At 43.3% G+C, this 125,796-nt stretch overlaps 3 protein-coding genes across 4 annotated transcripts in view; 2 read left to right on the plus strand and 1 right to left on the minus strand.

Moving 5' to 3' along the window:
* RHOV (ras homolog family member V) overlaps positions 1-5,451 on the plus strand; it is a 17,742-nt gene extending 12,291 nt beyond the window's left edge. Inside the window, exons 2-3 of the mRNA XM_063118862.1 lie at positions 3,062-3,120; positions 3,965-5,451. Coding sequence (XP_062974932.1) covers positions 3,062-3,120; positions 3,965-4,405 — 500 coding nt within the window. The 3' untranslated portion in view covers positions 4,406-5,451. The remainder of the gene's footprint in view (positions 1-3,061; positions 3,121-3,964) is intronic.
* Positions 5,452-42,193: 36,742 nt separating this feature from the next.
* On the minus strand, positions 42,194-88,837 carry SPINT1 (serine peptidase inhibitor, Kunitz type 1). Its single transcript, XM_063118863.1, has 10 exons — positions 88,461-88,837; positions 63,664-63,815; positions 56,920-57,055; positions 55,795-55,965; positions 54,394-54,420; positions 53,941-54,066; positions 51,699-51,749; positions 49,709-49,879; positions 47,793-47,849; positions 42,194-43,484 (listed from the first exon to the last, which is right to left on the minus strand). Exons 1-10 carry the CDS (start codon positions 88,834-88,836, stop codon positions 43,276-43,278), a joined length of 1,476 nt encoding a protein of 491 aa, XP_062974933.1. The 5' UTR covers position 88,837; the 3' UTR covers positions 42,194-43,275.
* A 14,937-nt stretch (positions 88,838-103,774) lies between these two features.
* On the plus strand, positions 103,775-118,451 carry PPP1R14D (protein phosphatase 1 regulatory inhibitor subunit 14D). 2 transcript variants are annotated; one of them, XM_063118864.1, is made up of 4 exons: positions 103,775-104,159; positions 108,175-108,273; positions 114,288-114,320; positions 118,146-118,451. In XM_063118864.1, the coding sequence occupies exons 1-4, from the start codon at positions 103,920-103,922 to the stop codon at positions 118,212-118,214; spliced, it is 441 nt and encodes a 146-aa protein (XP_062974934.1). In that variant the 5' UTR covers positions 103,775-103,919; the 3' UTR covers positions 118,215-118,451. The 2 variants fall into 2 exon arrangements, with proteins under 2 accessions (XP_062974934.1, XP_062974935.1); XM_063118865.1 differs by having other exon boundaries at positions 108,181-108,273.
* Positions 118,452-125,796: the final 7,345 nt, after the last annotated feature.

The following is a 125,796-nucleotide window of genomic DNA, read 5'->3' on the forward strand; positions in this document are numbered from 1 at the left end:
TACCACAAATTTTAAAAGCAAACAATTAAATTCTAGCCAAGAATCCTTCCTCCCGCTGTTTGTTTGTTTTTTAAATCCACTCATGGGGGTTTATTAAATACCTGGATGTTGTCACCCCAGTTCCAACAACCAGACCCCCCCCCACACACACACAACATCAGTGATTTGAACAGCTGGCACTTGATGGGTGCTGCCCTGGTGGCAGAGGAAAGGAGGACGGGACCAGTTGCCGTCTGGAAGCGGCAGGCTGGCTTTGGCTTGAGTTGATGGTAGTTTAGTCGCAGTTAGGGAGAGTATTGTTCCCTTTTTGCTGTAGGGCCAATCACTGCTACAGCTAGCCTGGTGGTGTGTGAATATTACTTTAGAGAAGCTGGTGGATCTTGGGGGATTTTTGTTCATATAATAGTAATCTCCTGCTTGCAAAAGTATTAAGTCGCAGATCTTTGTGCCACTGGTGGAATTACACTGGCTTAACTAACGTGAACAAAAGATGAAGCCCATAAGGGAAGGGCGTTTGTTTGCATCTGAGGTTTCTGGGTTAGTGTGTGTACATTTAAGTGTGTATGTTTGTCTGTGTGTGGCGTTTTACCATGCAAAGTTCCTTGCAATTATGCAATAGGGTTGTTGCAAACCTTGCACATATAATTCACCACCAATGCAGTTTCACTGTGCAATTAATAGTAAACAACTAATTCATGTGGCAGCAAAGGAGGGGAGTGGCTGAACAGAAGTCAGAACTCTTGCCTTTCAAACAGCTGCTTTTTCGACAGGGCACGTCTGCATGGGAAATTATGAATAGTGGAGAGATAAATTGTTGTTTGTTATTCATTCATGCAATTTATGAGTCACCCTATAGCCAAAGTTCTCAGGGTGGCATACGTAATAAAAAAACAAATACAATAAACCAATGATAAAACACATTAAAAGAAGTTAAAAGCAGTAACAATAATTTAAATTAAATCACTTTTAAAAGAGAAATAAATATCAAAGCAGCTTAAACATGGAAACGTATGACTTTAAAACACAGGCTTGAACATATCATTAAAAATTTAAGAAGGGTGTGGTGTTTTTTTTTAAAAGCCTGGGAAAATAAAAAAAAAGTCTTTGCCTGGCACACGAAACTCAACAAGGTAGTTGATAGATGCAGCTCTCTGGGGAGAACGTTGCACTACTTGGGGGCCACCACAGAAAAAGTCCACTCCAGAATCTTAGTTTGTGGGAGGCACTCAGAACAGGGCATCAGATAATGATATTAGGGCATGATCACAAATGGTTCTCTATATGCAGACTATCCATTATTTCCTTCCAGTGAGAAATATTACCTCATGGCGTGTTGCCACACTGCCCTCCCCTTGTGCTTTCCTTCTTTCCCTTCACGTTATCTTAGATTGTACATCTGCAGGCAGGACCTGGTTCTATGATTTTATCCTTGTTTGGTACCTAGCTTACTTTAGGCACCTTTATAAATGATAGTGGGCATGTCTAGGCAAGGGGTGTTGAGGGGGATGATCTCACAATTTTATGATCGCAAGATCATCCCCCTCGTCTACATGCAGCATGCTATGTCCCAGGAGAAAGAGGACGTCGCAGCTGCCATTTTGGATTTATTTATTTTTTATCGGGAAAGAGCGCAGGAGCACTCCTACAAAACAGTAAGGCTTTTATTTTAAAAATAAAGACCCACCTCCCACCCCTGATGGGCACGGAGTTCCTGAGCCGGGACAAAACTGTGACGGCGAGCCACACGTCCCGCAGTCTTGGGATCATCCCGAGACAGCGGGGAAAATCGGAATTAAATGGTAGGGTGATATCCCGAGGCAAGGGAGGAATCATCCCTCTCTGCTCTGTGGATGCACAGGGACGATCCCAGGACGATCCCCAGGATATCGCCCCGTCTAGACGTGCCCAGTGTGTGTACATTTGTGTGTGTGTGTGTGTGTGTGTGTCCATGCACGTGTGCATATGCATGCATATGTAAGCAAAGGTAGCTAGGAAGTAAACACTTGAGTCATGAACTGTATTTATCCCAATCTAAATATCTGGAGATATTAATGTTCTGCATTATATGATTGCCAGGTTGTGTTTGACTAAGTATTAGCAATAGAGAAAACCTAAATCAGAATCATTTGCAAAGACTTCTTTCTCTCTCTCTCTTCCCCCCCTTTTCTGAACCCCGCCATTATTATAATCCTTAAGCAAAAAGCACTTGGCACATTTGCATGGATTATAAGAGTAAATTCAGTTGCAGCTCTTGAGTACAGTGTAGTTTGGCAAACTGAGATGTCATCAGCGAGGGCGGTTGTGTTTTGGTGAGTTCCGTGGCTTCGCCTGCATTATTGTTATCTACATTTTATTTTTACTCCCAAATGAATAGAATTTAGTAGATGGCTGAAAACCAGTGAAAGTCGTCATCATAAGCTGTAGTTTTAGTCAGTATTCAATGGTAGTCCTATGTAAACTAGGCCCATTCACTTCCATAGCTTTATTCTGTGTAGGATACTGTTGGATACTGCCCTTTATATGCACAATCGGATGTGCTGAAATGGATGATGTAGAGATTCACAGTGCGTTTGGAATCTAGACAGACAATGTGCAAGCCAGCATCCTGTGCTATTGGCTCAATGCATTAGCACGCAGCTGGGAGTGTGGAAATTCGATGTATCAGGACCTGGAAAAACTGGTACGCATCTTCCCATTGATAGAAGCTATATAGACTGCATGGTTTGGACTGGTCCTGCAATTGCCTGGTTATGATATGGATGGGCGGGTAGAAGCAATGGACCAATGCAAGTTAAACTTGTTGGCACATGTGGACTGTAGGGGATTGGGAGTGTTTAAAATGTATAACCGATCCCCCTTTGAAGTGACTAATGCATCTCCTCCTGGATTCCAAACTTTCTCAACTACAACTAGGATAGGGATATTTTGGCATTTTGTGTGATACTGTGTGGCTTCCCCCGTTTAAAGAGCTCCCAGGGACATAAGCAGGGGAGATGTTGATGAATGTGAGTAATAAGCACTTACTCATCCTTTCTCCCCACCCACCCCTCTCTCTTTGCAGTTCAGGTCCTGGTAGATGGTGCACCGCTTCGTATCCAGTTGTGGGACACAGCAGGACAGGTAAGGGCCACAAATTAAAGTGTGCAGTTCTGGTTCTGATGCAAATGCAGTGGCAAGAATGATGTCTGGAAGAAGGTGATGGAAATCTGGGAATATGAGTGAAATGCTACTGTCCAGTTAGTATGCTTATTTATGGTTGTGTTTTTATCTTTGGTTTTAAACATTGTAAACATTTTAACAGTTTAACTGATGAGTTTTTGTATTTACTATTATATAGTCTAATGTCTGGTTCTGTAAACCACTTGGAGATGTTTTTTGATATAATCCGCAGTAAATAATTTTTAATAATAATAATAATAATAATAATAATAATAATAATAATAATAATAATACCCTCATAATAGTGAGTTCATGTCTGAGGTAATATTTGAATTGGGAACTTTAGTACTTGAAAGGAACTGAACTTTTAAAGGACAGAGTTCTAAATTAAAAAGCGAGGTACCTTTAGCTAGAGGTGCAGGCCTTTCTAAGGAAGACATGAGCTCCACAAGAGAGACCTCCTAAACATTTATTAGAGTAGCTGCTTTTGCTTTATTTGTTTGTTTGACTGGGATCCCTCTTTTAGTGGACTTTAAAGCGCCTCCCTTTTCTGTTGTTTTAACTGATACTGTACCTAGTATAGGAATCAGCAATCAAGTTGTCATTCTTTCCTCTTAGTTACACATGGGGGACTGAAACCCTTTGTTTCTTGGCTGGGAGGGTGGGTGGGATGAAAGCTGAAAACTCCTGCTGTAGAGCTTTGTGGAAAAGCCAATGTTGGGATATTTTCTGAGAGCCCTCTAGCTATCATTATTGCTGTAGGTGTCCATTACAAAAAATCACATCTCTCCTTTTTCCTCTACAGGAAGACTTTGATTGCCTCCGCTCACTCTGCTACCCTGATACTGATGTCTTCCTGGTCTGCTTCAGTGTTGTAAACCCCACATCCTTCCAAAACATTACAGAGAAATGGGTCCCTGAAATACAAACTCACAACCCTCAGACTCCAGTGGTGCTGGTGGGGACACAGGCTGACCTGCGGGATGATGTCAACGTGCTGATCAACCTGGACCGCTACAATGTAAAGCCTGTGCCAAGAACTCAGGCTGAAGACCTAGCTGAGAAAATCCGGGCTCAGACTTATGTAGAGTGCTCTGCTCTGACTCAAAAGAACCTGAAGGAGGTTTTTGACACAGCCATAATCAGTGCAGTAGAGCACAAGGCCCAGCAGGAAAAGAAAATGACAGCCAAAGGGATCAAAACCCTCTCCAAATGCCGATGGAAGAAATTCTTCTGTTTCGTCTGAAGCTGGTTTAGCCTATGAGCCAGGACTGAACCTCACACCTTCGCCCACAGAGAGTGAAGTGACTATCTAATGGCTCCGACATGGGGAGTGTTGTAAGCCAAGGTGACATGGAGCTCCAGCTCTTGCTGGGTTATGGTAGAACTTGCCTGGAAGAAAGGAAGTGGACCCATGTAAGCACCAGGCTACCGGATGGGCCATGCAGCCTTTAAGCAACAGGGGTAGTTTGCTGTTTCACATACTGAGTTCAGTGTTAAAGAACAACCAGGTATATTGTGTGAGATATCCAAGAAGCATGGCCAGGTTCCAGAACCTCCCAAAGGCTTCATAACATCATAATTAAACCTTGATTTAAAACCTGAGATATAACTTGGAGGGTTATATCTCATTTTCAAGACATGGATAAGGATAGAGGGATTTCTCCAGGGTGACGACAGTGCAGAATAATGTGGGCCTGCTCAAGTGAAAGCATCACTTGAACTTTCCCTTCAATCCTGCTTAAAAGTAAACCCACAAGATACAGTAGAGAAGGGGTGTTTTGTGCAAAGGAGTATCAGTTTTGTGCACACCCTTAAAAGGACAAAAGACCTTCTAACAAAATGATGTGAAAAGATCCCTATGGTTCCACAAACCCTGTGTAACGAAGGGCTAATTCTGAAGCAATGTTTGGACCCCATGGGATGATTTCTTTGACGTGGTCCCATGAGCCTAGATATGTGAGAAATGTATTTAATGCTTTTTTGTGGTGGTGGTGGGGAATCTGTAAGCAGATTTCAACAGGAATGTGGGGGCTCACTGTGGGGATTATCCCTGGAAAAGCTACATGCCCAACCTGCTCTGATGTTAATCTTTCCAACTGAATGCACTCACCATATCACTTCAAACATCGTCCCTTGAGTACATAAATTCTGAATCTAAATATTTCTTGTCCAATCCTCCTCACAAGGACCCAGGTGTCCATGTGAGGGCATTAATAATACCTTTTTTTAGTAACATGTTATCCAATACCATACCACCAACTAGTGCTATCCAAAGAAATGAGCATGCCCTTCCAGAAACACCTGCTCTAAATCATACTCCTTCACACCTCAATGCTGACCTGTGGAACTTATTTTCCCTTCCTGAAACATTTTGTATCAGATCAATTTGGTCCTATCAGGTTAGCTACTACGATTGATGTTGTGTTAACGGTAAGGACAGGATGAAGTTTACTTTTTAGACCTGAGATGGAAATACAAGCAAACCTCCAAAAACAACTGCAAGGCTTTAAGTATCCCAACTAAATATCAAGTCACCCTCTGTTAGTGAGCATATGAAATGTCACCTGCCCAAATGCTAAATGCATCAAGATACTTGAGCTTTGCTTTTGGGTTCCTTACGTTTGAAAAATCAGTCAGATATTTTAAACTGGGTATCCCAACTGTCTCAGCCTAGCCTACTTTGCAGGGCTGTTACAGGGAAACAAAGAGGCAAGAGCATATTCTAATCCACCCTGATATTGTTGGATAAAATAGGGATAAATAATATCTGCCCTTAACACTGTAGAATACAAGAATGATTTCAAAGCCATTCCTAAAGAGGTAAAATCATGTACAAACAGTACTTGATAAACTATTTCACGAACCATTCCTAGCACAATGACCTAGACAGAGCTGCTGTTGAACAGAAGAATAACTACATTTCAAAGATCATAGGGGGAAAGGGGGGAAATGGAGATTGCCATCTTGTGTGGAAAGAAATTATGCTTTAGTGGTGTACTAACTCAGTTTTGGCGCTTAAATGTGAATATTTCCCTTTGGGACAGTGTGTTGCAGTGATCATGCAAACCTAGAGCATTTGAAAGACATGGAAGGCAGTTTCACTTTTGTGTGAAATAAATATTGTAAGGGAGAGAACAGAGATAAAACGTAAAAGTGAGGAAATGTCAAAAAAGGAAGAAGAATGTGATAGGCTCAGAGAGAGGAAGAGACTTGAAGGGAAGGGGAGAAGAGAAAAAGAAGGAATTAGAGCTTAAAGAAGCTAAAAGGGAGACAGAGGCCACAGCTAGACCTAAGGTTTATCCTGAGATCATCCAGGGTTCACCCCTGCCATCCAGGGTTCGCCCCTGTGTGTCACCTAGATGAACAGGTTTGACCCCTGGACGATCCAGGGATAAACCTTAGGTCTAGCTATGGCCATAGAGAGGAGGAGGAAGGGAGAGGTTATAGGCATGAAGTCTGGATGATGCTGGCAAGGAGGGTATTTTGAGCACTAGGAAACCATTACTAATTGATCAATAGTCATACCTCTGATTCAAATGAAGGAATCAGGCCTGGAAATGTGGAAATACAATTGTGATGGAAATCAGATGTTTTATGTGCGGTATGAAAAAAGCAAGGAGAGCCTTCATTTCTCCCTACGTGGTAAAAGCACACTCCTTGGCAGGATCTACACTACTTCTTTATAATAGTTTATAATGGTTTTGACAACTTTTCAGGCTCAGGACACATTACATATACAGCTTTTAAACCATTGTCAAAGTGGTTGGTGTAGATCTGGTCCTTGTTACCTATGGGTGGAGAATAAGAGCTGGAGGTTCAGGGGAATAGCGTTCTACCACAAACACCAGAGCACCAGAAATCCCACATATGAATACGTAGGGATCACTGCATCCTAAAGCAAGCTTAAACCCCTCTATGAAAGGCAAGGGCAGTTGTAAGTTTGTGCAAACTGCAGGGGAAGAAACAACACTGTTTTAGCACATCCACTACCATGATTATAACCGGTTATATGATTATATGATTATAACCCGGTTCAGCCATTACACCAAACCTTGCTCAAATTATATGTGAAGAGGTTGCAGGGGACACACGCAAGACCCACCAACAACATCCCTCTTGGCTCTACTCCCAACTTTTGTGAGATCAGCATGAGGATCTGAAGGGAGATTCCAACAGCATTCAGCTGAACGTGCTTAGAAGACTCCTTGCAATCAGGAATTCTGGAGTATCAGGGTTCCTGATTATGGGCAAGCTTCTAAATACATTCAGCTGATTGCATTTAGAAGCTCCCTTCAGACCTTTGCATGGAGTATGTGAAGGTCTGGGGTGCAGGGGATGTTTGGGGGTAGGTGCTAGCAGCTAGCATGTGTAGCCCCTCACCTTCTTCATGCATTATTGGGGTAACATCTGAATACTGCTTATGTGTCTTGTAAATCTAAAACTGAAAATTATCTAAATGGGAGCATTTTTGAACTCACCAGTTACTTAAATAACAGGACTCAGGAGGTATAGGTGAGTTGCTGGAATTGAGTGGCTTTGCTTATTTAACGGATCTCTCCGCAGGCAAAGAGTGTGCCAGAAAGCTTATGCAGGGGATGTTGTATGAATTGTGGGTCTTATGTCCGCTTCAGATGTGATGACAGAAATAGGATTTCTGTGCAAGAAATAGCATCCAACCCTGGCATTGATTATCACATGTGATAATTACCCACATCACCTTTTTTGCCATGACTACCCAGCATTTGTATGCTTTGTATGGTGGTCTACCCACAGTTTGCCTATTGGAAATGTGTCGTGGTTGAAGCAGTCCTTGAGCATTGCTGTTCCTGAGTTGCACAGGATAGTTCTGCTGTATAATGAGAAAACTTTGGACGTTGGGTCTTTATGCATTTCTATTATGTACAGGGAAAGAGTCCTGGAATGAGTCTGGAACAGCCTTGTGTTGAAGATCCAATCTCAAAGGTAGTGCCCGCAGCAGGAGTTCAATGGGATCACCATGCTTCCCTTTTCTACTGAGGGATTCATTGGGATTGTCCATATTGTAGCAATGAATGGATCCCAAGGTGTTCCTTCCTGGGAAAGAAACGGTACTCAATCCTGTTTCCGTTGCCCTAGAGAATGTGTATCATACGTTTCTCTTTTCTAAAAAAATTAATAAAATCGTTCTCTTTGAGCATTAATGTAGTTTGTGCATTATTTTCACTGGTGGGTGGGAAGCACTTCAGCAGATGCAATAAAACTATACAAGACAGCAAAAGTCCAGTTAAGGTTGCTAAAAGACACACAATTTTCCCTTCGTGCAGAAGTAAATGTGAATTACAAACTAGCAGTTGAATTTCAGTGAGCAAGGCTAAACTGTGCACATCAGAATGATCCTTAATCCTACAGTATTTTACACACATGACGGAATTATTGAAGGCTATAAAGATTGCTAAAGAAATCTGCTTTTCCTCTTTTTTGGCAATGCGCAATCAGTCACCCTATCTCTTATTCTCAGTAACCAGAAGTGAATTCAAGAAAGTTTATTTCCTTGTAACAAAATAACACAAATACTATTTAACCAGACCCTTCCTTTGATGTAAAGGGTGCTAGCCTATGTCTACACACATGCAGAACATCCTGAATGCACTCAGTTCTCTACAAAGCCTATACCTCTACAGGATGAGCCGCCTGCAAGGTCTTTCCAGTGAGCTTGAATCCTGAAACAGCAAGTATCCATTATAAGAGTGTTGTGCTTTGCGATTTCTTCTCAGCATCCATTCTTCAGGGTTGCGTTAACAAGCTCCTCTTCAGCATCTGCCCCAATAATTCCAGCGAGTCGTTTTCTTTGCCTTCTTCTACAGTGAGGCTCCACTCATTAACAGAATCTTTTATAGACTTCCATACCCAAGAAAAAAAGCACATTTTCTATATCAAGAGCCAAGAGGGTCTTTGTGCTGTAGGGACATTAATTTCAGAAAATGATGACGATTTCACAGGCAGCAAAATAGATGTGAGCTAAGCAATTTAAGTCACTTGACCTGGCTGAGTTTCAGCATGCCCTCTGCTTGGTTGTTGTTTAATTTTCAAACCAAAGGAAATCTGCGATGACACACGTTTAGGAGTTGCTATGCCTGCTGCTTCTCAGCTTTCCAGACTAGCTAACAAGAATGGAAACAGCTCTGGTTGAAAGTGACAGCACTTTAAAAGAACTACTAAGGTCATTCATTACAAATGATATGTTTGTGAGCACAACAAACATTTTAATTTGTACAATCTCTTAGCTTGCCTTAAACCTAGCACCTAATAAAGGGAGGAGCAGTTTTTATGGTGCCCCATTTACGAAGTATCTGTATTGATTCCTTCCTTAGTTGCTCTGCACTGTTTACAATGTAAACTTTACCCAGAATCAATCTTGTTGGAAGACCAATTATGAAATCCTTTAAACTACAGCAAGATCATTTATTTTTAATAATGCTAATTCATATAGTACATTTTATTGTATTCATGTTGCAAAGTTGAGTAGTAATAATAATAATACATATTAACACTTTATATGCAAGATAACTTACAATCTTGATTGCATTCATGTTACAAAGTTGAGAACTAATAATAATTGGCATTTAGATCGCATACTCCAAGTGTTCAAAGTATTTCACATATATTATCTCAAAGTACATACATCTCAGGATTACACACACATTCTCAAAATTCCTTGCAACCTAGGTCAGTATAATTATCCCCATATCACAGATGGATTGAGTTTGAGCAAATACTTGCTTTTCAAAAGTTACCTGCTGTGGTGGGACTTGAAGCTAGGTTTCTCAGGTTCAGGTCCATCATGGTAGCCTCTAGACAACATGTCTCAAAGGACTAAAGTTGTTTTTGTTGGTTTTTTACTAATTTTCTGCTTATAGCATAAAGCCACTGATAATACAACTTTTCTGCAAATCATTACAAACGTCATTAATTTAAGCCAAGCATCTGAATCCTGGGGCAGAAGGCACAGAATGAGAGCTAAATTCTGGTCTGCAAACTCTTTCCAGATTAGGCTTGATACTAGCTGCATTCTGTTCACAGCTTTATAGTTAGTACATCAAAGGAAAAACTACGTGTTATAGCTCCTAGGTTCTCATCTCCTGGCTCCACAAACAGTACAGACTTATTGACACTATGAATTTTGCTTAAGAATTTCCCACCTTTACAGATCCAACTTCAGATCTTCAGAGGATGCCCTTTTCTGAGTGTTATCAGCAGGAGAAATATGTTAAGGACTTACAAAAAAAGAAGTGTTAACCCCCCCTTTGGAATTCCTTCCCAAAGGTGATGTCATCCTTTATTTGATCTAAATTATATCCTAGTCTTCCTCACAGAGATCCCAGAGAACAGTTTTCTTTTTGATGCTAAATTTTACTCAGGCATTTTCAATTTTATTTTTTAAAAAATAATTTGTTGTTGTTTTTATAACATTCTGTTCACTGCCCTTGCAGTGAAGTGTGGTTTATAAATGTAAAGTATATATGAATGAAAGATTTGGCACCCACGGTGAAGCTGGCACTAGTCCAGCAGCTGACTGCTTTCAGGAATGTCCCTCCTCTGTCTTTGCTGATTGCAAGCCCAATTTATTCAGCAATGATAACTTGCAAACCAATCCACACTATGGTATGAACTTTCCCAACTTTTGCATTTGCAGTTGTATAAAAGCTGCCCTCCCCCGCAAATGTCTTGCCTACAGTAGTGGACAAGGAACCATCTCTCTCTCTCTCCCTCCCAATTCCCTGAAAGAAACATCTCTTAAAAGGCTTAGCTTCACCACATCAGCTTCCAGCAGACACTGCTACCCTATTCCTCTTCTGATCCCAGGTTGGAATACCAAACCAGTATTGTCCAGGTCAGTGGGGTTCCTCTTCTTCTAAACAAGGTGTGGTTGGGCTTTGAAAACTTCCAAAAGATTCACACTTCCTGCTGTCTTTGTTTAAATCCTATTTACAATGCATGACAAACTGTAAATGCTGAGTGTTGGCATGGGTCCTTCGGCCAATATATTTCCATTGGTAATGCTGATGAGACCACAGGAAACTTCACTTAATTGTGCTAATTACAGTGGCCTTTTAGATAAAACACAACGGCTTTTAGCAATGGTGGTATTTGCTTCGTCTGACCTCTGGCGAGTAGCGTTATTCTCTTACAATAATCCAGTTTAATATAAGGCAACATTGCTACTATTATTTTTAGTCTGCTCAGAAAGTAAACTACCTGCCATTTTTATTTCAAGAATGCTAAGGGCCAGGCCAGGGCTTTTTCATCTCGCCCAGCAACATCCTTTCAAGCCTGCCTCCTGTTGTTGTCTTTGTTTATTTGCTTAATATTCAGCTTGATGAAGGGTCTTGATGGACTTGAAAGCTTTTAATCTTTGTGATCTTTAATTGGTCTTAACATAGTTGCTGTCTATAAGTAGCAGCATTACCTACTAACAAGTAGCACTGGAAAACAGGTAGGACTATATTAATTTTCCAAATTCAAAGACTGACAGACATTCAGTCAGTCAGTCAGACAGACAAAAGACAGCAACATAACATTTAAATCCAATTATTGACAGAGGGTAGCACTCCCCACCCCTACCCCAGTTAACTTTACAGACAAAAATTTAGGTGGTGGAATCCATTGGCTTTTCGGAGGTCTCCTTTATGGTTCTTCATAATAACAAATTACATTGAGTCTCTTTTCCATACTGTTATTTATAACTATGGCTTGGATCCAGGCTTAGGTAATCTCTGCCAGTTCCACCTTCCTTTGCAACCTCCAGCACCAGCTCCCGCACTGTTCTGGAGTGTCCCCAAAATGCACTGGAGCAGATTGGGGTGGGGGTGGGGAGGTTGCAGCGAGAGGGGGCCATCAGCCAAGATTGCCTCCTTCTCTATTCTATCAGTGAAAATACTCCCATGGAAGCCATCCATTTATAGAAGGACTATCAGGAATCCAACCCTAGAATTGCCCTGCGGTGTGTTTTTAGCCTGTGCAGCTGTTTTATTCATTTTGTAATATCTGTACTTTTATCCTTAAGAAGCTAGGGGAATGCTGATTGGCCATTGGAGGCAGGATACAAATTATAGAAACAAACAAACTCCCCATCATAGATATGTGACTTTTTTTTCTATTAGAAACACACATCCAGATGCTTTCTGGAATTCAATTAATTTCTTTATTCAGTTTTGGAGCCTCTTAAGAGGTGAGATCCTCAAGCCCTACTTCAATTTCACACATACTGGCAGAAAAAAAATGGGACAAAACAGTGAGCCATGTGACATACGGGCTCTTTCATAGAAGAATTTCCCTAAGGAAGGACACTTATCTAGTCCACCCTTTGCACAGTGGGTTGAGGCACACGGTATCTGGTTATTCAGTGTCCCCTCCCATCTTGCTTCATCTCCTTAACTGGCAAAGTTAAGTGGACAAAGGGTTGAACAGACACAATCGGGCATGCTAGCTGGGAATGATGGGATTTGCATCAGGTTGAGGAAGATGGTCATAGAGGGAGGAGACCAAAGCAGGAGAAGAGAGAAGACTCCTGGTGCAAATCCATGGCTGAATTGGGGCTTGACCTCCGTGATTAACCATCATTCCACTGGACCACCCTGACTCAGCCCGCGAAGTGCAGACTGGCTGGTCAAACACTGCAAGAGCCCCACAGGTGACAAGGCTTGTTTTCCATCCAATTTGTGGCATGCCTCAGATCCAAAGAAGTCAAAGGCGAGGATGTAGAAACAGAACCAGCAACTCAGTATTAAAGCCCTCTCAACCTGCTCTCAGGGCCTCCTAAAGAAAATCTGCTTACTCATGTAAACTGCAGGTTCCTCCTGCCCTAGACCAATGTTCCCAGCGCAATGATAAATGGTGCATTGTTCTGTCCCTGTCAAGGTCTATATTGTGCAAGCGGGTGAAGAAAGGGGTGGTGGGAAGGGGGGGAGGGAAATGATTCAACTCAACCCTGAGAGAAGTATCATCTGCCACATCATGTGATGTCATTTCCCAGGCGAACACCATGCCCTTTACCTTGTGGGAGCCGCAGCTCTCCATGTCTAAACTGGTCCAACCAGTCTGTGGGGAGAGAGATCAGCTGTGGGGCCCTCTCTTCCTTACTTCCACCAATGCCCCCATCCCTCCCCTCCTCCCCCACTCCATGAGAGACTGTGTTGTGAACCTGCAGTGCTGCGTGCGGTTTTGCCTCTGACTGAGGTGCAGTGGGTGTGTGAAATCTGGCTCCCAAACGAGTTTCGCCACATGTCACTGAGCCAAGGTTTTTCTTTCCCATGAGATAATCCTGGGCGGGGCAGACAATCTATTAAAATCGAAACACAATGAAAATGAATGGCTTCCCAGGGGTTACTGTAAATCTGCCTGGCCTGGTTTTCTCAAGGAGAACGCAGGAGTGCATGAAACTGCTACCGGGTTTCTGCCAAAGAGGATCTGGCTGCACAGTCACAATAAACAACTAGAGTTGCCAAAAGTCCTTGGTTTAAGGAGGCACCTCTTATCTTAAAAGAGCATCCTTTCTTTTAGAACACCACAGGGGTCAGGCTTTGGATCCTGAAACACCAATTCTGTACAAGTTATGTAGGCTGCCGATTGGTTGCAGGGATCAATGTGAATGACTAGTTTTGGCATTTTAAGCCCTAAATGGTTTGGGATAACTTGGAGGATCCCCCACACCCAGATAAACCTACCCAGGCCCTTGCCGATGTAGACATGCATTTGAACAGTGGACACACCGACACAATGGGTACACATCAAGTGAATCACATGCTACCAAGTGCTTGGAGAAGCACATTGCCTTTCCACATTTTGTGTGTATAGGTGACAGAACAGGTGTATATAGGGTGTGTATTGCTGGCAAATACAACTACCACATACAACCAATTTCCCTAGGCTGGTGCCCTCTAGATTTGTTTGGACTACAACTCCAGTCATCCTAAAACAGCATGCATAGGTTGGCTTTCAGACATAAATCAGCCAGAACATCAAGATCTTACATTTGGAAATAACTTTATAAAGAAGAAAGAAAGAAAGAAAGAAAGAAAGAAAGAAAGAAAGAAAGAAAGAAAGAAAGAATATAAGAAGTGCCATGCTGGATCAGACCAAGGGTCCATCTAGTCCAGCACTCTGTTCACACAGTGGCCAACCAGGGATGAACAAGCAGGACATAGTGCAACAGCACCCTCCCATCCATGTCCCCCAGCAACTGGTGCACACAGGCTTACTGCCTCAGATATTGGAGATAGTACACAACCATCAGGGCTAGTAGCCATTGATAGCTTTTGCTAGTAGCCATTGATAGATTTATCCAACCCCCTTTTGAAGCCATCGAGATTGGTGGCCATCACTACATCCTGTGGTAGTGAGTTCCATAATTTAACTATGCGCTGTGTGAAGAAGTAGTTCCTTTTATTTGTCCTGGATCTTTCACCAATCAGTTTCATGGGATTGCCCAGGGTTCTAGCATTTTGAGAGAGGCAGAAAAATGTCTCCCTGTCCACATTCTCCATACCTTGCATAATTTTGTACACCTCTATCATGTCTCCCCTTAGTCTCCTTTTTTCCAAGCTAAACAATCCAAGTTGATGTAGTCTTCCCTCGTAGGGGAGATGCTCCAGCCCCTTAATTGTTTCAGTTTCCCTTTTCTGCACTTTTTCCAGCTCTATAATATCCTTTTTTAGGTGTGGTGACCAGAACTGTACACAGTATTCTAAGTGTGGTCGCACCATCGATTTGTATAAGGGCAGTACAATACTGGCTATTTTATTCTCAACTTCTATGAGCATCATTCACTAACATGATGTGATTAGTTGCAAATATTTTTCATATGTCTGACTTCCTTTAAACTCAAGATGACTTACTCTAGGTTTATATTTGCTGGGATCCATAGAACTGCATCCCAGAGAGAGAGAAATCTTAAGGCAGCAAGAAAGGCGGAGCAACATGGCTACATTTGTCTATTTCCCAACTTCACTGAAATAATCATGGCAGTAGCATAATAATACTTCAAAAGCACTTCCCCTCCCAAGAGTACTCAGTTATATTGTGGTTGTGTGTTTATTTAAATCAAGGGCTTATCCTGGGGAAACTGTGGAGAAATATTACCAATGGGACAATACCCGGGGACATTTCTGAATAGCTGTTGGACAAGTTCAAACGAAAAGATGCTTCTTATGTTCCTTCACACCGAAAGCCAAATTTGGCTGAAGATCTACATGTGGATTCCCAAAGTGTGTCTGTGTCCCACACTTCAGCAGGCAGCAGAAACATGTTGCAATCTGAGGTTGTAGAAATATAGGCCTAAGTATGGTCAGGTCTGGCTGAACTGTGCTTTCACCTCCAGTGAGTCGGTATAGGTGCCTGGGGCTGTGGAATGACGCACCTCACACCTTAGATCATCGTTTTCATGGGAAGAGACTCCTGAGAGAGGAGCAGAGAAAGAGTCGGTGAGATTCTCCCAGGGCTTCAGTTAATGTCAGCACTCACAATGCAGATTTCACAAGATAATCCAAAAGCCTTTAATAACTACAAGGGATCTAAGTTTAAAAAAACTTCCTGAAGTATGCCAGGAAATACAGTCAACTAGGGGACACAATGCAATTCATCAACAGAGAATGAAGCCATTCCAAATACTGGAAATGGTACTAGATGGAAATCTAGTACCATTTCGATCAGGGGCTTGGTGCTGTGCAATAAAAGAACTCCTTGTCCTCTGTAGGGCTCAGATAATCATTTGCTCACTAGCAATATATGAGGACTTCTCAGTTTTGTCTTAAGATGCATTCAAGGCTTTGGTTTTGAAGGCTAATGAATGTGCAGCCTGCATAATCCGACCCCCTCAATCATCATGCCCCCATGGCTTCAGCGTATGCTGCGTCCCGCTCCCCAGTCTGCACTGCAGGTGTCAGTAGTTACTGGATCCAGTGGGGGCTGATGGTTCCGATGTCAGCAGGACAGTGAATCCACTCCAGGTTTCAGTCAGAACCAGTCAGAACTCTAAAGGAGCTATCCAAGCTTGTGAACCCTAGCCTCAAAGTGGGTTCAGCACCTTGGATAGCTCCTTTAGAGTTCTGACTGGTTCTAACTGAAACCTGGAGGGGATTCACTGCCCCACTGACTGGATCCATGCATATTGTGGCACCAATCAGCGTGGTGGAAGTTCCACCAGGAGACTGCAGGAAAAGGTCATTGTTTTTGCATGGTGCCTCTATTGTCCAAGCCACACTCTTGTCCCATGCTGTGAGTACAGAAGCAGGCCATCAAGGTGTACCCTTGGACATCCGATTCTCACAGCCACATCTGATGCGGTGAACGCACCACAAGGTAATGTTTGCTTGCAAATTGAGTGAAAATGGCTGTCAAAAACTCTGTAGCCTATTTATGGTTAGCAACACTGGAGAAGAACATTTAGTGGAATATTTTCTGGTGAGGAGGCAAAATTCTCCAACAGCTTAGATGGGTGTGAGAAATCATCAGAAAAATTCTCAGGAAATTACTTTCGCCTCAGTTAATGCCGAATGAAATGATACTGTTAGTTCACAGTGGTGGATTTTTTAAAAAAACTATTTTAATGTGTTTTTATTCTGTTTTTATTTTATTTTATCTTGTACACCGCTTCAAAATTTTGAATGGGGAGCAGTATATAAATATTGTAAACAAATAAAATGAAAATAAAAGTGGAGGCCTAGAAAGAGCCGGGGCCTGGATCACTGATTCCTTCAGTAAAGAAAACCAAGCCAGTTAAGCCCTGAATGCTTGGACCTTCTCACTGCTCAAAGAACTGGAGTGAGCATAACCCTGGGTTTGGTTGCTTGTTGGAGTGCTTAAGCCACAGGCCGCATGTGCCCCCTCCCCAGCACAATGCTGCCCTCTATGGGAGGGAACACAAACAATGCATGTGTCTCTACCGCCTGCCCTGCTGTGCCACCCTGGTGCAGCAGGCTCTGCCCGCCCACCAAACGAGGGTGCAAGGGCACCCCCTCTTTCCCCGGAAAGTTGCTGCAGTGGCATTGAGGTTAAACCTTGCCCCCATTACAGTGATGCTTCATGGAAAGAGGGTGCATTGAGGGGTCCTCCCTCTTTCCCAGGGCATTGGGCTCCCGCCAAACAGCCCACTGCCGCAGGGAAAGGAGGAGTCATTCCTGCATACCCTCTTTCCCTAACAGATCACTGCTATGGGACTGAGATTAAACTCTCTCCCACCCCAGTGATCTGCAATAGGATTTGGCAGAGGGCTTTGTAAATGTGTGTGTCTGCATGGGTAGACGGCCCCTGGTCACCCACCCAATAATGACTGTCACCCTTGACATAAGCAAAGTTGTAAACCCATGGTTGGAGCTGTGCCTCCATCAACCTGTATATTTATAAATATGCAGGGGAAGAGCCATAGCTCGGTGGTAGAGCACCAACAGTTCTTTGCATGCAGAAGGTCTCAGGTTTGGTCCCCGGTGTTCCCAGATAGGGCTGAAAATTCCTGCCTGAAACCATGGACAGCTTCTGCCAGTCAGTGTCAACGATATTGGACTAGATGGACCAATAGCCTGATTCAGAGCTTCCTGTGTTGCTATTTTCCAAAAAACAAAACAAAAAACCCTGAAATATTACAAAACATCAATAAAACTCCAGTGACCTCCTTTCAAAGAAATCTCAACCTGGGAAATCCTGTACACCCGGACCTTCTCACCACTTGGAGAAATAGGATGAGCAGAACAGTCAGTATGTTTATTATATAAAAATGAAAGTGGTTGTCAGAATTGGAGCCAAATCAAGGAAACAGTCTGAGAAGTCCCCTGAGTGGGTGTGATGTAGTGAGAAAAAGCGTGAGCTCAGAGCTGGGATTCCCCAGGGCAGATGCTCTCAGCTGTGCCAGACACTGCCTCCCATCCTCGTCCCTCCAACTGCACGATGGGAAGAAAAATATTGTAAGGATTTCTGAAGAGCTTTGAGCAGTGGGGTGGGGTGGGGTGGGGTGTGGAGGGTGATAGAAAGAGCAAGTACTGTGATTAAGAGCCTAACAAAGACATAGGATTCACTTGGCAGTGCTTAGTTTTTGTTCTCAGCCTGAGAAGGAAAGTAGGTCACAAAAAAGGAGATGGGTGGGGGAGTAGAGGAAGTACAAGGAATGGATATAGGGTTGTTATTGGCACAAGAAATGGGGAATGGATGCACCCACTTGTTAAGAACATAGGAGCTGCTTTATACTGCGGGTGTCTTTACCTTACAAGGGTTTATTCTTCTGGAGTCCTTCCACATTCACTATGTGCTTCTTTAGATGGCGACCACATGATGTTGCATTGAAAACTTAGGGGAGGCTTTAATTTTGTAGAATGGGGGGACGGGACGGACTGCACAAAAGCCAGTAAACTACCAATCCGTGGTCAAAGGAAATGGATGGGACTAGGAAAAGTAGGTGTGGCCATCTGAGAAACCCTGGAGGGCCAGATTGGGACCCCAAGCTAAGGTTCTATGTCCCTGCCTAACTCCAACCCCATCCCCCAGGGCCCATGCTTGTAAGTACCTCTTCTAGGAAGTGCCCCTTCCCCCACCTTCTGAGAGCGTGTCTACATGGCAATGCTTTCACTGCTGTTCTCCACCCAAAACACCTACAGCATTGCAGTTGCGAAGCAACAACCACTGCAGTAACTGGGCGGGGACTCAACAGGAATATCCTGCCCCGGAATTTCACATGCCTGTAATGTGCAGCAAATAGCGACGATGAGGCTCTCCCTGTGGTAGGAAGGGCGCCCCTAAGTCCACAACTGCAATAAAGAATGGAAAGGCAGTGAATGAGCCCACATTTGCAACTGTGCAGTTTCAAAGTAGCGGGGTTGCTTCCCCACTCATCTACTCTGCAAAGTGCAATGGAAGGCAATACGTTACTTCCAGGGAGTCATGTTTAGCCCTCTGCTCTCACTCCACCTCCACAGTTTCTACCAGACCATGTCAAAGCCAGCTGAGGTCACATGGACTCCCAAACCGCACTGAATCCGCAGTGACAGGAAAACCCATCCCAAAATGAGTTTGGGGAAAAGCACGGATTTAGGGCAAGAAGCACTGCACTGGCTACGGAGAGGGGTGTGCGTCAGCTGACACAATCAACTTGGGGGTGGAGTAGAACCGGAGTAAAACTTCCACCCAGGTTTGGCCATAAGATTGCCACTCCAGTTGCTGAGGAAAGGCAGATGGTGGAAGCGAAGGCTTGGATATAGCCAGATGGCCCAGCTAGGTGCCCCCAAACCTCCACTTCCACCATCTGTCCAATGGGAACTATAGTCAGCTACTTCCCAGAGATACGGTGAGAATGAGCAAGTTCAGGCTGTTAAAAAATAGCAAACAAATGTGCTTGATCAGACTCAAGGCAGGTACAAAGGCATTGTGAAATCTTCTTTTTAACTGTTTCAGCTTATAAGGGCTTAGCTGGCTTAAACCACTTGCTTCTCTCTGCCTTAGCAGCAACCCTGAGGTTGTCCCTGCGTGAGTCATCAATTCCTGGAAGCTGCTGTTGTTACCCTATTTGTCCTCCGTGGAGCCAAGCCAAAACCTGCCACATTTTATGCACCATTTTCCCCTGGGGAGAATGAAAAGCATTTGAGGGGGGAATTTCCTCTCACAAAAGAAGCATGGCGATCATCTGGTGGGTTTTGGCATCGGTCCATGGACAACAACGGCATGCCACAGGGATAGAGTTATGATATCCCTTTCTTTCTTTCCGGGGTATATAACAGGCAGAAATTTAACAGCTGCATTGCAACTCCCAGGAACAACTGCACCTGCTGAACACACACCTGTTGCACTGTTGGTAAAAGCACAGGCACATGGGTTGGGGGAAAAGCAGAATAAACAGCATTAGAGGGATGGTGACTTCATGATAGGGCATATATTTTCCATGCAGAACATCCCAACTTCAATCCCTGGCATTTCCAGGTAAGAATGCATCAGGTAGCAGATGATGAGAAAGGACTCTGTCTGAGAACCTGGAGAGAGCTGGTGCTACCAGTCAGAGTAGACGAAATTGGGTTAGATCAACCCTCCCCAACCTGTTGCCCTCCAGGTATTTTCAGCTACAACACCCAGGATTCCTGATCATTGCCGTGCTGTCTGGGGCTGATGGGAGTTAAGAACATAAGAAGAGCCCTGCTGGATCAGACCTAGGATCCATCTAGTCCAACACTCTGTTCACACAGTGGCCGACCAGCTGTCGACCAGGGACCAACAAAGCAGGACACGGTGCAACAGCACCCTCCCACCCATGTTCCCCAGCAACTGGTGCACACAGGCTTACTGCCTTGAATACTGGAGGTAGCATATCGTCATCATACCTAGTACCCATTGATAGCTTTATTCTCCAGGAATCTGTCTAACCCCCTTTTATAGCCATTCAAATTGGTGGCCGTTATTACAACTTGTTGTAACGAATTCCATAGTTTAACTTTGGGCTGCATGAAGAAGCACTTCCTTTTATCTTTCCTGAATCTCCCACCAATCAGTTTCATGTGATGACCCTGGGTTCTAGTATTATGGGAGAGGGAGAAAAATGAGTTGATGTTCAAAACATCTGGAGGGCACCAAGCTGGGGAAGATAGACAAATAACTGACATGGTAAGCAGCTTGCAAAAGATATTAAACATAATAATAAGCCTTTAAAACTCCCAGGCCTCACCTAATAAAGATTCTGATATATATTATAATATCATCTGATCAACTCATAACCCCTGTGCTATTGTTTGCTGTAGTTAGGATGATTGGTTGTTATGTTATCTGATGAAATGAAATTAAAAAATAGCTATCAGAAATGTCATCCTGTAACTTGAGACAGCCAATGGTTTTGAGATAATGGAATTCTGGGTTTGATGCTGAGCTAGAACAGCAAAGAACGTACAGCCCAACCAATGTAACATGTGAATGAGGGAGTCATCTAGATGCAAACACACAACACAACCAGTGGAGGCTGGTGGCTCCAATGTCTGTGGGGTTGTGAATCCAGTTTGGGTTTCAGACAGAACTCTAAAGGAGCTAAACCCAGAGTGCATTCACTGCCCTACTGATATCAGAGCCATCAGCCTCCGCTGAACAGCACACATGAGAACATTCAAGGAGCCATGCTGGGTCAGACCAAAGGCCTCTCTAGTCCAGTGTTCTGTTCCCACTGTGGCCAACCAGATGGCTGTGGGAAGCCTACAAGCAGGACATGAGCACAACAGCAATAGCATCCTCCGGGTGTCATTCCCCAGCAAATGGTATTCAGCAGCACATTGCCTCCCATACTAGAGGTCCTATTTGTTCTGACTTTATACTGTTAGTTTTACCCTACCCAGTGCCTGTTTACCCTACCCTGTGCCTGTTTGCATTCTCTTCCCCTCCTTATTGTTTCATTATGATTTTATTAGAATGTAAGCCTATGCGGCAGGGTCTTGCTATTTACTGTTCTACTCTGTACAGCACCATGTACATTGATGGTGCTATATAAATAAATAAATAAATAATAATAATAATAATATATAGCCATCATTTCTAGCAACAAGTGATATCCAAAGGAAGTGCCAAAGGAAGTGAGGCAGGTGGCTACTAGGAGGAGGGCTTTCTCCGCTGTGGCACCCTGGTTGTGGAACGAGCTCCCCAGAGAGGTCCGCCTGGCGCCTACACTGTACTGCTTTCGTCGCCAGCTGAAGACCTTTTTATTCACTCAGTATTTTAACACTTAATTTTAACTTAAATTTAAATTTTACTGTTTTAACTCTGTATTTTAATCTTATATCAACTTTGCTGTGTGGTTTTATCCTGGTTGCGCTTTTTATACTGTATTTCGTAATTGTGTTTTTAACCTGTTGGGTGTTTTATTGTGGTTTTAATTTTTGTGTACCGCCCAGAGAGCTTCGGCTATTGGGCGGTATAAAAGTGTAATAAATAAATAAATAAATAAATATCCTCCATGAATTTGTCTAACCTCTTTTTGAAGCCATCCAAGTTGAAAGCCATCACTACATCTTGTGGTAGAGCATGCATGCAGACACACACACACACACACACACACACTGCTCATGCAACATAAAATTTGGCTCAGGATATACATGCATATTCTGTTTTGGTCTGAAGGATCATGGGAACTGGATCTAAGCATGTACAGATGTACACACACACACACACACACACACACACACACACACACACACCAGTTTGTACATGATATCATGCATACAGCAGGGGTTGCACATGCAATTCTCGTGCAAACAGAATTGCTATCCAGTAATTCTGTTAACCAGGCAGAAGACTTCCAAGGTTGAAAGAAGGCTAAATGAGGAAAATTCTGATGTGCAATATTCAGTAAATAGACCAGGTCTCTGGGCACTATAAATCGATTGATTTTATTATAAAATCTGAAAACAGGGATTGTGTGTGTGGTGTGTGTGCGCGCGTGATTGAGTGAGTGTATCTATTGCACATATTATACAAAATTAATTTTCCTTATAATTGTAATACCTTTATTAGGCCAACTCAAAGATCACAAAATACTGTGCAAGCAAGCTTTCAAGTTTGAACTCTTTATCAGGAAAGATGGTAAACAAAACAAAAAGGGGCATGGCAGGGTGGAGAGAAAAAATATGGGTGATGTTTAGGCCATGGAATCTGCATTTGATTGCAGTTTTAAGATGGAAAGTGGGAGGAGCCTGCATGCATTCATATTAGGCTCCACCTGGTACTGAGAAGATCTTAGGTTGCACTTCAACACTTCCCAGTGTTGCTGGGAAGAACAGACAAACAATGTTAACCCTACCCCCTTCTTTTAAAAAACATAAAACTCCAGTTATTATTCAAAAACTGTCTCCATGCTTAGGAAAAATACACAGGTTCCATCCATGGTAGGAAGAAAACAGAAGTGAACCACCCAGAAAGCTTCAGCTATTGGGTGGAATAGAAATGAAATAAACAAACAAATAAATAAAGTAGAGAGGAACTAGATAGTTTTTATATAAACAAAGCAAAAGATATTTTAAGATGGTGTACTAGTGGGGAAGTCAATGGAAGCCAAACTGGATTGCTTTACCTAGGGGATGAAGAGGTTGTACCCTTAGAGAATAAAATATTACACACCTTCCAACCTATATTATCTGCAATTTCTATGAAGCAATTCAATATACTGTGGATTTGTGGATCTCTTTGAGAGATGTTGACCCTTTTAGGCCTCAGATTAGACAAACATTCTGGGAGTTATAGCCTCATGGCAGAAGTATATCCCATGGCAAATCTGCATTCCAAACCTGTGTTTGCCAAGGCATTGCATGTGGAGGGTCAGGGGCATTTGTAGGGCAGAATTGGTGGGCAAGAGAGGTGCATAACCCTTCCTGCCCTTTCTTCTCTGCCAATATTCACCCAGCCCGTTCCCTTTGGCTATCCTGCAATTGAGATTATTTCCATTCTCAACACAGAGCTTCTCCACATGTGCGATTAATTGCACACTCGTGATTGTTCACTCACGGAAGTTTGTGGGTCCTTTTCATGACGTCATCAGTCTCTGATGCCTCTCCTGCTGTTTTTAAGTGGGAATCCGCCATTTTATAAAACCCTGAAAATGTGGTAATAAATTGAAATCCCACTATAAAGCAGCGCCATCTGCTGGTGGTAAAATTGAAACATATGGGAAGGAAGAGGCAAAAATAAGGGTGGGGGAGCACGTGTATTTGTGCCGATCATGAAACCTGCTAAGACTCTGAAAGCTCTGGTAGGACTGTGGGATTTTTTCTAAATGTGGAGAAGCCCCCAGTTGGGGGGAAATTGGTTTAAATGAGCAAAAGCTTTTATTAGGACTTGGCTGCAGAGTTGAATAACAAGAATGCATACTGGTCCTATATGTCACATTGCAACACATTGCATTGTGTTTTCCCCCTTCTTTTTAAGGAAATGTCAGTGCTTGTCACGATAATAATCATACCAAGCATTTAGGGCCGCTACATGTTATATTTGTTAGGTATACCCATAAGATTCTTTAAGTGTACACCTTAATGTATATATGTGACAAACAGGCATCTATGTAGGAACAAAGGAAGCTGCCTTATACTGAGTCAGACCATTGGTCCATCTAACGCAGTATTGTCAACAGTGGCCCCGTTCAGACAACATGCTAAACCATGCTGCTTAACCACAAAATGGTGACTGGCAAAGGCTAACCAGGGTTTCAGTCCAATTCCCCACCCCACCCCCCGTGTCGTACCTGGAGAGGCTGGGGATTGAACCTGGTACCTCCTGCATGCAAAGGAGGTGTTCTACCACTGAGCTACGGCCCCTCCCTACATGATACAAATATGTGTATCATGCAAGCCCGCTTGGTCAGTGGGCAATGACTGGCTGCCGTTTCCTGTTTGCTTCCGTGTAATGTGTGAATGTCCCTTTAGGGAATTTATCCCAGTAATCCTTCATTTTGTGAAACAGGTCAGCATTACTGTCTTCATTTTGCAAATGGACAGGTGAGGTTGAGAGAGAGTCTTGCCCAAGATCAGCTAATGAATGAGTTCATCACCAAGGTGAGATCTGAAGTAGAGACTTCCCTTAACCCCGGCACTATACCAGCTTCTCTGTTTGTGGCACCTGCTGGCTTGAGTCAGTATCAATGAGGCAGGAGAACCCTTGCTGCAGAACTTCAAGGAACTCAGTGTTGCTTATCCTCTTGATGCAGGCATTCTCTTTTCATTGCGTTTTTATTAGATTACTTATTCTAACTTTAGTCCCAAAATATCTCCTTCCCCACTAACTATTTTGCACCAATGTTCACACACACTTGTTCTTAATAGGGTGGCCTTATGGAAAGGAGGACAGGGCTCCTGTATCTTTAACAGTTATATAGAAAAGGGAATTTCAGCAGGTGTCATTTGTATGCATGCAGCACCTGCAGGGGCCCTGCCCTCTTGACCAGATACAAAAGAGAGCAGGGCTCCTGCAGTTTAACTGTTGTGATGAAGAGGGAATTTCATCAGGTGCCAATTTAGAGAGAGAGATGAAAATTTAAAAATAAGTACTATAATTTAAATAGGCATAGTGGAGAACACTGATTAGATGACTTGTTTGCCTGCTCAGTCTGCTTTCCAGGAGCTACGTGTCGATAGGCAACTTCAGGCCAGGGTAGCCCATCAAACAGAGGGCACCAATTCCAAAATTTAACTCAACATATTACATCAAATAGTGGCTTTTTGAGGGCCATCATTCATAAGCACTTACGCGAAGAAGCAAGCCAACAAGTGGACTTTCCGAGCCCGTATGGCAGTAAAAAGACTGATATTATTACGCTAGAAGGATAAATGTTCACCTCCTATAATGCAATGGACTGAGGACTTCACAACGCTATCAACATTTGAACAGGGGGTATACAGACGCCACTTGCGAGTGGATAAATACATGGATATTTTGGTCTGCTTTTCTTGAAACCTATGCATAACTCTCCCCCACCCACCCCGGCCACCTTTTTTTTAAAGAATGGTGTATCTGATGAAAAAGAAAATACTTCTGTGCATGTAATGTTTGTTCTTTCCCCCCCCACCCCAATTTGCTTTCTGTTCTGTTTTGTTAAATTCACAATAAAAAAATAAAAAACCAAAAACAGAAAAGAAAAAAGAATCAAGGCAACAAATAGACAACCCAAACTCTGAGAAGCGGAACAGCCCAGACTGTTCAGTCAGGAAAGAGGTTCTTGCAAGAATCCATTGGTGAACTGGAGGACCAAAGCAGAACTTGGAGTGGGGATAATGAACTGGATAGAGAGATGTAGTCTAGAGAGGAGTGGGCGTTCTTGGCAACACTGGAGGCACAGAGAAGCATGAGAAAAACAAAAGGCCAGGCACGAGGGCAACCGTGTTTTTTATTTATGTATTATTTCCTACTACACTTTTAACCTTTTTTGTATCTTTTTTATGTGATTTTTGGATTTCATTGAATCCAAATATTGCACAGAAGTTGGATATACATGAAATATAGATATCCATTGTGGTGTAGTGGTTAAAGTGTTGGACTGGAGGTCAGGAGATCTAGGTTCTAGTCCCCACACAGCCATGGAAACCCACTGGGTGACTTTGGGCCAGTCACAGACTCTCAACCCAGCCTACCTCACAGGGTTGTTCTTGTGAGGATTAAATGGAGAGCAGAAGGAGGATTATTTATGCCGCCTTGGGTTCCTTGGAGGAAAAAGGCAGGGTATAAATGCAATAAATAAATAAATGGGGGGCAGCCCTAGGAGAGAAAGAAAGTCTTGAAGAAATGTGAATTGCCTCAGCAGCAGCAGCAACTTGCTGCAAAGAGAGTCTCACCCCCAAACAAATATGAAGATCTATCAGAACTTGGATTAGACTTGACCTAGACAGGTAGATGAGGTCATGATGCAGTCACCCAAGATTTAGTCATGATTGCTTAGGGAAAGGCAATATAATGCTGGCTGGAGTGCGTTTGATTTTTGTTGCCCCTGATAATATCAGTGGTTTCACATGGGCTATATGACATAGCAAGGTGCTTTCCTTAGCTGGCAAAGATGTATAGAAAACAGATGAAGGAAGGAAGTATTATACTTCCAACATGTCCAGACCTGCCTTTTGCTCCAGGTGTGGCTATCGCTCAGTCTACAATAAGACGCTGGAGTGACACTGCAGTAAGAACTGGAGTGACCCAGGATTAGAAGAACAAAGTTAATTCGCTGAGCTGTGACATTGCCAAGCTGAGCTGGCTGACACAACGGTGCGATGATGGGTACATTAATCACCAAACAGCCCCGGCCGAAGAGTCCTCCCCTGGCAACAGACGTGATTAAGAAAAGAACTGTTTATACTTGACATCAATGGCACAGAATATGGGAACTTGGAATGCCTGGTCATGGGAGGGTGAGAAAGAAAGAGAGAGAGAGAGAGAGAGAGAGAGAGAGAGAGAGAGAGAGAGAGAGAGAGAGAGAGAGAGAGAGAGAGAGGTCGTCTATACGACAGCAGGATTGCTCCTCATTAAATATAAACCTGATTTTTCATTGATTCAAATGTAGTTAAAGAGCATCACACTGCAGCAGCAACAGCGATTTATCTCCTGTATTTTTTTACAGTTCAGTTATAAATGCACACGTGCGCATTGGTGCATTATAGGATATACACTGCTATGGAGACGAGTGAAGTGATATAGTTTATAGGCGGAGCTCTGCAGATTGGGCGGGGGGAGGAACAAGGCTGCAAAGGACAATTCCAGCTCGTTTCTGCCTCTTTGTTTATGTGAAGCTCTGTAGGATCAGATCGTTCAGCCTAAAAACGGCACAAAAAAACGAGCCAGCCGATAGGTGGGAAAGGGGGAAACCGGCCAATCAGGTTCTCCTGCCCTCAAAGCTCTGCCCACCTGTCAAAATGCGGTTTAACTCCCCCAATGACACATAACCATAATGGGAGCAAACTCTGACATGATCAAAAACTCACGGTAAATCGCTGATGTGAATATGCGCATTATCGTGGTTAAAATGCGATGTTACTGAGAATGGACGGCTGACTCGTTTGTCCTAAAATGAGAATATGCACAGCTACGTCGGGGTAAACAAGCCGTATAGACAAGCCCAGAGAGAGAGAGAGAGAGAGAGAATTGCTACATACAATTGACTAACAGTTATAGGCCTAAATGACAACAGTGGACTTGTGTATGCGATAGCCCAATACTAATTCAGCATGTGGGTTAAAAATAATTTCCTATAATTGGAACAAAAGCTGCCAGATCAAAATATAAAAAAAGAAAATATTATTATAGCAACTTTAGTTGAGCTGCAGCGTTCTTGGCAGGAGACGTGGGGGGTGGAGAGAAGTATGTCCTTTACCAACTGATGGCAGGGATTAGGGAAGAAGGTCTTAAAACAAAATTATATGATCATCCAAAGGAAACTTCACACTGTGGAAATATAAGTACATACTAAAATTACCTTCAAAGTTGGAGGTTCTGTGGGTATTTCCCAAGTCTCGGAGACAGGCTTATTGCCTATTTGCTGAAAGACTTCCTCTGAAAGATCAGTCTGGAAATACTCCTGGATCCATATTTGTCACTGGAAGCCCAAGTGGCCACAGCAGCTCAGAGTGCCTTCTACCAATTTTGACTGGTATGCAGCTACGGCCTCTCCTGGGTAGGGGTAGCTTGGCTACCCAGGTGGTAGTAATATCAAGATAATGACATCATTGTAAAGGACCAACAAACTACTGTTAGTGATATTCTTTTTCTGGGGATTTTCTTCCTCTGTCCTTTCTTCTGTGGAAGGCAGACCCCGGATCCAACTCATAATGGGCATGTTCAGACAACACTTCAGGGACTGTGGTTAGTGAAACTGTGGTTGTCTGAGTTTAGCACTAACCACAAGTTGTGCTGTCACACACAACACTTTAAGCCATGTTTAGAGCTGCTAACCCTGCTGCAGACGGTCCAACAGGTTAGAAAGTGACCAGGATTTAGCAAAACGCATTGCACACAAGGCCTTAAAGCCTGCTGCTTAACCAAAAGCCTTAACCAGTGGGGTTTAAGGTGTCTTCTGAACAGGCTCAATGTTTTAGCATGGGGGTAGTGACCAGTGCCTTCTAGTTATTTTAGACCAGAATCCCTATCCATTGTCCACACAGGCTGGGGCTTTTGGGAGTTGTCATTTAAAACATCTGGAGGACACCAGGTTGCTAACCCCTGCCAGTTCTGAATAATGTACAACAATCCCACTGGTGTGATTACAATTCATTTTAGGGGAAAGTAGAGAGAACAGTTGTATTCTGCCTATAAATAGGTATAAGTAACCAAGTCATGACAGTCTTCAATACTGAATAGTTGTTGATTGATTTACTACATTATATTAGGTGCTTCCTTCAAGGACCTCAGGACAGAGTATTTAGGGTTTCCTTCATTTTATATTCACCATGGGCCTGTGAGGTAGGTTAGGCCAAGAGACTGAACTTCCTAGCTGAGTGAGTATTTGAATCTCAGCCTTCTTGGGTTAAACTCCAGCACACTATTTACAACACCATACTGGCTTTCATTTCTTATATGTAAAAATGATGACCTACTGTGAAGAAATGTGTCCTTCACAAGGCTACTTGCTGGTCTGAAGAGGAAGAAGCTTTAAAACAAAACAACAATGTTAAACAACAAAGACTCTTGTTAAACACTTTCCAGAGGGATAGCATGTTAGTCTGTTGCAGTAAAAATATTTTAAGCCAGAATAATTTTTTTAGTCTTTAAGGTGTCACAAGATTCTTTGTCATTTTTGCTGCAACAGACTAACGCAGCTAACCCTCTGGAAAGTGTTAAAGAAGCAGTTTTCAGCTCCACTATTCAATATGCTTCTTGGGCATCCTTTTGGATATAACCCAACAGAAACATTGGCTGTGATCTGCAGACTGGACTGGAAATTAATTTTGCATTAGTAAAATTACCAAACAAATGTTGCGTGTTTGGTGAAGCAAACAAATCCCTTGTTTCATATTTGCATGCTTTGAGAGGCTTGCCTCCTTTGTTATTTGGCAATTTGTATTTTGTAATCACAGTGACTAGCTCGCTGGTACCTGTGTATTTTGCATATTTGGTTTCTCCATCATGATCGAGCACAGGTTAACATGGCATTGAATAAGAAACTTCTCCAGTTTTGTTTTTTGGCTAGAAAAATAACAATTTTGATGGGATAAAAATATTGCATGAAAAACTTTGATTATGTGAATCCTGTTTGGTGCCATTGTTTCACCTGACATCTGTGTTCTCCCTCTACCCCTAGTACTGCTACCGCTTTCAGCTTCCTAGATTAGTAACATTAATCAAGGAGTGAATAGGAGATAACATTATTACTTAGTCAAACACATTTGGCTATGTACTGTCACTGAGGGCAACAGAGAGTCAGGGCAATGCATCCTAGATTAATCACAAGTACCACCCAATCAGGGTTCACGCAGTAAATTGTATAATTGTCATATGCAGCGAATCAGATTTGGCTATATAATGACATCACTAAGGAGAAGCACTATCAATGGAAAATCAGAGCTAGAAGGCAATGTAAATGAATAAGCAAGTGGGAAGATTTCAAAGAGTGCCAAAATGATAATGAAATATATATTTAAAAGCAATGAATGCAAAATAATTAAATTGTAACAAATGCAAATTAATCAAACTGGGGTTTTCTTTTACTTATTTTCATAATGATTCCTTTCTGTCTAACAAAATATGGGTTTAAAAAATAAGAAGAACCCAAATTATATCCTATAAGTATCTCAATAGGTAACCTGGTGTCGTACTTGGAAGGCAACACAGGTGCATAATTCCACATGTAAATTTGCATGAAGAAAACATTAGGTAAAATTTCACCTGGGACTGTCTTGGAGTTGACTAGTGCCTGAGATAGAAATTAAAAATATGAAGATGTTGTAGGACTTAAGAAATGTCTCTGAATGATATAGGGTGACCATATGAAAAGAAGGACAGGACTCCTGTATCTTTAACAGTTGTATAGAAAAGGAAATTTCAGCTGATGTCATTTCTATGCATGCAGCACCTGGTGAAATTCCCTGTTCATCACAACAAAGATACAGGAGCCCTGTCCTTCTTTTCATATGGGCACCCTAAATGATACACATGATATGACAAAGAGATGCCAAAGTTCAACAAACTATAGCAAAAGGATCATCACATAATAAGAATCAGCTAATTTGTTACTCGGTAATCCTGAGAGCATGATGCAGGAAGATGGAAATCGCATGTGTATTTTCATGTGCTTTGTGGTCACACAGGAATCTACCACCAACACCACCTCATTTCAATTAACATGCATTGTTAGTGTTCACAAGTTATCATTTGCTTGCTTTAAATGTCTCTGCTCCAGCTAATGCAAGAGAAGATGACTACCCATCATAATCTAGTAGTCCATAACTCCACTTTCTTTCACTCTCTGGTGCCGATGAAACTGACGTGGCTTGTAAGTTGTATCAATGCATTGCCATCACACTGGTGTTTTTTTAGAAAATTAATATTATGAGCACCAGGACCTCTGTGTGTGTGTGTCTATACCTATTCACTTGGAGAGAAAGAAAAGCTTTTGAAATTGGCAAAGTTTTCCCTAACTTTGTGAATTTCATTAGATAGTAGTGAGCAGGGAAATTGGCCTTGATGAAATTGGCCTTATCAATTTCACAGATGTGAAACAGGGAGATAGTGAAGGGAATTACTGTGCAGCAGAGGAGGAATTGGGCAAGAGAGCAATGCTTACTGTTAATAGGGAGATATAGAGGATAGATTAAAATGTGAGCAAGTCACTCCAGAATGTATACAACTCTGTGGAACAAATGGAGAGATGGAGATGCACTTCAGCTAAAATGCACCTGTTTACAACTGACGCAAAAAAAGGCAGAAAAGTTGAGATGTGATTGCAAACCCACCTTACCACATGGCCAATCAATCAATTTAAAAACCTAATGTAAGTGCATTTGAAGCTACCTTTCTCTCTTTCACATATACATGCTAAGAGGGGGAAAGAGGCTCAAGAGCATTTGAAATGGCATGTGTGAAATCTGAAATGGGGCTTATCCCAATTAGCACTTCAAAAGATGCCTCCTCGGTTTTAGAGGCAATCCAGATTTAGAAGCAATAACACAGGAGTGAGTGGACATACTAGGTATGCGCAGGGGTGGGGAGGAGAAATAGCCTTGCAGAGGAGAGAGGATGCTAGATAAGCTGTTTTGTCTAAACCTCCACCCACCCACCCCCACCGGCCAGGCCTTAGTTTCAACAGCTGGATGATGTGCCTTTATTTATTTATTTATTTATTTATTACATTTTTATACCGCCCAATAGCCGAAGCTCTCTGGGAGTTCACAAAAATTAAAACCATAATAAAACAACCAACAGTCTAAAAACACAAATACAAAATACAGTATAAAAAGCACAACCAGGATAAAATCACGCACCCTACTGTGCCTTCTAATTCACAGTAGGATGGAAGTACTCAGTCTGTGAAGATCAGAGCTACATGGAAGCAAAAAACATCTATTCTCAAGATAATTGCTCAACACTTTGGATGTAATGATAAACAATCATTTGGCACTCTTGAGAACAAGCCTAGAAGGACCGTCAAGTTCATGGAGCCCCTTCTTCTCCTCCTGCCGCCTCCTCTGATAAGGCCAGCATAATTAGTTCCTTCTTGGTCTTCGACAAATTGTAGTTTGTAGTTACATCCGAACTGGCTGACAAGTCAGGGCTGCAAGCCACACTTTGACAGTGGTTTGCAGGGGAAGTGCAAATCATAGTTTGCCAGTGTGGATATAACAGCAAAATGATTTATGCAAACCAGCAAGGATGTGAAGGGGAGAAGAAAGAAGACAAGAGCGAGCCTGAAACTTCTTCCAGATTTGCTGCTGCAGCAGCAGCACCAAACCTTGATATGACTTTATGTTTGAACTGCGTCTCTCCATTTCATCTTGGCAGACAAATCGTCCAGCTGAGCTTAAGTCTCAAGGCAAAGTCTGAAGACGCTTTTACTCTCCATTCTTTGTAAAACTGGTTTCTCCACACTCTGGGCGTCATCAGATGAGCAATTTATTGCACGCTTGTTACTGGCCACTTTTGATGATGTCGTCCATTTCCCATGTGTCTCTCGCTCCTTCTGGCCTTGTTCCCGTTACAAAATAATACCCCGGTAAGTCTGACTTATTTTTAGAAGAGAAACTTGCCGATATCTCCTGCTGTGTGCAGGAAAAGCGGGGAGATAAAAAAGACCTCCGATTGGGCCATGTGGCCTTTGTTTACTTCCTCTTCTCTGTGAGAAAGAGGAAGTATTGTGAAACAGAAGCTGGGTGGGAGAGAGGAGCGACGGTAGGGAACCGTGACTTCCCCCCGTCTGATGAAGCCCTTTGCCTCAAGACTAATCAATCACAGCTTTCATTGAAAGTCATCTCTTTTGTGTTTATATACATTTTATCCAACAAACAAACAAAAACTTAACAGGTGACATCATTCAAACAAGTGTTGCCAGTCTATCTGCTGTAGAAAATTACCCCCTCTCTCCTTTGTGTTGCTAGTATGCTCCTGAATTCCCCAGTCTGATTCTGGATTATAGCACGAGCCCTGGCACTTTCCCCTCCCCCCGAGAGGGTGCACCCCATGCATTTCCCCCATCTCATGTCCCCTCTTGCCTTTGCCACCACCACCACACTGGCTCTGTGGAGATCTTGCTTCGTGTATGGGCCTGCCCTGCATAATACTATAGGAGGTACCTCCATATTTTTGCAACTAAGAATCAAGTGCCTGAATTTGCTTTTTTCCCTCCTCCTCCCTCCCAATCCCCTTTCCTTTTGTGTCATGTTTTTTAGATTGTAAGCCTAAGTCTTAAGAAATATTTTTGTAAGCCGCCTTGAGAGCCTTTTTGGCTAAAGGGTGGGATAAAAGTACTATAATAAATAAATAATATCTGGATATACTTTTACATGTTATTCCTTCTAAACACATGTTGTCTCTTGTTCGAAATGTGGCAGGATGCTATTTTTCCATAAAAACAAAATCAATCGTTTTGCCACTAGTGCCACTTTTATACACCCAGCCCTAAAGGGACTGAGATATAACCAATCAATACGATGCTCCATAAGGATTTAAGACCAACATATGCCTTGCCTCTTTGCATGCTGATTGCCATTGTTGGGACTGCAACATTGCAAAGGGATAGGATGGTGACCTGTAATCATTCATTGCTGGGGATGTGATGGACTTTTTTCATTAGATGCTCATTACGTTTGTGTGACCACACTCCAGGCAGCATTCTGAATTGCAATGTCCTATTAGATCGAGAGGGTTATCAGACTAGTGTGTTAGCGCTTACTCATTACTGCCCACTCACAGTTTTTCGTGGGTCCATTGGGCTACCATGTCTGCCCCCTGCACAACTCCCGACCCTTCTGCTCATTTTCCTGTCTCAAAAAAAGACCAGGAAAATCCCCCTTTTTTCGGCTGTAGCAAAACATGCCACCATTTCCTCCTGTGTGCAGGAGAAGCAGAGGGATAAAAATGCCCACGTGGTCATTGTTTACTTCCTTTTTCTTCCCTGTGTCAAGAAAGAGGAATTATTGTGAGACAGAAGTGAGAGGGAAAGTGATGGTAAGGAAACACAATTTCCCCCCATCTGATGACGCTCCATGAAAGAATCACAGTTTCCCTGCAACTTTACATTGCTTTGAAAGTGTTTGGAAAGTGTGATAGCCCTGAAAGACTGGAAGAAGACACATGTCACACAAGAAATGAGCAACAAGTGCACATTTCTGCGATATAAACTGGTTGGGAGGGATCCAGGCTTAGGCTTAGCTAGACCTAAGGTTTATCCTGGGGTCATCCCTGTTCATGTAAATGACACACAGGATATCCCAGGAGCAGGCAGGGACGACCCCGGGATGATTCCAGGATAAACCTTAGGTCTAGCTAAGGCCTTAGTCATAATTAGGGGAGCTCCATAGACATCAATGGTACATAAGACACTTGTGACTAATGTAAGTCCCACTGATTGCAATGGGTCTACTCTAAGTATGGTTAGGTCTGTATCCAATTCATTATCAGGAGATTTAAACTAGGAATCCCAAAGACTATCATTTTTGTCAACATTTCTGTGAACTAAGTAAAGTCTCTGGGGATATATATGAAGGGGAAGAAGGGAAAAAAGGTCTGCAAATCACAGGGCACAAATGTTCTTTGTTAAACAAGAACTATCTGGGCGGTGAAGTGAGTGTCCCACACAGGTACTACTGGTTTAATTATGGGCTTGCTGAAAAGCACTGTGTCAAATGACCGGCCTTTTTTCTGAGTATAAATTTTCCGGCTCAAGGAGTTCAGGAAGAAAAACAAATGTTTCACTTGATGAGGTTTTCTTCCGTTGTTGTTGTTGTTTAGTTTGTTTTATTTATTTATTTATTTATTTATTACATTTTTATACCGCCCAATAGCCGAAGCTCTCTGGGCGGTTTTGTTATGTTTTTCTTCTTTTCAAAATGGGGGGGGGAGTACTAGAGACATGTGCTGGGTTTGCCAAAGCTGAAGTTCTCGTTTTAAAACCCCCATTGTCATCAGAATCATTCCTACAGGACTGAGTATGGTGAGAACAAGAAATATGCACAGACTTCCAAGGATTATTATACAAATCACACTGAACATGGCTGATAATGCCACCCCAAGTAGCAAGGTGATGGAATTCAAAAAATAAAATTAAAAAGAGAGAACCAACGGGACACTGTCATTTCTGAATATACACTCCTCAGGAAGCACAGGGAAGGGTGTATTGGAGGTGGTGTTGCCCTGCACGTTAAAGGAGGCATAGTAGCAGACTAGAAACCCTAAACTGGGCAGACTCATCCTCAGGAGTGTTGTAGGTGACAATACCAGACTCCAAAAGTAATTTAACACTGGGGACAGGCCACCTCAAATTAATCTCTGGCTTTGTTAAAAGGACTCTCATGTTTCTCTGCACTTCTACTTTATGCTGTCTCAGGAACCAGTGTGTTTCACCGAAAGTAAGAGGCTGGCCTTGGTGTTCTCAGAAATGGAGATCAACCATGACTTCTCCTTCACAAACTGCATTGCTAGGCATAGTTAGATACCTGCAACACTGGCTAATCCATTCAGATCGTAAACCTCCCTTTTGAGACCTCTGTTGTTTCTCAATAAGTAGACTTGGAGTCTTTCTACACAACGTATTTATTGTGCACATGCGATTCCTCACTCACAGTAGCATGCAGGTTCTTTACAAACTCAGAAAAAATATATAATCAAGGCTTGAGTTAGAAAGCTCCCACCTTTTCTTTTTGAATAGACACACTACTGTCCAGTCTGAGCTACACTAACATTCTGGTTTTTTGAATTGGTTTTTTGAGGCAGCAATCACTTTCCATCATTAAAGACTCTTCAAAAAGCTTTACAATTTCTTTCTCCTGACAGTGGGTTTGTCAAACATTCTTTTTCATTGGCTAAAAGCCATGAAAGATGGGAGCAGGCTATTTTTGCTTACAAAATAAATGGGTGGGGAAATGGTTGTGCATTTTGCCGCATATCTCAGGATCCACAAAGGCTTGAGATTTGCTTTTTAGTTTTATTTAATGAAAGCTAGGAAGCTGGAGTTTATGCTTATCTAGGGAGATATAACTGTCCCTTCCTGTGGATGTCCATGCTTGTAGGACTTAAGTTTCTAGTCTTCCGATAATCTTTGTTGCCTGTCTTTGAATTCATTCCAATTTATCTGAATCCTTCTTAAAAGTGTGGTGTCCAGAACTGGATGCAGTATTCAAGCTGAGGTCTGAGTAGATCAGAGTAGAATGGGACAGTTACAGTCAGCAACCAAGAGTTAACCATGGAAGCAAAACCAGAACCCATCACCAAAGTTTATTTACACACATTCAGATGGAACAATCAGTGGCTATTTCGTGCCTCTCTTCAGGAACGTCACATTCATCTCAAAAGTGGTAAAGGACTGGCAGCAATAAGGAGAGAAAGTGTAGATTTTTCTCCTGCCAAGGTAGGGTGACACTGCCCTCTGTCTGCATGAGGCAACATTCATACACAAATCTGTTTCTGGCCAAGGCCTGAATCGAAAATCTAATTAACATAATCTGCCCCTTCCCTTCTTGATTCTCAGCTCAGACAGCATGGACCAATAACCAGTCCTGGAAATTCTCAGATTTAGCTGGTGCCTTTTGCCACAACCAAGCTATCTCTTTTCCCACCCACTAGCCTTGGACAGATTTGCATAGACCATGTTTGTTTGTTTTAAATATAAGTGAACTTTTAATTGAACAAACATACATGCCATGCTTTCAATCTTTCTAAAAGCAAACTGCCCACCAACTGAAGCATGCCACAGGGTGAGACCGACGAATGAAACAGGGTTGAAACTGCTGATATGGTCTTTTTTTGTTTTTTCTACAGGAGAAAACAACATGGCAAAAACTAGGAAGGTGCACGGACCCCCCGCTCCGCCCCGTGGGCCGATCCGAAAATTTCGGGTCGGCCCGCGCCGCTCCGCCAATACTCCGCTCCTCTTCGCCACGGAGCTCTGGCTCCGAATCGGAACTCCGCAGTGGAGGGGAGTGGCGCCAGGTAAGGCCGGGAGAGGAGGGCGGGAGGTTTACCGGGCCCTGCCGCCATCGCCGCCCGTGTGGCGATGGCGGCAGAGCCCGGTAAGGGACCAAGGGGGAGGGGGGCCTTACCTGCCTCCGTCCGCAGTCCGTCGGCGTCTTCAATTGTGCCCGCGGTTCAACCAGGAAGTCTGGGCCACAAGCGGCCCAGACTTCCTGGTTGAACCGCGGGCTCAATTGAAGACGCCGACGGACCGCGGACGGAGGCAGGTAAGGGAGAGGAGGGCGGGGGGGTTACCGTGTCCTGCCACCGTCGCTGCCCATGCGGCGATGGCGGCAGAGCCCGGTAAGGGACCAAGGGAGAGGGGGGCCTTACCTGCCTCCGTCCGTGGTCCGTCGGCGTCTTCAATTGAGCCCGCGGTTCAACCAGGAACCGCGGGCTCAATTGAAGACGCTGACGGAGGCAGGTAAGGGAGAGGAGGGCGGGGGGGGTTTACCGGGCCCTGCCGCTGTCGCCGCATGGGCGACAGCGACAGCGGCAGGGCCCAGTAAACCCCACTTACCTTTCCAGCGGAGCTCCGGATCGAGGCAAAGGATCCGCCTTCACCTCGATCCTCTTCGCCACGCTCCGCCGGCCCCCCAATCCTCTTCGCCTCCACCTTAAGGGCAGGCGAAGCCCCCCGCTCCGCTTCTAATTCGCCGGTCCGATTAGAAGCGGAGCACATCCCTAGCAAAAACTGTTACTTTTTAATGTAACAACTTCCAGCAGGGTAGTTGGATTAGTCTGTTCTGCAGCAGAAGAAACAAAGCCTGGACGGAAGCTGCTACAGCTGATGACGTGGACTCAAGTCCACAATTATTTATGACACAATAGGGTTTTTTTTATATAGTCTTTTGAGGTTCTATAAGAGTCCTTGTTGATTGTAATATGCAGCCAAAGCCCACTAGCGCCACTGTGTGGTCTATTCCAGAACTTCATCTCCTTGACTCAGGCTGACTAACATCCTTCCCTAATTTCCAGATGTTTGTGGAACCCTTCTACAGATTTTTATCGTGGGCTCCTGATTGCTCACTTATGGTAGTTTGTGGTCCTTTACATGATGTCATCTTCGTCCAGGGTGTCTCCTGTGTTTTGCAACTATTGTCACAGGGTTTTTTTCCCCTAATGGGGAAAGTCAGGTATTACTGAGAAACAGCGGAATGAGAGTCTCATGGAGTCACGTAATTCCACTAAATCATAGCACCATCTAATGGTTGCATAATTAATCATATGGAAAGGCAGAGAAAGGCAATCCCTGGAAAAAAAGAACATATAAAGAAGCCAATCTTAATCCCGCGAAGAATCCAGAACCAGACACCTTGGTAAAGATGCAGGATAAAAGCCTCAAGTATACATTTTTATTTATTAATTATTATTTATTACATTTCTATACCACCCCATAGCTGAAGCTCTCTGGGTGGTTTACAGTCCAAAGAAATGTCTTTGAACTGCAACTCCTATAATTCCCAGCCAACATGGCTGTTTCCATTCGCAGTAGATCTGCAAGAATATATGGATCCCAATTTTTCAATTGCAACAAGGCTTTTCTTTCTCCCCCCCCCCCCACCTCCAACTCTAAATGAGGCTGCTTAAAATGAAAAACTCTTGGGGAGAAACCAGGAGTGGTTATTTCCCCTGAATTTTCTGATACCAAAACAAATTTTTGGTCTGAACTTTGTGACTCATTGAACTGATTTGGGATGACGGGTTAGGGTCTGCCTCATCAGATTAGTTTCCTCAATATATATGCACGATATATATTTCCCCAAGCATGCTGACTCTTCTGTCTTGTTTCTCAGTGGCCCTTGGCTCCCATCTGTTGGCATTCACCACCTCAGTTTGTTGTTAAAGGGAGTAAGGATAGCTCTGTGCTTCTGTCGTGTCTTGAGAATGATTTCCATAAGCACTAAACCAATGCAGGTCATAGCAACATTTTACAGTTCTCAGGATCTCTCTTGTGTTTCCCGTTCCTAGCAGCTGGTGAAAGAGTTGTATGATCTCAAACTTGATTTGGTTTACTAATGTAACAGTGCCAATCGTCAAAGGAAGATTGGACAGAAAAGCAAGACTGGCCTTAAACATTCACAGACGACCTCCATCTCTGCTCATTTTTTTAAAAAAATAAGACTGGAAGGCAGCCCAAATCAGCAGCCTTTGAGAGCCATATAGTCCATCAATCTTAGTCAGGTCAGGAGATCTCTCTATGGGACTAGTTAGCATTCAAAATAGCAGAAATGAGCTGAACAGAATAAGGCTGAAATGGTTTAAGAATCCTAGACCTAGCAAACTAGTTCATTAACATTTTCTTCCAGATTATTTTCCTCGGTGTTTCATGAAATTTGCCACTGTCTTATCTTTTCCACCTTCATCTTGTATACCAGAATTTATTTATCTTAAGGAGTTTAACCTGTCTTTCAGGGCACATTGCCCACACAAGGCAACTTACTATATTGCAAAGACATTGACTACATTGACCCTGCTCAGACAACATGCTAAGCCATGGTGGTTAAGCATCTTGAGCCACACAGTATGGCTTAGTGCGCCATGTGAACCATTCCTAACCATGGTGGCTACATAACCACAGTTTAAACACGCTCACTAACCATTTGCTCCAAAAGGGTTATAGGCCTAAGCCATGGCTTAATGTGTTGTCTGAACAGGTATTCACCTTCACCATTACCTGCACCACCCAACTTCTTGGTACTTCCCTTCTATCCTCTCTCTCACACACATTTTGTCTATTCTGTATCACCGCTTTCGTAACATATATTTTCTTAGACTTCAATTTTATACCATTATTTGGAGTTAGCCTCAATGAAAGCAATGGGGCTTACTTCTGAGTAGACATACTTAGGACTGCACTGAAACCCATGTTTATAGTGCATTACCCACAAGGCCTCTAAAGTCAGGCTTGACCCCTCACAAATAATTATTTCATCGGAAAATAAAATTAAAGTATGTGTATGGTTGAAGTAAAATTAGGCCTGGCTTTTACTCAGGCCTGTGGCTGATAAAATACAATTCATATATTTTCAGCCATACTAATCATAGGTTACAAACAGAATTTTTTGTGCAAATAAGAATTTTGTTGGGTTTTCCCTTCATGCCAAACAGGTCTGATTAGCTGAATGCCTACTTTCAAACTATCCATTTCTCTGGCTCAGTATTAGGGCATAATGCAGAGAAAATGTTTTCCAACTAATATCCCTCTGGCCAAATTTCTACCTAGTTGAATATCAATGTTGGATCCACCATTATCATGTCGAGTATCTAATAAAGCTGCCTGTATTCTAAATGGTCTGGCTGCTGCTTCCCTTCCCTGAAGCAACAACGCCGCCTCAGACCCTTTCCAAGCTGCCAGGAAGCATTCCAGGCTAGAAAAAATTTCAAGCAAGTAAGTTACAAAGAAAATAATTTTATTAAAATTTTCATTTACTTAGGGAAAAAATCCAGAAGCAGTAAAGGTTTGCAGAAAGGAAAAAGGGTGGAACTAGCAGGTGTGTGTGTGTGTGTGTGTGTGTGTGTGTGTGTAGTAACCTGCCAAATACAGGTGATAATGAGTTGTTGCCTGTCCTGTCCCTTCCCTTGAAAGGACAATTTCATGCCTTGTTATTATCTTCTCCACCCCATTTTGCTATTTCTGAGCATGCTTAGGTAGTTCCACCATAAGACATCTGGCCCTTGGGAAAAGCTGCCAGCTTCCCTCAGAGGAAAACCTTTTCATACCCCTAATGCTCCCTGACTTCATTTTGCTGGTGCCTGGACCTGAGCCTGCAGAGGCTTACATCCTAGCAAAAAATAAAATAAAAATCCTTATATACACATACACATTTTTAAGAACAAAATTTCGTAACACCACAAAAGAAAAACAACAACACAAACATTCTCTGCGGTTTCCCCCAACTTCACAGTGGAGTGTGTTCAGCAGATAAAAGTGATATACATTTTCATTCTGGATATTGGATATGAATAAGTCAAACTGACTTCACAAGACAATCTTCCACCTGTTTCCTTACAGGCAGGGAGATAGAAACGGTATATTGTTTGGTTCTGAAAGCAACATTTGGCCATGGTGCTGGATTCTCAATAGGGCAAAAATCAGAGAGAAAGAGAGAGTCAGCTGATCATCTAGAACAGGGATAGGAACTTGCAGCCCTCCAGTTGTGGTTGGACTGCAACTTCCACCAACCCTAACCAGCACAGCCAAATATCTGGAGGTCCACAAGTTGCCCACCCCTGTTCTGCCATGTGAGCGCTTTCCCCAAGAGTCATCCACAAGCAGACACACACATGGAGGACAGAGTGTGGCCATGTAGGGGTCCCAGTTGTGTGGAGCATCTATGCCCAAGCAAATGTTTGTGTGCAGGCATCCCCTTTCAGATATCCATACTCAATGTACAGAAATTAGGGGGTGGGGCCAGCTCAGCCCACCACACCAAGGGCAAAGCCCGGAGGTGCAGCCTTGCTCCATCCTCTGTGCGTGCTTGCTTCTCTGCGGAGGACACTCTTGAAAAAAGGCTGGGATTTTGTTTCAAGCATCTGCGACTGTAATATAGATCAGTGTTCAGGAATTAATATAAATTATCAGATACAAGAAACCATGAGGCTGCATCAAACCCCAAGGCATGTACACATGTGGAAGAAAAGAGTTAAAAACTGAACAACTGTAAACAGCAGCAACCAGGGCTATCAAAATATTAACAGACCTAGTTTTATATATTCTATGCATTGACATCTTGGATGTGTGGTCATGGAGGAGCTAGAACATGCTCTCCTTCCCCCAGTTCATCTCTATTCATTTTGGGGTCAGAAGTTGCTACTTTGCCCAGATTCTCCTAACTTGATTATCACCTTTCAAAAAGGCACAGTCTTCAGATTTTTCTGAAGCTCTTGAAGAAAGAAAGAAAGAAAGAAAGAAAGAAAGAAAGAAAGAGTATATGAAGAAGAATCTGTAAGTGGCACCAGCTTAGAAAAGGAAGAGTTTGCACTGTCCATCACTGAAGGGGATTTTTCTTTTTACACTTTATTCCCCAAGATTTATGGTGTACTTGGAGACAAGCTAGAAAACCAGGAGCATAATTTTTCCAGTCACATTTTGGTTCTAAAAAATAAATACATACAGGTGAAACACTAAAAAAAAAACCCTCTAAACAGTCATTTAACATTAAAAGCAGAAATGGCAACCATGGAGGTAGGAATAGTGGGGGAAATGTAAAAAAAACACAAAGAAAAAGAATCAATGCAGAACCAGATTCTCAATCACTTAGGAACATGTTTCAGCTGCATTTCCTCTTACATACATTTCAAACTAGATGGTCATAATGTTGTGTGCATACCACGATGCCCTTATTCTAGCTACTTAAGATGCACTACTGTGCTGATGACCCCATTATTGGTTTCATATCAGGGGTCTATCAACCTTCTATTCCATGTGTTATCTTGAAAGACCGCCATGTGCAACCCTGAGTTCACATTGATAAAGCCATGGGGACCTGAACAAGACTCTCAGAAGCACTGCTGTTCTTGAACCACTTAGACTCCTGCATAGTGGAGGGGGCTTAAAGGTGGCATGTCTTGAGAGAGAGAGGGAGAAAGGAAGAAGTAGGCAAAATCCTATGACATAGAAAAAGAAATGCAGACTTCAATAGGTTTGTGGGAGGATGAATTCCATACCAAATCAAACCGTAGCTCCTTCAATAGGTGCAGCAAGTCCTTATATTTAAAATGACTCTCCCACCCACCCAAAGAATGAAGGGAAATATCAACAAAGGGAGCTGTCCATGTATGATCGCAAATGGAAGGAGAACTAAACTTGCCATTGCTCTTCTTCAGGGGCTGTCACATACCCAGGACTATTGCTAGGGCTAGTAAAATGGCGAGAGTTGGACAATCTATGGGCAGGGAACATGGAGGGGGGAAATCCTTCAGCCATATGCTTCCCCACCCCCCAAAGCATCATCAACAGTACATAAAACTGTCCCACTACCAGAAGTGGAGGGCAGCACTTCAGAATCAAATAGGCTTTGTGGTGCTGTTGTAAACCAGATGCTCTGTGTCCTCAGTAGTGGAGAGAACGGAAGAGAGAGTGGAGTTGGCTGCAGTAGGTGGCTGGCGTCGCCGGCGGTAAGTCTTCTTGTTTTTCAGGAAGAAGTAGCCAAGGATTACCAATACTATCATGATGCATACGCCAAGAAGCACGGCAAAGGCCACTTCAAAAGAGCCTGCAGGAGGTGGAAAAAGAATCACATTTTAAGGCCAAAGTAGCAGCCGGTGAATAACAAAGCAGGAAAAATCAAGAAGGAGGTGCTGTCACGATAATGCATTTACACCAAAGTCAGGAGTAGCCCAAGATTTGAGGCATCCCTGGTTATTTTGCTATGTGTGAACCTCATACTCGAAGTGACACACCTTTCATCCCTTCTAACTGCTGCTTCTGCCCTGGCTAGGTATCCCAGGACAAATGCAAGCACCAACCCAGAATCCTTTGTGATACATAGATCCAGAGATGCACCCTCTCTTTATGCAGCGTGCCTAGCCAGTTCTGAAACAGTGAGCAATGTATGATCGTGTGGGTCTGTTCCCATCCAAGTCAATCTCTGGGCCATTTAGAGACCTCAGTGAATCACACTTATAATATGGCATCCATAAGTGTACACAGTTTTTGTAATGCCAACTGCAAATAAATTGTTGAAACTAGAGAGTGAAGTTATTGGAGGAAATATTCCTAATAATAGGGAATTATCTGGTAACTGTGAACGTCTGCAGAGCATTCGATCTTCCAGAGCAGAGACTGGCCACTTCCAAATCCATCGATTAATATCGGAGCGGAGACATGCCTAGTCCGAGCTTCTAATGTCTCCGAAATTATCCTGCTCTCTCTCTCTCTCTCTCTCTCTCTGTGTCTAAATTGTATATTTGGAAGTCGCTGAGTGGGGTGGTTTGATATTGACATCTGTGGCTAACCAATTAGGAATAGCCACAGCGCTGTCCCTGACCATATTCTTCTCCAATCACAGTGTTTGGGGGAGTGGGAAAGACTAACTGGCTGCTGATTCTGTCCATGTGGCGGGGGGAGCGCATTTCTGCTCAGACTCATAGAAGTCAAGCATCCTCATTTCCACAGTGTGAAAGTGCTGCTGGGCTGGCTGGCTGGCATGGTGAGTGAGAAAGCTTCTACACCTTAGTCAGACACAGGCAGGCTCTTTATTTCAGTGGCAGGCTTCCCATTCCAGGAAGGTGAGCGGGGGGTGGGGGGGTCTGTCCAATAGATCTGGAGGGCACCAGGTTGGAGAGGGGAACGTTTTTTTAAAAAAAGTGCATCTCAGGACAATATTAGCACTTCAAAGGGAACACAGTGCAAAGGGAAGACTGTGTTCCCTTTGAAGTGCTGTTGTCCTGAAATGCATTTTCACGATCTCTTTTCAATACACGTTGAATATTGTGGTTGAGGTTTAACTTTAAAAAATCGCTAAAAATCAGGGCATGATCTGATTTTCTTCAAAGTCAGCATGCATAAGTTCCTATGTGGAAGCTATCATGGTGCCCAGTTACATGTGTGTATCTTGGAAAATGTCAGAGATGAATGCAGTTTTGTAAATGGGGGGAATGATAAAATCTTTAAAAATTCGCTAAAAATCAGGGGATGATCCTATTTCCTTCAAAGTGGCCATGCCTAAGGTTCTATGTGGAAGCTATCACGGTGCCCAGTTACATGTGTGTATCTTGAAAAATGACGGAGATAAATGCATTACTGTAAATGGGGGGAGGGGAAATGTTTTTTAAAATCCCCAAAATCAGGGGATGATTTGATTTACTTTAAAATTGGCATGAATAAGGATCTATTTACAATCTATCATGGTGTCCAGTTACATGTGTGTATCTTAAAAATGAAAAAGTTATAGGCATTTTTCTTTTCCAATGCAAGTCAATGGGGGGGGAACGGTGTTTGACCCAAAATGGCGTCTGGAGCTCTGGATCAGCCCAAACCAATTTGAACCGATCTGGACCTCCCCCGACCCAATTTGGATCTGAATTTAGGGGGTCCAGATCTGCCCAATCTGCTTCGGATCCGGGGATCCGGAACGGAGTGGAGCACAGCCCTAATTTCTAAAAATAACTCATGAAATAAGTGCTTCCAGGTTGGAACACATTAGCAGTGCTTCCTTTTGCAATTTCTGCTGACCAGACCTGTTCTGGAAACATGTGCGTCTGTTCATTTCAGGTTATTTTTAGAAGCGCAAAGCCCCATTACGCAAGCAGTGGGTCCCAGGATCAAATGAGCACAATCAGATACTACCCCCATCTCCTCCTCACAGCTGTGCCATAGAAGGCGAAGGCGGGGGGAGTGTGTGAGCCCAGTGGGAGTCTCGGCTGGTACCTGTGACAATAACCTGGGGCAATAAACTATATACACATGACCTTCTGCTGCAGCCAAAGCCACACTCTTTACGGAAGACCGCATCAAAAGTAACGATTTAGACATAGTGGTACGATATTAGAAGTGAGAGTGGACAAAAGGGCACAGTCTCCCCTAGAAATCATTTTATCTGGGTTTTCCAGAAAATGTTGAACTGGAAACATTTCCAATAAATCTTCCATTGCCCCAATCCAATTGAAAACATATTTGACTTATTTGACTACTGCAACCTTCTTCTCTCTGGCCTTCCCTCGTCTCACATCAGTCCGCTGGTCTCTGTCCACCACTCTGCCGCTAAGATCATCTTCTTGGCCCGCCGCTCTGACCATGTCACTCCACTTCTGAAATCTCTTCATTGGCTTCCAATTCACTCCAGAATCCAATATAAACTTCTCCTGCTGACCTTCAAAGCTTTTCACGGTCTAGCTCCTGTCTATCTCTCCTCTCTCATCTCACACTATTGCCCCGCTCGTGCTCTCCGCTCCTCTGATGCCATGCTTCTCACCTGCCCAAGGACCTCCACTTCCCTTACTCGGCTTCGTCGTTTTTCTTCTGCTGCACCTTACGCCTGGAACGCTCTTCCAGAACACTTGAGAACTACCAACTCAATCACAGCTTTTAAAACTCAGCTAAAAACTTTTCTTTTCCCTATAGCTTTAAAATGTTGAGTTTGTTCTGACTCTATACTGTTAGCCTCACCCTACCCGGTGCCTGTTTACACTTCCCTGTGCCTGTTTGCATTCTCTTTCCCTCCTTATTGTTTACTACAACTTTATTAGATTGTAAGCCTATGCGGCAGGGTCTTGCTATTTACTGTGTAATCTGTACAGCACCATGTACATTGATGGTGCTATATAAATAAATAATAATAATAATAATAATAATAATAATAATAATAATAATAATAATATATTTAGAAAAAAATAAAATGGTCATGTTAATTTTACTTGGTGTAGAAGTTTGTCCAATGCTCAAAAGTATTTGAATGGAAATATCCAATTATGGAAGACATTAAATAAACTTAGGGCCTATGAGGTATCATGCTGATCCACCATGGATTGCTCAAAAATGCGATCCATGGTGGCTTAGTGTGTCGGGAGTGGTTCCCCACCCCACCCCATGATGGTTCAAGTACCCACCCCCTTTACCCAGCTCTTGCAGTGGAGGAAACAGGCCCCAGCAGTAGTTCACGTGTGGGGCTCCCAATAGTTCACGCTTACGAAAAAAACAGCCCACCATAGAGATGGCTGGCAAGACGGCTGGCACCTTCAGCAATGCTCTTGCCAGAACAGACTTTCTCCATGGTTGGGATCACCACATGCACAACGGAGCAGCCACCAGGAGCTCGTTCCTGCTACAGTGATGCTGGGATGCGTGGGTACCACATGTGGATCCCAAGGTAACCACGGAGGGGAAGGAACTGGAACCACGCAGCAGTGATTCTCGTAAATATTTGAAGACATATTTTTAAAATTAAAATGAAGGTACTTGAAAACTGTTAATGTGCTAATTTTAGGATGCCTGAAGAAATGTGTATATAATAATGCAAACATATACATGTTTACTCAGAAGGGAACCCCGTTGAATTCAAAGAGACTTACGCCAAAGGCTACAAACTATACACACTTATTCGGGACTCAGTAAGACTTATTTACTAAGGGTGCAAACCTAAGCATCTTTAGACAGAAAAAAGTCCTACAGTCCCCAGCATTGCTCGGAGTTGTAGGACTTCTTTCTATTTAAACATGCATAGCATTGCACCATGAAAAAAAAGCTAATTACAACCTTGATTTCAGATCTGATTGGAATTGTTGATTTGTACTCATTTACCATGTTATTAAATTTATGAAAGAATGAATTTCTAAGAATGGAAAGCTCTACAGAGGGAAATACATAGCAGTGCAAAATATTCTATCTTGCGTCAGCGGTCATGGAACAGATTTTGTTACAACAGAAATGAATCACTTCATTCAGGCAGAATTGTCAGGATCATGCCCACCCCCGATCTTTTCCTGAAGTGAAACTTACAGCAGAAGTGGAGAACATAGGAAGCAGAAGCTGAGGAGAAGAGAGTAAAGTGGGAGAGCATAGCTATGTGGAGGTCAATACATACTTAAACCTCCTCGCTGATGCTCCTGTCCTCTCCATTTCTGGCCAATCATGTCTTCCGCTGCAAATAAGGCAAAAATATTACCTCTACAGTGAGCTATGATAATCATTCTCTTCCTTCAAGATGAGACTTAGAGATAAGTCAATTACACTTCCAGAAATAATAATAACACACAGAATCATATAATAGGGCTAGGAATAACGGCAAACCCCCTTCAGACAGACCATTTGAAATAGTGCACTTTTAACATTTAATACAACTCTCTCAAAATATTTCATAACTCGTATCGGATGTTTACTTCAACAGTTTAACGAAGTGTGCACATTCCTATTACCACCTCTCTTCTTGAACGGATAACCAATAATAATAATAATAATAACAACAACAACACAACAACAGGTGTGGGGGGAAGTTGGGCAAAATAAGAAAGCAGAGGCACAGAGTTCTCTTTGGAATGCAAAGATGCATTTGTGAACATTTAAAGGGATCTCACACTATTAAAAAAATCTTTTGTTGAAGGTAGACTGCGTTAGACATAAAAGCTACTCTAGAATTATTAGTATTAGTGATGCAAAGACAAATAGTCGAGGGATTGTAACACATTCAGGCTGTTTGTTAATGTGATTCCTCTAGTTATGTGTTGCAGGGGGCATTCAGACAACATGCTAACCCACATTCAGTGGTAAAGTGTGAGTTGTTGTTGGACCGTGGGTTGTTTGTTGGACCGTGGGTTAGTGTGTTGCCTGAACATCTGCAGGGTGGCTTGTTTACCATGTAGTGTGGATTATTTTCTCAAACAAGCCACCTTGAGAACCCACAATTTTGTTGTTGTGTTGTTCTATGTGGTGAACAAGCCACAGTTCAGCAACAACTCACACTCAACCACTGGGTGTGGGTTAGCATGTTCTCTGGATGACACATAAGTAGAGGAGTCACATTAATGAACACCTCAACCTCCTGCCCATGGAAAGCTAAGCATGTCAGGGAGACCAGTCCTAACATAGCCTTACCTTTGACATCCTTACTCCCTTCTCTTTTCTTTTCAATATGAGGAAACATTCAAACATGCAAAATCCAACTTGCATTCTAAGATGTTCAGTACCAGCAGCACTGTATTGGCAATACTTGGGTACTTTTTTCTTGCATATATGGGTATTTCTAATTAAAAGATCTAAGAAGGGGCTGCTAGCTTGAGGGAACAGATACCATTCTTTGTAGAGCAAGGATCTGACCTGGGGTAGGTAGCATGGTGTCCTACAGATGTTTTGGACTACAACTCCCATCATACCTGATCATTGGCCATACTAGTTGGGGCTTATGGAAGTTGTAATCCAAAACATCTGGAGGACACTAGGGTGCTTACACCTGATTTAATCCATGCTAGATAGGATTTTAATATAAATTCACTGAAAGCTAGGAAAGCAACTTGGGTCAGAGGAAATGTTTGGGGGAGTGCTACCTCTTGGGGGCATCCCTGCATCCATGTTGGGAAATCTGGGAAGGGGTTCTTTCAGGGAGTTCAATTCAGAACCTGCTGGTAGCCGAAAGTCAATAGTACTGGGCTAGACGGACCATTGGTCTGACTTGGTATAAGATAGCCCCCCATAATGTTAAGAACATAGAAATGCTACTCTGGGTCAGCTCCACATTCTCTCTCTTAATAACAACATAGAGATGGATGCCACAAAGAAGGTCAAAAACAGGTCATGATGAAGCTCCATTATTTGTAGTTCCCGGCATCTGACAGTCAGAGATATACTCCGTACAAAGAGATTGCACCTCTGGCTATCATGGCTGCTAAGTCACTAATTATGCAATTTTTAAAATCTTCCAAACTGGTATGGGCTGCTCTGCATGATGCCAAGCAGTTATTTTGGAAGGAAATACCAGGGAAAAGATGCCACACTTCTCCTACTTACCTGTGACACCCACACAGGATTTCATACACGCTTCCTCATCCTCAAAGTTATTCTTGTTGCCTTCACAACCTCCATAGGTGAAACGACCACATTTCTCAGTCAGTGGGTCGTAGTACCAGCGAGGTAAACTCTTGTCGCACATCCCTGTATCTGGCATATCCACGCAGTGAACTACCAAGAGAGAACAAGCGAGACTCTGGTTAATTATTATCAGTTAAATATTTATTATTTGGCCCATACAGTCATTGATGCTTGAAGAATTGGCCTTCTGCCTACTTAGCACACCTGCCTTTAAAACTGACTTTTATTTATTTATTTTCCCCATTGAAAAATTTCGGAGCTGTGTACAAGGTAAAATAAAAATAAAAACAGAATAAAACAGTTAAAACAAAATTTAAAAGAAGCAAAAACAGAAATCCAAGGCTGCATGTTAAAGAAAGGCTTCTTGGAATAGGAGATGCCGAAAGGAGTACAAGGTTGGAGCCTGCCTGACCTCCAGAGGCAGGGAGCTGAGGGGATCATATCCTGCCTTGTTCCTAACTTCAAGGTCAGAAGGAAGACTGGAGCTGAGGGCAAATGTTTCACCCTCAGCTCCAGTCTTCCTTCTGACCTTGAAGTTAGGAACAAGGCAGGTTATGATCCCCTCAGCTCCACAGTGGCCTAGCTAGACCAGGCTGTATCCCGGGGTAATACCCGGGATCATCCCTGTGTGTCCAGATGACGCACAGGGGATCCTGGGATCAGGGAGGGTTCATCCCTCCCTTGGCCCGCAATATAGCCCTACCCTTTGGGCCCGCTTTCTCCGCGGTCTCGGGCTGAGCCCCAGACCACAGAACATGTGGCCTGTTTCCGTGGCTTGACCCCGCTCCACACGATTACCATTGGGGCTAGCGTGGGGGGAGCGGGGAAATCAATTTTTTAAAAAAACTTCCCTTGAGTCTCTTGAGGTCATGCGCTGCTGGCACTTTAAAAATAAACAAAAATGGCGGGTGCGACGCCTCTCTTCTTGAGGTCATCGTGCCTTACATGTAAACAGGGGCGATATCTCGTGTTATTCACAATGCGAGGTCTCCCCTCCTCTCCACCAGACTTTACTGTAGGTCTAGCTAAGGGCTGTGTTTCAAGCGCTTCAAACACAACATGCCCAAGTAAAAACTTCAGCCCTCCACCTGAGCTTGGAGCTGGAGAGGGAGTCAGGGGACTGTCCCAACAGTCGCACATTACTTTGGGAGGTGCTTGGATAACCCCCTCCATGCTCCTACCAATCCCACCCAGGCCCTCCTTAACTCCAGGCTTGGAGCTCAGAGGAAGGGAGGGAATTTTGACTTCACACAGAGTTTCTGAAGCAAGGCAAAAACCCTGGCAATGACAATTTTTCAGGTGGCTAACAAGGCCAGCTAAAAAAATTGGAGCCCTGACAATAATGGTTAATTTATAACAATTTCCAGAGGGGTAAGTTGTAGGAGTCTGTTGCAGCAAAAAAACAAAACAAAGAGCTTTGCAGCAACTTAAAGAGCAACAACTTTATTATGGCGCATGCTTTAATCATTAATTAATATGTTAAGTCTTTAAGGTGCCGCAGGAGTCTTGGTATTTTTTTGTAATTAGCTAATTAGTATCAAACTAATTAGTATCAAACCTGTTAAATAAAATATCTTCTTTGTTGTTCAAATATAGTTAATGCTTTTTTTAAAAAAAAATACCTGATCATTATTTGACTGGACAAATATCCAACACTAGCAAGATTTCATACATATCCATAGTCTAGCATTGCTGGCAATGTTTGTTTCCGGGAAGCCTTCATAGAGTTTATTCCTTAACTCTAATTTGAGAAGCAGGACTATAATCCTACTTCAGGTTTGTTTGAACGAAGTCATCGTCTTCAACCCCAGTTATATTTGGAGAGATGCAGGTGTAGGTTAAAAAGGGTGGCCATTAGCACCTCTGCCCAAAGTAAATCCTATTGCATAAGCGTTCATGATCTACCTACCTTGGCTGACAGAGGCATTGATCATGCGCAGTTTATTGAATCCTTGAACATCTGCAAAGAACAAAGGGGTGGTTGGGAATGGCTCACAGAACTGTTGTTTGCTCGAAAGTGCAAGGAATTTTCGTGAAAGTGGGCAGCTCCCTACTTGACAGAGATCTCTTCTTTAGTTCATTTCTGCCTGCCTTTTGTTAGTTCCACTTCTTTTTCTCCCTCACCTACCTCCTTAACTTTTCTGTACTTAATTTTTTTTAGAAATATGAGGTAATTTTTTTAGAAATATGAGATTTTTTAAAAAAACGTAAGATATATAAGTACAGCTACATATATGCCATGCATTAAAAACGTCATTTTGCAGACAAGCAATCCCAACTCTGCACAAGAGGAGCTGAATTCTATTCCAAAAAATAAATTACACAAAATGGAGCAAATCTGGATGGTCTCTTATTCTGCGAAATGTTATTCAGCAGTTCTACTTTGTTGCATAATGAATTTATTCTGGCTTCGCTGGTCACAAGAAGAAATTATGCCGATCACTGAGCCATCTTCTCCCTCTGGATTCCGAGATTTCAGTGGACAATACCCGCACACTCTCATAAGAACACAGGGAAAGCTCTGATGGATCAGACCAAAGGCCTGTCTAGTTCAGCGTTCTGCTTCCCACATCAGCTAACCAGTTGCCAATGTGAAACCCACAGTAGGACATGAGGGCAACCAATGGTGCTGTCAGGGCAAGACTTTGAGACAGAAATTCAGGGTCCCACTCAGCAGAATGCGGAGGGCCCTCAATTGCAGCTGGGCTGGCTTACCACATTTTAAAGTTAGTGGGGCAATAACCATTACCATCTAATGACCCACTCTTAAGACCATTAAGCCCAGGGTCTAAAATGGTGCAGCTTCCCTACTGTACTGAAGGCAATAGCCGTCTCTTGCTATTGTTCCCCAGCATCTGGTCTTCAGAGGCGTGCTGCCTCTGATCCTGGATATAGCCAATATGACTAGTAGGCATTGATAGCCTTCTCCTCCATGAATTGGTATAATCCCCCTTTAAAGCCATCTAAGATGGTGGTCATCACTACATCCTGTGGAAGTGAATGCCAAAAGCTGAATTGATCAGTCTCCAAATTGTATAAAACAGGGGAAGATGGGCAACATCCAACACTGTCCCGATGCTAGCGCTTAGGACGTTGCGCTATGACAACCAGTGCTACCACAATGTCATTAACACTTCCTACGGGAAGGGGAAAAGCAGTGATTTGCCACTGAATTTTGGCAGAGTGACTGGCTTTCGAATTTCTGTAGCAAATCACCACCTGTTCCCTTTGTCTAGCAAGGGATAACGATGCTGCTTCATGCTAGCACTCTGACAGCTCTGAATCCTGCCCCGTGATCTTACACAAATGTCAAAATGGAAGGCAAGAGTGACTTTCATAATTTGCAAACTATTAATGCGGGTTCCCCCAATCTGGTACCTTCCAAATGTGTTGGGCTACAACTCCCATCACCCCCAACCAGCATCCAAAAGCTATGCTGGCTGGAGATGATGGGAGGTGTAGTCCAACTCATCTGGAGGCACCATGTTGGGGAAGCCTGCATTAATATCATCATGTTGGTAAGAGAAACAACAGAGTTTGAGACTAGAAAGGAAGTTATAAGGGTCACAAGAAGATTCTGCACCAGAGAAACGGTGGGGTCTCAATGCAAAGGAGCAAGATCTTCATGACTGGATATGAAACTACTTGATACCAAGTCAGACCACTATTCCGTCTGTCTCAGTATAATCCACTTTGTATTCCTTTCGGCGCCTCCTGAAAACGTCATTATTCCAGAAAGCCTTTCCTTAATGACCGCCCATGGTTCACTGTACATTTTGCTTCTTTTAAAATCTATTTTAAAGTCTTTTATTCGGTTTTTATTGTATTTTATCTTGTACACCGCTCCAAAATTTTGAATGGGGAGCGGTATATAAATATTGTAAATAAATAAAATAAAATAAATAAATAAAATAAAATAAATAAATAAAATAAATAGCAGTGGCTCTCAGGATCTCAGTTCTTCCAAGAAATTATTTTCACAGGAGATGCCAGGGGTTGAACCTGGGACCATCTACATGCAACACATCCTTCCTACCTCTGTCCTATCACTCCTTAGGTTAAACTGAGGCTGGAAATGGGTTTGAAAGCACAGTGGTACAAATATGAGGGGCCTATTTTTTTTCAAGGCAGTTAGAGGTTCACTGACTTACCTGAGTCACACGACTTCTCATCCGACCCATCTGAGCAATCTGGAGTTTCATCACATTCCAGGAATTTATCAATACAGCAGCCATCACCACACTTGAAATAGAAGGGCAGACAGTCTCCATTGCACACTGTAGAAGAAACATAAATCAGTTCTTTGGCTTTTCAGAAAAGACGGACGTGTCTTCTTGGCATCCAGAGGAAGTGATTTTCTTCTGATCAATCTTCTCAGGTAGAGCAGAACTGGACATTGGTGGACTAATGATTGTACCAAAGACAGAGCAGTGCAGAGTAAAAGGCAAGTGCTTCCCAGCACCAAGGAAATCACCTCTTTGCAATGCTGGAATCCCAGAGTACAAGGCCAGAGAGATTTGCTATTACACTTCAATTCCACAAGAATGTGAGAAAAGGGTATGGTGGAAACATGGAAATATACAGAAAGATACAGAACCGCTTACCTGGCTCTGGCCGTTCTTCAACAGAGCCTGAAAACAGAGAAATTGGAAGGGGTGAGACTGTTGTACTTTCAGGCATACATTTCTCAACCACTGAATCTCATCTAATAATTCAACCCTGGAAAATTACTTTACCAATCCTTGGAAGAAAGGGGTTCTTTTAAACACAGGGCACCCACAGAGTCCATTTCTAGTTTTATCTACACTACTGAACTGAAAGGGCAGAGGAGACAAAGATGTTTACTGGCGTGGTTTCCCGACACTCCCTTCCCAGAATTAGTGCAACCGCTAAGAGTCCTTCCTGGTTCACTGCCCTTAGCTTTCAGCCTAATGTGAAATTGATTGGATTTAAAGCCATTACAAAAGATTCAACTGTGCCAATGCCAGAGGGCAGAAGCATGGGAAAGAACACTTGATGTGTGTACTGCAAAGCTCAGGTTCCATTCTGAAAGTATCCTGCAGGCCACATAACCACAAAATTGAAGGAAGGTTGGATTATTTAGGAGAACTTCCCCCCAACCTGGTATCCTCTGGATGTGTTGTACCACAACTCCCATCATCATACTGGGGCAGTGGGAGCTGGGGGCTCCAAAGTCAATGGGGTGGTGAATTCACTCCGGTTTCAGTCAGAACTCCAAAGGAGCTATTCAAAGGGCTTTAGAGCTCCTTTAGAGTTCTGACTGGCTCTGACTGAAACCCAGAGCGGATTCACCACCCCACTGGCATTAGAATCACCAGCCTCCACTGCACTGGGAGTTGTACTTCAACATTTGGCAGGTTGGGAATGGCTGATTTAGGGCCTTGTTCAATTTAACTGAATGCATTTGTTGCATGAGATGATGAACTCCAGCTAGAAAGATATTAAAACCCATGGTTCTTATACATCATTGTGGCTTCCTATCAACCTTTGAAATGTATGTTTTTCAGAAACTGCCATGGTTTAGGCTTGACTTAGAAGGGAATGTGTGGGAGGGAATATGCAGTAAACCATGCTTCCAAATCAATGGGAGAGATGCAAATAAGGCAAGTCAAGGACTGGGCGCATCACAACAGCTCTTTTCCTGGAAGCCTTCCTTGGCTGAACAGCCACGGTTTAATTGTCACTCTGTTTTTAAAAAGAATAATTATAAAATCAAGTTTTATTCTTTTTATCTTTGCATAATTTCCTCTCTAGTTGTTCACCGTTCTGGAATCTCTTTAGATGTGCAGCGGTATACAAACATTGTAAATAAACAAGTAAATCGCATCAGCACTTGACAAGTAAATCGCATCCGCACTTGGTAGACTGGTTCATTCTTCCATCCCACTGAAATAATTATTAACTTCATCTACTAAGTGACAATGCCCCTCCACTTGAAACTCTGAAATCCCGCAACAGAGGATTTTCTCAAACAGCATACCAACCTTGGACATTCTTGCAGGCAAGTTTACATTCCTCTTCTCGTAAGTAATTATTCTTGTTGGGTTTACAGCCACCAAAAGTGAAGGACTCACACTGCTGAGTTGCTGGATTGTAGTACCAGCGAGGGAAGGCACCCCGACACCGTCCAACCTTATAAGGAGCCAAGCAGTACTCTAGAATGAACAAGAGATGGATATTTTACTCCATACAATAAATGCCAGAGAAGGCACAGACTGGGTTGACCTCATTCCCCAGATCTTGCTAGTTGGATTTGCCAAAGTTCCAGAAAAGGGCTAAAAGGTAAGATTATAGTTAGAAGATACTAATTTAGCACTTAACATCTCATGGGCTGCTACCTGGAATATATTGGTTCTACAACTGTACCAATTATTGGGGTGTTCCCTCCCAAAAAAAGACTGACTAAACTGAACTTTTGTGACAAAAATGATTTGTAGCTCATACTGGAGGCAGTGCCCAATGAACTGGTCACAGTTAACTTGAGGTACAATGTTAAAAAGTGTATGACAAATTTAAGGAGCAATGTGGGTTCTACCACAACTGACTGCCTGATTTTACAATGAAAAGGTTTAGAGGCATTTCCTGCCACTAAATGGGATGAAGGCTGCCACTTGGTTTGAGACTTAAGTAAAGCTTGAAGCCATAACATTAAAATAAATGTGGTAGCCAGATTTGTTACCCACTTGCCCATGTTCATAATATTGAAGCAGATTATTTTAAAGACTAGCCGGTTGAACTTTGCCTGGAGTACATTAATACAGATAGCTTTATAGATACTGCAGGTCATGGTTTTTAGGATGCATACGAAGCCATCCCTGTCATATTGTGCCCCAGGTTCAGTTGACAGGGCAACCCACACTGCATCATGGGAAATTATGTAAAATGGTTTCTCTTGCCCCCTCAATTGTGCAATCCCAGCCATTGTGTACTAGCTAGTGATTGGGAGTTAAGAGAGAGCGACTCTGTTATATCATGTAAACCCGGGAAGGGTAGCTTGCTGGTGTGGTGCGAACCCCACCAAAGTTCCCAGATGTGTTCACGCGATAAATAAAAGCCAGGTTACCCGCTCCACATTCTAGCTCTGAAACGTGTATCTAAGAATCACCCACCCATAGTCTGCTCAGAATTCAGCACAGTGACAGTGATGTTGGTTGAGTCCTGTTGTCCAGCAGTATCGGTCACGGTCAGCTGGACGATGTAAATCCCTTCGTTCAGATTGGTGAGGATCACATGATCTGTCCATTTCTGAAAATACAAGATGTAAAGGAAAAAGGACGTCCTTTCAGAAAAAGTAATTATGACATCAGCTGCTTCCACAGAACTTCCACCTCAAAAGTGAAGTTTCAAGGTAAATTTACAGGGTTCTGTTATGGCAAATCATCACAGGAATTTTTTAAGTAAGCAAAACAAGTTTCATGAAAACTAGCAACATTTCTCATGGGGGTGCAGAGATGTCTATACACCCCTAGTTATTTTATACCAGCCTTCCCCAACCTGGTACCCTCCAGATATGTTGGGCTACAAACTCCCATCATCACCACCATTGTTCATGGTGATGGGAGTTGTAGTCCAAAAAAAATCTGGAGGGCACCAGGTCTGTGAAGGTTGTTTTACATTGTCTTCTTTCCTGCTATTACAGAAGAAGAAGAAGAAGAAGAAGAAGAAGAAGAAGAAGAAGAAGAAGAAGAAGAAGAAGAAGAAGAAGAAGAAGAAGAAGAAGAAGAAGAAGCGGCGGTGGCAGCGGCTCGTATCCAAGTAGTTCTGGGGGTGCTTATAACATTAAGCCAGGAAAATGTATATTGTCCCATACATGAATGTAAAGAGCCACTGCTAGCCCACAGCACGTTCCCAGGATTTCACAAAAGTACTAGAAGACACAAGTCTTGTAGAGGTCCACCATAAAATGTTACAGTTAGCCTGGACACAGGTCTAACCTTTTCTGAAGTGCTTTTTAGTACAACAAACAACAAACAAAACCGTCCCTTTCTGATGACATCATGTAACTGGACAGAAGGTGAACTCTTTCCACTACACGTCAGCAGCTCCTAACAGGGGCGCTTTTGTTTAGGGCTCTAGGCCACAACCCGAAACAGGAATCCTGCAATTCCAGTCAGGATTGCTTGAGTGGGGAGGGAGAAAAAAGTGAAGACACCTTCTTTTGTCTTTCCCGCTCTCCTGAATCAATCCCCTACTGTTCTATATAGTGCCAAGTGGCTCAGGTTGCTATATAACCGGAGAAAGTATCCCCGCAGCATAGAAACCTCCCTGTATAGCATGGGAAGAAGTGATTATATCCTGATGACACACATTCCCCTAATCCTAAACCCTGGCCCACAAAAACTATATGTTGGTGTGTGCTCAAGCAGACCAATTGTTACAGACATGCTCATCATTCATTGGCTCAACATTCCACAAGGCCTAGAAGCTACTAACTGGCTTCTCACAACATGCCAACCCATCATGGGTTGCTGTCTGGAACAACCCACAGTGGATTAGCGCATTGTCTGAACCTGAATGGCTTTCCACAGGGTGGGTTCTTTCTCAGAAACAACCCACCTGGATAATCCATGGGCTGTTGTTGGGGTGGTTTTATCAATGATGGGTTGGAGTCTCATCTGAACCTGGACATGCCAACTCATCATGGGTAAAGGGCATTGGTCAGTGAGCCACTCACAAAGAGCAGCAAAACCCCTGCCACTCTTCCGGAGTGACTGCAGCCAAGCCACTTCCAGTGCCCCTTTCCCCTTGCCAGTGACAGACTCTCCAACTGGGCCCAAATGGCACTTTGGAGAGGCTGTTATTGGCCCAGCCAGCCAGCCAATCCCACCGTCCCCGCTCTGATCACAATCCTAATTACAGCCTTTTAAGTATTTTATACACACACACACATACACATTCAATCCAGGATTTCCACATATCCTGCATTTTCCCAGCCCCATTAAATGTACACAAATGCTCCCTTTTTTTAATTTTTTTTTTTTTAAATTTGCATTTTCAGAGTTGTGCAAGAAATATCCAGGCTTGCCTTGCCTGGACCCTTCTATGTTTGAGCTGTCAAACATACAATGTAACAGGCAAGGCTCGACCATATAGCGGCTGATTTGACAGCCTTTGACAGGTACGGAAATGGGGTATCGATCACCCCCTTAGCAGTGTTATCTCCAGGGTTCAAAGCAGTGCCCTGAACCTTGGGGTGCCCTGCTAAGAATTCCCACTCACTCAACTCCCCCAGCAACTGTTTTTCAGGGTGCCCGACATGCCACCCCCTTTTTTGCTCCCAACTACAGTGACTGTTTCTAGTCATGCCGGCTGGGAATGATGGGTGTTGCAGTCCAACACATCCAGAGGGCACCAGGTTGGGGAAGGCTGCCTTATGGTATTAATACCTAAACTCACTCATCACAATGTCACTACATCTCGTTTCTGTGCAAGAGAAGAACAGGGCTTCATATTCATGCTGTGACTTGAAATGAAAGCCAAGTGTAACCATTTATAGGGCAAGCAGATGACACAATGCAACAATTGAGGACAGGAAACAAAGGGACTGGAGTTAATAAGCTTGCCAGACTAGTCCTGCAAGCCAAAATTTGATGGCATTGACGGTAACACTACCTCTGCCTCATGTGACCGCATGGGGAAGTTGCCACCTTCTAGTCTGATTAATAGAATGGGATTAGCATTTTGTTTTTCTCTCTGCTGAGCTGATAATACAAGAACTCTCAGTTCACAGAGAGCTTATAGCCTAACAGGAGTTACATGAAGCGGCATTTCTCTTTATCAACCGATTTATTATACATGCCTAGGAAATGCGCTACACATGTTCATAACTCAAACTCAGTGTCTAGCTTTAAAGATGCGAAATAGTATCCTCTCTCAAAGTTCACTATCAATGTATATGCCCTTATATAATGACATAAGTTTTTTGGAGTCTTTTTTTAAAGAAAGTGAAATACAGGGATCTTAAGGAAAAACTGAGTTATTTATCACATTCAACTGACCCATATGTGATTCAGAGGGTTGCACTATTTGCAGCAAAAGCTAATAGATACAGAGCAAAGTTTTTGGATATTATTGGTGTGAGGTGTTATAAAGATTCAGAGATATAAATGAACTGTGATTGAGAAGAAATTAAAGGTTTCTGTATGATTATTATTATTATTATTATTATTTATTATTATTTATTTATATAGCACCATCAATGTACATGGTGCATTGCTGTTCACCCATTTTACTGTTCATTTTATTGCTGTTCACCCATGATTGCTGTTCACCCATTTTACCATCGTTTCAGTAATGGATGTTATGTATTTGATAGCTCCGTTATTTTAACCGTATGTAGTATTGTATAATGGTATAGTAAAATTTTGAGTTTCTATGTGTTGCAATGATCTGTGGATTGAGCAATAAACATTTGTATTGTGTTGTGTGTGTGTGTGTGTGTACTATTAACTCATTTTTCCTCTCTGGTTAACTTACTGGGGGAATAACACTCTGGCAAAGCTGATGAGATCATACACTTCTGTGATTCTAAAAACCAGTATTCAATCAGCCTTAATCCTATAAACCTGCTATTTATGAACAGGGTCCCATTGGGAATAGCAATCCTTTTAACATAGTTCTCTACCAATTTTATAGACCTATGATTAATCCATTGTAATACAAAACAAACACAGATATTTTATAGAAGCAACAACAACAAATCTACAGCAAAATAGTAAGTGGAATATAATTGCACAAGAATAAAGGATTATTATTACTTCGCTCAGCTGGCATTTTTACAGAATGTTTTTCAGCAGAAGATCAATAAAATAAAGCTAGAATAAAGATATAACATAGTAGAAGAAAAGTAAGACTGTAATCTTTGCAATGGTTTAACACAAAAGGTCAAAACAGAAATATAGGGGGAAATTATTATTGTGGCGCTTCTTAAATATAGGACAAAGCTAAAGAAATTCTTAACCCGGATCTAATCCCAGTACAAGATCATTTAACATGCAGTGCAATCCTACTAAGCCCTCCTGAGTTCAATGAAATTTACTCCCAGGTAATTGTGGAGGATTGCAGACTTTAGAAGCTGGGTTGTTGGCAAGCAATTGAGATTTGGCCAAAATGTTATCATATATCTGAAAAGCTCTCAGGGTAAAAAAAAATTAATCAGGACATTTTCAGTTCCCACAGACAACTCGACAGTAAATCCCACTGGTGAAGGTGGGATTTCTGGCTTGGCAGTAGTAACTCCCCTACAGTCACACTAAGAAGAGGCACCTCAGATATTCTTGTGCTGTACCCAAAGCATTGCAAGGTTATCTAGAACTCATTCTGAAAATGTGAAGCTGAATTTTACAGGAGTCAGAGCACTGCTGGTGCATCTAGCTCAGCATTGTCGACTACTCAGACCGGCAACAGCTCTCCAACGTCTTAAGGCAGATAGAGGCCCTGTCCAGCTCTGTTGCCTGAAATTTCTTTTATCTGGAGATGGCAGGAATGCATCCTGGGGTGTTCAGCATGCAACGCATGCACTCTATGACTGAACCCCTTGCTCTCCACATAATGGTAGCAGACGTATCTCTGCAATTGCTCCCCACACTTTCTCGCTCACTTGCCCATACAGGGAGGCAATAGCTGCACTGATACAGAAGACACTTCCAGTGTCTGGGACAAGCAGGAGCATGAGATGCAATTACTATTCCACCCCACCCCCACCCCCCATGAAGGCTGGGATGGCAATTCTCAGATTAGGTCCTTTGCCAAGTACTACCAGAGCCTCGTGTGGCGCAGAGCGGTAAAGCAGCAGTTTCTGCAACTGAAACTCTCCCCACGGCCTGAGTTCGATCCCAGCGGAAGCTGGTTTCAGGCAGCCGCTCGGGTTGACTCAGCCTTCCATCCTCCCGAGGTCGGTAATATGAGTACCCAGTTAGCTGGGGGAAAGGTAATAACGGCCGGGGAAGGCAACGGCAAACCACCCCGCTATAAGGCTTGCCAAGAAAACATCAGCGAAAGCTGGCATCCCTCCAAGAGTCAGTAATGACTCAGTGCTTGCACGAGAGGTTCCTTTCCTTTCCTTCCTTCCAAGTACTACCACTTGCCCTGTCTAAAGACAAGGCAACTTGGATACTCTTGCACTGTGAGCCACACGAGAACATTGATGCAGGCTGTTTCACAATTAGGGTCAGCAAAGGATTACTAGGGCAGATACTCTTGTCATGGGGCTGGAAACGGCAGGAGGTCTGACCCTATCATCATAGTACTAGAGTATCTAGGTCTTGTTTTCTGAATATGTAGACATATGTAGACAGATTGAAAGGCAGAGTGTCAAAACTATCAGAGCCTTGTCTTTCTTTGCATTGTTTTACAGCCATTCCTGGAATCTGCCTAAACTGATTTACCTACTCTATTGTAAGCAAGGGATTCCACTCACCAGACATGCAGCATCTCAAACCCAGAAATCTAGAATATGCTAACTAAAAAGGCAGGTTCAACTTAGAGCTGGGCCAGGCAGGGCCAGTGCTACCATAGAGGCCACTCAGGCGGCCGCCTAGACTGCCAAGCTAAGAGGGGCGCCAGGTGCAGCGCAGCACTCATGCGCATTGGCTGTGAGCCGGCCCGGCCCGGCCCAAGGATTCAGCTGGGCCGGGGCGGGCGAGATGGCGCCCCACACCCGCCCAGCCGAAGCGAGGGTCAGCATGAGGGCGACACGAGGCGGGGGGCAGGGCTCAGTTCGCTCGCTGTCACGAGCGGCTGGGCCTCCAGCACCCACCCACCCAGCGCTGAAGAAGAGGGGGAAGAAGAAGAAGCAAGCACCAGGAGGTGGAGAAGAAGAAAGAGAAGAAGTGAGTAAGGTAAGACTGAGGTAGGTGTGTGTGTGTGTGTGTGTGTGTGTGTGTGTGTGTGAGAGAGAGAGAGAGAGAGAGAGAGAGAGAGAGAGAGAGAGAGAGAATGGGTGAATGGGGTGCATGGGGACTTTGAGTGAATGCATGTGTTTGTTTGGAGTGATGGTGATTGTGTGTGCGTGTGCGCGTGAGTTGGGGGGGATGATTTGGAGGTGATATTCCTATTAAATAATGCATTTTAGGAACATAGATGTTCCTTTCCAATTTGTTTGCTATAATTGGCATGACGAATTTCTTGCACTTTAAAATAAATTTAGCAATTTCAAGTTTTGTTCTTCTTATTTTTTTCCAGGAAACATATGTTCTTAAAAATCAAAGTTGGCAATTTTTTGGTGTGTGTTTGTGTGTGTGTGTGTGTGTGTGTAAGTAGCTCACCCTGCCTAGGGCGCCAAATAGTCTGGCACCGGCCCTGAGGCCAGGCCATTCAGAATCAAACTTGCATACAATTGTGATTACATTTAGATCTTGCTTGTCAAGCAGTTTACATGGGGCTCCCAGGCAGTCCCCAATCCAGGCACTGGCCAGGCTGAGACCTGGTTAGTGCTAATATTGTGAGATAGGGGAGGGCTGCGAGGGGCAGCGGAGGGACTGAATACTCAAATCCCCCATCCGAGGTCATAGCAGCATCTATGGCCTCAGAGAGGGGTCTCTGAAGAATCCCATGGTCCTTAGGATGTTCTCTCAGGGCCATAAGATTGCTTTCCTAGCCATTCAACAACTGTGGCTTAATGCCCTGGCTTTTCTGAAGCAGGTAACCATAGTTTCCCAGTTCAGACAAAACAGGAAACTATGGGTAATTAAAGAGTTTCTGGTTTGATCCCAGTTTTGCGTAGGGAACAATGAGCAAAAGGCTCATTCATATCTCAGCCACAACACAATATTGGAAACTTATAGCACTCTTAATTGAAGACTTCATAAGCTATTGTGCTGGTGAATCATGTTTAAACTTGTGTCCCATCTTACCTCCATCACCACGGAGGAATCGCCAGAGAGGAGTGTCCATTCATAAGTCACGATTCCATTGTCATCAATACTTTCTGTACCCCTCAGTGTTGCTGGCTTATTAGGCTGCACTTTCATGTCCATCCAAGCTTTGGCTATAGGCGGCTTATCATCTGGCAGGGGGGAAGAAAGCAACAAATTTATATTTAAATGTATATCTTGCTTTTCTACATGTTGCACCCAGAGCAGCTAACAGATGCAAATCCAATAAGAAATATAATTAAGTCTATTAAAAAAAAACACCCCAAGAGGAATAAATAAAGAGGAAAGAATTTTTTTAATCCAACTGTGAAAAGGGCAGGGAACAAGCACATGACTAAAAGCCAGCAATAGCTACACCTGCCTATATTAGGGTGACCATATGAAAAGGAGGACAGGGCTCCTGTATCTTTAACAGGTGTATTGAAAAGGGAAGTTCAGCAGGTGTTATTTGTATATATGGAGAACCTGGTGAAATTTCCTTTTCATCACACCAGTTAAAGCTGCAGGTGCCCTGCCCTCTTTTAAATCTGGTCACTCTAGTGTAGCTCCTGCAGCTTTAACTGTTGTGATGAAGAGGGAATTTCACCAGGTTCTCCATATATACAAATGACACCTGCTGAAATCCTCTTTTCTATGCAACTGTTAAAGATACAGGAGCCCTGTCCTCCTTTTCATATGGTCACCCTAACTATATGCAACCTGGATAAGACAGAGGTCAGGTATTTCCAGTTATTAAAATGTTACATCACAAGTTCTGTTTTCAGTTAATGCAGCTGCACTATGGACAAGTAGAACACCTCTCGAATTCAATTTTAATTACAAGAGGAATATGCCAAAGATGTGCATTATGTCGGTTTTTGTTTACTTTGTTTTTAAATGATATTGCTAGTATTTTAGTCTCAAATTATTCACATCCACGAAGGCTAGCCTTATTCATGATTTCTGTATTGCTCTATGTGGACAATGCTGTCCTGCTCACTCAGACAAGGCTGGGGCTTTTATACCTTTTGGATGCCTTTGCCATTTATTATTCTTTTAAAAAATCAATGGATTGGATCCAGACTTTGTTAGTCAGAGTAGACCCAGTGAAATCATGGGGAACTTAAGTTAGTCCCATTTCATTTTTAGAGCAGATCCATTGAAATGGGAACTTAAGATAGTCCCATTGATTTCAATTAGTCCCCTCAAACTACGACTAAGTGCTGCAATAGTTCCTCCCCCTCACCCCCGAAAGTTACCAGTGGAGAGGAGAAGGGAACCCTGCCCAGCCCTCATCAAAACAAGGCCTGCTAAAACCTCAGCAGTGCAAAAGGAGGAAGTGAGCCAGCACAGTCCACTCCATCGGCTGGGTTGGTACTAAGGGCCAATTGACTCCTCCTTTCCCAGAACTGGCCCTCTCAGGGCCATTCCACCCAGTGATGAAATGTTTATGTAACCATGAGGAACCAGTTCTTGAATGTGCTCTCCCAGTCCTTTTTCTTCCTGTATCATGCCTATTAAAATGGTCAGCCTGCAGGCAGGAACTAGGTTTCTTTAAATCTCTGTATGTGCAATGCCTAGGAAACTTTAGGTGATTTATAAATAACAAATCCTATGCACATTTTACTTGGAAGCAAGACCTACTGAGTGTAACAAATGTGCACAGGATTGCAGCACAGACCAAAAGGTTTTTGAAAAAATAAATAAATAAGTTCACCTGTTGCCTGAAAGCCACCAGGATGGGGAAGCCAAGCAAATATATTTAATTATATATAAATTGCCCTTGTATGTTGTCTGTCTGTTTTTATGCTTTTATGGTTTTAAATTTTGTAGATTGATTTTTAATGTTCAATGTTTTAATCTTTGTAAACTGCCCAGAGAGCTTCGGCTACGGGGTGGTATATAAATGTAATAAATAAATTAATAAACCTTCCTAGGCAAAGAAATTTAAAAAGGCTCTAGATCTTGTTGCCTGTACTTCAGATCACACTGGCATGCAGGAGGGGGCATTCAATCAGATAGACATGAAACACAATATACCGTATTTCTTCGATTGTAAGACGCCATCAATTGTAAAATGCACACTAATTTCAGTACCACCAACAGAAAAAAAAACCCTAAGACACACCCGCGATTCTAAGATGCACCTCATTTTTAGAGATGTTTATATGGGAAAAAAAGTGCGTCTTAGAATCGAAGAAATAGGGTAGGTCCTTTGCTATTTTGTGACCACTCTATAGCTACCTTCTGGAACTCTGTTCACAGCAACGGTACCAACTACTCTTCGATTACACTGTGCCAATGGATAAAGAAATCTCATTACTCTCCACTGATGACACTGAAAGACACTATGGTAACTACAGGGCTTACTTCTCGATTTGCAGGACATTAATTCCTAGTTACTCAGCTATCTCATCACAGACAGCATCAGAGATGGCTTACATCATAGGGAGGATGAGTAAAGTTGACGTAATTGCTACTGAAATTAGCTCATTGGAAACTACTGTTTACTCCTGATTTTGAAACTGTTTTTTCCCCCCATTTGGATAAACTTTATCCAAATGGAAAAACAGTTTCAAAATCAGGGCTTAACAATAGTTCACATCTATAGGCCGACCTATATTCCATTATATCTTATTTTCCTGTAGCAATCGTTTGCTGCCATTCAACTGCTACAGCAAAAACACACACCATGTATTTGTACTTGGCGATTACAAAGCCAATTATATTGACTTGAAGGTCACTAAGCAAATGTTGCTAAGGGCCAAGAATCAACACTGACCTTGCATTTGCTAGCCACTTCTCATTGTGTAATTTTGAGTCCAGACAGAAATTTACAGATTGACACCTTGTGAGGTGAATTTTTGAAGTGTTAAGTGGCAAAACATTATTACTTTTAAAAGCGTCACTAAATGCCAGAATTTTCAAGTTATACTCACTCTATAAACAATGTTGCAGAAATTTCATTATACCTTGCCGATTATACGGCAAAACATTTTCCAGTTTGATTTATTAATCTGTCAAACTGAGAAGTCCACTATCTGGTTTTGCAAGTGGTACACTACTTCCTCCACATTTGTGATCTTCATTCCACGAGTAAGGAACTGTAACACTTTCAAAATGCAGGTGTGTGGTTGGGGGGCATTTTGAACGTTTCCCCATGAAACAAAAACACCTCCATTATGCACATAAAAATAGCTGAGGGGAGGGGGAAGCTAAAGGGAAAAGGCAGGGAGCAGTTTTCATGTAGAAGCGCTGAAGCAATCAATTCCTCCATCTGTAGCAAGAGTGGCACAATCTTGAAAAAATATTACCACTGGATAGACAATTAATTGTATATCCTGAGAAAGTTGAGAAAGACACTTAAGAAAGTTGAAGAAGCTGGGCTAAACTTTTACATTTGAAAGTCCAATGGTAACTCTTCTATTCAATACTTGATCTCACAGTGGGCACGAGAGTCTTTAGAATGCACAACACTGGGATTTCCCCACCCCCACCCCTCAATTGTCCTAACACATATTTGAGCAACAAGGGCTGTTCATCTTGCAGAGCTGGCGTCAATGGGTGGGATCTGGAAGGCTACAATACAAAACACTTGCAGACGGCTTGAAAATATGACAAATAGTATTTTGAAGTCAATTGAAAATGTACTAGGAAATTTACAAGGACTTAAACTAGCTTGCCTTGCTGTTAATCATTTCCCTAATTGATCACGGAGCTACCTGAGCTTCAGTACTGAAAGTAGTCAGACAATCAAGGTTGGCGATTAAAACCAAAAGCAGACGACATTGTTGCCAGAAACATTCAAGACATACCCAAAGGTTTAGATTAGAACACACACACACACACACACACACACACACACACACACACACAAACACACACACAGAATTTATCATTTCCCCAATAGTAAATGCCAGCATCTCCGTAGCTCTCTTATACCTGGTTAGCCTATTTGTTCACCTAGCACAGGTGCGGGGAATCTGTACCACTTCCAGATCATGGACTCCATCTCCCATCATTCCTGAATTTTGTCCCCGCTGGCTGTGGCTGATGGGAATTGTATCCCTTCCAGATGTTTGACTTCAACTCCCACCATTGCTGAACATTGGCCATGCTGGCAGGGACTGATGGGAACTGTAGTCCAACACCTGAAAGGGGCACAGGTTTTCTAATCCTCATCTAGCCCAATACTCCAGAGCCACAGGTAGAGGTCAGCCCCATCACCTATTGCTGATGCTCAATCAAGGTAACAGAGTTTAAACTTGGGGCCTTCTTCCTGCAATATATGTGCTTTATTCCTGAGCTATGGTTCATTCCTTCTACTTGGTGATGCATTCAAGCCAAAGTTTGAATGCATCAATTTACTGCAATGGTGTGTCAGGGGCTGGTGGGTGGGTGTCACATGTGTGTCACATTCCTCCTGTTTTCTCTCACATCTCAGGTATCATATGGATAAAGGGGTAACATGGGTTGAACCAACTCTATGGTTCCTTGCCATATCAAGGGTGATACTTGCATGGCAAGAATCTCATCACTGTCTCTGCCCACATGGTTTCTTCATCAGTGTGTCACCAGAATAGTATGGAACAATCCACAGGGAAGCAGCTCCTCAGCCAGTGCAGCAATCTATGAATTCACTGCATTTGGCCCCCAAAGGCGAGGATATTAAGTAGTCAAGAAATCTCCTGCTGTTGGGGTGGGTAAGGACTGGGCAACTTGCATCCACCCAGCTTTTCCCCCTGCTAGGATGGCTGTGATTAAACAGCTAAGTGAAAAGCAAGTTTTCTGCTTTTCAATGTTATACTTCAACATGAGGATTACTGTGGCTGAACTATTAACCATTTTACAAAATAATTAAAAGACCACACATTATAATCTTGCTCACTTTTGGTAGTATTGTTTTTAAAGAGTAGAACCACTACATCAGCTTGCCCCAACCCAGGTCCTTTCAGATGTTGGACTATAATTCCCATCATCCCCAACCATTGACCATAGGACTTGGAGGTCAGAATACCTGGAGGGGCCCAGATTGATAATTCTTTTGCATTAGATGGAAGTAGACAAGGTATATAGTCTAATACCAAATGTGCTAGCAGCACTCTGTCCAAGCAGCACTCGGTAGAAGGAAAAGCAACCTGGGAGCTGCTGTGCGGTGTACCGCAAGGTGCCATCCTTTCCCCAATGCTATTTAATATTTACATGAAACCGCTGGGAGAGATCATCCAGAGGCATGGGGCGGGGTGCTATCAGTATGCTGATGACACCCAAATATATTTCTCTATGCCTTCAACAACAGCGTCAGCTAAGGATAGTGTGTCTCCTCTGAATGAATGCTTGGAGGCGGTAATGGGCTGGATGAGGAAAAACAAACTGAAGCTGAATCCAGACAAGACGGAGGTGCTCGCTGTCAAAGGCCATAACCTAGGTTTGGAGGTGTGTCAACAGGTTCTAGATGGGGTTACACTCCCCCTGAAAGACTGTGTTCGCAGCTTGGGGGTGCTTCTGGATCCGTCGCTCCAAATGACAGCCCTGGTTGTGCTTTTTATACTGTATTTTGTAATTGTGCTTTTAACCTGTTGGTTAATTTAATTTTTAATTTTAATTTTTAGTTTTAATTTTTGTGAACCGCCCAGAGAGCTTTGGCTATTGGGCGGTATAAAAATGTAATAAATAAATAAATAAATAAATAGATGCAACGGCCAGGAGTGCCTACTATCAGCTTCGGCTGATATGCCAGCTGCGCCCCTTCCTAGAGTTCGAAGACCTAAAGACGGTAGTGCACGCGCTGGTAACTTCAAGGCTCGACTTCTGTAATGCGCTCTACATGGGGCTACCTCTGTGCCTAGTCCGGAAACTTCAACTAGTCCAAAATATCGCAGCCAGGCTGGTCACTGGTACACCTAGGGGTGACCACATTACACCAGTTTTAAAATCTCTTCACTGGCTGCCGATTAGTTTCCCGGAAAAGTACAAAGTGTTGGTTATTACCTTTAAAGCCCTACATGGTTTGGGTCCAGGCTACCTGTGGGATCGCCTTCTCCCGTACAATCCGCCCCGCACACTCAGGTCCTCTGGGAAGAATCCACTTCAACTAGCAAAAACTAGATTAACAACTGTTACCCAGAGGACCTTCTCTTCTGCTGCTCCCAGACTGTGGAATGGCCTGCCGGAGGAGATTCGTCAACTTGACAGTCTTTTAGAATTTAAAAAAGCAATAAAGACTGATCTATTCTGGCAGGCCTATCCAGTGAAATTTTAGAATGTTTTCAGGATGTTTTAATCATGTATGGTATGTTTTAATTCGTTTTAATGTGTATTTTATATCATGTTTTTATACTGTTTGTTTTACATTTTGAATTGTTTTAGTTTTTGTGAACCGCCCAGGGAGCTTTGGCTATTGGGTGGTATAAAAATGCAATAAATAAATAAATAAATAAATAAAAATACAGATGTGACAGATCAAACCTATGTCACAGAGGTATTCAAATCAGTTCTGTGAAACATTAAAAGCAAATGTGACTTTGGAAACAAATAACTCCCCCCCCATGTGTGTTTACACCACCTCTTCTCCCCTGAAACTCATTAGATCATTTTCTCCGTAACGACACCCTGTTACCGAGGTTCAAGCTACATATGAATCTGGGTGAAACATGATTGAACTCCCCAGCACTTTTCCCCAGGGGAGGCCCTGTGTTTTTCCTGCCCCATAAAAAGCAACTAGGGGAACAGGAGGTGTTCATCACAAAACACCCTACAGGAAAAGGTTAAACTTCCCCAGCATTGCTGCTGAGATCAAATTAGGAATTCCCCTGCCCCCTTCATTTCACAGAGAGGTGGAAAAAGCAAGGGAAGGCTACAAGATCAAGCATGGACATCCGGACTTCATGTACCATTTCAGCTGGAGCCTTACTCAGAGCTATCTAGCCCAGTTCCATTTGCTCTGACTGGCAGCTGCCCACAATGGGCTCAGGCAGAGCGCTCTCTCTCTCTCTCTCTCTCTCTCTCTCTCTCATCTAGTTCTCTCCCACAAACTGAAGCAGGGACCTTCTGTATGCAAAGCACATGCCACTCAATCTCTCTCTCTCTCTCTCTCAGCCCACAGAAGCCATTTGCCCAATGGGCTGGATGGGATAGCTGCTTTACATTCCTACCAATCAGGCTGTTGGGTGAGCGGGCAACACTGATCCATCCCCTGTCATTGCCATCTGCCACACCCAACCTCATTTCTGCCTTCCCTCTGTAGCCAGACTGCACCCATTCCACTGACCCTAAACAGTTTTGAAAGTGAATAGAAAGCTTCAGTTTGGTCTCTTTGCGCACTGGGACGCTCAGTAATCAGGCATCAAAGGCCGCTTTATTGTCTCTGGATTGGAAGTAGTCCCCTGCTTCTCCTTCACAGGAGTCCCCACTGGTGGCTTTCCAGTTCAGTAAATAAAAGACAGGGGAAGGACCAGCCTACTGTCACAATCTTCTAGAATCCTGGCTAGGATCCAAGAACAAATTCATCAACAAATTCTGCCCAATGAGTCCTGTGTGATTATGGAAGACAGGTAACCTCCTTCATAGGTCTGCCTTGCATTACATTATTATTGCTAATAAGGGAGGTGGAGAGATTGTATCAGTGTAAATTTTAAGAATAGACACTTAAGGGAATTGGGTTTCAGTACCAAACTAGCTAGTGTGGTACAGTTAGAGCAGCTCCTCATGTAACACATCAATCATATTTGCCAAGAGCATTCCCACGTTACATGCAACAAACACAATACACTTCCTCAAACACCAATGTGCATGTACTGGAATGCCAGCTAAATGTACACATGTTTAAGGACATATGTTTATTGTTCACACCCGTACTGCATAAGGCACCAAGGTAACACTGGCATACCAGCGGCAAATAACCTGAAGGAAATAGAGTGAGAACAACCTTCTCCAACCTGGCACATCTGACAGTTGCTTTGGACTACAACTCCCATCAGCACTAACCATTAACCACACATGTGGGCAGATGGGCATTGTAGTCCAAACATCTGGTGGGCTTGGGAAGGCCGGTATAGGGCCTCGCTTTAAGGATGTAGAATTTAGTAGGTAAACCTGACCTCTAAGATAATGCCTCAGCACCAGCTCTTTATGTAAACACTGAGCAATCTGTCCACTTTAAGAAGAGCTACAGAAATTGTAGGATAATTGTTAGAACCCTAGAAATCACATCATATTTATTTGTTTGTTATATTTATATCCCACCTTTCCTCCAAGGAGCCCAAGAAAGTGTACATGATCTTTTCCCTCTCTATTTGATTCTCACAACAACCCTGTAAGGTACATTAAACACAGAGTCAGTGACTGCCCCAAAGTCACCCAGTGAGCTTCATGGCTGAGTGGGGACATGAGCCCAGGTTTCCTAAGTCCCAATCCAACACTCAGTGTAACTACTATACCACACTGGCTCTTTTGTACAGGTTCTTTCAGAAATTTCAGGCATGTGGTTAAAATTATTCTGGAATCCACACAGGGTTTTACCTGGAAATTTACGATGACAAGTGCACTTACTGGCATTTGTTTGCATATCTCTCACAGAGAAATATTCCCCCAGGAAACTCCCAGAAAGGCTTTAAATGCGGAGGTACTTGACTGCAAAAAAATGTGCAAATCTACTTCCTGCAGTAAACTCCACAGTCAAAACTAGGAAAGATGCCACCATTCATACCTTTATATCCTTGACATTACGCTAGTGTCCTGCATGTTTGTCCATGGCTGCACTTGATGACTGTTTGGGAACTTTAGCTGGGGTAGTTCCATTGTTACTGTTCCCCAGTCTTCCCCCAAGGAGTGCAAAATAGCACGTCATTCTTGCAGCATGGATGCCAGTCGACAGATCGCCTTCTGGTGCTGCTGCTTGTCCTGACTACCAGAAGAGGTCTACCATATTGACTCTGACTATTGCAGGAGGCTGATCTGACCAAGGAACTGAAACAGAGAATCTCTGTTTTTTCAGTTGTCTTGAAGGGTCTTGCAACACTTCATACATATACTTCAAGTGGGGATACTAAGGTAGCCAAAATGGCACCCTTCATGCAAAGGCTTGTCCAAGGTTTACAGAACAAAATAAGATGATGATGATGATGATGATGATGATGAAGAAGAAGAAGAAGAAGAAGAAGAAGAAGAAGAAGAAGAAGAAGACTACCTGGGAGTAAACCGCAAAATGGCCCAATGAGGACTGAGCATGCTCAGGGGCCATGCAATGCTGAACGACTCTTGTTGGAGGGGGGCAGGCAGGAATGGAGTTGTTGGAGCTCAGAACAAGAAGCCCTTCACACTGCAACATTTTGTTGCAGGTCCCACTTGTAGTTTAGTGGGAAAATGTGCTTCTCATTGGATTGGATTTCAGCAATTCCTGGAATCTGCCCAAAAGCTGGACCTACCTAGAGTGAAGGCTGGTGACTCTAATGGCAGTGGGGTGGTGAATCCACTCCATGTTTCAGTCAGAACTCTAAAGGAGCTCTCCAAGAAGTTTCACAGAGTTCTGACTGGCTCAGAGTGAAACCTGGAGAGGATTCATCACCCCACTGACATTGGGTCAATGAGACTTTAGTGAGTCATGACTCACATAAGGCTCATTGATTTCAATGGGTTTACTCTGGCTAAGTTTGGATCCACTGAACACAATGCCTTGAGCAACAAAATTTGGGGTGTGGAACAGGAGAGGGAGTAAGCTCCCAAGCTATTTCAGTAGCACTAGCTTCCAAGTCTAGGTGGCTAAAGATCAAAATCTAAAAGTCATCAACATTTGCTTATGGGATGGTGTCAATTTGGAGCACTTCTCCTCACCCCAAAAGGTTTATAGGAAAAAACTAAAAATTGGACTGCGCTTCCACACCTTTCACAATACTAGATGGTGCAGTTCTAAAAACAGGCAAGAGTTCAAGGAGGTTATTATTCCACTCCCACTGAACTGGTTTGCCTAGACCTAGAATAAACCCATGAAGTCATAGTTTAAATAGCAGCCTATGTTACTGCTGGTAAAATTCCGTGTGACCTGCCCTTTCACATACACGATTGTGTATACAAGACACAATATTCCCATTTTAAGGAGAAAACAGTGGAAGAAACAGACTGCTGGTTCCAAAGGGCTGTAGTGTAGCATATCTAAAGAAAGCCAGTGTGGTGTAGTGGCTAACATGTCGGACTGGGAATCGGGAGATCCGGGTTCTAATCCCCACTCGGCCATGGAAACCCACTGGGTGACTTTGGGCCAGTCACAGACTCTCAGCCCAACCTACCTCACAGGGTTGTTGTTGTGAGGATAACATGGAGGGGAGGAGGATTATGTAAGCTACCTTGGGTTCCTTGGAGGAAAAAAGGCAGGATATAAATGTAATAAATAAAAAAGAAAGATCCAGAACAGCAGCCAACCCAAAACTAGATATTATGGTGAACGGTGTTATCCCATAAGGAACCCACAACAAGGTTCAAGAATTGAGGAGCACTAGAATTGCACTAGGAAGCAAACACATGGAAGAAAGTCTTTGGAATCTTCCTATGAACCATGCCAGGGTAGAGGTCTTAAAATTCACATTCAATTCAGAGCTTCATTCTGATTTAATAACATAGCAGATGCTTTAGGCCTAAAGTCTTTTTTGTTTTTCTAAATATTATTTATTGAGTTTTCATATATAAAATTGATATAAAACATAGTGTTGTTGCATTATAGACATAACACCAATAAACTTAACAACAAAATCATCACTGAGTACATTTCATTTCTAGAATTGATTTATTTTTCAATTGAATTTCAGGATTCCAAGTTTATGTAAAAATTAAATACTTTCATTTGTTCATACATTTATGCCAAGAAGTCTTTCCAATAAGATCCATGTGAGTTAATGGAGGTTCTGTATTATCTGAATTATTTGTAAAATCTATGAAAGCTGCCCAATATTCATAGAAGCTATCTTTGCAGCTTTCTAACTTGGCTTGTTAAATTCTCCATCAGAGTGATGGGCCATAAATTATCCCTCCATACGAGGCACTAATGTTTAAGAGCATTCTTAATTGCCCCTGGAGGCTGGCAAAGGCGGCCTCAGGAGCAGCAGAAGTGTTGCTCCACCAAAGGTTAGCACTCGCACCCTGTTTCAGGGACCCCAGTATAGCCATGGCCATAGGCTGCTTCTACACCTGCCTTTTTCCCCCGGGATCGTCCTGTGCATCCAAATGATACACAGGGGATCCCGGGACCAGGCAGGGATGATCTCTCCCTTTTCCTGGGATAATCCTTAGGTGTAGAAAGGGCCATAGATGTACTAATGTTAGAGTTCCTGCCAGTGATAACACCTGAAAGCTCCAGGCTTTTAAGGACACTTGAGCAAAATACCCTCCATGCCCCACCCCCCCTCTCTCAGTGAGCCAACACCATTGTCACTAACTGCTATTGCTCCCCTCTCTCATCATTGCTGTCACCTGCTTGCTTGACAAGTAGAAAGCCAGTGAGCGGGTAGGCAGTGGCATCTAATGCTCTTCCTTCTTACCACCATCATTGTCCAGGCCAGAACGAGAGAGGCAGGCTGCAATGGGAAAGAGGAGGAACAACTCCAGGGGGTTCTTGTCAGTGGGCCCCTACGGGAGTGTGGGCCCTTGACAGGTGCCCACCTGTGCCTAACTTCATGCTGCCCCTGGAAATGCATCACCACCCAATAAAAAGAGGACAAAAGAGGGTATTAATTTGCATACATAGAATCATAGAATAGCAGAGTTGGAAGGGTCCTACAAGGGCATCTAGTCCAACCCCCTGCTCAATGCAGGAATCCACCCTAAAGCATCCCTGACAGATGGTTGTCCAGCTGCCTCTTGAATGCAGATTAACATTTGCATATGCTAATCTATACATTTAGATGCACATTTAGAAATTATTATAATGTTAATAAAAATGCAGTGCATCTCACCATAGTTTGGAAAACTGACCAAAAGACCTGTGTGCCTCTCTGTTCAGTCTGCTGTTCAGGTGCTAACTGTTGATGGGCAATAATTCTTATGGTTATCTTGAAATCAGACTTGGACAGGACAACCCTGCAAATAGAGGACTGTCCTCTGTAAAGGAGGACACTCCCATTGTGGTCAAAGGGTGGTGAAGCAACCACTGGAACACCATCAAGAAGAAAGAAAAGGCCAGCCCCCAACCTCCACCATAGATATTAACAGGCAGCCTTTGTGAGCAGAGGAACTCCCACACGCACATCAAGTTTCTGCGTCTGGAATGGATGGTTGAATTGCGGTCATGTTTATATTGCAACCCACATTGTGTGTATATTAGCTAACAAGAGCTGACAAATAAATTGAATGTGAAATATAATATTGGCAATGCTTTATGACACCTCATCATCACTTGCATGAAGTGAGTGAAGGTTGCCACCCAAACTGGGCAGGGCTCTGGAGAAATCACACTGGACATACCAGTTGGGGCATTTGGCCTACAGAATAATGACGAAAAGGGAAGCAAAATGGACCAGTGAGCTGATTTGCCCATCCAGGTTGTGATGCTATGGGTTGGTTGATTACATCTACCTTTACACCAGGAATTTACATGTTTTACTAGCCCAGACATATCTACAAGGTTAGCCCACTTTCCCAAATGACATATTCATTCCCTCTGCTACATCACCCCAACCGTTATTAGTAATTATTTTTAGAGTGCTGTTTAGTGTACAAAATGCTTTGTAGTCATTTCATTCATCTGGACATCAACCCTGCAAGTGAAGTCATCACTGTTCCCATTATACAGATGGGGAACTGAGGATGGAAGAAAGTGATCCGCCCAAGACCACACACCAGTTCATTTCAGAATCCAGCTCTTACAAGTCTAAATCCCTTACGATTATCCATTAGGAGCACAGTACTTTCTGGAGAACCTACCACTTCCTCACGAAGAATTGATTTCTGCTCTTCCTTAGTTTCCCAGAGCCATGATGTACCTATTTATCTCCTCCTGCCATTCTTAGAGACATATTGCTGGGGGGGGGCATATTGCAAGAATCAGGGATATACTACAAACATACTGCAGGAACAGGCACATTCGGATTCTTTCAACTAATCCATAATACATTCCTGCCACATGAAATCTCCTATTTCTCAACTGCCTCCCTTTCTGCTTCTGCACATTCCTTCTTATTTCAAATAGCTTAAAACATCTAGTGTACTTGCAGGAGAGAAGCAAGGGAAGCAAAACAAGAAGGGTCTGGCATTGTTCCTAGCCATCTTGATACTTTGTGCCTCTTGTCAGGTTCATCACTCTTTAAATACTTAAAAGGTTGTCACACAGAGGAGGGCCAGGATCTCTTCTCGATCCTCCCAGAGTGCAGGACACGGAATAACGGGCTCAAGTTAAAGGAAGCCAGATTCCAGCTGGCCATCAGGAAAAACTTCCTGACTGTTGGAGCAGTACAACAATGGAATCAGTTACTTAGGGAGGTTGTGGGCTCTCCCACACTAGAGGCATTCAAGAGGCAGCTGGACAAGCATCTGTCAGGGATGCTTTAGGGTGGATTCCTGCATTGAGAAGGGGTTGGACTCGATGACCTTGTAGGCCCCTTCCAACTCTGCTATTTTATGATTCTACGATCATTCAACCAGCCCCATCTTCAGCCTTGGTCTCTCGGAGGTGGTAATCCAGCGACTTTAACTGTTACATGTGTGAGGTTGGGGGCGGTGAGAATTTGGGAGGGAAGAATTAAACCTCCTGTTCCTGTATGCAATGGTTCCAACCAAGATCAGGGCCCTGCATGCTTACTTAGTATAAAGACAGAGAGCTGCACACTATGTGATTAACATGTAGCTCAACCCATTTCAGACTGCAATTCAACACAATGCTCCTCCTAACAAAATAAGCTTGCCACATATGGAAAACTAAGGGTCAGAGGGAAAAGGTCTAGCTAGCCTAGTGTTCATCCTGACTTGCGAGCTTTCTGCGCACAGGGAATTATTTTTAATATGGATGAGCATTCAGTCATGTGAACACCCCCTATTTGCAATCTGAAGTTGCCCCTCTCAGACACAGGTTTACCTGCATAGTGATAACAAGACTGTCACTAGAACGTAGGAAGCTGCCTTATACAAATCAGATCATTGGTCCATCTAGCTCAATATTGTCCACTTTGACTGGGAGCTGCTCTCCAGGATATCCAACAATGGCCTTTTCGCAGCCCTACCTGGAGATGCTGGAGACCAAACCTGGGACTGTTCGCATACAAAGCATGTGCTCCACCAGTGAGCTACAGCCCCACCCCTGTAGACTGATTTACTTCCTGCTTTTGTTCCCACTATCAGAGGCACTTCCTTTCAGTTGTTTGGACTTTCTCTCTCCCTGCCACACTGTGTGTCTTTTCCCCAATGCAAAGTAGACTCAACATTAATTGGATGAATGCAACCAACAGGGCTGGCCCCAGACATTTTGATGCTTAAAGCAAGGAACAAGATGGCATCTTCCTTCCAACACCACATAAAATAGCTGCCCCAAAGTGGCAGGTGAATATTCCTTCCACATTGATGACTGGACAAGGCCCCCCTACTGCACCTTAAATGCAGCAGTCTAGCTCACAGGGCAGGCTGTGTGGCGCGCACACAGTGCTGTCTCCCCATACCTCACCACTGCTTCCTGCCCCAAAGCATCTGCTGCCTGGGACAGCTGCCTCACTATGCCTCATGCGAGGGCTGGCCTCACAGGCACTTTTTTAGGACAAAATGGAAGGCAGAATTATTTATTTACAATATTTATACACCGCTCCCCATTTAAAATTTTGGAGCGGTGTACAAGATAAAACAAAATAAAAACAGAACAAAACACTTTAAAATAGATTTTAAAAGAAGCAAAATGAACCATGGCTGCTCACTTCCTGGAATAATGATGTTTTCAGGAGACGCGAAAGGAATACAAAGTTTGCGTCTGCCTTACTGCCAGAATTATGCACACCGCCTTCTTTGAGCTCCTTTGAGGAAAGGCAGACTATAAATTCAATAAATAAAACCGATAATGTCTTTATATAAATAGCAGCCCCTATAAAGCATGAGCTGCCTCAGGACTGGTTTGTGTGAGTGTGTGCTCATACATCTGCGCGAGAGACAGGGTATTTGGATGGGAGTTTTAACTAACTAACTAACTAACTAACTAACTAACTAACTCTCTCTCTCTCTCTCTCTCTCTCTCTCTCTCTCTCTCTCTCTCTCTCTCTCTCTCCCCCCCCTCTTCAAAGAGGCTTTTTGCTTTTCAAGAGAAGTGGAGGCCCTTGAGGCATTTTTTTTTGTCAGGTCCATAGCAGGGAAAGAAAGAATTCAACTCAGTGGATGCTGGTGGCTCCTATGTCAGTGAGGCTGTGAATCCACTCTGAGTTTCAGTCACAACCAATCAGAATTCTAAAGGAGCTATTCAAGGTTCTGAATCCTATTGCTGAAATTAGTTTCAGCACCCTCAATAGCTACTTTAGAGTTCTGGCAGATTCACAGCCCCACTAACATTATTTATTTATTTATTTATTTATTTATTTATTTATTTATTTATTTATATAGCACCATCAATGTACATGGTGCTGTACAGAGTAAAACAGTAAATAGCAAGACCCTGCCGCATAGGTTTACATTCTAATAAAAACCATAATAAAACAATAAGGAGGGGAAGAGAATGCAAACAGGCACAGGGTAGGGTAAACAGGCTCTGGGTAGGGTAAAACTAACAGTATAAAGTTAGTTTTATACGAGCCCCATGTCAGCTATGAGTCTTCAACAAGGCCGGAGGCCTTGTTGATTGTAGGCAGATTGATTAGAAATAGTTTTGGAATATCAGAATCTGTGCAAGCTGGTCTCTGTCAGAAGTTCCCATTGGAGTAGCTCACTCCCTGTCTCGGCCTTAAAGCCGCTAGTTCTCTGGGAACTGATAAGAGTGTTTTACAAATGTGGGGTCCCTCTTGTTAAAGGAGTCATTCAGACTGTAGCATCATCATGGTGGGCTGAGCAGTGCCTCCCTGTTTGGATATGGGCATGTGTAACAGGCCAGAGCCCTTGCCTGTCAAGTGGTTTTGAACAGGCCTTATAAGCTGGATCATCTTTCAACTCATGGCCTGAAATCCTTCCCTGTTTGGGACTTTGAAAGCACTCTGCACATGGATTCTCTTCTATTTGGACTTTGGATTTCTAAGGACCGTGCCATGAAAAGTACTGTGAGGCTTTTCATAGACTTGAACTTGCATTTGCTGTGGATTGGGTGTTTGTGGTCAGCTCAGTATTTGGCAGGCTGAGTTTGACTGTTTGGACATTTCCTCTGCCAGGACTCAGGTGGCAGGGAGTTGCCAGTGCTAAGTTGAAGCATGGGACTTCTGGTGCCTGGGATTTTTACCTCTCCCCCCGTGATCTTGTTTAGGCTTTGGCCATGTTCCCTGTGTTTTTGGATGTGTGTAACCATTAAGCTTTTCACCATGAGAATTCCCTGAATAAAAGAAGACTCACTGACTGGGTCATGTGCATGCTGAAGTAAAACATGACACCGCACCGTAAAACATGACACCGCACTGGTTAAATTTCCCCTTCCAGACTCCCTACAATCCCAAGGTTGCTCAGGCTTTCAAAAACACATACCTTCATTACATTCACATAATTAACACTGAATTGCATTTGAGGCAATTAACTACAAATTTGGTTCAGCCCCAAGACTAGATGGGGAAGAGATTAACATGCTTTGGGTCACAGGAGCTTCCCTTGCCTCCTTGTTCAGTCACAATTTTAAAGATTTTTTGGTGATGCCAATTTTAGCCTCTGCTGCTCAGAGCCAGTGTTTGAAGTGTTGGGCTAGGAGCCAGGAGATCCAGGTTCTAGTCCCCACTTGGCCATGGAAGCTCACTGCGTGACTTTGGGCCAGTCACAGATTCTCAGCCCAACCTGCCTCACAGTGCTGTTGTCATGAGGATAAAATGGAGGAGCCCCAAAAATAAATAAATAAATGTTTTATCTTTTGATTGATTTATATAGATTTTATTTGTGCTGTACATTGCCCTGGGAGCTACTGGCTATAGGGCGACTAATAAATCTTAAAAATAAAATTTAGGACACATGTTTTCAAATCTTTTTGTTTTTCCTGAAAATATGGCAGATAATGCAAGGCAGGCAGACACTCCCAGTTGTCTCGGGTTGTTGCCCTTCGGGGAGGAAGTACGCAATTGCCTAAGACAACCACAGAGTCTTATCTGCCAAACTAAACTAGGTTTTAATGAGATGCACAGACAGGAGGTGAACGCTGTAGTTTTGCTTCCTCGGATCCCCATAACACAGCTGAGAAGAGGTCCCAGAAAGGTCAGGAAAAGAAAAGAAAAATGACGTAAATTCCAAAGTATCTGCCAGGTAGGCAAAGTCATCTCGCTGCTTAGGGGCTTTGTTAATCCCGTCTCCTAGAAACACACCTACAGTGTCTGACTCTTTTCTGCTGCTCAACGGAAATGATGCACTCACCTGTCCTGTTCCAACAAGCTTTGCATTCCCTCCAGGATTCCCCACCTCCTGACCTATTTCTTTGTACGCCAGAGCTCTAGAATTTATTTATTTTCTGGCCATGTTCCAGCCAGGATTGTTCATCTTCTCAAACTGGATTTATTTCAAATATTTTGACCCCAGCTTTCCACAATTCAGCCCCCAAGGCAGCCAAGACACACACATAAATACTCCTCAAAGCTAAAAGCATACGACAAAGACGAAGCAAGAACTAAAACAGAAATGGAAACAAATAACCATTTTGCCTCCTTCCCTCAAATCTCATCTAAGCAGAATGCATAATTTGGGCTCAAAAAGGAGAGAGCACCAAGCAAATGTTTCTGGGAAAGACATTCACAACTTAGGTGACTCTTTCCCAGACAAGCACTGGGAGCATGGCCTGAAATGATGGCCTCAAGCTCATAAGGGACAAAGCAATCATCCAGCTACCTTGCTCCCAGACTAAATCATTGTTACTGTGTACAGTCTTCAACCCATACCTGTTATATGATCTATGATTTAAAGAAACTGCATAGAGATATTATATTAAGCAGTAAATAAACAATAAATGATCCAAGCTAGCATCCTTAGGGCACAATCCTATAGGTTGCCCCTCAATTTATTTATTTTATTTTTATTTTTATTTATTACGTTTTTATACCGCCCAATAGCCGAAGCTCTCTGGGCGGTTCACAAAAATTAAAACCACAAAAAACATCCAACAGGTTAAAAACACAATTACGAAATACAGTATAAAAAGCGCAACCAGGATAAAACCACACAGCAAAGTTGATTATAAGATTAAAATACAGAGTTAAAACAGTAAAATTTAAATTTAAGTTAAAATTAAGTGTTAAAATACTGAGTGAATAAAAAGGTCTTCAGCTGGCGACGAAAGCAGTACAGTGTAGGTGCCAGGCGGACCTCTCTGGGGAGCTCGTTCCACAACCGGGGTGCCACAGCGGAGAAAGCCCTCCTCCTACGATCCTCAATGATCGTAAGCCCCTGAATCTGGGGGTTATGGCCATCCTATGCAGCCTGCCCTGCATAGGATGACCATAACCCCTGAATATAATATATATAATATATAATATCTCTAAGCAGTTTCTTTTAATGGATAAATGGTAGAGGTGATCTTCACCTCTACATCCTTCTACCCAGCATTTTTCACTTAATTGGCTTTTAAGGGGGAGGCAGAGTTAAGGAGACTGGAGGAGGCTCAGGATGGCTCACATCCTGAGACACACCCACCCTTTCCCACTCCCTGAGGTTGAGTTTCTGACCTCAGAGGTCAGCAGGCATGGTTCTTTCTACACTGGCTGAAGGGGCAGGTCTCCAATTTCCCCCTCTGAGGTTGGAGCACTATCTCCAACCTTAGACCCAAGAATCCAAACTATCCTATGGCCTCCAGATGCTGTCTAGGGGCCATAGAATTGCTCCCATAATTATTCTTCAGTTATTATTCTTATAATAATTTGGGGGGAGGGGCAAGATAATACTACAGAGACATTTTGGTGTATTCAGGGATCCATTTACAGACCTCTCTTACCTAATTTGATGGCATATCCCACTAATTAGGTATTAAATTTGGTGTGGTTACCATTGAGGAACACTGCAGTCATTTTGAGCATCCCAAGGAAATGTGCAAAGAGAACAGGGGAAACTGCTCTAGTATCCTTATGAAACCATCCAAAATGAAGTTTGGAAAAGGGGGAAGCTGGTGTTAAAAATGGAGAAATAATTACATCGAGGATATTTATGGTGCGCTGAAAAAGTAAAAGCTTACAAAAGTAGGTATAATTGCTCAGGGTAGAGATGCTGGCTGGGGGATGCTGGGAGCTGTAGGACTTTTTTCTGTCTAAACATGCATAGGTTTGCACCCTTACAGGAAGAGAACATGTGGACGTAGCCATTGTAACATCTAAATGTTAACCTTGCAATGTTTTAAGAAATAGTAGTAGAGAAAGTTTCTCTTGTGATGGTATTATGGGCACAGCACCACACACAAATACACACACATGAATAAGTAAGAATAGTGAACCTGTCAAATATCCCCAATACAATGATGGTACTAAATAGGTTCTCAAATTGCAAAGCCTTCTAGGCAATCAAGTCATACCATTTGTCCATCAAGCCCAATACTATCTGTTCCCGCAGTGGCTCTCCTGGGTCACAGTCAGAGGACTTTCATATCACCTGTTACCTGATCCTTTTAACTGGAGATCAATCACAGCACCGTCTGCATTCAAGGTCCTACCCCTGAGCTATGGTCCCTCCTCCAAATACTGAATCATCCAGTCTCTTTCTCATCCTCTAATAAAATCTTCCAGGTTCAGCAAGAGATGAAGAATTCCAGGACGATGAAGAATTGGGCCCAATGGCATCTCTTGCACTACATTTAGTTCAATCGCAGCTTTTAAAGCTCAGCTAAAAACTTTTCTTTTTTCTAAAGCTTTTATTATTATTATTACTATTTACTTATTTATTTATATAGCACCATTAATGTACAAAGTGCTGTACAGAGTAAAACAATAAATAGCAAGACCCTGCTGCATAGGCTTACATTCTAATAATTTTAAAACTTGATTTTGTTCTGACTTTTATACTGTTAGTTTTACTCTACCCTGTGCCTGTTTGGTGCATTCTCTTCCCCTTCTTATTGTTTTATTATGATTTTATAGAATGTAAGCCTATGCAGCAGGGTTTTGCTATTTTATTGTTTTACTCTGTACAGCACCATGTACATTGATGGTGCTATATAAATAAATAAATAATAATAATAATTTACAAATTTTAAAACACATCCATTGTACGGGGGTTAGAATGGAAATGTAAAGAACTTTTAGTAAAAGGGACACGTTTCCAAGCAATGGAGCGCTTAAAATACTGCTTTCAAAACTTGGAATTGGAAGATCAACAGACTTGTTAAATGATGCACGTGAAGGAATTTTCGTCCTAGTGATCTTCACTATTTTTCAAGCAGGAGCCACGTTGGCTCCAGGCACCATCACTGAAGCTGCTTGGGGGGCTTTCCTGGGCAGTAGCGGGGTGGTCTCTCCTCTCCCCTGTCCCCAATCAAGTAGCAATGCTGCGTGCCAGAATTGGCTGTAAGTCTTTTCACCCACCACAGGCAATAGACCGATTGCTCCTGTGTTTTCCTCTCCCCCTGCTGCCACCTTAGTGCTGAAGGGCCCCAAAGCCTCCTCCAGTAAACCCAAGCAGGCAGCCCACTGCTAAGGCAAGCAAAGCAAAGGTAGAGAGCCCCTGCCGAAAGTGAGCAGACAAGAGCAAGAGAGCAACAAGAGCAAGAGAGAGAACTGGGGGAGGCAGAGAGTGGACAACTGCACTCAAGGTGATTGGGAACCACCAGAGGCCCCTGGGCCTTGCGGTGAAGTACACTGTCTTAAGGCTTTCCTGTAAAAAGCAAAAGCGGCGTCTCTCCCATCACTGTCTGGACATCCAGGAGTCAAGATGCACTTCAGCCAAAGGAAAAAATAATAATAAAAAAATAATTTAGATGGCTGCATTACACCCCACTTGCCCTTCTGCATCTGCTGATTGCACATTTCAGGGCCGAGTCACGTGTTGTTGGAATGCTTCCCATGGTCTGGCGCCATTTATTTTTATTTATTAGAGTGGCTTTTGAACCACCCTTCATGAAAAAGATAGACTGGTGTACAGAAAGAGACCCAGAACCAGTCACATAATCAGAAGATACAATGAAAACTAAGCTGACTATTTAATAAAACAATTTTAAAAGGCAGTAAAAAATAAATGACAAACTAAGCAGACTTTTTCATAACACAATTTTAAAAGGCAGTAAAAAAAATAAATGAGAAACACATAAGAACGCATGGGCAAATGAAATGTTTTAACCTGGTACCAAAAAGATAGTAAAATCAGAGCCAATCAGACATCTCTGGGGTGTTCCACAAGCGGTGCACCATAGCAGAGAAGGCTCTCTCCTTGTTAACACATAATGTGTGCATGGTAGGGAGAAACGCGGCTTCAGGTATTTGGGCAATAAGCCATTTAGGGTTTTAAAGGTCAAAAGCAGCACCTTGAATTGGTGTAAGTGATCCCATTTGACCACACCTGTTAACAGTCTAGCAGCCACATCCTGAACCAGTTGAAGCTTTCAAGGCCAGCACCACATATAACACATTACGGTAACCTAACCTTCTCCAACCTGGTATCTTCCAGCTGTTTCAGGCTACAACTCCCAGCACTAGTGACCACTGGCCTTGCTGGCTGGGGCTCATGGGAGTCATAATCCAAAACATCTGGAGAGCGCCAGATTGGAGAAAGCTGATCTAAACCGCGACTGTCTCCAGTAACACCCATTAGGAATGAAATCCAGTGTGATGTAGCGGTTAGAATATTGGATTGGGGAGACCCGGGTTCATGTCCCCACTCGGCCATGAAGTTTACCAGGTGACTTTGGGTCAGCCACTGACTCTCAGCCTAACCTACCTTACAGAGTTGTTGTGAGGATAAAATGGAGAAGAAGATCATAGAATCATAGAATAGCAGAGTTGGAAGGGGCCTACAAGGCCATCGAGTCCAACCCCCTGCTCAATGCAGGAATCCACCCTAAAGCACTACACTGCACTACACTGCCTTGGGCTCCAACAGGATGTAAATGCTAATAGTAATAATGAACCATATCATTTGGCCAACCTGCATGGTCTCTTCCTACAGTCTTTACTGGACCTGTGTTAGACTGGACCTTAGTAAGCGGCATGTGTGCCATTTCTTTCACACATATTTGCTGTCCCTCCTTCCAAGGAGCTCAGCGCAAGCTCCATGAGGCTTTCACAGTTTATCTAGCACAAGTCTCCAAGTAAGTTTAGTGGCTGAGCAGGGGATTTGAACCAAAGTTTCCGTGGTCCAAGTCTACTACTGTTTCTATTTCACCCACCTGCCTCCTGGGGAATTTCCACATGATTACAGGGGCAATGGCTGTGTACTTAACATGACATTCCAATAACCTGGACCTAGTGCAAGAGACACAGTATCATATCACCATGCCATAGATGGGTGGAGACTTGTTGCGGGGGGCGGGATAGCTTTTGTTTGGTGAGTGGTAGCCAGGCTGTTGTTCACTTTTCTTGTTTTTAAGGTGAAGTAATACACAGCCATCAAAGACATAAATAGGGAATTAGACAACACAACATCACTGCATATAACTCGTAGCTGCCCATGACCTTCCTACAATCAGATAGTCATCACAACAGTCATGGGTGCCATTTTCGGGGAGGTGGTGGATACTTTCCTAGGCAGGGCTGATGACCCATGCAACTGCCTGGAACACTGGGGGCCACCTGTCAAGGCCAGCTACTCAACTCTCCACCCAATGCAAACAATTCATTTCACTTGTGAAGCTGACCGCACTGACCTGGACAACCAGTGTTACATGAGCATTCGGGGAGCAGTACTCACAGAACATTTTCAAGATCAGTGGGCCCAATCAAACAGTATGTGCATGAGTGATGGTTATCAAATCCATGCGTCCAAATTTATTGTCTTACATAACAGGAAAAAGTCATGTGTGCAAATTGTGTATCAGTTGTGAAATGAGCTTTTAAAAAGCAGGAAAAACTCCAAGGGATCCAAAAGTAAAACAAATGAAGGGGGTGAGGTGGGCATACCAAAGATGCTCCTTGCCTGGGGCACTATTTGGTCATATGTTGTTTCTCCTCACAGGCACAAAATACAGCAAATGTAGTGGCTGGGAAGAACACTATCCCGAAAACAGAAGCACAGCCTTGAGGGAGGCCACCTAGACAGCACACAAAAGACAGACAATATCTGTGCATTGGTGTGCCAAATACCAAATCATTCAGAAAGGCCTTTAGTGTCCTTTCCCATGTTACCGTTTTGTTCATGGAAGTGCTCCTCCATGTCCTATTCTCCCACCTCCATGCCTAAATGGGATGCAGGTTGGATTTTCATCATGTGAATGATTGAAAATCCAACCTGCGCACACAACTAGGCGCACACAAACAGATGTCATAACAGGGGAGGAGGAGGCTAGTTTGATATGTAAAGGAAATTGGGACTTATTGGGCAGTATTGCTGTTTTCCAGGGAGAAGTCCAGAAATCTTTTAATGAATGATAAAAAGAGTGCATTTTAAAGAAATACTTAGCAATGCGAAGTATTTTTTTAAAATACTCACACACAACAACTTATTAGTTATCTCGCTGGATCAGAACGAAGTCCATCGGGTCCACCATTCTGTTTCCAATAGCAGTGACCAAAAGACCTCTTAGTGATCATGATAAGGGCATGGAACTATGTCATTGGTGCCCAGCATCTGTTCTTGGACATGGCTGTTCAGTTTAGCAGTTGAAACCAAACCGCTGTTAACAGACTTATCCTCCATTTGTTTGTCGAAACCTTTTAAAAAGGAAGAGTGTTGAAAGAGTTTTTTCTGACAATTATAAGAACGTAAGAACAGCCGTGCTGCATTTCCTGCAGTGGCCAACCAGACACCCCTAGGAAGTTCACAAGCAAGGCACAGGGGCAATAGCCCTCCCACATCATTGTTCCCGACCCACTGCTATTGAAAGGTATACTGCCTTCAACTTCGTAGGGCAGCCCTTCCTAGTCTGGTGCCCTCCAGATGTTTGGATTCCAACTTCCACCTCCCCTGTCAGCACAACCACTGATCCGGGCTGATGGGGAGTTATAGCTACAAACATCAGGAGGTCACCCGGTTGGGGAAGGCTGCTGTAGGCAAGATACGTTGCCCTTATGAGAAAGGCTTATCTCTGCCATGAATGTGTCTTCTTCCCTTTTTGCCCGGCCCCAATCAGCTTCATGGAGGGCCTCTCCCTAAGTCTACTATTGCAAGAGAGGGAGACAAATTGAGTTCTTCCCAGAGGTGGCTCTGTATTGGGGGTGAATGGTGGTGGCAACCCTCTATCTCTTCCCCACCCACCTGTGGCAGAGAAATCCCACCACAACCATGTTCATTTGCTCCAATGCATGGCATGATCTCCCGCTGCCCTCTCTGACAACCTTACTAGAAGACTGCGTATCTGCCCCACCAGGTCCAACGGGCACCAGCCGCCACCGATTCTACTCCCAACCTGGTGGGCTGGTCCTGTTGCTTTGGATTGCAACTCCCAACATTCCTGACCAGTGGACATGCTGGCTGGAGCTGATGGGAGTTGAAGTCCACAGACATCTAGAGAGCCCCAGGCTGGGGAAAGCTATTCTCTCCATGCCCATTTGTACAAGCCTTGACATGAGCCCCCCCAAACACAACCCCGCTCGCCTCCTTCTTACTATGGTGCCTTTGTTCCCGCATGGCCACATAGGCGTCGTAGACGTCCCTCTTCACGTAGTTGAGGAAGCCGTCCTTCCTGGCGAACTTGCAGACGAAGGCCTGGTCGTAGAGGCAGTCGAGGAGAAAGCAGCTCTGGACGGCGTCGTGGTCGCCGCCCGGGACCTGCTCCACGAGGGCCAAGTTGCAATGAGGGTCCTTGCAGCAGGCCCGCACGCAGTCCCGACCCCGCTCCACTTCCGGCGAGGACAAGAAGGTGGCGCCGTTCTGCACCGAGGCGTCCGTGTCCAGGACAAACTCCGGCAAGCCAGCTGTGAAATGGGCCAGGCAGCTCTCCCCGAAAGAGGCGCCTTTCTGCGCACCAGCTAGCAACGCCATAGCCAGGGGAATGGTCAGCAGGGCGGCGACGGCCTGGGGCTGGCTTCGACTTCCGACCATCTTGGGCGCGCACACGCAGTCCTCCTCGTCCAGGGAAGGTCCGGGCCAATGGATCCTCGCGCTTCCCAAAGACCGCGGGGGCGCGGAGGGAGATACGCGCCAGTCGCAGAGAAAGATCGCCAAGGGAAGGCGAAGGACGGTTGTTGGGCAACTTCTTCCTCGCCCTTTAACTCTCGCGCTCCGGTCGCAAGGGGGGGGGGGTTTGCTAAAGTTGTTTCCAGACCCCCTCGCCCGTTCCCAGATGGTGTCCGTCGGACGCTTCCTTTTGAAGACGCAGCATCCGTGTCTGTCCCCCTACCCCAGAGCGAAGTGGCCGGCTGGGAATTTTCCTTCGGAAGCTGCAAGTTCTCCCAGCCCAGGGCCTTCGATTCCGTGCGGCTCCTTCTCCCTCTCGAGCCCTGCTGTTGCTTCCTCTTCTTGGCCGAGCGACGCTCTATTTCCCTTCTTTGCTTCCTTCACTACCTGTAGAGTTTCAGGTGAAACTGACTCATAGGCTGTTCTGCAGCCGGAGAGGGTGTTTCCCTTCCGTGCGGACGGATCTTACCTTTAACCCCTGCCTGCCCGAGCTCCAGGTGTGCCCTTAAGTAGCGTTCAGGAACAGACAAAGGACTCCAGGTGACAGGAAGTGAAATCCAACGCCTGGACACGCAGCCCTGCCTAGTCTTATTTACTTTGGACCAGACCAGAAAAAAAGGGAGGCAGAGTCTTGTCGAGGCATTTCTGTAAAAGGGGAGAAAATGTCCCCACCTGTCCCCATCTGGACGTGTTTGGAGACCTTTTCAGGTCAGGAAGGGAATGTGAAAGCACGGGAGACTTGAGAGCATCACCCATTTCTTAGCTCTCCAGTGTGGAAATAAGCTCCTTCTTCTTTTTTACTCATTGCCTACATTATCTACAGATGACATACATCGTGTGGAATTTCATTTGTGAATCTTCCACTCCAAGAGTGAGTGTTTGGTTTTGAGCAAACATCCACTTACGTATTTTGCCAAATTTGCTATGGAAGTTTATTTTATTTTGAAACAAAGTGAAAAATACAGGCAATAAAAAAGAACGCACATAACAATACAAAATCACTAAAGATCCTATCATGGATATCTTTGTGGGACAACTAAAGCAAAACAGCCTAAAGAGAAACTCAGTATCTCATGAAAGGCTGGATATATAAGGGCACAAACCTATGCATGTTTAGACAGAGAAAAATCCCACAACTCCCAGCATTCCCCAGCCAGCAGGAAAAGTGCATTAGGTTGTATAGCATATATAAGGTGTGTGTACATGTAGGTGTATATCTATCTATAATAGTAAAAAATAAATAGATATCTGTATTTGATTAGAATTTGATCAGTGTGAAAGGCTTCTACGTATAAAATAAATGGAAACCTAGTGCCTAATTAAGAAATACATTTCTTGGGGGTGGGGTGCGAAAGCTCAGTGGCAGAATACATGTTTTTCATGTAGAAGATGTCTCAGGTTCAGCCCCAGCCAAGTATCTCCAGGGAAATGATGTCAGGCAGAAAGGCTGGGAAAGAAAGCTCACTCCCTGAGACCTTGAAGAGCGGCTGCCAGCCAAAGCAGACAGTGCTGACTTAGGGGGGCTTCACAGCACTAAATCCTATCCTATGGGATTTCAGACGAAGAAGGAGAACACCATGTTTCAGAAGGCACAGCCATGCAGCTGGAGATGTCTGTAACGGGAGTAGGTCCCACAGTAGATTATAGGTTTAGCACATGATTGTGCATCCCAGATCTGTTTGTTGTTTACAAAAAGAAATTGCAGCTATGGAGGGGGTTTGCAATTGGGGATGGGACAGCAGCAGATAGGGATGGGGTCTTGCTCTCCCCCCCCCCATGCTGGTTTTTCCACCAAAAATTCCCCAAGCTTTCCTTGCCCCAAAAGTGCCATTATAGCAAATGACATCTTTGAAGGCAAATAAAAGCTGTGGGGGGTTCACTAGGAAAATAGTATGGGGGTGAGCCAATCCCCCTGCCGGGCCCCCAAATTACCAACCACTACAACCACCACCACAGCTGCTATAACTTGAAAAAAGAAAGAAGAAGAAAAGCCCAGCATAGATGATCATGTGGGGTGGGTTTTTTTTTTTTTTTTGGTCTATTCCAGGTCTCAGTTCTTTAAAGCAGATGTTTTACCCTCCAGCTCTCATCAGTCCTAGCTAGCAGAGTCGATGGTGAGGTATCATGGAAGCTGAAGGCCAAAACAACTGGAAGGTCACCAGTTGCCCATCCCTACTTTAAGGAGTGGGGCGAGATATATGCTTCAGACCAGTATACTTTTTATTAGTTATATCTTTTATTTTCTATTCTCATGGCAGCTTTCCCAATTCTGCTACCCAGATAATTGAGGGGTAAGGTGAAGTTGACACATATTGGCCTGGTTCACACAACACAACAGCCAGTCATGGCTTAATTTATCCATGGGAGCTGTTGCCTTGTGCTAGGTATCTGTGAGCACCATTTTTGCATGGCATCTATGGGCGCCCAATTTGCCATGGCTTGTTGTGTTGCATGAACAAGCCATGGATTAGTTGAGGATTGTCTAACACTCAAACAACCTCTGGGTTCACACAACATGACAAGCCATGGCAAGGTAGGCACCTCTGTGGCACCATGCAAAAATGGTGCCTGTGAGTGTCCAGCATGACACGTAAGCATAGATCGTTGTGTCATGCTAACCAGGTCATTTTTTTCTGCCTTCCAACTATAGACCCAGTGCAACTGACATCTGGGGAAGCCCATCAGATTCACTGCTGATATAACTAAATTGGGCTTCCATATTCAGAAGCAGTATTCCATAGAATAGTAGTTGGGGTGGATCAACAGTGAGGGAGAGCTAATTGTTTTCATGCCCAGCTTGTGGGCTTCCCATGAGCATCTGATTGGCCACTGGGTGAAACAGGATGTTTCCGAGAGTGCAGGACACGGAATAATGGACTCAAGTTAAAGGAAGCCAGATTCCAGCTGGACATCAGGAAAAACATCCTGACTGTTAGAGCAGTGCGACAATGGAATCAGTTACCTAGGGAGGTTGTGGGCTCTCCCACACTAGAGGCTTTCAAGAGGCAGCTGGACAATCATCTGTCGGGGATGCTTTAGGGTGGATTCCTGCATTAAGCAGGGGGTTGGACTCGATGGCCTTGTAGGCCCCTTCCAACTCTGCTATTCTATGGTTCTATGACTAGATGGGCCTTTGGGCTGATCCAGCAGGGCTCTTCTTATATTATGGCATGAAAATAATAACAAAAGTTTCCCCAGATTTTGGCTTAAGACTTCATTTGGATTTGTTGCTGAGATGAAGATGAGCGGTACAGGAAGCACAATCAGTTTGACTGGTTGAAACTGATTAAGAGACTTCCACATTGTGCTTCCTCAATAGCTGCCCACAGCGCTAAGCCAAAACAAAAAACAAAACCGGGGGAGGGGAGAGTACCTCTTAGAGCAAACAGAAAGAATGACTTCAACAAGGAAGATAGTTGTTCACTTCATTTATAAATAACACAATTGGATCCTGTCCTTTCCCCCAAGGAGTTCAGAGTGGGGTGCGCGATTCTCCCCTCCCATTCTATCCTCACAACAATCCTGTGAGGCCAATTAGGATGAGAGGCAGTGACTAGCCCAAGGCAAGCTCTTCTTGCCACAAACAAATAATTGTCTCTAATACATGGTCAATCCTTTTTCATGCCACTGGGATTTTGTCTTGAGATGCATGCCTGTAAAAAAAAATTGTATTAGAAGCATCCTTCAAACATCTCCTTAGAAAATACTGACATTAGACACCACAGCATAAATGCCTGGGGCTCAGAAGCTGCTTTAGATTTGGGCTCCCGCTCTTTATCCAGCATTCTAATGTAATGAACAGAACAGAGCAGTCCAGCAAAGCCCTACAAGGTGTTTTCTGCTAACATACCACTGCTAGTGAGATCAGGGTGAAAAAGAAAAATATACTGACAGCCTCCGAAACATAAACTGCTGATAAAAACATGCCTCTTAATATAGGCAGCATCAGAATGTCCAGTATGCCTGCTTATCTAAGGTCAACTAATTTGTGTGCTGTTTCTCTCTCTTAACTCTTTCTTTGTTTGCTCTTTCCACAGATTGACACAAATTCTTATCAAGAATAAATACTGGGTCCATAACATAGGCCCAGTTTTGACTTTCCATAGAATCTGTCTGCCCTGAACAGGCAGTCAAGTGAAAATACTGCCTTTTTCACACTCATCTCTGTCTATCTGACATGCATCTCTTTTTTGCCCAATGGTTAGAAATCAGAGGAGTTGTTTACTTGCCCCTTAAGGAGGGGTTTTTATTTTTTGCTGACTGAATTTTGCTGTATGGTAATTCAGAAGAATGTCCCATGTCACATAGTCATTATGATGCTTAATGGAATACTAGAACTTTCTACATTGGGGACAAGAACTGACTCATGATCTTTGTTTGCAAATATATATATATATATATATATATATATATATATATATATATGTAGCATCAAGTACCTGGAGAAATTTAGGCCCTGAATTCTTGAGGCTGGAATTTTAAGAGTACTTACTAGGGAGGGAGCCCCATTAGGCACAGTGGGACTTACTTCCAAGTAAACATGTACAGGATTGCATGGCACATCAGCCAATCTGCAGTACTTCCTGGAGGGGGGAAAATCTGCATAAGCCTTTATTCTGCAGGTCACTTCACACATTCCCTGGAGCCATATCTCTGTTTGATGCCCTCCTCTCAGAAGCATGAAAGAATGCTACAGAATAGAGCAGTTCACATGACATGGCCAGTTCATCAAGAGTTATTTAACCCACAATGAGCCACGGCACAGCTCATGCAGTGTGTTATGTAAATCTGGCTATCATGGGTTAATCGAGGGTTAAACAACCCTCACCTAATCCTAATCAAGGGTTATGGATGGTTGTTTAATCCTTGAATACCCCAGGATGGCTGGGTTTGCCCAAAACGCCACCCACCCCAATCACGCCAATTAGGAGTTGCATATTAAAAATGGCAACCACATACAACATGATTCATCGTGGGTTACATACCCCGTGATAAACCCGCTATGTCATGTGAACCAGTTCAATGTGAGTCTGCCATCCAAGGCATAGGAAGCTGTCTTATACCAGGTCAGACTATTTGCCCAACTAGCTCAGTATTGTCTACTCCAACATTCCCCAATGTGATGCCCTCCAGATGTTTTGGACTCCAACTCCCATCAGCCAGTGGTTGGGAATCCTGGGAGTTGTAGTCTGGAGGTCATGATGTGACCGCCACCAATTTGGATGGCTTTAAAAGGGGCTTGAGCAAATTCATGGAGGAGAATACTGTCAATGGTTACTAGTCCTGATGGCTATATGCTGCCTCCAGTATCAGAGGCAGTGTGCTTATGCATACTAGTTGCTGGGGAACATGGGTGGGAAGGTGCTGTTACAGTCAAGTCCTGCTTGTGGGTTTCCCATGGCCAGTCGATTACTGGACTACAATTCCCATCAGCCCCAGCCAGCATGGCTAATAGTTGGGGATGATGGGCATTGGAGTCCAAAGCGTCTGGAAAGTGCCATGTTGGTGAAAGCTGCTCTACTGACTGAGCTGTTGTTATTCTCCCTTCCTTTATGTATAGTACAGTACTCCCATACTCTGACATCATTGCACTGTTAGGGCATGTCATTTAGAGGGTTCAAAATTATTTTTCACAAATTTTTGAATTAGGGGATCTAAAAATATGTCTTTTGATGTCAGGAATTCAAATCTGCTATTATTATTTTTTGATTGGACAACATTTAGCTCAGTAAATCGGCACTTGAACAAAAAGCATATTCACTGCTCTCGGAAAACAGTATATAATGCTAAGAAGCATTTATTTTCTGTTGTATAAAATATACACTTGCCATAAAACACTGTCTGTTTCTCCTCCACACTCAACATCAATGACAGGGAAATGCTCACCATAACATCAGAACACGAGGTCAGTTGTACTACATGTTGGGGGAAGAAAGGGGAAACTATGACACAGGTCTGCTGTTTTCAGCAGCAAATCCTCTGGTTTTGAGCATGTATAGTTCCAGCCTTTATTCGCTGGTGAGTGCACCTGCATAAAATTTGTTCAAACACATTTGCCATGTTCAAAGGGTAACTTTTTTTTAGTTGAACATGGAAAAAATGGATAAATGCATCTTGAAAATTTGTAAAGCATTCATGAAAGTTCTAGACGGGGCAGAGATCAGTTGTTATTCAAATAAAATGTTGGGCCAAACCAGGAGGTTGCCTCCATGAAACAACTGGGGGGGCGGGGTGTCAAAGCAATTATAAGTAGCCACAGTAAGTAACCAGAAATATATGCTTGCTTAAGGGGACCATACTGTTTAAGCATATTCTCCAGTTGCACTTGTTGAAGAGTCAACACACCCTTTCTTTCTCACACTGTGTGCCAGCTGTTTATGTGCAGTAGGATTGCCAAAGCTTTCAAAACCAAGGGGCATTTTTGATAAGGAGCATCCGCTTAAGTTTTGTGGAAACTTAAGTGCAGGACAATGCTGTGTTCTGTCTGGTGCTAAAACTGAGATGTTTTGGAACGACAGACAACACTTTAAAATGATACTTCTTCACTTCTAAGGACCCCAGCATAGCTAGACGGGGCAATATCCCTGGGATCGCCCCTGTGCATTCACATGATGCATAGGGATCTCAGGAGCAGGGAGGGATGATCCCTCCCTTTCCCCAGGATATTGCCCTACCCTTTTTTCACGGTTCTTCCACAGTCTTGGGATGATCCCAAGACCATGGAACGTGTGGCTGGGTGTTGCGGTTTGTCCTGACTCCTCACAAATAACACTGCGAGGAGCCGGAAACTGGGCATGGGGCACAGAGCTCCTCAGCTCTGTGCCCATCGGGGGTTGGGGGGAGGAGCTGGGAAATTTGTTTTTTAAAAAAACATTTGCGGTTTTGCGGTCGAGCACTTGTGCTCTCCTCCTTTAAAAAACAAAACAAGATGGTGGGCGTGACGTCCTCTTCCTCCTAGGACGTCGCGTGCCTCTTGTAGACAGAGGGGGAGATCTTGTGATAACCATATTGCGATCCTCCCTCCTCCATCGTGCTAGACCTGATAGGTCTAGCCATGGCCTACAGTACTTCTAATGGGTGGCTTATAGCTGAATTATGTCCTTCAAAGCATCTATGTGGCTAGTGGTGTACTTTGCTCAAGTACTGGACCTAAAAACTTTGCTAGTACATTTGAGGTCTAAAAAAATCCATCAGATTATAGTACTTGGATCCTAGGGCCCAATCTACAGCTATAGCCCTTTCACAATGGATGAGGAATGATTGTGATGGTTCCCTGCTTCCTCAGTTGTGCTCACGGGGCACGCACCATTGATGTTTCCCACAATTAAAAGAGAGCCATTGCAGGAGCACATGTGCCCTGTCACAGTGGTTCTGAATGTGTGTCAGCAGAAGTGGGCAGGACTAGGCAGATGGCTATGGGGCGTGGAATATTTTTTTTAATAACTCCTGAGAGGTGTGTACCAGCGCAGACACGCAGCAACACAAGGGGGGATAGGTACTGTGTTGAAAATGCACTCCTGCGCAGAGATATATTTGTTTTAAAAAAATACTCTGCGATGAAACATGCCGATGCCCATGCACACACCCCTTACAGCTGATTGGCTGTTCACCAAGCTAGGAGCTCATGCTGAACCGCAACAGCTTCGCGAAGGGGGACACACCAGCTGCAGACTTCGGGATTGTAGCAAGAGAGCCAAAAACGCAGTGACAAAAGCAGTCAGCAATATTCCTGAACAACTGAGGGGCTGACCTGAGATCACAGTGGGATCAGCTGTGTGTCATGTGGCCTGGTGGGGATAACTTCGATATTATCCTGGAATAAATGCTGGTGTAGACACGGCCTAGGTTTGTCCGACACACTGGAAAATAGATCACATTATGATAGGTACACATAAGATGTGAGCACAATCTTGCACACAAGGGTTTTAAGGGTACAATCCTATGTGTGTTTAAGCCGAAAAAGGTCTTACAACTCCCAGCATTCCCCGGCCAGCCATGCTGGAGGAAATTTAAGGCAGACTTCCCCAACTGGGTGCCTTCCAAGTGTGTTGTATAACAACTCACATCATTCCCAACCCATGCTGGCCAAAAACATCTGGAGGGTGCCCAGTTGGGAAAGCCTGGATTAAGGCTTTCAAATTTCTTTTCTGGGGCATGCGAGTCACCAAATTTCCTAGACATTATTTGTCCAGACCAGTATGGGAACCCTGACATAAAGTATCATCATAGCACATCAATTTTATTTTGACAATGTTGGAAAGTATGGACCAGTTCACAGTATCTGCAATTGTGTGTAATGAACTGTTGCAGAATACCCTATTCTAAAAACTCTTGAATGTCTGCTGATACCATGGAGAAAGCCCAACATGAATCAATCTTTCATGTGATCTCTATTTTGCAATTACAAAAATAATCCCTATAAAGTGGAGTTGTGATCATGAAAACAGGCTCCATTCATATATAGTAGTAGTAGTAGTAGTAGTAGTAGTAAAGCTTTATTGTTTCAACCAATGGTTACAAGCATAGTAAAAGCAATGCTAAAACAAATCATACATTCTGCAAGGTCAGAAATTTTGCTCTGTACATTTGGGCTGTAAGAGCGAAGTTGACCAATGCCAATAGGACAGTCTTGGTATTGCATGTAAACAAAAAGTATATTCTTTCTGAATCAGACCAGTTGGACTTATTCTGAAAAAAACAATCTAAATGTTTAGAATGAAATTGAGAATAGATAGGGCAGTAGAACCACTAATGAGGCAGATCCTCCGCTTTGCCACTACGGCAAGGGCAGAGTCTCGAAGCATAAGGAATTTTATTAAAATGCCCTTCTAGCACTGCTGTTTTCATTTGTTGCATCTTTAATCGTGCAAAGGCTAATCTAAGACGAGGTTTAGAAATTAGGGTCAGGTAGCGTTCACATTCAAATTTAAGCTTATTCTCTGCAAACCAAGGTGCTATCTTATTACTTGAGACTGCACAGAGATCCATCTGAATAGAAACACTATAGACCCTCTCTTTAAAGACCTCTTTGCTGTGAGCTAAATTCAAAGTAGTAGTAGTAGTGAGGAGGAGGAGGAGTGAGAAGAAAAATCATAATAATGAATTTGAGGAATCAGTTTCTGGAACCAAGATAATGTATTTGATGAATTGGCTCTCATTTGCTCTAAAAGACACAATTTAGGTAATCTGGTTGGAGGGGGAAAATACGTCTTGAGCCAGTAGTTAAAGGCCCTGATGGCAGTGATAGATTTGACTGCTATTATGCCAGTTTCTGAGCATAAAAATGAAGCTGAAATGCCATTCATATATTGTTATTGCTTGAAGGACCTTATCTATATCAGCCTCCATGTGACTAGCAGGTGCATGGGATACCCCCAAATGGTACACCCAAGGACTGTAGGCAGGATTGCTACTGCTGAAAATATGGACCAGCCTCAAGTCTAAATTCCCAAGCCCTTGTTTCACTATCCTTATTTTCTTTAAAAGAATTACGAATCATTCATCACTTAATTGATGCTTTGATCTTGCATATAAGAATTTCAGCGTAGGAGTAGTTGGGACAATGAGAAGTTGGAAATTTGCTAGGAGCGTATTTTTTCAAAACTTTCTTATACTAAGAGCTGTTTTGTGTAATTCAGGATTTGCAGACATGATTACATCAGTGTGTGGGACATTCCATTCTACTCATAGATTCTAAGGGGGAAAACTTTCCTTTTTTTACTGGCTGGGGCATGCTGGGTATTTTAGACCAACACGCCTTGAAAGCACCAGGTTGGGGAAGTCTGGTTGATGATGTACTTCCAGCTCTGTTCAAACCATGCATTTGTTTTTGTTTTTTTGTTTTTAAATTTTTTATTTTACTTAAACATAATACATACAATTAAAGAAAAACAACCTAGTACAATAATATTGTGATACAATAAAATCTCATATTCTCGCTTAGTCTATTAACATAATCAAACTTAATCTAAAAGTGCACCCTCCACCTCGGGACCTTATTCCTCTTTCCAAAAACTCAGTTTCTTCAGCTGGTGGTTTCCCACTTCCCTTAGACAACACAAATACTAGGAACTGTTTCCAGATTGCCTCAAAATCATTCGTTTTTGTTATTCCTCTTCTCATTTTAATATTACATGTCAATTTATCATTAATAGCAATCTCCCATACTTCTTTATACTACTCTTCAATAGAGTATTCCCCTTGAATCTTCCAGTTCCTAGCTACAATCAACCTTGCTGCAGTCAGCAAATTCGTTATCAATTCCTTAATTTCTTTACTACCTTTGAAATCTTCATGTAGTGAGAGTAATGCAACCCTTGGTGTTTCTTCTATTTTCATTCCGACAATTTCTTCAATCTCAGAAAACACCATCTTCCACAACTTTTGCACATATTTACATTCCCACCACATGTGTAAATACGTTCCTTTTTCACCACAACCTCTCCAACAATTTGCTGAATGCTGATTATTTATTTTGTTTAGTTTGACTGGGGTTAGGTACCACCTCCAAATAATTTTGTAATAATTCTCCTTTATTCTCACTGACATATTTCTCAACACTCTTTGTCCCCAAAGTCTTTCCCAACTCTGCTGTCCTATCTGTATCTTCAAATCTGTCTCCCAAACCACTTTCCCCACACTATCCATCGATCCCTTCTCAAGTAATATTGTATATATTTGACTCATTAAACCTTTTGTTACTGTATTTTCTCCCTTATCCATTTCTTTTTTATCAATCAATTTCTCAAACTTCGTCAACTCTCTACACTCTCCATTTTCTCTTATCCAATTTTTAGTCCATTGTTCCAATTGCCTATAATTTAACCAAGTTAATTTTCTATCTTTTAATACCGCTTCCATCTCTTTCCTTGTACTCATCCCTCTTAACCATTCTCTTAATTTCATTTTCTTTTTCTCTATTAAAACTTTACTTAATCTACTCTTCAAATCTTCCAGAATTTTTTTTTACCATTATTACCGTCGTTAACGGGGAGCCGCTCGAAAGCAACTCCTTCTTATATTTACTCCAAATTTCACAATGAATCTTCAAGAGCGGATTACCTAAATCTTCAAACCATGCATTTGTAAATAAACACAAATATTACAAAACAAGCCTTCAATGTCCTCCTTCCAAAGGAAAGCAAACATGGGTGGGCATTGAGCCCCTGGAGATTCTCACCACTCAGAGAAGGGGGTGAGTGTGACTGTATCATGTTTTGCAGGTGTTTGTTTACTTATTTCCTTTTGATGTCTGTTTCTGTTGCAAGAGTAACAAGGCAGAGTAGAATCTATGGCAGAGTGAAATGAGGGGGGCATGTTGTAGAGGACAGTTGCCACCAAAGATGAACTGTTCCTTCACGTAGGAGTTGACAGGTCAAAGTGTGTCTTTTGGGTCACTTCATAAAGCACTTCTCCAACAGCAGAAGTGATGCTGGCAGGTTGTCCCAAAACACCAGGTGTGTCCCTGGGCTAACTGTCAGCATCACTTCCGTTGTTAAAGCTCTGCGTTTCACCCAGTGATCCCAAAAGGCACTCTCTGACCTGCAATCTTTTATGTAAGAAGGTGAAGTGTCAGACTCACCTTTGGCTCGAGTTGCTCTCTCCAATTTGCACATTGTTTCATCCGTCGTTGGTTCTGCTCTGCCTTGTTCTTATACGACATCAACTTTGCTTTTAAGGGAGAGCCAAACAATATATTGACTTGCATGTTTTTCGGCTCCGCTGTCTCCACCCACCACCAGGTTAATTGTCCTGGTATGGTGGGTGTAGAATCACGGAAGGGGTGTGGGCATACGGGAGTGGGGAGGGAGTCCAGAGTTCAGTAGATCATGACTAACAATCAACTAAGCAGTAATGTGAGATGGAGGAAAGGAATGGATGACAGGCTTCTGAGACCACAAGGAAACACTGTGCTATTGGATTTTGCAATGAGTGTTTCTGCAATTTGCCCCTAGAGTTCCCTTCTAATGAGCAGCCGCATCAGGTGGTCTCCTGAACGCATTCTGAAAGCAATGCAACAGCCGCGTCCCCCTATATCCTGACTTCTTAATCTTAACAATTCCCAAATGGTGAGTCAAGAGGATTAAGAGCAGTATTTCTGGGCTATTATGGTTTAGCATGCGTTCATTCATTAGTCCATTCTCTTCTGTTTCCACACCAATGTGCAATGTTGTTGTTGTTGTTTTTAAAAAATCCTGCACATTTGCACTCGTTTTCAAATATTTCTCCACCCCAAATATGCCGTTTTACCATAAAAGCATGTTTTGGTATGCCTTTCATCCTAAAACACAGTTTTTTTATATAAATACTTTGGTATGGGTTTTGAGGTACTGCCAAATTCATAGATCTGCAAAAATCAAAATATTAGCCTGGAACAGCAATTCAGATCAGTTTGATTAAAAACGTGGACTGAATGAAATCTTTGAGCATCCCTAGAATTCCATAGAACCTTTCTGCATCATTTTTTCAGCTGTTGGCAGACAACCAAAAACTTTCTGCACCTGAATGGTGGGGTGCACTAGTTCATCTATTCAGGGTTCTTCCTTCAGAACCATATATGGCTGTAATTCTATGCACATTTACTAGAAAGTAATGCCCATTGGTCACAGTTGGGGTTACATCTGAATAAACATACTTAGAGATATGCTATCAGCATGTTACCAAAATTCACCAGAAGTATGTCCTTTATATGTTGTTGTTGTTGTATCCATGGTGGTGAGCTGAACACATCCTGTCTCCACTGGACATACAACTCTGAGATGTCTGAAGAATGTTTTCACTTCCTCAGATCTTCAAAATGGACGATCAGATGGGCCAAAGTTCAAGAAAGCACATATGGTTTCTGCAGGTCCATTGCCAAGGACAAATGTTCCACCCACCCAATGAACAGTCCCAGTCTGCACACTGCAAGCTTTGTTATCATCTCTTCACTTCAGGGCAAATTTCAGAGGGGAGGAGCAATTTTCCTGCCTCCAACTACTATCTAAATGTGCCAGAAAGAAAGAAAGGTGCCATATTTTCTTTTCATTTTACAAACAAAAATGTTGAAGCCTTACACCCTTTGCGGGATTCTTATGGTTTTATAACTCTCTTCTGCCGTACCTACTATGTTTTCCTTATCCAATAGACTTGTTTGAAAGTTGTTTCTGGTGGTTCCTGATTTTGAGAGAAATGGCTACCAGTGACTTTGGGATTTGGAAATATTTAGAATCATGAAACTAGTCCACATGATTTTTGCAATGAAGCATTCCACTTGACAGTGCGATGTGAAGAGATTACATTTACTCGGTTCTCTTTAGAAAGGTCTTCTGGATTTGTGTGTGTGTGTGTGTGTGTGTGAGAGAGAGAGAGAGAGAGAGAGAGAGAGGGAGGGAGAGGGAGAGGGAGAGGGAGAGGGAGAGAGCATGTGCAGGTGTAACAGTTGTTTATTTTGACAGAGAGATGGCTGGAGGTCACTGGTGGTAAAACATGTAGCTTAATGGCTTCCATCCAGAACAAAGTGCTGAAACCCAGCCATCGTTACAAAACTGCCTGGAAGATAGTTGCAAAACATTATGCTCTGTGTTTGTATGGAATGCGGATCTTGGCTCAGGCTTTAATAGATTCTGTAGACTTAAATAGACTCATATGCCTGTGCATGGCTGCTATTAACTATCAATGTTGTGATTTAGTGCTTCCTGTCCAAATATTAACTTTCATGGAAGTTTTGTGAAGGAGCTCTGCAGAAGTAGATTTCCCTATTGTCAAATAAGGATGATTTGCAGTCCTTGCAAATCACGGATACCTTCAGTTAAAGCTCCATCCAACGAGGGTTTTATTGCACACTCGTTACTGGGCACTCACGGATTCCTCAGAGGTAGTTCACATGACGTCGTCTGCCTCTCGCAAGCCTTCCGTTCCTTCTGGTCTTCCTTGCTCTGCAAGAAAAACAAGAAAAACACCAAAATATTTTTTAAACCGAAGTTGCTGCTCTCTCCTGTTGTGTGTGGGAGAAGCAGTGTGTTCACAACAGGGACTGAATGGCCCTCGTGCACCTTGTTTACTTCCTGCTTGAAAACAGGAAGTAACAGTGTCCACGGAGAAGCGACGGTAGCCAGCGTTAGCCAGCGTTTTTTCCAAGGTGTGATGGAGCTTTTAGTTGCCTTATCCACCTTTCACCATCCTAGGATTCAACAAGGTTCTAAGGAGGTGGAAGTCTTATGATGCCTTTCTGTGACTGAATCATCTTCCTGAGCTCTTAACTCTGGAGCCTTCTTGGAGGATGAGGGGTCCAGATAAGGGTTTTGGGATCTTGGTCCATAACAAAGTAGAGCTTTGAATACACCTGTCATTACAGCAGTTTCTCTCCCTCTCTCCCCTCTCTTTTCCCCTTTCCTCTTCCTGTGTTTATTTATTTAGACCCTGCTTTTTTATATTAACATATAGCAGCAATATATTCAGAAAGAGATGTCCTTAAAGGAATTAGGCTTAGATTAAAAGGAGGTAGATTCCCCACAATGTACAGATCAGAAATGCAATGTACAGATCAGAAGTGTGTGTTTATGTGTACGTGCGCACACATATTCAGGAAAAATGCAATTTAATACTGGCTGCTTTCCTTCCCCTCACTCTCAATTATCCCCACTTAGCCCATTCTTCTCAGGAAGTGGATTGCATGAAACATTAATGGACTTTGCCCAGCAGGTCTATGATGCACTCAGCCTCTTTTAACAACAGATGTTATTACAACTACTCTCCTTCCCACATTGCATTTGTCAGTGTCAGTAACCTTGAAACCAAAGAAGCTTTTTCCTATACCAGCTGATTGATTGCTCCTCCTGCTACTTTTCTTTCTCTCTCTTCATCTACTGAGTTGCTCTGAGGCAGCACAGGCAGCTTGTCCTGCTATCTGAAAAAGAATTAATGGCAATTTTTTGAAAAAAAGAGGCAGGGGTGGCAGGAGAAGAAAGATGTTGGAAGAGAGATCACTGTCAGCAGAATCTACAGAGGAGGTGGAAAGATTAGTGGGCATAGCCCAGGGGTCAGATAGCCTTTCCCGGGTCACTTTTAACACCCCACGGAAAGCAGAAGAACCACCTCATAGAAAGTTGGCCAAACTGACTATCAAGTATAACCGAAAAGATCTGCAGAGGTGGCTAGATCTGGAGGAGTGGATTGATGGCCAGTTGCAGAAGCTGTATCAATACCAGGTGAGTAAACTCCTAGACTGAATGCAGGTTTTACACATAGGCCCAAAGAATCTTACCTACACCATGACTGGAGCACAATATGTGGCTTCCTTTAATGGAATGGAATGGAATCAGGGAATGTAGCTCATTGTTCCACTTATTAACTTGCTTGAATTATCTCACTCTGCATGAGATTACTGTGTGTGATTAGGACGGGGAGTAGCCTTTTTCCCTGAGGCAAAAGCATCCGATATCTAAAGCATTCCTTGCAGACACCCGTCCACCTTTCCCTTGGAAATTTCCAAGCAGGAGGCATCACAACCTTCTTAAGTTGTTTGTTTAACTGGGGAGCTGCTTTTGCTCTCAGAAAAAATATTTCCTAATCTTTCATTTAAATCTACCTCCTGTAATTTAAGGCCACTGCTTGCTTTCCTGTCTTCGATTAAAAGGATGCATGGTTGTTCCCTGTTTTCTATCTGAGATCACTGGAAATATTTGGAGAATTCCCTAAATCAGGATATCTTCTGAAATTGCTGGTTCTGTCAGCCTGAGCTGATAGGATATATTTTGTTTATTTAGAACAGTGTTCCCCTTCGGGTGTGTTTGACTACAACTCCCATTAGGGCATTTTAATATTGTAGCTGAAAGATAGTTGCCCATAATCACCCAATGGCTGAGCCTGGTCTTGAACCAACATTTCCCATTTCCAAATTCAGAACTTTAACAATTGAATCCACACTTGCTTTCTAGATCTTTTCTCCTCTTCATCCTTTCCAACATCTTGAGCTACAGCACTCAGAACTGAACATAATATTCTAAACAAGGTCTCGCAAGTACCAATCGGTAGCACTATTAACTTCCTAAAGCGTGATAACCATCTGCCCATTTGATATGACCTGAAATGGCCAGAACTCTAAAGGAGCTGTTCATGGTGCTGAAAATCAACCCCAAAATAGCTTCAGCACTTTGGATGGCTCCTTTAGCATTCTGGTCGGTTCTGACTAAAACCCAGGATGGATTCAAAACCCCACCAAAATCGGAGCCACCAGCCTCCACTGGTGTAGTATGGTAACAAAGCTGAATAAAGCCCACCAGCTATGTATTGTGGCTTGACCACACCCATGCTTTTACAGGGCCAGGTAAGTAGCAAAAGCAGGAAGCTCACCAAAGCCCTGAGCTGATTTTAAACGGCTGGTGAACCACAACTTCTTCCAGCTTTTTCTGTGGCACGTTTTTGACCTAAACCATTTAGAGTTTTTAAGGGTACACCCAGAAGCCCACCAGGAGCCAGTGAAGACAATGAAATGGTCCTGGAGATGGGTCCACATGAGGAAAGGTTCAATGTTTAACCTGGGGATGCAAAAGCTGTAGTTGTTTTTTTTTTTAATGTGTTCTTTGGCAAGCATATTCTTACCTAGGTTGTAGGAGAGCGCATGTACATGTGAAACAAGTGAAATGCTTATCCACCCCCAGTCCTAGATTATCACTGGGTCTCTGCCTCTCATTTAATATTTTGAGAGGGACAGGGACATCTGGACATCCTGCTACTTTGGGGATTCCGGTTGCAGCAGACAAATGGCTGAGCAATCTTCTGCCTACCAAGAAAATCCCTGGAAGAGCTTTCCTCTGTACACATGGCCATTCAGAGTCAGCATCAAGGGCCAGGATGGTTGGGCACCTGCCGAGGGCCCACGCCTCATCAGCGGCCCCTGGACCTGCTTCTCCTCTTTGCCATTGCTTGTTCATCCCTCTCTCACTCTGGCCCAGAGGGAGTCAGCAAGCCAGCCAGCCAGCATGTTGTGAAGTAGTAGTGGTAGCTACCGCTGACTGCTTGCCACCTTGTAAGCAAGCAGAAATGATGAGGAAGCAGAGCAGGAGCAATTGTTGCCAGTGTGGCGAGGGAGTAGGCTGAGTGAGAGGCCCCCATTGAGTAGGTTGAGTCCCCAAGGGACCTATAGCCAATCCCCCCTCAGCCCCAGACGCAGGTCTGTCCTCTACACTGCAGGGTCAGCTGCACACCTGCACCCATTTCCCACACAGCAGAGCACAGGCGCTGCTTAATGAGGTGAAGCGGCCAAGGAAGTGGGATCTTCCTCCTGCCTGCACCTGTAATTATACCAACAAAGCCTGTATAAAGTTACAATACACAGCAGTTCCGTGTGGATAATACAAAGCAGCCTCTAATGAAAGACTGGCAGAACTGCTGTGGAGGTGTGATTAATGGCATCCTTCTAGTGTCCTTCCTTGTGAAGGGACATCCTGCCATGTCATCCTCTCTGTCCCTCCTCTTAGAGGAAATGGTGGAGCATGAGTAAACTGGATCTGGAAAGGCGGTGAAGGAAGAGAACTCGTTAAAGGTTAAGCCAATTGTGGGATGTCCCTCACAAATTAATTAAGGTCACTTAAAGGAGTGTGATCAAGCCTGTTGCTGTCTTGGAACTGTGTAAAGGCCCAGCCCTTTCATCTACATTCCAAAGGTTGTGTTCCTTCTACAAAGATCAAAGTATTATTCAACAGTCCTTTAGGCCTATGGATGAACATTTTGAAGGAGTGGGGAAGATAAGTAGAAATGCTGCCTCTCCAATCTCACCCAGTCTGTGTATCACGGATTTGAAATAAGAACATAAGAACTGCCATGCTGGATCAGACCAAGGGTCCATCTAGTCCATCACTCTGTTTACACAGTGGCCAACCAGCCATCGGCCAGAAATGAACAAGCAGGACATGGTGCAGCAGCACCCTCCCACCCATGTTCCCCAGCAACTGGTGCACACAGGCTTACTGCCTCGAATACTAGAGATAGCACACCACCATCAGGGCTAGTAGCCATTGATAGCCTTCTCCTCCAGGAATTTATCCAACCCCCTTTTAAAGCCATCAAAATTGGTGGCCATCACTATATCTTGTGGTAGTGAGTTCCATATGCTCTGTGTGAAGAAGTACTTCCTTTTATTTGTCCTGGATCTCACACCAATCAGCTTCATGGGATGACCCCAGGTTCTAGTATTTTGAGAGAGGGAGAAAAATGTCTCCCTATCTGCTTTCTCCATACCATACATACTTTGTACACCTCCATCATGTCTCCCCTTAGCTTCCTTTTTTCCAAGCTAAACAATCCCAGTTGATGTAACCTTCCTTCATAGGGACATATTTTTAATTGTATGTGTGTATCGCTTTTGGGGCTGATGCAAAGGGGGGAAAGGCAACTGTGGTATTTGTAGAGCCTAATTCTGTTTATGCATATATAAGGATTGCCAGCTGAGGAGAAATGAATAAGAGAGAGGGAGGAGGAAATGCAAGATCCAGAAGGCACACATACACTTGTATGAAACAGAATTGCCCTACCTGGATAGCTCTCCTTTATGCAATGTCACATTTAATAGTTACTTAGATGCCATAAGTCCAAGTATAATAATAATAATAATAATAATAATAATAATAATAATAATAATAATAATGCATTATATTATATTATTACATTTCTATACCACCGGATAGCTGAGGCTCTCTGGACGATTCACAACATGTGAATTGGGTGAAATAGAACATTTGGGGGATGGTTTAAGCTTACCTCCCCCTGCACAGATCTGGATTGGGGGTCCCTGCTATTTGTGAACAAAAAGATGTGGCTGATCAAAAGCCATAATTAAAAAAACGTGCTTAAAATCGCATCTTGTTTGCCCCTTCTTGGGCCTCTGGGATGTTTGGAGTGCGGCAGATGACTTTAGATTGGCAGGAGGCAGGGAGGGAGGGTCTCACCAAACTAAGGGTGGGAAGCCAGCCAGGTAGCTAAAGAGAGATCCTACCTGGGGACGTCACATGCATGGATCTGCCTGAATAAACAAAGTGCTGGAGAGCTGGGGACCAGACAGCTTGCCTCAACCAGGCACGTAATCATACAGAGCTGGAGAAGTCTGGGCTGGTGGTCCTTGAATAGAACTGGGATGGCCCATCATGCCTGCTTAATCTTCTAAAAATAATAGCTCAGGGGCCCATCACTAAAGGAAGAAGGCAGCCCCTGATGATTATGCTCTAGTTGCAGGAGGAGACGGAAGCAACAGCAGCCTCAGAGCCAGAAATTGACATTGAGGATCTTCTTGACATCTCTAATGAGGAGCAGAAATCAAAACTACAGGTTGGACAGAGGCCCATTTGACTGTCTATTGAAATTTATTTGTGGGAGCAAAGTGCCTTTTCAGACAATGCAAGTAAGCACGACACCAGCATTTTTGCTCCACACCACACCACATCCTGAGAGTTGTTGAACGTGTTTGCAACAGCTTGTCTGGATGAGACAAAAATATAAGGACATAAGGAAAGCCATGGTGGATCAGACCAAGGGTCCATCTAGTCCAGCATTCAGTTCACACAGTGGCCAATCAGATGCCCCAGTGGGAAGCCCAAATAATAATAATAATAATAATAATAATAATAATAATAATAATATGTGCAACAGCACCCCCCCCACACTTGTGTTCCCCAGCAAGTGGTATACAGAGTCTTACTGTATACTTAACTTAGCCACCAGGATTAGTAGCCATTGATAGCCTTATTCTGCAGGAATCTACTCCTCTTTTAAAGCCATCACATCTGTCCCATTTTAGGTCCTGTGCTTGAAACTTGGACCCACCACAGTTGAAATAATTGGCACTGTATTATTCATTTATTTATTTATTTATTACATTTTAATACTGCCCAATAGCCGAAGCTCTCTGGGCGGTTCACAAAAATTAAAACCATAATAAAACAACCAACAGGTTAAAAGCACAAATACAAAATACAGTATAAAAAGCACAACCAGGATAAAACCACGCAGCAAAATTGATATAAGATTAAAATACAGAGTTAGAACAGTAAAATTTAAGTTAAAATTAAGTGTTAAAATACTGAGAGAATAAAAAGGTCTTCAGCTGGCGACGAAAGGAGTACAGTGTAGGTGCCAGGCGGACCTCTCTGGGGAGCTCATTCCACAACCGGGGTGCCACAGAGGAGAAAGCCCTCCTCCTAGTAGCCACCTGCCTCACTTCCTTTGGCAGGGGCTCACGGAGAAGGCCCCCTGTAGATGATCTTAAGGTCCGGGCAGGTACATACGGGAGGAGGCGTTCCTTCAGATAACCTGGCCCCAAACCGTTTAGGGCTTTAAATGTCAATACCAGCACTTTGAATCGGGCCCGGACCTGGACTGGCAGCCAATGAAGTTGTAAAAGGACTGGCGTAATGTGATCTTGCCGGCCAGTCCCTGTTAGTAAACGGGCTGCCCTGTTTTGTACCAGTTGAAGCTTCCGGACCGTTTTCAAAGGCAGCCCCACGTATAATGCATTGCAGTAATCCAAAAGAGAGGTTATCAGAGCATGGATAACTGTAGCTAGGCTATCTCTGTCCAGATAAGGGCGTAGTTGGTATATCAACCTAAGCTGATAAAAGGTGCTCTTTGCCACTGAGTTCACCTGTGCCTCAAGTGACAGTTCTGGATCCAAGAGCACCCCCAAACTACGGACCCGATCCTTTAGGGAGAGTGCAACCCCATCCAGGACAGGGCAAACATCACCTCGCCAGACAGAGGAACCACCCGCTAACAGTACCTCCGTCTTGTCTGGATTATGAGTTGGGCAGAGGATGACATGGGATGCAAGATAGTTCTAGGGGTGGATTTGGGATACTGTTGGTGTTTGACATAGGGTTAAAGCAGGCAGACCATTTCAGGTTTGGGTGTGTTTTAAGGGACTGTTCATAATGTATATCAAAGTTTTAAACACATGAAGAAGGCCACATTTCCTCAGAGGTAATCCCTCTGAAGAGGATGCTGAAGACAGCACTGGGCAAGACCAACCTTTTCTTTCCTTCCTTCTTTCCCTCTCTTTCCTTTTCTCTCTCTGCAGTTCCTACCTCACCAAGCAGGCTCCCAGAGAAAGGACAGATTCTTCTTGCCAGGGATCTGAACTGATCAGTTACAGAAGGTTTTTTAAATTAAGCTGAGTGCTGTATGCAGCTGAGGGCTACAGATTTCCAACCTAGCTCAGTGCTGCTGTCTATTCCAGTTGCCGACCCAAGGCATTTTGCTGCCTGAAGCCTCCTGCCCACACCACTAGGGCCAACACATTTGAAGGTTTTCCTGCAATATTCAAACATTACTTGCTGCTGTAATTTGTCCCTTCCCCTCCCAGTGCTACTGCCTGATGCATGTCGCTTCACCCTGCTGCATGCCAGGGCTGGTCCCCTGACAGGCACCAGAAGCAAGGGTCTTCTCAGCTCTATTATTATTATTATTATTATTATTATTATTATTATTATTATTATTTATATAGCACCATCAATGTACATGGTGCTGTACAGAGTAAAACAGTAAATAGCAAGACCCTGCCGCATAGGCTTACATTCTAATAAAATCATAATAAAACAATAAGGAGGGGAAGAGAATGCAAACAGGCACAGGGTAGGGTAAACAGGCACTGGGTAGGGTAAAACTAACAGTATAAAGTCAGAACAAAATCAAGTTTTAAAAGCTTTAGGAAAAAGAAAAGTTTTTAGTTGAGCTTTAAAAGCTGCGATTGAACTTGTAGTTCTCAAATGTTCTGGAAGAGCGTTCCAGGCGTAAGGGGCAGCAGAAGAAAATGGACGGAGCCGAGCAAGGGAAGTAGAGACCCTTGGGCAGGCGAGAAACATGGCATCAGAGGAGCGAAGAGCACGAGCGAGGCAATAGTGTGAGATGAGAGAGGAGAGATAGGAAGGAGCTAGACAGTGAAAAGCTTTGTAGGTCAACAGGAGAAGTTTATATTGGATTCTGAAGTGAATTGGAAGCCAATGAAGAGATTTCAGAAGTGGAGTTACATGGTCAGAGCGGCGAGCCAAGAAGATGATCTTAGCAGCAGAGTGGTGAACAGAAACCAACGGACTGATGTGAGAAGAGCCAGTGAGAAGAAGGTTGCAGTAGTCCAACCGAGAAATAACCAATGCATGAACAAGAGTCTTGGCAGAAGAGACAGACAAAAATGATCGAATCCTGGCAATATTATACAGGAAAAAACGACAGGATTTAGCTACTGTCTCAATATGAGGAATAAAGGAGAGCGAGGAATCAAATATAAAGCCAAGACTACGAGCTTCCTTGACTGGAGTAAGCGTAACATCATTGACAGTAAGAGAGAATGAGAGATGAGGAGAAGGTTTAGGAGGAAAAACAAGCAATTCAGTCTTTGCCATATTAAGTTTCAAACGACGATGAAGCAACCAAGCTGAGATATCTGAAAGACATGCCGAGATACGATCGTGAAAATCAGGAGAAAGATCCGGAGATGAAAGATATAATTGTGTATCATCGGCATACAGATGATATTGGAGGCCATGAGATTGAATAAGATTACCCAAGGGCAACATGTATAAAGAAAACAACAACGGACCAAGCACCGAGCCTTGCGGAACCCCTACTGAAAGGGGAAAAGAAGAAGATGAGCTGCCATTAGCCAACACGCTGAAAGAGCGACCCGCTAGATAGGAGGCAAACCAGTTATAGACAGAGCCACAAAATCCAAGGTCATGAAGAGAATCTAAAAGAAGATCATGATCAACCGTGTCAAAGGCTGCAGTTAGATCAAGGAGGATAAGAACGGAATAAAGGCCTTTAGACTTGGCAGTAAGAAGATCATTGGTAATCTTAGTAAGGGCTGTTTCAGTGGAATGCAAAGGACGGAATCCAGATTGAAAAGGATCCAGAGCAGAGTTACTAGAAAGAAAATCAAGACAACGAGAGTAGACCACACGCTCCAGGATCTTTGAAACAAACGGCAACAAAGAGACAGGTCGGTAGTTAGACAGAGATAGCCTATCAAGAGTAGGTTTCTTGAGAATGGGAGAGACTGTAGCATGTTTAAAAGCAGAAGGAAATGAACCAGAGGACAGAGAAAAATTAATAATATGAAGCAAGGAAGGGAGGATAGCAGGGATAAGATTAATAAAGATGTGAGAAATAATAAAGAGCTCTACCCTTCCTTATACCCCCCACCCCATCACAATGCACACAACACACACACAAAAGTATTTCACATATCACGAAAGTCTCCACACACTTTTTTTTAAAAAAATGTCTGTAGTACATGGCTTGATTTATCTACTGTTTTCAAACTTTATTTGGAATTGAGTTGTAAGAAACCCAAACTAAGATATGGGTTAGTTATACAGCAGAAAGTGGAAAAAGAGCAGGCCAAGATTAAAGGCATTTGAGACTGAGGTCAAGTGAAAAGAGGGGACTCAAGAAAAAGCAAGAAAAAGTACACATTGGCATGCAAGTAATGACATACTAAAGTTTTGTTTCTGAAGAAAAACAAAATCCCCCCTCCTACATCACAAATGTTCACAATGTGCTTCTCCCTTTCTTCCCCCTTGACGCATGACATACTTTGAGAATGACCCCTGATGTCATGTGTTAGCTTTGGGGCCCTTGCCTTCTTGCAATTCTTGTGCTTGAAAGTATGCATCTCAGTTCATCTCCTGTCGTGTAGGCTACATAGCCCATGTAAAGAAGCCACTGCAGCATATTATTTAAAAGTGCGTTGCTACTGTGATGTTGTGGTTATAGTGTTGGACTGGGACCTGGGAGATCTGGGTTCTAGTCACCACTCAGCCATGAGGCTCACTGGGTTCTGGGCCAGTCACTGACTCTCAGCCCGACCTACCTCACAGGGTTGTTGTGAGGGTGAAACGGAAAGGAAGAGGATCACGTACACTGCCTTGCTTTCCTTAGAGGAAAAAAGGCAGGATATAAATTGCAATAATAAATAAATAAATAAATAAATCAAATAAAAATGTCAATAGTGGTGTTGCTCCTTTGAGATATTTAAGGAAATATAAGATAACTCAAACTTGAATAAATAAAAACTCCTACTCATTATGAGATTAATACTACTACTCATTCCCTATTACATTAACACACCAGAACCAAAGTAGCCTGAACAATAAATAAATGAGGGCAGTTTACCTATTAAAATTTTCTTACCTGGAATTGAGTCCCCTTGTAGTCTACAAAAGTTACTTCTCGGTAGACATGTATAGGATTACACTGTAAACCACCTATTAAATCAGGAGTAGGTAAACTAATCCCTCCAGATGTTTTGGACTAGAACTTCAGTAAGCCCCAGCCAGCATGGCCAAGGATCAGGAATTATGGGAACTGTAATCCAAAACATCTGAAGGGCAAGAAGTTGCCTACCCCTATATTAAACTGATTAACAGTGTGATGCAACACATGGCAAATCAGAATTGTCTTACTTGAGTTCCGTAGGGCTTATTCCCAGGTAAGGGTGCGTATAGGATTGTACCCTAAGGCTACAACCCTAGGCACACTTACCTGGGAGTAAGCTCCATGGACACTGTATAGCATAAGAACATAAGAAGAGCCCTGCTGGATCAGACCAAGGGTCCGTCTAGTCCAGCACTTTGTTCACACAGTGGCCAACCAAATGTCAGCCAGGGACCAACAAAGCAGGACATGGTGCAACAGCACCCTCCTACCCATGTCCCCCAGAAACTGGTGCACACAGGCTTACTGCCTCAGATACTGGAGACAGCACACCACCAGCAGGGCTAGTAGCCATTAATAGCCTTCACCTCCAGGAATTTATCCAACCCCCTTTTAAAGCCATCCAAATGGGTGCCCATGCCTACATCTTGTGGTAGTGAGTTCCATAATTTAACCCTGCGCTGTGTGAAGAAGTCCTTCCTCTTATTTGTCCCGAATCTCCCACCAATCAGCTTCATGGGATGACCTCGGGTTCTAGTATTTTGAGAGAGGGAGAAAAATGTTTCCCTATCCACATTCTCCACACCATGCATAATGTTGTACACCTCTATCAGGTCTCGCCTTAGCACTATAATTAAAGCCTGCGGCTCCTACTACTATGGCTCTAAACATTCAGTTCGCGCCAACTGTGAGCTAGGTGGATGCTAATTCTAGGGAAACAGTACAGTAGCAGCTGTTTTGAGCTTGACTACATTGATTTCGTAGGAAGCCCAAACAGCTGTTTGCTATACCTAGAAACCTATTTACATTGTACACGATAGCGGCGCATCCCTGTACTACAACAGGCAGCATCACCGAACAAGAGGGGAAATGTGGCATTACATGTGTGCGCATAAATGCTTTGCTTTCTCTTGTAGGAAATTCTTCATGAGTGTTCCAGACCTACAGAGGTGAGCAGAGTTTGTCGAATCACTGTTTATTATCACACTGTTTTACACGGCTGTTATAGCTCCAATAAAAACAGAAGGCTAAAGGGCTTGTTCTATACAACAGATGTTTTGAAACCTGTTATGTTTAGTGGGAGCCAGGGTGCACATACTTTCATTTCGCACCATTTTTAAACACATGCAAGTATACATTCTTGTATCCAAATGGTCTCTGGCTCAGCCAAAACATTTGGATAATCCAAATAAATAAATAAATAAATAAATAAAAGATAAACATGAGTACTATATATTTAAAGAGCACAAAGCTACATTCGGAAATGACAATGAACCTGGATGAGCAAAATGAAAGTTTTGCAGGCGTGTTGAACCTCAGGCCTGTGGGTCAAAACCAATTTACATGGGGTCCCAATCCGGCCCCCCAGAGTTCCCCAGATGGTCATGACCCCTTTGCCCAGCGCCAATCCTTTGGTGGTTTCCTGGCCTTTTCACACACACAGTCAGTCAGTCAGTCTCTCTCTCTCTCTCTCTCTCTCTCTCTCTCTCTCTCTCTCACACACACACACACACACACACACACACACACACACACAAAATGGATGAAATGTCTCTCATGGCTTTGTTACTGGCAGTAAGAACTTTAAGCTAAAAGATGCTGGTATTTTTGGTGTTTTGGCCCGGCCTCTTTCGGTTTCACCCACCATTGGAATAAGGCCCCTGAGAGTTTCCCCAAAAATGATTTTGGTCCTTGTGCTCAAAGTAGTTCTATACCCTGTAAGGGAGTGACCATCAGTGCAATTCTATTCATACATACTCAGATCTAAGTCTCACTCAGTTCAATGAGGCTTACTCCCAGATAAGCGGATGTAGGATTGCAGTCTAAGGGGCCTAATAGGATGACCATATAAAAAGGAGGACAGGGTCCCTGTATATTTAACAGTTGGAAAGAAAAGGGAGGTGTCATTTGTATACATGGTGAAATTCCCTCCTCATCGCAACAGTTAAAACTGCAGGAGTGACCAGATACAAAAGAGGGCAGGGCTCCTGCAGCTTTAACTGTTGTGATGAAGAGGGAATTTCACCAGGTGCTGCAGGCATACAAATGACACCTGATGAAATTCCCATTTCTGTGAAACAGTTAAAGATACAGGAGCCCTGTCCTCCTTTTCATATGGTCACCCTCGCCCTATCCAGTTGCCCTAGAACATCCTTCCACTTCCTTCCACAAGTGTTGCTTCATATACGGAGTCCCTACCATCAACTTTCCCTTACCCATCAGCAACCCTCCCTCATGTGGACAACTGCACATGGGCTGTGTATGTGCAATGCAGTATACAGGGAATTGACCACATGGTGCATTTTTCATGAACTATATAATCCCAGAATCAGAAGAAATATCTGAAACTGTAATTACATTTGGAAGGCAAACCAAGCAGATTATCTATTGAACACGATCCCCAGCTGCACTGAGCGCTACACTTGGAAGAGGCAAAATTCCCCCTCTTCACAACCAGATTGTGTTTTCCTACAGTCTTTCAGATGGCAGTTGATCTTCTTGACTCATCACCATTTGTCTCCATGGTTACTTGACCAAACCTTGTAAAAGATGTGCAAAGGTGATGATACAACAAATAGGCTGGTGAATGATTTACATGTGAGCAATAACATAGCAGTTATGTTTGGCTGCGTAGAAGAGACCCACCTATAACTGTGAGCTCTAAATGTTTTACAGGTGTTAATGCACAAAGTCTACGGCCCAATATAGCTAGGGACATATTCACATGGAAGCAGACTTCCACATATTTATCCCAGGCTGGATGAAGGATAATATAAATATGTACAAATGGTGACTGCTGCACATGCAATTCCTCCCCTGATCCAGTTGCCAAGGATGCAACCATGTAGAACGTTAGCTATCGCAGCAAACACTTGAAGGGAAGTCTAGATAAAAAGTTCCATCCGATGAGCGTTTTACTGCATGCTCATTATTGGGCACTCACAGATTGCTCACATGACATTGTCTGCCTCTCGTGCATATTCCGCCCCACCCACCCACAGAAAAAGTCTGGTTGCTGCTTTCTCCTACCAGACTGAATGGGCCTAATTACTTCCTGTTTTCATGAAGCAACGTCAGAGCTACGACAGAGAAGGGACAGGAGCCACGTGTTTTGACCTAGCTGTGATAGGGCTTTTAGTCCCACTGCCCAGGAAACAGTTCTTTGGTGTGCTTGCTGATTGTTTGATCATAGTACTGCTGTGCTAACATCCCTCAGGGAAGATGCTCAAACCCTTTTAAAAAAGAGTTTCTTTGACAAATTACCCAGGATTTGTGACACAGTTTAGTTGAAGAACAATAAAAACAAATGTAAAAATAGGTCGGCCCTGGGGGGGCGGACTGGAGGACGTGTTCCCAGAAGTCTGGGAATGTGTCCTCCAGCCCCTGCCCTCAGCACCGATCTAGCCTTCTCCTGCGCTAGATCAGTGCTGAGGGAGGGCTGGAGGACGCGTTTCCAGAAGTCCAGGAACGCATCTTCCAGCCCTTTTCCCCAGTGAATTGGGGGCTGGTCCTGGTTGCCCTCGAGACCTCCATTTTTCCAGAGGTCTCCGGGGTTTCCCGGTGCATCTGGTCACCCTAAATTTCAGACATAATTTTCACAAATAGCATATCAGGCAGTTCCTGGGCACAGAAAGCAAAACAATGGAAGAAGGATGCCTCCTGGGAAACAGCTAGCCTTGAGTTTAATCTAGATATTCACACACACACACAAATATCACAGTTACTGATGAGGGCAGAAGCCGAAATGTTTACCTCTAAATATATATTGAAATTATTCTATTGTCAGTCTATCATACACACACATACACACACACACACACATATCCCTTTACAGTGGTCTAATAGAGTGAAACAGGATTCGAGGGAGAGCATCTCGGTGGCATTTTTTTTAATGAGGATTGCTGTAGTCCAACCTTCCCCAACATGGTGCCCTCCAGATGTGTTGGACTATAACTCGCAGCATGCCCCAACCAGCTGTGTTGGTTGGGGCATGCTGAGAGCTATAATTCGCAACACATTTGAAGGGAAACAAGTTGGAAAAGGCTGCTTCAGATTAGTGTCACCATGGTGACTAGGATGACCAGTGGCAGTAGAGGGCAGCTCTCCTGCATCTATGATAGTTCTATGTCATCTCTCGTGATGTCAACAATTTGGCAATAGTAGGTGTAGTGACGGCTACCACTTTGGATGGCTTTAAAAGGGGATTGGACAAATTCATGGAGGATGGGGCTGTCAATGGGTACTAGTCCTAATGGCTATAAGCTACCTCCAGTATCAGAAGCGGTATGCCCACGTACATCAGTTGCTGGGGAACATGGGCAGGAGGGTGCTGTTGCACTCATGTCCTGCTTGTGGGCTTCCCACTGGGGCATCTGGTTGGACACTGTGTGAACAGAATGCTGGACCAGATGGGTCTTTGGTCTGATCTAATATGACTCTTCTTCTGTTTTTGTATCATCTCTCATGATGGTGTATGGGTGAAAAGAAAAGAAAAAAGCTGTACCCGTGCACCTTTTTGATACAACTACTGAATGTATAGTAGCTCCATTGTAACGGAAAGCCCTAATCTAACCCACTTTGGCTTGGATTGCCTTCTATTTATGCCTGAGCAGCATCTAAGCCCCTGCAATGAGAGTGCGATAGGAGGCTGTGAGATCCAGCTCTTGTCCAGTTGGTGGGGTGGAAGAGGGTGGCACGTTGAAGAAACAAAGCACAGCTGTTTGTACAATTTGCTGCTTGAATGAAAACCTCTTTTTAAATGGATTTTGATTCAGGACTTCGTTACAGAGCTGCTTGATCGATTGAGAGGTCTGAGGAAAATTGGCAGCCCTCAAAAGAAATGACGCACAACACCACGGCAGATGACACAAAACACATTGTCCTGAAACAGCTCCCAGGAGAAATGGACCATGGAATTCCAGCTTTGCCCAATGTGGTGTCCAGTGTAGTTCAAAGCACCCGCCCTCATCTTTTCCCTGGATTTCTATCTGCAGGCAATGGCGGGAGAGAAGCCATAGCATAGGGGTAGATCAGATGCTTGGCTTGTGAAAGGTCCCAGATTCAGTTCCACCTTGACATGTCCAGTTTTCACCCGTACTGGTGAAAATCTCTTCCTGAAGCTCTGGAGAACTGCTGCGGGCTAAATAGACACAAGATATAAAGATAGATCGTGTGTCTCAGTATGTCAACTAGATATGACAGCAGAAGCCTCAATGGTGGGCACAAGGGAGATCAGGATCTATAGACAGATTATGGGATGAATTGAAATTCAATTGAGGATAGGATAGATTAAGGGAAAGCTAGAAGTGGGTTTGGTTTGAAGGGACTGGTACTGAAAATAAATTACTTGGTTGAGTATGTGCTCAGAGTATGTGCTCATTTTAAGGATGTGTCCACCCCCTAAACCATGATTATGCACTTGGCTCTGGTTAGAGGTAGTCTTCAGGGTTCTAGTGAAAAAACATAGTAGATCCAGCAAGCCAGAAGTCTGCCTATCACTTTTTTAGGACATGGCTCACTGCCAAACAGATTCAAAGCAAGGGGGACTTTCTGCAGAGAAGGGATGTATGGGAAGAAGGTTCTGAAGCCACCATATCTGTGCTAACCCCCTCTCAGAAATTCCCTCTCCCAGTTTCATCTCTCCCAGGCAGACTCAAGAGACTGTATGAAAGCCCTGCTGTAAACAGAGCAGCCAAGGGGAGGCAGCGCCGGGGAGGGAGCACTGTTGGGAGGAAGAGGGCATCACAGCAGGGTTCAGCATCTCCTTCCCACATGCTTCTTTGCTTTTAATCATGCCCAAACCCTGCTTTGTACTTACTAGGCTCAGCCACATACTAATTCACATCATCGCATAATTTAGGGTGGCTGAGTGTCCTACTTTACAGAGGACAGTTCTTGATCTGAAGGTGGCCTCTATTTGAAGGGCTGCTCCATCCAAGGCTGGTTTAAAAACAAAGAACCCTAAGAAGGGAGAGCAGCGGGGGCCTTGAGGCTGCCCATCAGCAGTGATCGCCTGGACTCCAGACTGAGCAGGCACCCAGTCACAGTGTGGGTGAGATGTGTTTCTATTTAAATTATTTTTAGACGTGCACCTATATACCTATACATTAGCAAATGCAACATTTATGCAAATCCATCTAATCTTTTCTTTTTTGGCAATGCATTACGTGGCCATCCTAATCTATTTAGACCCTTAGCTCTGTGTGTGTGTGTGTTCGCACATGTGCGCTATTTACAGACAGCCACTTCTTGACATGACACTGAACACCTCTGGAAATCATTTTGTCTTCATATTTCCACTGGCCCAGAGAAACAACCCTCCTTGTCCTCAGATCGGCATGCTTTGTCTTATTATTCTTGGTCTCTGCTTATCATGTACATACCTGGTGTAGTGCTTCTGGACTATGACAGTGCAAAAAGACCATATCTTAGATCCGAAAAGGCAATTTCGTAGAACTGAAATATCCCTTGTTTGTAAAAGATGGGCATAGGCTACAGCCTCACCATTTTCCCTACCATTCCACTGCTTGCCTCGTTAGGATTAATAAGGGGATGTAGCTCAGTGTGATAGAGCACAGGCTTTGTATGCAGAAGGTCTCCGATTTGATCCCCAGCATCACCAGGTAGGACTAGGAAAGAATTCTGTCTGTAAACCCTGGAGAGTCGCTGTCACTGAGCGGTGACAATGCTGGGCTAGGTGGACTGATGCTCTAATGTGGTATAAGGCAGCCTCCTAGGTTCCTAATATTTAGTGCTGACATAGATGAATAAATGCGACAGCCATCCTGACGACTGAAGAAGGAACTTTACACATTTTTACTTTTCCATGGACCTATTAAATGAATCAAATGAGGCACATAGGAATGATTTTTTCAAAAGACTTTGCGTTTTTCTACTGAACACACTGCAAAAGTAGCTTATGCGTATATATGATTATTTATTAAATGTATATACCACTCCACAGTAAGGTATTTTGAGCAGTGTACCATAAAATGCAATAAATTACCATATGCAAAATAAAAGCATACAATAAAGTGCCTCTGAGAAAGACAATTTAATGTAAAAATAAAAATCCAAAGACAGGTTACAGAGGACTCCAGCTAACAACCTGATTAAATTCAAAGCTTTTCTAAGGCCAGATCTACACCAAGCAGGATATGTCATGGGCCTCAACAGTTGTCAGTACCATTACAGTAGTGTAGATCCTGCCTAAGTTTTTTTTTTTTTTTTTAAATGCCTGCCACTTAAAAGTCAGTAAAGGTGAATCTCCCTGGTGAAGAAGTTCTACAGCTGGGCACTAGCACTAAAAAGGATCCAGATCAGCCTTCAGCAACCTGGTGTCCTCCAGATGTTTTGGATGACAACTCCCATCAGCCTGACCAATGGTCATGGTGGCTGGGGATGATGGGAATTGTACTCCAAAATATTTTGGATAGTGCCAGGTTGGGAAAGATTGATAATATCTTATAGCCACCCGCTATACTTCAGATGGAACAGTTTCAAGAGAAACTCAGACAATTCCGGGCATGTGGAACATATGAGAGAAGACGCTTCTTCAGAGAGGAAAGACTCACACCAGGTAGGGCTTTAAAGGACAAAAACAGCACGTTGAAATGGGCCTGGAAACAAAACAATCTCTCAGAACAAAACGAGGTTCTGGAAGTATTTTTGAACCAGATGAAGTTTCCAAATTGTCTCCAAAAGCAGCCACATGTAGTGTGCATTATTATAGTAGTCCAATCTAGAAGTTACTAAGGCAAGGATTAGAAAGGATGGATCATGGCAATAATAAAGGAAAGGATCCAGTTCAAAAAAAAAAAGGCAGCCCCAGCCTGAGCTACTAGCTGAGATTCTGGGAGCAAAGCCAGCTCCAGAACTACTACCCCCAAGCTGTAGATTTGCTCCTTCAAGGGAAATGCAACCTCATCTAGGAAGATCATTCACAAACTCCTCAGCTTAAAGGTGTCACCTACAACCATCACCTCCATCTTATCTAGACTGAGCTATAGTTCCACATCCAGGCCATGACTGATTAAAGGTAAGATTAATTCAGAGACTCCACTTCTTCACTGGGATTTGAGACACATAAAACAAGAGAGGAATAATGGAGTGTCATCAACATGCTGCGGGCTGCCTATATGCTCTGGGCACCCCAGGATGGCTCCTAATCCGTGCTGCTTCAGTTATATGACAGAGCCGCCAATTCAGAGCTACCCTGGGGCAAAGATTCACAGCAGAAAAGTTGGGGACTTATCCCGACTTTTCCTGCCTGAGCAAGGTCAGTGCAGCTCTTCCGCCATCTGTCCTCACTCCAGCACTGCTCCAGAGGCATTCCTGGGTGGAAGTTGACCTCCCATTGGTCGCTGGAAGCTGAAGGAGGGGAAGGGGCGGGCCCACAAGCCTAATGGCTGCCAGAAAGCCTGCACTGCCTGCCCTAGTGGGGATTGTTTGCTGCCACCCCACACCAGCGGTATCGCGGGATTTGGCAATGCCAACCTGGTGCTGTGAAGACTGTCCCTGGTGACACTGTATTCCAAATCCCTAAAAGACCTCCACCTATAGTTTCATGTAGATGGTAAAGAGCATAGAGGAGAGAATAGAACCCTTTGCACCCCACAGGAAAGCAGGACAGAACTCCCCCCCCCGAATTGACTGACCTTGTGTCCGAACTTTCTTTTAATTTGGGGTGCCTCTTTAAGTGAAGCATTTGCCACAATTCACCAGGCATACACCACTTTTCCTTGACACAACCTGCAATCAATTGGACAAGACTTTCAAAAACCCCAAGTGATTTGCAGCATTACTTCCATCAATGGAATCTCATGGCTCTATGCAGCCAACAAGAGCTAGGAAATGATGTGATGTATTGCAAAGTACACCACTGTTTGTTACATAACAAAGCGATGGTGACAATGACACCGCACCATTCAAAATTAAGAGCCACATAGATGAATATTTCAAGGAGACTGGCCAGAGTGCACCAAAAACAGGAATTCAGAAACCAGTTTTCAGTAGCAGTGGCGGGTGAGGCGGAAGACCAGACATTTGTAAATTGCCCAGAGAGCTTCAGCTATGGGGCGGTATATAAATGTAATAAATAAATAAATATGGGAGAGTAGTTTCAGCTTAGTCCTAGTTTAAAACAGTTTATTTTTTCTGAATGGAAAAATTTTCCTATGAATTTGCACATGGTTCTGTTAAGAGAGACACCAGAATTCAAAATTATCATGACAAAAATTCCCAAAACAGATAAATGTGATGGGTTGGGGCAAAAGCTGAAAAACATGAGCTACTGTAGAACTGCAAATTTTCTTTACTTACACATGTCTCTTCTTGTAATTACAAGGTGTAATTACAATTTTCCTGTCCCTTTATTTCCTTTCAGAAGGAACAAACACTGATGACTAAGGGGTGTTCTGGCCATGATTTCATTTGAGCAATGGTAATGACTTCATCTGAAGACCTATGCTCCATTTAGCTCCAGTTCTGCATCTGTAGCAATAAACATGTTCAAAGTTAGCATAGTTTTCCAATGGATGCTGTCACTCTCTAGGCATGTGATTTAAGGTGTATTGGGAATTAATGTTAAAAATTGATCTGGCATTTCATTTCAATCATTTTGTATAATATCACATTTCAACATCATCAGTAAAGATGCTTAAGTGCATTTTAATGCCCCAGGTGTGTTCTTTTAAACGTTACCCATCAGACAAAATTGTTGTTTCCAGTAAATGCATTGCCCCCAATTTTTGGTTGGTACACTGTGAACAGAAATTACCCTATGACAGGCATGGGGAACCACCAGCCTGCCAGCCAGATATGTACCACAGGAGCTCCGCAACTGGCCTGCCCCCTCTCTTGGCCATGAAGAGCTCTTATCTCAGTTCAGCTGCTGATTGGAGATAAGAGCTTTTCTTCACAAGGGAGAGGGATGGGACCTGGGAAGGAACTTGTGGCATGCCACAAGTGGCACCCTTAAACAAGAAAAAGAGTAATGGTGGGAGAGAGTGAGAGAGGCTTGTGAAATCAAGTCTGTGCTAGCGAGGCATTATTTGATCCTTTGAACTTGACCAGTAGCACACTTGCTCAAAATATTATCTATTGCTGCTGCAGCTAACACTGTCGTGGAATTCTTTACATGGTCAAGAGACTGGACACGGCTCAGGTAGCGCTCACTTGCCAATCACTTTATTGCAGCAACACAGATAACACACGTTGCAACAGGGCTCTCTAATACAAAGAACAGAGAACTGCTCACCACCCCGAGGTCAAGCACTTTAATAAATTTCCATAGTTTCCATACATAATTAGAGCACGCCTTATAGCAGAGGTCAATTGTCCAATCACAAAGCTTACCATGTCTTAAGCATGGCATAACCTGTTGCCTGGTTTCATGGGAAGTAGCAGACTTATACATTGTGTATCTCCCTTTGGCTCCCATCCTCCACATGTCTCAGCCTTAAGAAATAGCTGGCCATACATTTCCCTTTACACCATATCCTTGGCCATGAGAGACAGCTGACCATGCACCTTTAACATTCCCCTTTGGCCTTAGCAACACAGGGTGAAAAGCAAGGCAAGCTTCTTTTAGTAAAGCAACCTTTTTATTGATAAAGGTGAATTTCCACTACAACACCAAATACCTGGAGCATTGCAAGGGTATTTTTTTATGCCTCAGAGAGAAGCTGCTCCCCTCTGTCCCGAGGGAACAATGCTCATCCCCAAAGCAGAACAAAAGCTCTACAAATGCTAAGGAGCTGCTCCATTGGTTCCTGTCCTCATCAGTCGATGCCAATGCAAACTGGTACTAATTGGAATATGAGTGGAAGGAATATACACACTCTGTCTTCTGCTGAAGGTATGTCAGGCACAAACGTCAGGGTAATGCATTGAAATGTATGTGTTATGTGCAGCTACTTGTGCATCTGAAGGGAGGCCTGGTTCACCTTGAGGAATCCTGGAGGTGTATGAATTCTCAGCAGCAGCAGGTCATATTACTTCCATATTATGTTTGTACACTGAGGGAAGGAAAACCTTAAATATTTCAGTGCCTTTTGGAGACTGCTGCACGGGCTTCCTCTTGACAAGTCTTCCCAGTCAGCGTGGCCATTTCCCAAATAGCTTGTATTGTCTCATAGTTTGAATAATGGAATTGTCACTTTTTATCTGCTTTTGATCTGTTCACTTGCCCTCCCAACGCCCCTGTCATTCTTGTTCCTGACTTAAAGGTGAGGAACTGGAACTGAGGGACTTCATATAGGCAGGATCTACACTACTGCTTTAAAGTGCTTTATAACAGTTTTGACAACTGTTGGGGCTCAGGACACACTCCATATACAGTTATCAAAACTGTTATAAAGCGCTTTAAAGCAGTAATGTAGATCTGGCCTGGTAAACCATGGAAGTAGGTGCCTCAGTGACTTACACCTGGGATATGTGGCACTGTTTTTGCAGAGGACAGCAGACCTTTGAAGGGAGAGAGGGTCAGATAGGTAGCTGTGAGAGAGATCTGGGACTTGATTCTTGACCTTATCCATGGAACAACACACTCTCTCATCTGAAAGCTCTAATCTTAGACCATTTTCTAGTCAGAGATCCATAGAAATAATTATTCAGAGGTCCTGCTCCATATGCCGTAGCCATGGAACAGCCTCCCTAAACAAACTCACCTGGCACCTTCATTATTATCTTTCTGGCATCAGGTGAAGATCATTTTTATTCATGTGGGCCTTGGAACCGACTTGCATTTATTAAAAGGCTTTTAAGGGCTGGTCTTATTTTTCTGCTGCTAAAAAAGGAAGTTTATTTTAGGCCGCATTTTACTGTATTTATTGTATTTGATGTATTGTATTGTGTTTTATTCAGTTCTGTAAACCACCCAGAGCAAATCTGGTAAATATGTGATACAAGTGTGTGAGAGTGTTTGTGTAACACATTATGGAGAATGTAAGTGGTCATGGGAGCTGCATATACTGAACTACAACACTGCCTTGCTAATAAACTGGCATAAGAACACTAACTTAATTCGAGCAATGGTTCTCACTTTCTTAACTTTTACCAGTATTCATTTTCTGTGTAGTACTTGTTCTACAAGTTGCTCAAGGGCTGCAGCTCGTACACATGCATAGCAGGCAAACAACACAAAGGGTCAAACTGAGGTTGAAGTAGACATTTTTGCTAGGGGAAGAGACAGGAAATAAACAGCTAAGCAACTGAACCTGACGTTTCTCTTTCTAACATGTAGCTTCATGTATCTTTAAAATAAATGTGTTCCACCTTTTCTGGCCATTGAAAACCTTGCAAATAAAGCCCATCCCTAAATTCCACGTTTGGAAGAACTAAAACCTCCCATCAGGTTTCAGATCAGTTTAGTCCCCTTTTCTTCCCTATCAATGTAGATTCTGAAAAAGGGACATGAAAAAAAAG

The sequence above is a fragment of the Elgaria multicarinata genome, chromosome 2, assembly GCF_023053635.1.
Source record: "Elgaria multicarinata webbii isolate HBS135686 ecotype San Diego chromosome 2, rElgMul1.1.pri, whole genome shotgun sequence".
NCBI lineage: Eukaryota > Metazoa > Chordata > Lepidosauria > Squamata > Anguidae > Elgaria > Elgaria multicarinata.

Excerpts from the sequence above, each read along its gene's own strand:
- SPINT1 (XM_063118863.1), bottom strand. The coding sequence starts at position 88,836 with ATGGCGTTGCTAGCTGGTGCGCAGAAAGGCGCCTCTTTCGGGGAGAGC. Across the intron at positions 49,880-51,698 it reads CAATGCCTCTGTCAGCCAAG|TTCACTGCGTGGATATGCCA; the intron begins GTAGGTAGATCA and ends CTCTCTTGGTAG. Across the intron at positions 47,850-49,708 it reads ATCCTGTGTGGGTGTCACAG|CGGAAGACATGATTGGCCAG; the intron begins GTAAGTAGGAGA and ends CCTTATTTGCAG.
- PPP1R14D (XM_063118864.1), top strand. The coding sequence starts at position 103,920 with ATGTTGGAAGAGAGATCACTGTCAGCAGAATCTACAGAGGAGGTGGAA. Across the intron at positions 104,160-108,174 it reads AGAAGCTGTATCAATACCAG|TTGCAGGAGGAGACGGAAGC; the intron begins GTGAGTAAACTC and ends ATTATGCTCTAG. Across the intron at positions 114,321-118,145 it reads AGTGTTCCAGACCTACAGAG|GACTTCGTTACAGAGCTGCT; the intron begins GTGAGCAGAGTT and ends ATTTTGATTCAG.